The sequence below is a fragment of the Esox lucius genome, chromosome 24, assembly GCF_011004845.1.
Source record: "Esox lucius isolate fEsoLuc1 chromosome 24, fEsoLuc1.pri, whole genome shotgun sequence".
NCBI classification, from domain to species: domain Eukaryota; kingdom Metazoa; phylum Chordata; class Actinopteri; order Esociformes; family Esocidae; genus Esox; species Esox lucius.
The window spans coordinates 11,466,227-11,610,405 of NC_047592.1; the positions used below are offsets into that span (position 1 = coordinate 11,466,227).

Genomic DNA, 144,179 nt, shown 5'->3' on the forward strand with positions numbered 1-144,179 from the left:
AATGAAAATTCAACCAAGAAAAGGAATCTCTCTCTACATTTTAATAACAAAAGGAGCACAAAAATGAGTCATAGTCAAGGCTGTGCCCAGTCCATGTCCCCGTCCACTCGTCCTGTCATCCAGATCCTACTCACAAACCTGAACCCCAACCGTCCACTCCACCTGTCATCCAGATCCTACTCACAAACCTGAACCCCAACCGTCCACTCCACCTGTCATCCGGATCCTACTCACAAACCTGAACCCCAACCTTCCACTCCACCTGTCATCCGGATCCTACTCACAAACCTGAACCCCAACCTTCCCCTCCACCTGTCATCCAGATCCTACTCACAAACCTGAACCCCAACCTTCCCCTCCACCTGTCATCCGGATCCTACTCACAAACCTGAACCCCAACCGTCCACTCGTCCTGTCATCCAGATCCTACTCACAAACCTGAACCCCAACCTTCCACTCCACCTGTCATCCGGATCCTACTCACAAACCTGAACCCCAACCGTCCACTCCACCTGTCATCCGGATCCTACTCACAAACCTGAACCCCAACCGTCCACTCCACCTGTCATCCGGATCCTACTCACAAACCTGAACCCCAACCTTCCACTCCACCTGAACGCCACATTCTTTCTGCCTCACAATCACCTGAATACTAAGCACCTGTTGTCCCTTGCCTGTTCTTTGGTTTGTCACAGTATTTAGTTCAGTCTCACTCCCCTGTCTGATTGTGAGGTATTGTTTTCTAGACTACTGTACTAAGCCGTTCTTAGCGTTTGCTTTCTTAGAGTGAATATACCAATCTTAGACTTTGTTCTTTTCGTGTTTGACCATTCAGCCTCTCCCTGGTATACCGCTTGTCTACTCCTCTGTACCTTCGCTTGTGTTTTGGATCTCCGGTATTTTTGACCCTAGCCTGTCCATCCTACACTGGGCACTCCGCAGTTGGAGCAATCAACACCTGCCTCTGTCCAGTACTGTTACAGTCAGTGCAAAACATGAATTCAAACAGAAAACACCACGCTTGAGTTTAACCATTTATTAGAGAACGTATGTACAGCCCTGTACATGCAAGTCTTGGCATTAGGTTCTGCTCCTTTAAAGTACCTCATTGCCATCACGGGATCATGTATACGATACCACCATAATAACATACCTTGATATTATTTATACAATTCCCATGGCAATGAGCAAGGTACGCAGTACCGACCCCCCCCCCCCCCACAAGGAATACAGAGACAAATAGGTGAGGCAGGGGTGGTTGGTGGATGCACACCTGCATTCTGTATGAGCTCGATACCGACTGAGTGACTAACCTGATGTTTATATACAGGTTTGCAATCTGACATGTGATTGGAGCGATCCTGCATCAGCTGATGCGTTGCTGACCAATTACCACTCTGGTTTCCTGGGCGAACTGGCTACGCTAATTAAATTGTGCATGTTTTGCCTATATTCGTCCGATATCGATCGCTGGCCAATATATCGATGCGTCCCTCATGCCAACCAACATTTTTATGTATATAGAAAATTACTGAGTATTTGGTTTCCCGAATCATAGAAGGGTGGAGCATGTGAGCCCTAGACAATTCATTAAAATGAAAAAAAAGTGGTGAAAAATCAATCATAGTAAATCATAGTGTTTGTCTTCAAAATCCTACAGTCCCAAATAATATTTTTTACGAGGGAGGCCAGAAAGGAAAACGCCATAGAGATTCTCTCATTAAGGCTTTTGGCGCGTAAACAATGTTAAACCCTACTCTCTGCTGCATCTCCTGCCACTTAGGGCTCAGCTCCGCCTCCGTCCCATAGCCCAGGGCTACCAGGCGGATTGGAAAAATAGCCCAATGAATGTTGGCAACACGGCCAACGCTTCATGTACCCTTTCAGCGGGTGGGGCACAGCATGCAGTCCTTTCAGCTCCCCGAGCAAGCCACTGAGGTCTACATTACAGATATATGTGAGACTGCTTGGTTATATAAGTCTTTGGACCTTGGCTTATCTTGGGGGGGGGGGGGGGGGTGCGGGCAAGTGACCTCTGGGAGATGGTATGGCGTGAAAAAAAAGTGTGTGTGTGTGTGGGGGGAGTTAGTCCTACAGTGACCCTCGCCCGAATCTACCGTACAGAACCCTGGGCCCTGAGAGAATGAGTGAGGGAAGAGAGGAGCGCTGGCCAAAGCCTGCTATATTTAGCAGCCCCCCCTCGCACTGGCCGAGCCACATACCAATGACTACAGACACACTCTTGACACCCATCCAGCCAGCCAGCCGACGACGACCCCCCTCACCCCTACCCCTGCCCCAGCACACCGCCCGCAACAGCTTCAGTGCCGTGGAACGCAAGGACCTGTGCAGGTCGCTCTAACCAGCCTGACCTATTCGCCCTGCGGCTCCCTAGCTTCCGTCAGGATTCGGGCATATCGTGCCCCCCCAGAAGGAACCTACACAGGTAAGGTGTCACAGGCGGTTTATTAGGCGGCGGGCCGGAAGGTTTTTCAGCACGGACACGTTTATGTTCTAAGTCAAGCTGGTTGTGGACTGTCAGTAGTCCGGTGCGCTGGCTGATGGGGCAGCCCTTTTCCCTATTATCAATTCCGACAGGGTCCTCGTGTCCGCATGTCTTGTTGATGCAGAGTACCGGTTGTGAGTTGTGTGATCCCTGCTGACTTTTAATGCAGTTGGCCATAATGTGGATGACCGATTGTACGTGGATGACCTTCATTACGCCGGACGATATAAAAAAAAAAAGCAGTTTCCCACGGTTTACTCCACATTGTTTTCCACTGCTTTTCCATATTAAACAATATCCCATTTTTATACAACAGCGCATTAATAGATTGAGAACAGTTTATGAACTAACATTTATTTAGCGGTCTGACGTGACACAAAAGCTATTTTAACATAACAGCATGCCAAAGTTAAACAGATATGGCTAGGAACGGTCAAATGAATGGACAGTCTAGACAGGCCAATTGATTTCTCTGTAAATTATTGTCTTTACCAATATTGATTTACTAAAATATTGAAGGACCTTTTCATGCAATACAGATTCTAGCACCTATTTCAACACATTTTGATTTGGATTCTACCAGAACACTAAAAGCAATGTGAAGTGCTGCTCGCCCACCTTCTCAACTGTCACACCTGCTTGGTGTGGCAACCATCTTGTACCCTTGTTCTTTCATGACCCCCATGAGTAATTCCAAGCGTATTGATTCTCGCTTTGCCGCTGAGTGGATGCCACATCTGACGACCCCTCACTTGCCGTTCAACAGCCCAAGGTTATTTAAAGGGGTGTGCTAACTCTGCCATGTTAGCACCTCAAATACATATTTCCCGCTCCAGCGGGTGTTTCATGCATGCGGCACGGGGAGAGGGCTGTTGAACTAGCTGCCTTGGAACATGGTGTATAACGTCCCATTCTTTCCCCTTGTGGTGTTGTATTCCCCTGTGTGGCAGCCATGTCGCGGTTTTCTACCATGACGACCAATGAGAGGAAGATGCAAGCAGCCGCCATCTGTAGGGAGGTACATCGCCCTGAAGGTATTGCCTCATTGTTCGGTTCTCTCTCTTTGGAATATGTATAACTGCTGACACACTGCACAGAAAAGAAGACCCTGAAGGGCGTGCCTTTTAACAAACAAAAATACATTCACACAAGCCCAAAGGGCCAGAACTCCTTCTGGAGTCGGATTGTACCATCTTTGTGGGGACTTCTGTAAAACCAGGATATCGCACACACTCACACAGACGCGCGCGCACACGCACACGCACACACACACTCTGGTCTGAGCACCAGCACACCGGTCTACGGCTCTGGATATAAATAAGCAAATGAGAAATGTTATTACTCAAAGTAACTAATCCCTTTGTCGTTTTCCTACGAATGAGCTATTTCTGGGAGGGGACAACTGTATAGCTTGTCAGGGCAGGGAGGGAGGATCTGAAAGCTGCTGACAGCTGACGGGTATTTTGGCAGGTTGGCTTGCTTTTGGCTCTTGTGATAGCCCTGATCAGCATGCATTAGGCATTCGCCACAAAAAAAATCACAAACAAGAGGCCATGAGAAGACGGCAGATACAGGGACATTATTCATCATTTATCAAATTGAGAGCGTATATTAATTCAGTGGGATTGGTATTGGGTGTTTGTGGATTATTTTCTGTATAATGAGAAATGTACTTTGACATCGTATGCGTAATGGGGTAGTTAGCCAGAAGTAATATGACACGATTCACCCCAACCCACAAACACACGAGCAACCATGAATACTAACACACACACACACACACACCTTACCCAGGCACTATTGTGTTTTCCAAAAGCAGGGATAGACCTTGGGAAGAAGATGAGTGTCCCTAAGGATGTGATGCTCGAGGAGCTCTCTCTGGCCTCCAACAGGGGATCTCTCCTCTTCGAAAAGCGCAAGAGGCGCTCCGAGAAATACACCTTTGAGAGCATCCAGAATGGAACCGACACACAGATCAGTGTAAGCAACACAAGCCCCGTGCAAGTGAATGCTTGTATGAGAATGTTAGCAGGATGGAAAACTACAAAAAGAAAATTACTGGTTCAAGAAGAATATTTTTCCGAAAAATGAGCAAGGCGGGACATGATTGATTCCCTTTTTTAGGTGCAGTGTGTTAATATTCAAAGGAGGGTCATCTTAGGGTTTCCATTTGGTTCCGTCAAATTGTATCCATGTGGCATTAAGAGTGACAGGACAGGAGATCTGTTTTCTACATTATCAGTAAAGAAAATCAGCGTGTTTACAGTCTGAGACAGTTGGGCTTGGTTCTGTGTGTGTACAGTCTGAGACAGTTGGGCTTGGTTCTGTGTGTGTACAGTCTGAGACAGTTGGGCTTGGTTCTGTGTGTGTACAGTCTGAGACAGTTGGGCTTGGTTCTGTGTGTGTACAGTCTGAGACAGTTGGGCTTGGTTCTGTGTGTGTGTACAGTCAGAGACAGTTGGGCTTGGTTCTGTGTGTGTACAGTCAGAGACAGTTGGGCTTGGTTCTGTTTCTGTTCTGCTTCATTCTCTCCAGCCCTATAAGCTTGTGAGCGGAACAGCAACCAGTGCCTAATCTCCATGAAACACATTCGAAATGTTTATCTGACTGCTGCCTTAATGCAGTTTAAGACTTGGATCAGTTTCAGAAACAACCCGTTAACACTTAGGCACATCTTTACATCTTTACCCCACCCTTTCATTGGCAGGGATTTACTCTAGTTAGGGCCTTGGACTGGCACAATGGGTGTGAGATTCTGAAAATAGTAATAAATCCGGTTTACATTTGTTGAGTTTGGATGGGAAGAGTGCCAACTTTTCATCTTCTCTTCCAAGCAATATAGGTAATTCAAACTATACTGTAGACCATAACAGTCTACCGTAGAGCCTAATAGTCTACCGTAGAGCCTAATAGTCTACCGTAGAGCCTAATAGTCTACCGTAGAGCCTAATAGTCTACAATATGTCCTAGTAGTCTACAAAAGGTCCTAGTAGTCTACAATAGGTCCTAGTAGTCTACAATAGGTCCCTCTGTAGTAGTCTACAATAGGTCCCAGTAGTCTACCACAGACTATAATAGTCTACATTAGTACCTGATACTTTATACCTGATAGTACATGAGACCATAACTGAACCATAGACCCTAAGTTTACTGTAAGCCCTAATAGTCTAGTAAAGTTCCAAAAGGTCTACTGTAGGCTATTATCTTACATTAGATTATTATGGTTTATGGTAGACTATGATGATCCATACAGAATACTGTTATGGTCTATGGTAGACTATTAGGGCCTACAGTAGACAATTCCAGCCTACAATAGACAATTAGAGCCTACAGTAGACAATTATAGCCTACAGTAGACAATTAGAGCCTACAGTAGACAATTATAGCCTACAGTAGACAATTATAGCCTACAGTAGACTATTAGGGCCTACAGTAGACAATTCCAGCCTACAATAGACAATTAGAGCCTACAGTAGACAATTATAGCCTACAGTAGACAATTATAGCCTACAGTAGACAATTATAGCCTACAGTAGACAATTAGAGCCTACAGTAGACAATTATAGCCTACAGTAGACTATTAGGGTCTATGGTAGACTATTAGGGCCACCTGTAGACTATTAGGGCCTACAGTAGACAATTCCAGCCTACAATAGACAATTAGAGCCTACAGTAGACAATTATAGCCTACAGTAGACAATTATAGCCTACAGTAGACAATTAGAGCCTACAGTAGACTATTAGAGCCTACAGTAGACTATTAGGGTCTATGGTAGACTATTAGGGTCTATGGTAGACTATTAGGGCCACCTGTAGACTATTGGGGCCTACAGTAGACAATTAGTTATTAATTAATTGATAAATCCCAGGTACACTTCTGATAATTTTATGCCTATGGAATATACATTATTTTCAATGTTGGAATACAGTACATTGACACTATGAATATGATGCCGTAATGGAACTCAAAATAGTTTTCCCAAACGGTTTTAAGGATGTTATACAGTTGTTATGCAGTTTCAAGTTGTCAACATTTCCTGAGGAAGTCTTGGCGGAATTCATTTCCAATATCACTGGGTGGATGAAAGTTACCCAGGGTGGATCACAGCACAGTATTTAGGCATGGGAAAACAATGGTCTTTATGTTACTGGCTCTACATAAGACACTATGATCACTCCAGCCCCCAACCCCCCCCCCACCCGCCCACCACACCTTCCTCCCAACCCCTTTTATTCCCCCTCTCTCTTTTTGTCCTCTTTACTCCCCCTCTACTCTCCCTGTCCCCTTTCCATCTCTTCTTTCTGCTCACCACCCTCAAATCACCCTCAAATCACTCTCAAACCACCACCCCAAATCTCCTCTCTCTTTCCCATTCTTCTCCCTTTCTAAATCCTCTCTCTCTCTCTCTCTCTCTCTCTCTCTCTCTCTCACACACACACTCTCTCTCTCTCTAACCCTCTTGCCTTTACTCTCACTCACCATCTTTCCCGACAGAATGGTGGAACTCTTCAAACAGAGAGTCAGGAAACAACAGACAGCAACAGCTTGGGCGTGGAACATTCGAAAACACCCCCCAACACACCTGACCCAAGCGCTGCCCCCGACCCAGGCAGCATCGCGCCAGGTGGGTGTCAGTGCCGTGACATGCGCTCTGCTCTAAATGCATGAACCAATGCGACACCCATGTCGCAGTAGCCAGCATTTCACTGGAGTCATTGGCATGATTTATATTTGCCTGCTATCTCTGGGTCAACTGGAGGTGCAGGGGTTTTAACCTGTTTAAAGTGTGCGTTCTACCTTTTACATTGGGCCAGATTCAAAAGATCCATGTACAGCCTGTCCAGATAAGATCCATGTACCCAGACGGATGTCTTGTCTAGTAACTAACCCTTACCCCATTGACAGGATGTCACATCTGTTAAGAAATGCTGCAAGACTATTTTAACTCCATCTTGCCCGCTTTTAGGCTAGACAGGACTTTCAGTACTCTTAAGTAATAAGACTGTTTTGGCTTCTCCTTGCTTTTCCCTTTGTTTTCTCACTCCCCCTGTCTTTCTCTGGATCTCTTCCCTTCCGTAGAGCGAAGGAGAGGGGCGTGCATCCCCTGGTACTTTCTACTCTCTCTCCCCTACCCAGTATACGGGCAGCCGTGCGCGCAGCTTGATAATAGTCCCGTTTCGCTCACAGGAAATGCTCCCAATGTTTCCTGTGTCCGCCGCTCGCTGTCCCCTGATACCATCAGGAAGAGACTGGTGCTCAGGCCCGTGTTCACCCTCAATCCGCCCACAATCCAACGCCGTCAACAGAAATATGGACAAGTAGTCGAGCAGACGAGCACGCAGAGCTAGTAGGCACAGCTATCTCGGGACCTTGCGACTAACACCAACGCCTTGAGGAGTCGGTGGTGAGGTCAGTGGACACGGCGGTTACGGTATCAAAGAAACCGGGTCAGAGGGAGCTGCATGTCACACACGTAATGACTCTTGAAATAGCAGAGAGAGAGAGAGAGAGAGCTCAACTTTGGGTGTCTAATGGCCCGTTCAAGAGTGGAGGAAATGCTGGCTAATTTCGTCAGCTGCATCCAACAGCAGACTCGTGCTCTAGCTTTACATTACAAACGCACCTATATCAATAGCCTTTTAGGCCTACGTTACAGAGTGGAGTAGTAAGTGTTAATAATATGCCAATAATAGGTGTTATCGTCATGTTACGCGTCTATTCAGGGCAGTAATGCAAAGGGTTCCTGAAATATCCCTCTGGATCATTTCTGTCATTGACTGTCTGGCTTGAGATTGTGACCCAAATGTGAGAAGATGCTGTCCTTTCACATTACGACTAATGTTTCAAACATGGAGTAAAACTCCCAGTCTCAGTAAAACTCCCAGTCTCTTTACATGGTCTCCGGCCTTGTTAGCTATATCCGCCCAGCCATGTCACATATATAATGGTCGCCCTGAAATCCTCCCCAGTGCCCTGCGGTGCTGCTGCAGTCAAAGTACACTTCCCACAACACACCAGAGGAGGCGAATGCGCAGCCATGCATGTGAACACCCTCCGTGGCCCGGTTAAGTCTCTCGTGGTGCGCAACCGTAAGGAAGCTCGTCAGAAAACAGTAAAGCACCCCCTGAGGGGCCAAATGTTTGTTCTTTCCAATTTGCCCCTGAAGCCGGCGTCAACTTCTGAAGACGTACTGTTCATCGTAAGAGGGTCTGACGTGACACAGCAGCGCCCTGTAATAAGTACCGTAACACATTCTCCTTCTGCGGCGCCCGTGGCGAGGAACACTCATTTTGAAGGACACTTAATTGGATAGGCTTTCCAACACCATGCAGTAAGATGTCGTTTGGGCTGGTTCGCCGTGAAACCTGACCCAGATTCTTCTCTGTAGGGCCCTGGTGCCGCACAAAGTCAGCACTGATGAGGCTCAGAGCCTTTTAACCAGATTTTTTCCCTCCCTCTCTCTCTCCTCCTCTCTCCCCCGCTCTCCCTCCCTCTCTCTCTCCTCCTCTCTCCCCCTCTCTCCCCCTTTTTTCACGACCAGGTTACGGCGGACCTCTGAAGGAAATGGAACCAGAGAGGTTCAACAGCACATGCCTGCCAAAGTCCTACCACTCCCCCTGGGACATGGACATCTACCGCCATGACCCCTCCCTGGCCAACAGCCTTGTAACCCATCTACCAGAGCCCGAGGCCAAGACTGAAGGGCCAAGGTACAAGAGCTTCAACAGGTACGTCTGACAATGGACCTGTCCTGGGCCAAACCTCGGTTTAAATAGTAATGGACTGTCGCAATGGGAAAAGCTAAATGCGTGTTTTTATGAAAAACAAGCAAAAGCGTGTTAATATTTTGCGCAAGTTTTGAACATTTGTAGCGGATGAAGGCGGATCGATTTTCTTTAATCAGAGTCACAATAGTCAACAGAAACACCATGCATCTGTTATCATTTCAACTGAACATCTCCTCTAGCCACAGCCTAATGACGTGGACGAGATGACTCAGACAATCTGTCACATTCCTCTGCCTCATTAGTGGCACCAGGCTAATATTAAAACTGTCTAACTTCTATCTCCAGGGTGGCTACCCCTTTTGGCGGTTTTGGGGGCAAGTCCAACCGATCGACCCCATTGTTCAAGGCCCCCAATATGGACCAGAACCCCACCGCGGACCCCTGCCCTGAGCTCCAGGGGGAGCACGCATTGCACCGGCCCACATTTAACAGGGTGGCAAGTGGCTGGGCTGGGGCCAGCGTACCCCTCATCCTCCCTACAGTGGTCCTGGACCCCATGTCAATCCCAGAGTCAGATGACCTTTGAACCACCTCTGGTGGTTGTTTGATCTTCCAAGAAGCAGCCCGGTTTTTCTACCCACAATAAGTGCTTGCGGTGGAAAGGGTCAGAGCGATGGAAGGAGGCCTTTTGGTTTCCAGCTTAGGGCAAGTTGGCTACGTTTTTGTGGCAAAAACACAACAAAGGTGTTCTGCCCGAGTTTAAAGTGCACTAGAAATAACTCAACTACCTAGTAAACACTAGCTAGAGTTACTAAGTATATAGAAACTAATATACAGTGTAAGATAGTTACATACTGTACATTGATATGTATAAGAAATTATATCTGTCTGATGACATTTGACTACTGGTATTAGTTGCTTTTAAGCTAAATAAAATAATGTCACATCAGGTTTTCTTGAGTTTACATTTGAATTCCCCTGGATTACACCAGCATACACACACGACACTATCACTTTCCTTGTGATTGATTGTGACACAGAATGCTTTCCCATATTCATAGAGACGTGCCTAAATAACAGTTCAGCAGTGTCTCTCCTTGTCTACAGCAGAGGAGCCATGTCTCCATGTCCCCATGCCAGAGGTGTAAAAGAACTAGGCTGAGTTCACTAGTTCAGGGGAAGTTTCTAATTAGACATACATTCCATGGTAAAAGGAGTTCTTAACCAACCAGTGATCAAAGAAGCATTATACATTCCATTACCTAGACATTTAACTTTAAAGGACGAACTCTCCAAAACTGGTGAACACAACCATGTACTTTGTACTTCTTACAAATCTGCACTCCCCCCCATCTTTACTTCTACATAGTCTTCATCACCACTCGCATCCCATGTCGGTCTGAGCTTCATGAGAGATACAGTCCTATGACACGCCTCAAGGTTAAACTGTCCAAGCCGACAAATCAAATCTGCTTCACTGACGCAAGCAAGATGACTGACTAGCCCCACATTCTGGCAACAACACAGCCGCTCGGATCATATCAGCTAGTCCCCTATATGAGCTGTATCCATGCCTGGACGTTTCTGTATTTGTTGCTAACACGTTCAGCAATATAGCTTGAAAGGGAAATAGTGTATTTGTGAACAGGAAGTGATTTAGCATGGAGTCTCCTTGACACATTTACACTTGCAAAGTGCTATGACCACTTGGAAAAGAGGTAGACATGTACAATTGAAATATCAATAGCTAATCTCACAAACTTTCTTTTCCTCCCAAAATAAATAGTAGGATAGTAGCCAACACAAAAATCTTCTGTTGGACAATCGCTCGCTACGTATTTCAGTCTGACACTCCTTCCATTTCAGTCGTTTAGGGGATGTTGAAATGAGGGGTGTTGTACAACACAAAACCATAAATGACTGGCTCATCTCTAACCAATCAGAGTATTAAAGCCAAAGATGAATTTTGTAAATGTTGCTGCCACGTGTTCTTGCTCTGGCCCAAAACATCCGATTCTGGGAACAAATCTGTTTCAGATTGTTAAGATTGTGTTGGAGGTACTCAGATCCAAACAAATTATTGATGTTAGGTGTGATTTTGTGTTTAGACGGAGTGAAGTGTTTCACTTTCCAGTAAATATTGAAAGAAAAATAATCACATCAAAGTAAACTTGGAATCCAGCAATTTTGCTCCAGCGTTGGGCCAAAGTGAGATGTTAGCAGCAAGGAAATACACTTTCCAGAAATCTAAGTAAAGCCCATGTTTTAGTCCATTTGGCAAAAACAAAATTCACTGGTAATTCACAGTTTCTTCATAAAGACAAGAAAAAAATGCTTTTAAATCTGTTGCCAATTAGATGGAAGAAAAAGGCATATTTTGCCAGCTATTTTAATTTTTTAACGGAACTCTTATCTACAGGATTTTACATGAAACATTATTCAAACTCAGTGTTGCTAATACAACATGTCCTCTTAACTGATTGTTTTACTTTATGCCCACTGATCTTTCAGTTGCCAAGCAGTATTTCAAGTAGGTTCAAACGATAAAAATGATATTCTGTTATGCTGCCTATGAGCTTATTTTACTTTAAGCCAAGAGAGGTAGTAAGAAATAGGTGCCAGGCGGACAGACAGACAGACAGGCAGATTCATGCTGATTAATACATGGGTAGGGAGCATCAAAGGCAGGCAGACGTGCCATTGATTGTAGAGACTCATATTCACACAGAATCTTACCACATGCAAAACACATGCTTCAGTCCATCACTAGAGCAGTGTGAGGTGTGCCAGACGCCGTGGCGTGTAGCACCTAGGCTTGGATTGCAATACCAACTGGTCATTGGTGGATATGAAGAATTTTGCCTTGCCAAGTTTCCACTTTTTTGCTCCTCTTCCTCTGCTTTCATTTGGCTATACATCTACCTGAGAGCTGAGCATGATTAGAAGAAGAATTACGGATGAAAAACCGACTTATTATTTCTTGAGGTGAAAGGATCGATATATCAGGCACCACAAAGGAGAGAACTGGAACACGACACCGCCAAAGACATTCCTCAATGTCGTGTAAATCGGACAGACCGTAAAGCTCTTATGAATTTGAATACTGCAAACCTGCCCGTAACGACAGGAAACACTGGACCTGGCTGATAATGGACACATGATTCGGATCCACTGGCATTCCTAACCTCGGTTTGGCACTCTGCGGAATGCACTGGCCCCCACAGAGGCCCACCCAGCCCCTTTGGCTGTCTTATTGAATTCCTTTCCCTCAGTCTCCACTGTGCTCGGTGAACACGCAGCATCCGAGCACGGCGGGCATTGCCAGGACGTTACGCCATATCGAAACCTTCATCAAGGGGAGGTCCACAATCCCTTTGTACTTCGATTATGCCCAATATCGGAACTCAGAAAGGTCATTTAGGTGGCTGGTGGTACGGACAGTCAGAGGATCTTTCGCTCTTCAGTTCCGCCGATTTCTCCCATGGGTGTGTTGTCTGGCCCCAGGATGACACAGAGGGAGGGCGGAGCATGCAAATCGAGGGGCTTTGGTTGGCCGACTGTGAAGTCCAGGAACGTGGCTGACAGCATTGCATCTCTACATCACAGTCACTGTTATATGAAGTACTCTAGGAGGTCTATAGACCAGAAGATATTTAGATATTCTTAGTAGGCTTATGACAGTTTGCAACGTAAAAATATAACGATTAAACTGCTAAAACTGATTGTTAACGGTTTTGGGAAATACTTTCACCGCTTTATTTTCTTGGAGACTGTGAAATCCAGCAAACACCCATCTGGTCAGCTAGGGACTACTTTATCTGGGTTACATAACACATTTTCTCTGGGGCATTGCAGATAACACAGAAGCACTTTGCCTTTCAATTGTGTGATTGCCTGATATTGTGAAACGCAGAATTGACATACTCACAAATCTCAATTCATTTTAGTTTTTGGAATGTCATGACTGCTTCACAAACACGTCTACAGTGTATTTTGTTGGCGTTTCTTCAGCCTGAATTGTATATTGTTTCATCTCTTTCTGGGGGATAATGTAGCACTCTCAGGAAAGTGAGAGATTGGTGATGTTGCCACTACTGTACATATAACAGCAAATTACTTGGAAAATTGGAATATTTTCAGTCCACAGCATCAGAATCCACTGTTTCCGGCTGACACACAGAAACAAGCTTTAAAAGGCTAATATCGCTAATGTTATATTGTATAATGCAGTGAGTTAGTCCAAAAAAACCATAGGTGATTCTAAGCAAGTAGTGGGCTATTTAATAGGCTAAACTGCATGGTCTCACAAGCACAGCTAGGGGGAGATGTTCTGAAAGTGAGTCCTGTACAAATTCTGTCACCTATTTTTCTTAATGCAGAATAGACACGCTATGTTTATATTTTTATTTTTAATCAGAGGGCCAAAGGACTTGTGCGGTTTGACTCAAATGTTATGTTGGTTCATATCCCTTTCCATAACGCTGCAGAGAGACACAAATTATTTACAGGGCTTCATTTGGGACATAAGATAAATATTCCTTAACAAAATAAGATTTTCACAGGGAATCAGAAATCATTCATATGCAATCATTGGGATTTTTTGGAGCCCACAAACTTTGAACACTGTTGGACAGGCAGTCCAATAAAAAACAATGGTTTCCCTCACAAATGTATCTTTTGACCGATCCGATTAGCTGACCTAGACTATGGCATGGTCTTTTTAAATGGACACAGCAGGTGGTCTAGTTCACAGGGAGAATTTAGCCCAGTGTATTGCCCAGAAATACAAGTGAAGAAAATATCCTGAGGTCAATGGGTTGGTATAGGGTTACTAAGGAGGTTAGGGTTGAAAGGTGAGAGGGCACACGCTCCACTGGTAATGTGACTCAAAATGTCATAAAGGGTGGAACTATACTTCACGTCTCACTTCAGCGTGACACAACTGTTTGATTTAGCCTTGGTTAATCTAGCTGAATTGGCCAAAGAAATAAATTCCTATATACACCATTTTATACTAACTCTCTCTCACTAATATTATAGATACACAAATACACAGAACTGGCTGTTTTCTACATACAGTATTTTAGAGTCTCATGAACTGCAACCCCTACCATTTGATAGGTTTTACATTATTGCGAAGCAGTCATGACATTCCATAAAGTTCTGCTGAGAATTTGTGTGGTTCTAATGAAATGGTTGTGTTGTTTTGGCTTAATGACTCTTCTTGGCTGCCAAATACGTTGAAAGTCAACAAAAGGTTAAGGAACTAAGAAAAATGTATACATTAAAATATACCTGTAGCAAATAAGCTACATTAAAATATAATGTAGCTTATTTGAACACAATTCCATAACTTCCAAGATTTACATTTCATGTTCATTCTTAGCCTTCAAAACTAGGCACCAGGAGGTAGGAAGGTCTTCATAACATAAAGGTCAGGTTAACTGACTGTTAATCTCTTCATTTCCCTGAAATTAATGGTCAACATACCAGAGGTAGCAAATATTAACTCATTACCGTGTTTTAGACATACTAGCATGGGAGATCAAGAACTACATCATTACTTAAATGCTACACTGGAAGTTAATGCGTTTTAATTTAGAGAACTTCAGAGGGTACAATGAAAAATGAAAAACTTTCCTTCATTAATTGTGTGTTTTAAAGTTATGACTGCATGATTACACACAAAAGAAACAACTTTGCATCATGTAGGAATTGAAATGATAATTAGGTAACTTCAACTGAACATCCAAGATCTTCTTCCTGTTTACACGAGAGCCTGCATTCTCAAGAGACCAATTAAACCGTGAGGTTTTACAACCAAGCAGTCCATGACCCACTATTAACCTCTTATTTACTCTGGGCTGGAAATGAGTGACAAACTTACATGAGAGTGACATTCTTTCTAGGCAAACAAACCATTCGCTTAGAAAACGCTTTCCCTTCCACAATCACACGCCTTTTCCTGATTCAACAGAAGTAATTGAAGAGGGAAAAAACGCTTGGAATTCCTGGAATTTCTATACACAAAGCAACATGAAAGGATAAGAGCCAGTGAAATTGCCCCCCGCTTTCTGAGTACATCGCAGTGGAAAGAATAATAAAATGTCTCCCCAACTCTGATGGTGGTGGCCTTTCATTCCCAGACCGCATCGAGGCCACAGTATCACATCCATGTTGAGCATCGCAGACCCAGACCGCCATGGATATCACAAGTGCGGCAGCAAAATATATCAGTCACCCCTTGGCCTTGTGCCAAAGTGAATGTAACATGGTCAATTGTCCACATTGTTATGCTTATGTCATCCTTTTCCCCTCAAAGGTTACCAGCTAACAGCGGGCAGGACAAACCTACTCATCGGGTGAGAGAGCATTAGAACAATGCCTACGCTGAGGGCCTCAGAAATGGGCCAGATGGAAAGTTGTGATTCAAGTGAGTGAGCATAGTATTGCTACAGTCTTTGCAGTTCACCCTGACTACGCAACACTTGTGAACAGGACGCCTCATCCACACCTGTGGTTTCTGTCAATGTTCCCCGATTTGTTTATCTCACAATGTCATGGTGATGCTTACATTCCTCTGCGTCGAGCAATGTGTAAAAGTCACTTGTCACGTGCATGACACGACACATTCAGAAGTCCAACGCACTTGGATAAGGTGTCATTTCACCATTCCAACACTCAAGAGAATAAGGGAGCAAAGTCTTCTTCTTAAGTGTTATTGTTTTCCATGAGGATCCTGATAAACAGTCTGGTTTCAAAAAATCATCATCATCATCATAATTTCCAGATTCTATTTCCTGGATAAATATAAGCATTGGTAGCCGCATGACCTTGTATAAAGGCCACTGTGGCAAACTGTATAATCTTTCTTATGTAAATACTGTATATCACTGTAAACTGTTCATTATCATTACTGTTACGTAGTCCCTCTATCCCCATGTATATGTTATTTAACTACCCATGTTGTTTTAGAGGAAACGTGCTAAGTAATGTCATTAACTGAAATACTCTATTAAGATTAAAATCATGACTGACCAAACATTATTGAAACTTTTGGAAGAATTCTAGAGAGTGATGTACTAAAAATTATCTAACATAATGAATCCTATTTTTGTCAGGCCAAACCAAGCTGTGCTGTGTAAGTAGGCTATTGGCATGTTTTTAAATGTGTATAAACAAGTCAGAAATGTGCAGTTTTATGATAAAATATCTGTTTTTCACTGTCATACTTTTATAATAAATATACATTCTGTATAGAAAGTATATATTACATTTTTTTAAAAGCTGTTTAAGAAAAGCCTTTACAATAAATACAACTGAAAAGTAATACAGTGAAACATTTTGTTGTCCAGAACATAATTGATACCTTGTATGAAATTTGAAGAAAATGCAGTTGAAAACACCAAAAGCTGTCTGAATCTAATGAACAAGACTTTAAAGGTAAATTCCTTAAGGGACAGAAGGAAATCCAGCAAACTGCTTTTATCCGTTATCAGAGTCCACTCTCTTACAAGAAATGTACGCTGTAACAACACTGACATTTTTAACATCTTTTAGTGCACTTCACAGTTCTCTAAAAGAACAAGCAGTTGCCCCCATTTTTGAACAGCATCTGCCAATTGCCAATAATAGAAACAAAGTATGGATTGAAAATCTATGATGCTTAAAATATCCTGTTGCCCTTCAAATGACTCGCTCCATTCACAGTTAAACAATATTAAGGAGACTGGCCCAATCATGGTCACCAAAAAACACACAATAAAAAAAAAAGATTCCCATTTTTCTCCATCATAGGAATTGACCAATGTGTTTAATACGTACATTGGGTGTAGGGGTGATTCCATTCAGTGAAGGCCAGCTGGTGAAAGAAACATCAGTAGTGCAAACAAATTTAATGAAAACATTTGTTCACAGATAGCTTGGAGGACTGAATAGTATCTGAAAGTTTCCTAGATCGAATCCCCAAACTAGGAAGCAGAAACAGTTCTGTCCCTGAGCAAGGCAGTTAAACCTAATTGCTCCCAGGTTGTTGTTGTAAATAAAACCATTGCTCTCAGTCAATCTACATGAAAATAAATAAAATGAATTCTGATTACTCAAAATAAATGCGTACATTGCTTTAATCCGCAGTGCTGGGTATTGTGAGAAAATAGCTTGGGTTGGTAGGGTGCCAGAGGACGTAGGTTGTCATTTGAGCCTCTGGGCAAGACACTGTGTTTAGCGAATCACTACCTATTCACCAGGGCTTTTCTCAAGGTGAGAAGCCAAGGCAAGCAGGCAAAAATCCTCAGCGGGGTGTTTACTACGTGCTGTCAGTCTCCTTGAAGAGTTGTCAAAGTTTTAGCAATTTTATCCTTAATTAAAATGCCCTTCTCAACCCAGCTAAGACAATTCTTAAGATAGCAAACGTGAAAATGTCCAAGTCCAATTTCATTGACCGCTTTCTGCAGGGAACATTTCTAAATGGGTTTAGATTTTCAAAAGTTGAGTCCAGTGGAAGTTTTATGTGTACCTCATCATTCCAAAATTGTCACAGATAAAGTATTGTTGTCGCAATTTAGACACATATAAGACAAAATATCCCCTTTTTTTTTGTTGTAGGTGTCTTCTACTCAACCTCCGGACAAGATCTCTTAAGTGTAACAATGCCAAAAGGACACATTAGAACTGCCTTGTCTGCAATGCCAATGACCCAAAGCTGGACTAAAAGTGACCAACGGGCCACTGATTCCCGGGAAGTGATTATATAGGCCTGAACCGAACAGTGATCCTCCATCCAAATGCTGCAAACGTTTTGACAGACTCAGTGTTGCAGAGTGATGTGGATCCATCACAAATCTGGCACGGCTAAGTATGTGTGCAAAGCGCGCTACAGCTACCAAAAACCCGCTGTGTTCATCCTGTAAACACAGAGACATTCCCAGCCTCCAGGGCGGAGGGGCTGATATTATGTTCCTGTCAAATTAAACATGTTTCTCGTGTAAACGCATTGGCCTCTGGGTTTTTTGTTTAAGAGCAACAATTGTATTTTTCTACAGGCTTCTTTTGTTTCATGTGGAAACACTGGCAACTGATCATTCTCTTTGAAGAATTTCCCCACCCAAAGGGGTGAATAACGTCCACTCCCTGACTGTAAAAAGGCAGGGTCCACTCCATGGTTTAGAATTTGTGGTCATAGATAAGGGCTCACTGACACAGGCTCTTAACTAACATCGCTTATAATGATTAACACACTCTCAAACCTCCTTGGTCTGAAAGAAAGCATGTCCCCCCCAAGGAAACGTTTGCTGAGGGAAAAGTAATTGACTCCTGTAAGGTTCAGTCAAGTACTTCCTAGGGAAAGCCTGGGCCATTCAGATACACTGTGAAACTCTTTCACAGCACACTTGATCGCCACATCCAATTTCCTCTCCCACTTTTTGCCACTGGACAGCTGTTCGAAAGCTCATGTTCATTGTTATGTCAGATCCTAAATTTCTCAGAGCTCTGTCACTATGCATCCAGAAGCTTCTTCACTTGTGCAACCTGGTAGGCCAGGAAACACTGGATGACTGAAAAATGCTAACCAAATGTAACAAAATCCCAAATAACTACAACTGTTCAACAGATCAGGAACACATTCTAGAAGGTAGGTGTGCATGGGTCAGCCACTACTATCCACAAAGGACTCCACCAGCCATACTACAAAGGCTACACTGTCATGTGCAAACCACTAGCTAGCCTCAAAAACAGAATGGCTGAATTACAATTGGCTTTAGAAAATACTTAAGCAGCCTGTATAGTCCTGGAAAAAAGGTATTCTGAGTAACTTGTGACAATGTACACCGATCAGCCATAACATTATGACCACCTGCCTAATATTGTATAGGTCCCCCTTTGGCCGCCAAAACAGCCCTGACCCGTCGAGGCATGGACTCCACTAGACCTCTGAAGATGTGCTGTGGTATCTGGCACCAAGACGTTAGCAGCAGATCCTGTAAGTCCTATAAGTTGCGAGGGGAGCCTACATGGAACGGACTTGTTTGTCCAGCACATTCCACAGATGCTCGATTGGATTGAGATCTGGGGAATTTGGAGGCCAAGTCAACAATGTGAACTTGTTGTGTTCCTCAAACCATTCTTGAACCATTTTGGCTTTTTGGCAGGAGGCATTATCCTGCTGAAACAGGCCATGTCATCAGGGAATACCGTTGCCATGAAAGGGTGCACATAGTCTGGAACAATGCTTAGGTAAGTGGTACGTATCACATTTGAATGGTAGGACCCAAAGTTTCCCAGCAGAACATTGCCCAAAGCATCACATTGCCTTCTTCCTACAGTGCATCCTGGTGCCATGTATTCTTCGGGTAAGCGACCCACACGCCCCCATCCACGTGATGTGAAAGGAAATGTGATTCCTGAAACCAGGCAACTTTCTTCCATTGCTCTGTGGTCCAGTTCTGATGCTCACGTGCACATTGTAGGCACTTTCGGCAGTGGACAGGAGTCAGCATGGGCACCCTGAATGGATTGTGGCTACGCAGCCCCATTCACAACAAACTGTGATGCATCGTGTGTTCTGACTTTCTATCAGTGCCAGCATTAACTTTTTCAGCAGTTTGAGCTACAGTAGCTCGTCTGTTGGATCAGAACACACAGGCCAGCCTTCGCTCCCCACGTGCATTAGTGAGCCTTGGCCGCCCATGACCCTGTCGCCAGTTCACTGCTTTTCCTTCCTTGGACCACTTTTGATAGGTACTGACCACTGCAGACCGGGAACACCCCACAAGGCCTGCAGTTCTGGAGGTGCTCTAACCAAGTCGTCTAGCCATCACAATTTGGCCCTTGTCAAAATCGCTCTGATCGTTACGCTTGCCCATTTTTCCTGTTGTTAGTGGTCACAATGTTATGGCTAATCGATATATGAACAGGTACCAGTGTGATAGCATGAGGAAACTGTGGAGAGAGGGGAAAAATAACGCCCAAGATCCACAGGAAATGACAACATCTGGGAAATATAATCATGGGGGTACTAGTTGTGTGTTGGGCATATGTAGTTGTGGGTTGGGCATATGTAGTTGTGGGTTGGGCATATGTAGTTGTGGGTTGGACATATGTAGCTGAAATTGGAACTGGCTTACATGTCTTCATTTAGAATGGACAGCAGAATTAATTATGAATCATAGAGGATAATCTTGTCTAAAGTGCAAGAAACATACCGCCATGAACATACCGCCACGAACATGGCTTTCATTTGCTAAAGCTGATAAATATACTGAAAATATCTTTAATACACTATGTGGGTTTTTGGTTTCAGAATTACAAGAAGCAATGACAAGGTTGAGGAACATCTCCAAAACGTACATATACAGTGCTATGAAAAACTGTTCTCACCATTCAAATTGCCTTTTATTTGTGGATATTCTTGACAGTAGTTGAGATTTCAAACAAAGGGAACCTGAGTAAACTGCTATGTTTTATGTGTGTCACCCAATGGCCCCAAAGTGAAAAAAATGGGTTTCCACCCCAACACCTACTATAGCAGAGCTGCTATAACTCAACGACATTGGTGGGTTATTTCGCTTGAACTGCTCGTTATACAGAAGGTCCTGCCACAACATCGCAATTGGGTTTGCATCTGAACATTAGTCTTCTCTCTTCTTTTTGTCTTTCAGCCATTCTGATGTAGACTTGCGTTATGTGGGGTATAGACAAAGGACAGATGTGCAGAGTGTGATCTACTCATGTGCTGAAGATGTCAGAGATCATTTTTAATTGAAAGCCCATGAAAAGTTTGATTTAAAGCCACTTGCATTATTTCTTATTGCCGATTAAGCAGATTAAGCATTAATGTTATAACGATGCTTTGACAAAGATGCAGTACAAAGAGTTGAGAGCTTTACCTCCGGATTGGATGTGTCCTTGTTTAACCTGTCTTAAAAGTTTTACTTCCATGAATAAGGATGGTATTAATACTGGAACTTTTATCAGAAATAAACACACATGCACTCCAGCAGAGTGCAAGCAAGAGATTAAAATGTGCATTACATGGTAAGAAGGAATGTTATATTTATTTAACCTTTGTTTATGGAAGTAGTTTAAGACATAAAGCAAGTTTTCAAGAGAGACTTGTTCCAACCAATATACAGCAGCAGAGGAAGGAGTGTTTCAGACACATTCCAAAATTATAGAGGTAGACATTCAGGATACTACTAGTAAAATAATACAACAATAATAGTAATACACTATTTTCACTCTACCCCAACTGTTTTGGGGGGAAATTATATAATTGTATTCCATTGCTGCTTTTACATAACAAGATTAAGCAGATGGTGTTTGGATAACAGAATCAATTAAGCTCTCCCCAGTCTCCATGTGTAACTGATGTTTAAAACCGATGTACTTAGATTTCACGTTTTGATGTATTTTAATGTAAGCTGCTAAATTTGTCCAGTCTCTTTTGGAATTTATAGATTTTTATATCATTAATCTAACAAGGAAAATAAAATGATAATGAAAACATTCAATAAAAGGAGTCTAACATGACATTCACGATTTACAGTTGACTTCAGTTCAGCTTCATTTTTAATTGTCGAAATTGCTTGCCGGACCGCAGTATCAGAATCAGAATCAGCTTTATTCGCCAGGTATGTGTACACATACGAGGAGTTTGACTCTGGATTACACAGGCTCATGACGTGCATACTCATAAAAAAAAAAAAACTTGAGTCACCGACTGCAATATAAAGTACACATAACAAAACAATAACATAGAAAGACTTATGGGACAATTGTGCAATGAGCAGGGTATAAAGGGGTGCTGGAAATAAATATTTTTGTACAGGTATTATTATTTACATAATGACGGTTGATGTAATCTATATATGGCTAGTGTAATGGAGCAAAGTGCAATAGTCCGTAGCCTATCGTGGAAAACTAGGTATTAACTATTTAGAATACATAGAATACAATAAATGTACGCCTAGGCTATTACCATAAACCATTTAATGCATTGTCTATGACAAGTTCTACCCTTGAAACCAGCATACGTAGCTTACGATTGCCAATACCAACTTGCTGCCACAACATTTCTAAACTGCATCCTACTGGTGTGACTGACGGGAGAAAGTGAACAAACTGTAATGAAACGCCCCCCTTCGCCCGCAGACACGGGTCATTTGTATTTGTGGTACCGCCTGCAAACCTGTGTCAGTAGAGTAGCATACAGCAGACCGACAGCACTGGGCTGCTGTAAATACAGTACTGATCGAGAGGCGGGGTTTGACCTCGGCTCGCAGTTCTGAAAACATCACTAATCCAGTATTTCAGGTGCTGAAGTCAACCATTGCTCACTACCGCCGCGCATCAAAAACTGCAAGAAACATACGAAACCGGAATACAACAAGTGAATGGGACGGCTGGTTTATTATAATATATATATTTTATGTAACTGGAAGAAAGAATTGTTGTAAGAAGTACTGTTTGTTTCGTTTTTATTTTATTTATAAGAGGACCAAGAATTTGATCCGCAACGTCTGCTGTGACTCGATCGTAGGCTACGCCGATTTCCACTCGGGTTTCACCGAAACTTCTGTTTCCTGATCAAGAACATTTGGAAAATCTGCAGATTTCTTACCTTGGGATATTGCCCGTTGGATGTATTGGTCGTTCTTGGAAATAGTGAGTGTTGCTGGGTTTTGGTTCAGGTTGGTTTGATGTTCAAACTTTTCCTTCTCGCCATTGTCCCTCATCAACGCTCACGAGGCGGACATTTACCTGCATTCCAGGTACGTTCAGCTGAGACTTAAGCACCCGCTGATAATTCAATCGTGTTTCTTTAACGAAACATACATCAACAGACTAGTGCGGTATTAGTAATATAGGCTATCAGTGATTATTTGACAGGCGGAGATATCCCCAAAAGGTTGTTTACGTGTTATGATAACATAAACAAATTGTAGAAGGACGCCCATTGACAGTGGTGTTTCCTGATTATCCAATGCAACATTGTATCAACACATGTAGGCTAGTCTTGTTTGTTGTTTAGTCAATCGAACGACAGTTATTACAAACTCCCAAACCCATTTAACTAATCCACTATATAATATTTAGTATCTCTGTTTAATCGTTCTATTATTATATATCTCCAATAGGTAACCTATAATATAAACAAAAAGCCCATAAATTAAAACAAAATGTATTGAATTTGACATTCATCATAATCCATGCATCTATAATCAAAAAATAATAACGCATAATAATGCCCTCACACATTTCCATGTTTTTGCACAAGTTGCGTCAGGCTATGTCAGATCAGTAGGGCTGGGGCTCGCTCAGAGTAGGGCTGGGGCTCGCTCAGAGTAGGGCTGGGGCTCGCTCAGAGTAGGGCTGGGGCTCGCTCAGAGTAGGGCTGGGGCTCGCTCAGAGTAGGGCTGGGGCTCGCTCAGAGTAGGGCTGGGGCTCGCTCAGAGTAGGGCTGGGGCTCGCTCAGAGTAGGGCTGGGGCTCGCTCAGAGTAGGGCTGGGGCTCGCTCAGAGTAGGGCTGGGGCTCGCTCAGAGTAGGGCTGGGGCTCGCTCAGAGTAGGGCTGGGGCTCGCTCAGAGTAGGGCTGGGGCTCGCTCAGAGTAGTAGGTCTGTGGTCCTAGGTCTCTATCGTAGTTATTTCCTTGGAAGTTTTGGAAACTTATCCTATTTGTTATGGGAACAACGTTGGTAAAATATAATCTTTTATAATTCCTCATTGAAGTAATTCCCAGCAGTTTTGGAACAGTCATTACCTTTTATGGAATACAAATATTCACATTTATAAAACATTCAACATCAAAATGATGCTAATTAGTAAGCACAGCTAAGTGGTTTTTAACTATAGCTTATTGATAGAAAATATACTGTCTATTTTATAATACATGGAAACACAATACTATACTTTTCCTACACTCACATTCATTAGCTTAATTGTACACTGCTAGATAATGCTGCGCTGTTTTCTGCTAGGTAGCTTAAAGAAGATAATGACACGCTGTAACAACAGCTAGGCCTTGTAGCAGCGTGGACCTAACTATCTGTTGAACATATTATTTAGATAATGAAATAGGCATTCTTAAATGTTGCTTAATTTCAGTCTATAGGTGGGAAGTAGCTCTACAGAGCCGAAATAGTTCCCTGAAAATTGTGTAATTCACCATTGTTTTTCGCCTTACTGGATAACACAGGAAAGCCTTTTTAATTTACTGCAATTTGTCCATATACATCTTGTTAGCTGCCACTTATGGCTAGTGGCTAAAGCTCAAATAGTATGGGCCTAGCTTGCAGTACTCAAAATGGCAGCACATAGCTTTCAGAAAACAAATGCACCTGGTCACATCACTGAAGTGCGTATATAATGCACTTTCCCGAGAGTAATATTTGGTTTTAAAACAATCTGATACATCTTAATCTTACGGATAGCCATTAAATGGGCTAAGCCAGAGAACAGTAAAACCACCCACAACCTCCACATGAAGCAGTAAATGTAGCTGCTGGAACTGAGTATTCATCAATCTGTTAGAAAAAAAAAAGGAAGGAAGAGAAGTTGTGGGCCAGCGCTGTTGCTGAGACATTTATTGGCAAATCGTGGGAAGCAGAAAGAAGTTTAGGAAGTAGTCTGAGGAGGATGTTATATTTCAATGAGAGCTTTTAAAAAAAAATATATACAGGGTCCGGGTTTTAAAGACATGTACTTTAGTTTTTTCCCTTTTCCACTCTCGCTGTGACGGAAGGGGGATGTGTGTTGACAGACTCAGGGAGGTGAGGGTGAGGTGTTTCGGCAGGACGAACACACCGGACATATTAGTTTGTGTTCCTGTCCCACCCCCAGTCCCCAGGGATTCTAATATAGCTTGGGGTCAATTTCAGGATTTTCATTATCGGGGTATTGTTGTGGCCTTGTTTAATTTCCTTGCAAACTTAGCCTGGTTTCCTCACAGTCAAAAAGGTTTCAGGCTTTTGTCTCAGTAGTTTTTGCAGTTTGATGCCATGTGATCTAGAGCATCACCTAGGGATAGTGACACACTGAAGTGTGTTACCAATTGAAGCCGTAACACTGTACGTAGAAACCAAAGGCAGGCATCAACCGACATCAAACGTACGTTTTATTTCTTAACTTTTGCACCTCACTGCTTGTTGGCACCATGATTGTGCCTGACAGCACTTTTTTAAATGAAGCAGTAAAGCGCACATTGAAAATGGTCAGCACAGAGGCCAGCATTACTCACCTGTTCTAAGTTGCTGAGACATGTCTGTTTGACTGCCTTCTTGCTAAATGTAGGCCTATGCCACTCCTTTGGGAATATCAATCCATACGTACAATTCCACCTGTTGTCTTTCAATGAAGACACAACAAAAAAAACGACGACATTGCAACGTCAGCCTTGCACGGGACGAATGTGGATGTTGAAGTCTACCGCACGATGGTGGAAGGGGCTTTACACCCCTAGTTGTATCAAGGATGTTTCCTCTGTCTATTTAAAAAAGGGATTCATGGATGGCTACCTGTATGTTAATCTGATTTGTCTTACTATAAGGCCGCAGTGCTTTTCTTTGAAAGAAGTTACCCTGTTGGATTGTTTCTGGCAATAACATTGGTCCCTATTGTGCAAGAAGCGGATATTTGGTAGGTTTATGATTTATTTATCCATTCTAACTTCAGTTTCTCACTCTTTCCTACCGATATTGGTCAGAGAATGAATAAACAGTCAAACCTTTGAAAAGCCGAAGCTATTGTCTGCTTTTTCCCTTGTTATGGTACATGTTGCCGTCAGTTAACATTAAAAGAAACATTTGTGAACAAAACAGAACACTGGAGTAGAATCTCAGAGAGTAGATAAGGGAGAAACTTTAACTTCTGAACCATTGAAGTGTCAACAAACTGTAACCTGCTGGTTATTTGTTTTGTTCCTGTGACAGTTAATTTTCCCTTTTCCCCAAATCTATATGAATTGAATAAAAACACAAAACAATGTATTGTGTAAGGTTGGTTATAGTAGGAAAGTGGTGTTTCTAGACACAGTATAAAGGGATGTGTTCATGGTTGTTTGTTGTGTATAATTCATTTGTGCCTAAAATATCCCAAACATGAGTGACATTTGATGGTCTTGTTCTTTTTGTTATTTCTGAATCATGCTCAGTCTGGTTCTCATCTATTTTGGGTCAGCAGAAGTGTCATAGCAAACGGTGGAAAAGTTTATAAGTGAGTCATTTCACCACAGAAAGCACAAGAAGAGGATTTTCTGAAATCCCCTCTGTAGATTTGAAGTTAGTAACAGATATTTAGCATTCCTGAAAAATGTTTGTGGAAATATACACTGATCGGCCATAACATTATGACCACCTGCCTAATATTGTGTAGGTCCCCCTTTTGCCGCCAAAACAGCCCTGACCCATCGAGGCATGGACTCCACTAGACCTCTGAAGGTGTGCTGTGGTATCTGGCACCAAGACGTTAGCAGCAGATCCTTTTAAGTCCTGTAAGTTGCTAGGTGGGGCCTACATGGAACGGACTTGTTTGTCCAACACATCCCACAGAGGCTCAACTGGATTGAGACCCAAGGTGTCCCAGGTGAACATTGCTCAAACCATCACACTGCTTCTGCCGGCATGCCTTTTTCCCATAATGCATCCTGGTGCCATGTGTTCTCCGGGTAAGCACACGCACCCGAACATCCACGTGATAAAAGGAAATGTGATTCCTGAAACCAGGCCATCTTCTACCATTGTTCCGTGGTCCAGTTCTGGTGCTCACATGCTCATTGTAGGCGCTTTCGCCAGTGGACAGGGGTCAGCTTGGGCACCCTGACTGGTCTGCAGCTACACAGCCCCATATGCAACTAACTGCAATGCACTGAGTGTTCTGACACCTTTCTATCAGTACCAGCATTAACGTTTTCAGCAATTTGAGCTACAGTAGCTCATCTGTTGGATTGGACCACACAGGCCAGCCTTCGCTCCCCATGCGCATCAATGAGCCTTGGTCGCCCATGACCCTGTCACCGGTTCACCACTTTTCCTTCCTTGGATGACTTTTGAATGGTACTGACCACTGCAGACTGGGAACACCCCACATGGGATGACAAGATTATCAGTGTCATTCACTTCACTTGACAGTGGTCAAAATGTTATGGCTGATAGGTGTTTCAGTGTCATTCACTTCACCTGGCAGTGGTCATAATGTTATGGTTGATCTGTGTATCAGTGTTATTCACTTCACCTATCAGTGGTCATAATGTTATGGTTGATCTGTGTATCAGTGTTATTCACTTCACCTATCAGTGGTCATAATGTTATGGCTGATCGGTGTATCAGTGTCATTCTCTTCACCTGTCAGTGGTCATAATGTTATGGCTGATCCGTGTATCAGTGTTATTCACTTCACCTGTCAGTGGTCATAATGTTATGGCTGATCCGTGTATCAGTGTTATTCACTTCACCTGTCAGTGGTCATAATGTTATGGCTGATCCGTGTATCAGTGTTATTCACTTCACCTGTCAGTGGTCATAATGTTATGGTTGATCGGTGTATCAGTGTTATTCACTTCACCTGTCAGTGGTCATAATGTTATGGTTGATTGGTGTATCAGTGTTATTCACTTCACCTGTCAGTGGTCATAATGTTATGGCTGGCCAATGTCAGTGTCAGTATCTTGATATCTGAGAAATAGTTATTTCAACCAAATTGTCCTTTTCAGTCTAAAGTACGTCAACTATAGTAGACCATGTTCAATTTGGACCAAACCACAAAGAATCCAAATAAATCTTGTAAAAAAGGTACCCTTGGATAACCCACACCCCTCACAGAACCCAGCCCAGTGGCCAGTATGCAGTATGTTATATCCCCCGAACACTGCGTAACCAGGAATCATTGTGCTCACCCTCCCCCCCCAAACTCTGCATTCTAACGGACCGTTAGCCAGTAAACATGTGCTTGCGTGTATCCTATCCAACTGCATCTACACCCGTCTCATTGCAACGACTTCCAGTAGATTAGGGAGTTGATGATGGGCATCCATACAAAGCCATTCTGCCATATTCCACACAGCGTTTCTAACCAGAAAATCTCATGGGCCAATATGTGTGAGTGCCCGCTCGCTCCCTTGACAACCTTAGCGTTGCATGCAGCAGAGCTGGCCATTTGGCTTCCCAGCCACTTGTCAACCAGTGAAACAGTAACCTGGTCAGCTAGGTACTGAAAGTTCACCTTAGACGGACAAACCACCTGGCAGGACCCGAAGAATTATACAAATGTCATCGGTATTTGCCATTAGTGATTTAGCAATTAAGCGTCCCTGATTTTTCTAGGCCTCAAGCCATAGGCCATCGCCATGCAATGGGATAGGGATGACAAGGTGGCTTAGAGGTTAGAGCATTGGAACATTAATCAATAACCAGATGGGATCCTTGTGCTGGCAAGACAAAACTTCAGTGCATCAGGCCCCTGCAAGACAGTTAACACTAATTGCTCCCTGGTTTCCCAGTGTGCCAGTCCCCCCCCCCCCCCCCCCCAAAGTGCTGGGTTAAAAGCAAATGGACCTCGTATTGCCGACTGGGTGTATTTACTCTTTCATCTTTGCATAGCTGTAATAATAAAAGGACTTCCAGCAATAGTGACATGCAGATTGAGTTATTACCCGTATTCCCCATGGTGTAGAGTAATTAAATAATGTGTGAACGATGGGCTGGTGGGTGGCAGGCGCGATGTGAATGACTTTAAAAAAAAAAAAAAAAATGTCCGATGCAGGGAGAAAAGTAGGCAGATTTTTAGCTTCCAGTCCATACAGTGTGAAACGCTGTCTAAAGAAAAATGCGTTGCATCTGTTGAGCCTGCTGCCACAATTCGATTCCCCGGACAGACACACATTTGGCTCCAGCCTCACTCATCTCAACGCATAACTCCAACCTTGCTGTCTCCAGACACCATTTGTGAGTCTCAGCTGGACATTTGATGTTCTAGCGGTAATTTTAGTTTATGTAATTTCTGGGGCTGCATTGATGTTTAGTAGGTTTACTTCTGTCTGTTCTCCTCTACAATAGAACAGACGTGGGCATTTCTCAGTTATATATTATGCCTATTCTGGTTTATGTCATTGGACAAGTGAGAGCAGTGTAAAAGAAAAAAGTATATAAACCGGTTTCTCCGTCAGCATTAACCCTGAAAGACAGTCTAATGATCTGGGTCACAAGTGCAATTAGCTACACCCTTCCTATATATTTTTGTTATACATACTAGAATTTGGGTCAAGGTAAGCAGAGTTGTATTCCAGAGAGAATATGACCAACCATTAAAGAAAACTGTTTAAATTACACTGCTCAGAAATAAGGGAACATGTATAACACAAAGTCTATATCAATCTCTCCATTTAGGAAGCATATAAAGCCATTGTGAATCAATGAGTGATGAATCAAATGAGTGATGAGGTGCACTGGAGAGGCAACAGCAAGACCACCCCCAAAAAGGGAATGGTTTTGCAGGTGGGCACAGATAATTGCTCTCTCCTTATCCTTCCTGACTGATTCTTCTCTATTTTTGCTAGTGTCCTTGTCACTACTGGTAGCATGAGACAGTACCTGCAGCCCATTCAGGTTGCACAGGCAGTCCAGCTCCTCCAGGATGGCACATCTATACGTGCCGTCACAAGAAGGTTTGCTGTGTCTCCCAGTAAAGTCTCATGAGCGTGGTATCTGCTCCTTTGTGCGAAGAGGAACAAGGAGGAGCACTGCCAGAGCCCTCCAGTGGGCTACTGGTGTGCATGTTTCTGACCAAACTGTCAGAAAAAAGTCTCCATGAGGTTGGCATGAGGGAACACTGGTCCTCTAGTGGGACCTGTGTTCACAGCCCAGAACTGTACAGCTTGATTGGCGTTTGCCAGAACACTAGAATTGGCTGATCCGTGGTGAATGTTATGCTGCCTACAGCATTCAGCATGACCAGTTTGGTGGTGTGTCAGTGATGTTCATGGGAGGCATATCCTTGGATGGTCGCACAGACCTCCACGTGCTAGCCAACGGTACTGCTGTTAGGCACCAGGATTAAATCGTCAGACCTTACGCTTGTGCAGTTGGCCCTGGATTCCTCCTGCTACTGGACAATGCCTGGCCTCATGTGGCCTGAGTGTGTAGGCAGTTCCTGGATGACGAAGGCAATGATGCCATTGACTGGCACTCACGGTCCCCAGACATGAACCCAATTGAGAACCTCTGGGATGTTATATATCGGTGCGTCCGATGCCAACAAGTAGTGCCACAGACTGTCCAGGAGCTCACTGATGCCCTGATCCAGGAGGAGATCCCCCATTACAACATCTACCATCTTATCAGGAGCATGCCCTGATGTTGTTGGGAGTGCATACAGGCCCATGGGGGCCATACACACTGAGTCACATTTATGAGTTGATGTGATGAAATTCACTCAAGTTGGAACAGCCAGTGATTGCAGTTGTTTTCTTTGATTGTCGGTGTGAGATTGAATCCAGCCCTCACTCGGTTGGTCATTTTAGTTACCGTTGACCATTGCTACATAATTTTGTTCTCAATGAATTACACAATGTACAGTAAAGATTTTGATCTCTAATATAGTTCCTTCATCGAGACCTGGTGTGTGATTTAAGTGTTCCCTTACATTTTTTTGAGCAGTGTACATTGACTGAGGACCAAACGTCCAGCAGCAGCTAGCTTGATAGCACTTGGGCATTTTATTACCACAACTGAATGTCTTCCATTAAGAAAGCCATCCATCAGCGTTGATTCAGTCAGACTTTTTGTGGGGAAGGTCATGCTTTAGCCCCTCACACAGGTCCTTTATGCACCAGCTAGATGGGATGATGTACTGAGCAAAGGCACACTGAACCATTGTTCAACAAGCTTTCAGTGTAGAGAATCTGAAAGGGCCTCGCCATATCTCAGTCAAAAAGTAGCTAATTATAGAAATTCAAGGTAATTTCCACATTTCTAATATCTCTTACAGCACCATATTACTTCAGTCTATCAAGAACAATTAAGGTAGTGGAAAAACGACAAAAGCTCGAATAAAACACTGATTGGCCAAAATCACACCCTTTCTTTTTGTTTTAGTTAGCTATGTATTTTTCTGTTAAGTATTCATAAAATTCATACAAATTATGAATGCATTATATTAGCCTAATGGCTGCATAGAGAGGCAGAAAACGTGGAACTGTATAATTGCAAACGTTACTAATGACGTTTTGGCTAACATGGAGCACAATGTGGTTAGACTTACAGCATAACCTTGAAAGTCAAGGCCTATTGTGGGTCTAGTCTAGCAGGCAAGGCTCATCTCTCCATGGGTTGCATATTGCGCTATTTCCTGGTTTTTCTAATCAGAATTGTATTTAATGCGTCCTCAATAAATGCTGATGATTTGCTGTAAAGTGCATAACTGAGGCTTGAAAACGCTATCTCTAAAGAAGGAAAATAATTGGTAAAATTTGTAAAATGTCTTTTAATCATTTTCAGATACTTTTAGTTGCAGTATACTGTTAGCTGGTTAACTGAAGTAAGATTGCTTTATTGACTGAATTTGCTAACAACGTTAGCTTAGCAAGCTGATTTGAGACATCGCCAACAATGTGATCAATGTGTATGCACTGTTACTGGGAATGGGCGCAATAACAAGGCGGGGTGTACTTTAGAACTGGTGCGCACAAAACGTCACAGTCAGATGTAAATCCCACCATTCCCATTTTCTTTCAAACTTTTGGTTTGAATAGCCTTTTTTCCCCCTTTATATTTGAATATCTTTTGAACATCCAATTATTAATTTGACCACTCTAATTGCCAATTCCTGGTGACTTTCTCATAGGCTACAACTGCCATTGACCTGGGAATGAAATTACCTGTGCAAGTCTTCATGGGGTCCCAGGACCGCTCGTTGGGAATCATTGCACTAGTATAAACCCAATCTATGTATAATGAACACAGCCTAGAGAAAATGTCGCCCGAGCTTGAGATTTCCTAAAGGAAAGGTGTGTCTTCATACACAAGGACCTATGCTATGACTCAGCTTGTTGCAGGAGATTGGCTCATTGGAGAGCAAGCAGAGGTGTTCCAACACAACTGACCTCACCTTACTCACTCCAATCACAAGGCATTAAACACACCAGCATCCATTTGACTGATTAATATAACAGTTTAGCTTAAAAGCCCCCCCTGGCAATTGATGATCTGCATTTTTACTCACCATAGCCACCTGTAACCCAACCCTGCACGGTCAGTGGGTGTCATTCTTCCTGTCATATTGCTCTTGCATGCCTGTTCCAGTTGCCATTTGATCTGTTTGTTTGGAATGCCAGACCAGGTCAGAACAATGTCTGATGCTCATGTGCTGCATCGTCGTGTCCTTTAAGAAGACCCTTTGGCCTATTCTAACGTTGAGACACATACATACTCTTCACGATTCATTGTCGTCTCTGCTTGCTGTCTGTCGTGTCACTGCCGTTTTAGCTCAGATTTGAGATAAGGAAAGCTGGCAGTCTGTCAGATTGAATATATTAATGTAATTTTAAAATCAATTCTCTCGTGCATTAAGAATATATTTTGTTGCTACTGATGCTCTTATGGAGTAGTAAGAGGTTTTATTCAATGTCAGAGTTTGTTGTTTACCACTAAAGATGAGATGATAATGTTACCAAATTTTAAAGGTACTGGATTGCGTGCTATGTTCTCTATAGGGAATCTCTTCTTCCTAGTAACATCTATGAATAATGGTTGGGCTGAAAGGGCCAACTATAAAAAAAACATTCAGTTAATTTATGTTGAAGAGGTTATGCTGTACTTGAGATGCTAGTAAATTGCTCTCTCTTATGGTGCCAATCATAGATTTATCTTTTTGAAGTATTGTCTTCCCACAGAGTGCAAGGTTGAATTGTGACACCAGACTCCTCTGGTTTTGAACTGTGGAGATGGAGACATCAAGGTAATATTTATGTGACAAGGTGGCATTAAAAATGAGGGAAGGCATGGCCTTAGCTGACTTGGTCAAACGTTATCAATCATTCCCCAAGCATATTGCGCATGAGTAATCATGTTATTCTTTTTCATGTACAAGGATTTGCACATTTTGTCACAAGACAAAACAGGAACCACTAAGTAAGTGGATGTTATGAGATATTGATGTCTGCAGGAGGTTTTCGTTGACAGAGCAACATGCTTGGTTGAATGGAGTCACTGTAAAAGGTGGGCAACAGTTTTCCACTTGGCCCAGTTTTCCACTTGGCCCTCCAGAGTTGCGTCTAATCCCAAAGACAAGAGCTCTTTAGCAGCGCCAGGCTTAAGTGATTGCTTTAAAAGGCTGTTGCTAAGGAAGGTAGTTGCAAGTTAGAGACACAATTGACTTGTTTTTGATGAAAATGTAAAGAGCCTGTGATAAAGTAACTGACTTTGGACAATAACAAGGCGAAACTTCACCGAAACTCCTCCTCTACATTGAATGGATTGGTGAAAGAGAACCTCAACTGACCTGTTTTCATATCAAGAATATTAAAAGGAGAATCTAGTTACAGGTGTTTCATTTGACACCTGCTTCTTTAGGTTAGTTGGTTAACATTGCAGGATCTGTCAAGAGTTGAATAGCTGTGAATGAAATGTTGCTCTACTGGTTTTGGATGAAACATTGTCCCATGTTGTTCAAAATATAAACTGTTTGCCAACACACCAGCACCTGTGATGACTTGTCAAATGCTTGAAAGAATGGTGGAGCTTTTTTGGACATTATGGGTCCTGTTATGTCTGGCAAAGATCAAACATTGCATTCCACATTATTGACCCTTTGTCAATAGGTCAAGTGAGTTGGTAGTGTGACATTTTGTGGAGGCGTCTCTCCACAAAACATGCCATAATTGAAGGAACCAGAACATTTGCTATATATCAAAACATTTTAAAGAAGGTATTAGGTGATCCACCTTTGAGCATATTCTGAAGAGAACCTTGGATTATGTAGTAAATAAATCACACAGTCTATTTCTGAATGGCTGAAAAGCAATATATTAAAAATACAAAAGTATTTATATTTTTCTGTATATTTAAGCACCACATCTGCATTCGTTCAAATTTCAGTTCTTCTTTTACAGAGGAGTATATTTTATGCACAACTGTGTACATGCATTGTACTAACACCCGTAAAGAGCCTATCCAAAGTGAAACCTGTCCATGTTCTTTAGCCGTGCCTTGCCTGCTGTTTGGTTGTTACATTTGAAATTCACTGGACCATAAACAGGTGGGAGGCACTGCTTCCAGGTTAAACTGCATTTAAAAGAATTTAGACTGCTATCAGGTGCAGTACATTGCCTGATATTGAGACATTGACCCGGAGAAAGGCAAGCTGAGAGTATTCTAGCTCATTTGCATAGTTTACTAGGCCAATGATATTGCATGTAACTTGGCATAGCTCCCATTCTTGTTTGACATTTAGTACTTGGGTGTTCATAAAAGTTAATGGATAAACTTTGTTGACATCATGCACAGTGTATAAGAGGGTGGGGTCCGCCACTGACTTGAAAATGTCCTGTGTTGCTTAGTTGGTAGATGTAATAGGTAAAGTCTGTCTGTCTAATGGCAGAAATGACCTTTAACTGAGTGGGAAAGAACAATCACACTTAAACTCTTCACACTTACACTCACCTAAAGGATTATTAGGAACACCATACTAATACTGTGTTTGACCCCCTTTCGCCTTCAGAACTACCTTAATTCTACGTGGCATTGATTCAACAAGGTGCTGAAAGCATTCTTTAGAAATGTTGGCCCATATTTATAGGATAGCATCTTGCAGTTGATGGAGATTTGTGGGATGCACATCCAGGGCATGAAGCTCCTGTTCCACCACATCCCAAAGATGCTCTATTGGGTTGAGATCTGGTGACTGTGGGGACCATTTCAGTACAGTGAACTCATTGTCATGTTCAAGAAACCAATTTGAAATGATTCGAGCTTTGTGACATGGTGCATTATCCTGCTGGAAGTAGTCATCAGAGGATGGGTACATGGTGGTCATAAAGGGATGGACATGGTCAGAAACAATGCTCAGGTAGGCTGTGGTATTTAAATGATGCCCAATTGGCACTAAGGGGCCTAAAGTGTGCCAAGAAAACAACCCCCACACCATTACACCACCACCACCAGCCTGCACAGTGGTAACAAGGCATGATGGATACATTTTCTCATGCTGTTTACGCCAAATTCTGACTCTACCATCTGAATGTCTCAACAGAAATCGAGACTCATCAGACCAGGCAACATTCTTCCAGTCTTCAACTGTCCTATTTTGGTGAGCTCATGCAAATTGTAGCCTCTTTTTCCTATTTGTAGTGGAGATGAGTGGTACACGGTGGTGTCTTCTGCTGTTGTAGCCCATCCACCTCAAGGTTGTGCGTGTTGTGGCTTCACAAATGCTTTGCTGCATACCTCGGTTGTAACAAGTGGTTATTTCAGTCAAAGTTGCTCTTCTATCAGCTTGAATCAGTCAGCCCATTCTCCTCTGACCTCTAGAATCAACAAGGCATTTTCACCCACAGGACTGCCTATATACTGGATGTTATTCCCTTTTCACACCATTGTTTGTAAACCCTAGAAATGGTTGTGCGTGAAAATCCCAGTAACTGAGCAGATTGTGCCCGTCTGGCACCAACAACCATGCCACTCTCAAAATTGCTTAAATCACCTTTCTTTCCCATTCTGACATTCAATTTGGAGTTCAGGAGATTGTCTTGACCAAGACCACACCCCTACATGCATTGAAGCAACTGCCATGTGATTGGTTGATTAGATAATTGCATTAATGAGAAATTGAACAGGTGTTCCTAATAATCCTTTAGGTGAGTGTAAACTCGCCCTAAAATGTATGTTTTTGTTTTCTTTGTTCCACAAAGCTGATCCAATATTAAGTGACGCATTCTAAATATTACAATATTTTTTGGGAGATAATTACTTAGAAATGTGAGCGTCTCAATTCGTCTTTTACTCTTTCTTTTACAGATCAGACCCCATTGACATCAAGTGGTAACGGCTACCGGGATAGATCTTTGCTATGGACGAACCTTCCAAAGAGCTGATGAATTCCATTTGACTGCTCTGCAACATCATGGAAATGTGGAGAGCCCCCAGAGACACCAGGGGCCCACATCCCCCCCCGACCTGGTTCTGAATGGCCCCTGCAGAATGATTCAGGCTGGAGAATGTCCATACATTAGAAGTCCAACACTTACAAAAAAGAATCATCGGACTAGCAATCAGTACCAAAAGGATTTTGGTTTTTATTCACAACGTTGTGGCCTGTGACTAACGTTTTCCCAAATATTTTGTGACCAAAAAATAAAAAATAAAATCCAAGTGGCAGACCAAGTCGATTTACGTTCCTCTCGTACTGCGGAGAGGCGGTAGTAGTCGTCCATGTGTAGCAGGACAGTAGCTGCTGCTAGCGGAATAACGTAGCCTCAGACTGTTGGGGGTTACTCTTCACGGGGCCAACCAACAACACTGCTTTACTAAGTGGTCCCACTTCTGTCCAAAGACAGACCTTCTATCCAATGGCATGGGTCAAGTTCTTCAAGAAGCCGGGGGGGAATCTCGCCAAATCCTACCAGCCGGGCAGCATGCTGTCCCTAGCCCCCACCAAAGGCCTTCTAAATGAGCCGGGTCAGAACAGCTGCTTTCTCAACAGCGCCGTGCAGGTGAGTCATATCATCCATGGAAAAACTTTTCACAAAAAGTTCTCAGAGAGTTCTTTAAAACCATTCTGTGTTTCCTTTGTGAAGTAGGCCAGTGTCACGTACTTTGCACAGTGCCTATGCATGTACATTGCTGTGGGCAAGTTCTGTAATAAACGTTTAAACTAATACGTGGTGTTTCCTGTCTGAACTGCATATCATCTTTATGTGCAGCAGTGGTAATGGCCATGAACAGATGAATACAAGATCTGCTTTATTTTGACTGACTTTATCCAGAACAATGTAATTGAAGTTAGGACATCTTTATGTAAAATGGAACAATGTACAATCCCTTAATTCCAATTCTCTGTGAACCAAATCAGTGCAACACGTTATCTCATTTCCAACACCCTGCATTAGTATCTTAGCCTTGCTTAGTCATAAGAAAGGACTGGACAGCATGTCCCGCTGGAAAACACATTTACCACCACCAACATTACTTTTACAGCCTTAAAGTGTAGTCACTGTATATTCGTCAGTACTTCCTGGCCACTTCCTGGCAGGTTGTTTTTGTCTCGTGGGATGATAGTTGGCAAGAGGGTAGGCGGGCGCAATCATCCTGCAGTGACGACACTTTTGCAGGCGATGACTCAGAGGTAAGTTAACCATCAGGTCGCAACGTGCTGTAAGTCTAGGGAAAGTTTGACCAACCCTGCGTATTTATTAACCAGCTTTTAAGTGTTACATTTAGAAGTGATGGGTAATTGCTAAAACAAACCCATACAAACTGGCCTTTTATCAAAGATTACAGGGGAGGATTAGTTGGGAATGAGAGGTAGTTGTGGCGGATTCAAAGCTTTATAAACATTCCAGTACCTCATAAATAACATTCAATACCCTTTTCAGGTACTGTGGCAGCTGGATATCTTCAGGCGCAGTCTGCGGGAGCTTCCAGGACACTTCTGTCTTGGGGACGCTTGCATCTTCTGTGCGTTGAAGGTATTCACGTTTTCTAACTCTTGCAGATTCACTCTTAATTTTCAGTGCAAGCATTACCAGCCGTTTCATGATCCAGCTAGTTACACAAATTCAGATTCATGAGATTGAGCTTTAAGGCATTATTTGTACCATTTGTAAATGTTTTGTACAGATGTTTGAAAACATAAACTGTCAACTTCTTTCCTGTTCCACAGAGCATATTTTCCCAGTTCCAGCACAGTCGGGAGCGCGCCCTCCCCTCGGACAACCTTCGCAATGCCCTGGCCGAGACTTTTAAAGACGAGCAGCGCTTTCAGCTGGGCTTCATGGACGATGCTGCCGAGTGCTTTGTATGTTTTTTGGCGATTATTAGGCTCTTTGACAGAACCTTGGTGTCCAGGGCCTCTGAAACAATGTTCCCTCTATTTTTTTGGGTTACAAATATCTGACCTGCTGAGTGGTTGCGTTCATGTTGTAAACTGCTGGTGTATCCATTCCTGGAGTGTAGTCTGGATAAGCAGGTGTCATTTGGTTGGAAGCTATGTAGAAACAGAATCACTATGTGGCTCCATTCATGAACTTCTTGTAATCCACAAAGTAGCATATCTCTCAATGGAAACCCCAAAAAGGGCTGATTAGAATTTGTTAAAAATTACAGATCAGCCAGTAGTTTTGGAACTGAGTTTATGGACAGCTGAAATGGTGAACTTTTATCAAGTTGATGAGAAGGTAAAAGGGTTGAGAAAAATAGGAACTGCAGATGATCCAATGCATACCACATCATCTGTGAAGCATGATGGAGGTAGTGTAATGGCATGGGCATGCATGGCTGCCACTGAAATGGGCTCACTCATCTCTATTGATAAGGTAAACGAATTATGGCAGCAGCAGAAAATACTAACGTTTATACTAGCTTTTATACTTCTTACAAGTTGAATTTTACCTGAATTGGTAAAACGTGTTGAAACAAACAGAAATATTTCATATTGATCTTTTGATCATATTTTCAAATGCCCTTGAGTGTACAGTGAAAAAGCAATCTTGCGATTTTGTTACTGCCTGTTAACACAGTTCAGCGATGAAGTTGTGACACGTTCATACTTACGTGCAGTTCTCTGCCTGCAATATTATCACAGACCTACACTATCTTGCAAAGTTATTTATTGTAGTGGTTCATTGCATTGGAAAGGGTTTTGATACTATGTTGATTTGGTCAATGAGATTTATATTTTCCATTTAGTGCAAACTGATAGGGCAAACTCGGTGAAGTGTAATTTTGTGGGTCTGCCTGGGCTCATCTCTGTGCGGCAGTTCTGGAGGAGTCTGGCTTCCGCGCATGCATGCAGCTTAGTGGAAACATTGCTTTAAACTGAGATGAGTGGGGCCTCCCGGAGGACAGACTGCTGTGTCCGCCTGACTGTTTTTCAGTCGCTCTCTGTGTGTTAATTGCCAATGTGTAGAATAATACCCAAACATGCAAATTAGGATACTGCCTTAGTCTACCTTTATGTAAGTACTCAGGATGCGACACTGGACATTAGGCAATGAGTCAAACATATATTTGTGGGATCAGGGACCCATGATGTCATTCTGTTGCCAGGTGTTGAGCCGGTTCACTTACATGAGGTGATGTCATACTTGAGGTGATCAGCCCATTCCTTTCTACATCAATCTGTGTAAAACTTTTAAAAACTGAAGGGATATTTTTCTTTTAGGATATCTTATATCTTCCAATGTTCGTTAGCAACATCTTTTTTAGTAAAATGTTCAGTTGACGTTCTTTAAAGTTGTCTGTGTGCATAGGCTTGTTATGTCTTGTTTAACTTTGCAACCAATGTTTTTTAAAAGAGAAAATCCTTCTCATCTTCGGACTGCTACTGTGGTTGGCTCTTTACTTCCAAATGACCATCCCGCTACGATAGTAATGCTTTGATACCCTGTCCCGGACCCAACAGAGAAAAGGTCATCTTACATCAGATGCTTTAACAATAAAAAACAAAAACAGGATTTAGGAATATTACTTTTTGCAACGATTTAATGTAATTTTAGACTTCTTCTTAACCAGTGATTTCTGTGTATTTTAGGTCATAGAGTTTAGGTAAGGCTACAGTACCGTACATGGTGTTCTTGGCCTGCCCCTATGGAGTCTGTCTCAGTAACTTAATTGCTGTAAACCTACTCATCAGCAGGCGTATAATCATTTTCTGTTTAGCGCAGTGGGTCTTGAGTAGGTAGGTCACTCCCTCAGAGCTCCCATAATGCCGTGGAGGATGAACAGACGAGAAACTGTCCAGAATGGGAAATTAAATCAGTTGGCCCAAAGCAGAGCCCTTGACGATAATCAAATACTCAAATGATCTGTTTTGTCAAATTGACCACAGATTCTCAGATTCCTGTGGTTTCACTGTCCTACTAGGGTCTGTTTTGAATTGGCAATGATTTTCAGCAAACCACGGTCAAATAAAGTGTGCGGTGGTGGTCGAAAGCTCGGATACCAGGCAAAACTGAAAAAGAAAACCGTTCTTGTGTCACGTGGTCAGATGTAACCATCTGAACTGCTGTAACACTTTTACAACCCAGAGTAGGAGGATACAGGAAAAGACAGGGGAGCTGCTATTCTTTCCAAACTGTTTGAATATTAATTTATCATCCCAATTAACACTATCAGCTAAAGAAGACCATTGCTAATTCAAGCCCTTTCACTGCTGATGGTCAACAGGCCTTATATTGTGTTAACTTTTTTCTGTGTGTATGTTCTGGTTAGAAAAGTTCCTGTGGGAATCTCAATCTCTTTTCACCCTAATAATCCCATAATATCCATGTGGATCTTAGGTTTAAATGTGGAAATTAAAGACCAAGTCAAGGCCCAGTAATGCTTCAGTGGTACAACTTGGATTAATTTATTAGCCAAATTACCCAACGTCGAATTCAATTGCCGTGAAATTGTGGTGATCTAAAAAGCCTGGATGTTTCATAAACTCTTTTCTCCTCTGTGGTACATTAGGGAGAGACGCAAATAGCTGAGGGTGATGAGTTGAAGCTAATGCATGCTGGGGAATAATAATATGATGATGATGACTAGTTTGGAAATGTGAATATTCACATTTGCTAATGCAAACCTACTTTTCACAGAATTATTTTATAGAGTATTGCCTATTGTTTGTTTTGGGTCCCATTTCTTATCTGCCTACAATATTCCTACAGGAAAATATTCTGGAGAGGATTCACCTGCACATTGTGCCTGAGGAGACTGATGCTTGCACCTCCAAGTCCTGCATCACACACCAGAAGTTTGCCATGTCCATCTATGAACAGGTTAAATTCCCCACACACACACACACACACACACACCCACACATGTCCAGACGGAACACACGCTTTTGCTCCTTCGGGTCTCTCTCTCTATATCCATCGGGCAAACAGGCACATGGATAACTGCCTGAGGTAGGAGCTAGCCAATCCGTCAATTCTCCCAAGTGAGGCTGCTCCTCTGGTATACAGAGGATATTTTTCCTCAGATCCCTGGGAGTGGTAGCAGAAGAAGACCGACAATATCAGATAGGATGCACCCCTCCCCCCAGACCCACACCCTTCCTGCCTAATTAGCAGCAGTTAAAGTATAACACAGCTTTAATGCAAGCCTTGAGGTTGTGCGGAGCACTATCAAAACATTTAGGGAGAGGGTAACGTTGGGTGAGTGGACTACGCTCCTCCCTGAGTTCAAGTGTTTACGCAGGGTTTTGTTCCTGCCGTGCACGAAACAGTCATCTGTTTCATCTGGATTTTTGTTAGTGGGGAGTTGGAACCGCGGGTGCTAGTACTGGCTGTGGTTGTGTGGGCCGTAGTGGAACACTTTGCTGTGCGTCAGTTGGTACAGTAGGATTGGACTGAAAGCCTCTACACCCAGTAGCTCTCCGCTTGGTGTAAGCTAATAGAAGCAGAACGTGGATGACTTGTTCACCCTTGGGTCAAATCAGAAGAGCTTTAAATTGACTGCAGTAATGTAAAGGACAGGTTCTACTTGCTAGATCATCACGGATATATGTTTCCTTAAGGCTGTGCTCTACCATGATCTTTAAAATAAAGAAAGATGGATTGTGGGTCAAGTTGTTGATCTTGGCTTAGTTTCCTCCAGTTACACGGTTATGTTTTGGGTTAATTCGGAGGGCGCTGATCCTACACCTGATCCTACACCCGTACTTAACGCTGAAATCCCAACAGTGCTCTGAAACCTCAACTCCCGGAGTTCAGAGAAGTCATAATAGATGAAGTCTTAGGACTGGACACCAACCAAAACCCTGCCACTTTTCCTCCCACTCTCTCCTGTCACAGTTTACACAAACGCCCCAAAGTAGCCATTTCGACATAACCTTCCCCACTCCGTCACCGCCAGCCAAATGACACGCTGACTTGATAATTAGCGCTTGGCAGCGGCTAAGCGGCGCCTGGCTAACAGCTATGTGTCTGTGTTGTGTTCCTATCCACCCCCCCCCCCCCCCCAACCCACCCCCCCTCCTCTCCCCTACAGTCTGTGTGCCGTAGCTGTGGGGCGTCCTCCGACCCCCTGCCCTTCACTGAGCTAGTGCATTATGTCTCCACCACCGCCCTCTGGTAAGTCATGCTCATTGGCTCAGAACTGATGACACACGGAACTCTGTGTTCCTCCCAGGGTTACGTAGGGACTTCACTCACTCACTGTCACTTTCGTCTGTTTTTTTTATTTCATTTTTTCTCTCTCCCCTTAATGACATAAAAGACTAGTAAGTGTTGCCAAAGGGGGGGGGGGGGGGGTGGGGGGGTGGGGGGGGTAAGAACAGCAGCAAAAAGAATAGTGGATATAAAACAACAATAAGAATAATAGACATGAATCTGGATTTTTTTATTTTATATAACCAGCAGTAAGAGTAGTAGATCTAGAAACAAAAAGTGTCACGCTGTCATCTAGCACAGCGTTGTTTGTGAATCTGCCCAGATCACACTATGGTCTTCCATTAACCGCAATAAGACATTACCAGAGCTGAAGTGCCCCTGTCCCTCTTGTTATCCACACAAGCGTAATTCTTTCTGTGAACAGGGATATTTAAATTGCCATGGGATCCTAATACATTAAAATGTCTGCGGACGAATGCGTTAAGAGAGGACTCCATCGCGCCAGGGGCCCACCAATGGTGAGCATTTGCCATCTGATGTCTGTTACAATGCCAAACCCCCCCCCCCCCCCCCCCCCCGGTGAGGTCGGCCAGACCCCGGTGAGGTCAACTAGCACTCGGGTGACTGCTGCTGAGACGGTTCCTGACCGTCTGCAGTTCAATCAGTTGGGTCTGGGTGGTTGGTTTCGGACAACCCCGCGGGTGAAGAACCAGGATGTGGCCCTGGACTGGCGTGGGTTCAGTCAGCTGGATGTACTGAAAAGTTCTCAGACGATGTTGGAGGTGGCTTGTGGCGAATAAATGTATGTGGGATGATTTGGGGACAGCTGTTGTTGACATTCCAGCAGTCTGCATGAGGATTGCATACTCAACTTGAGACATCCCTGGTGTTGTGGTGCCTTTTCTGAAGACTCAGAATGTATGGTGGTGTCTCTAACTAGATATTCTTAAATCCTTCTATGTGGTAGGGGGAGTTTTAAGGTAGCATATAAGTGAAATGGCACAAACGTCATGACTGGTACTTAATATTTCTTTCATTTGCATCCATGTGTATGTTTTTGTTTAAAGGTTTGATGTGACTAATCTATGTGCCAATCTATATCTCCAGTTTCCCATTTTTATAATGTGTAATTATGTTGTAATTGTTTGTATAACTTGTTGCTACATCTGGGATATTTCATGTCTCACTCCATTAGATTCATTTTAAAGGGCTTATTAGCATGGGACGTTTTTTTCTGATGAAAAGAAATGGAATGCATAAAAGCACAGGAAAAACTCCTAGTGGAAAACATGCTTCAGTGTACTTTAATACCAGACAGTGGAAGAATTCACCTTTCATTAGGACAAAAACCAGCAAGAATTCACCTTTCAGTAGGACAGTAACCAGCAAGACAGAAACACCACTGGAGCTGCAAAGCATGAATACTGTGAATTTGTGGCCAAGTTACAGTTGCAGCTCAATTACAGTTTTACTTCAATAATGTTTCATGTCTCAATAGCGAAACTTAATATCCATCTAGTCATGATTCCCATCACCTTGAAATGGCCTGAGTAGAAAATAAAATACACAAGAAATGTATAATATTGCTCATGTTTAGAATCAAAGTAAAAATGACTGGTGTTTCCATTCTTGTGGAGCCCTTTGTGTAAAATACATGAAATGCTGCAGCTCTATATAATTACAGCATTCTCCCACAAAGTTTACAAAGTTCTTATTTTTAGTTCTCTGAATTGGGAACTTTTCATTTTGAATTTGGGTAAGAAGGAACATCTTACACATTGTCAGGGCAGGCGATTTTCTCCTGACACCCACACTACTCTGTCAGTCTCTTTGTCACCATATGTTTTTGTCCAACACACTTTCTTCTCCACGGTTCTTTTAGTCAACAGGTTCATCAGAGGCGGGACGACTCATTTGGAGAGCTGCTGCAGGCGGCCAGCACCATCGGGGATACCCGCAACTGTCCCGTAAGTGGCTGTCCAGTCAAGCATGAATTTCACTCATTCGTGCCAAAATATTTCACCCATCTGCAAGTCACAATGCAGACTTTTCAACTATTATGAGGAGAATGTCAATGGAGGACAACAGGGGAAAGAAATATGAAATCTTATTTAGGGTTGTCGTTTGTTGACTGGGCTAGCTAGTTGGTTGGTTAGCTATGCTTCCCTAGTTACCCCCCCTCCCCCCCGACTCTTTTACCAGAGCAACTGTGGCCAGAGGATCAAGATCCGTCGCGTCCTCATGAACTCCCCAGAGATTGTCACCATCGGCTTTGTGTGGGACTCTGACCAGTCAGACCTTACAGAGGATGTGATTCGCTCGCTTGGACCACACCTTAACCTCTGCGGGGTAAGGATGGAAGGACAAAAAGAACATACTGCTACAAATCACATTGTATTGGATACAGTGATTAGCAAATGTTCTAGCAGGCGCTGCAAAAGGTTTGAGCTACTAACTCCTCAACAGTGCAGCAGATTGTCAAACGAGACTTTTTGTTTGATTGCAAAGCTCAGTTTGATATTGCAGTGCTTTGTCAAAGTCTGTCTGCGTTTGTGTTTCATTTAATAAGATTCTATTGGAAGTACAAAGTTGGAACACTGTGCAGTAATGTAACATTCCAGTCGGTTTGATCTTACACAAGCATCCACTAATTGGTTTGATGAGCAATAACATCCTGTCTTTTTTTTTTAGCTGATCTGATTGGTCAATAATTATGGAGGTCACTCTGTGAAGACTTATATTTGATGCAGGACAAGCCCAAGACATGTAAAAGAAGTTAAATGACCAAGAACCTCCACACAAGATTAAACATTTCTAATTCAAAAACTCTCAATAACCTTTGACTCCCAGCCTGTAATCAAACAGATTAGTCAAGTAGTCAGATTAGAATTGCACTGGCGGTGATTTCACCCGAACAAAATTACCGCCTTGCCTCTCAGTGTGAACCCTGGAAACTGGAGATTTTCTTTTTTTATTATGCATTATTGTAATTTTGTTGAGCACCTAAAATACTATTAGAAAAACTCTGCTTTTCCTCGATTTTCTTTTTGTCAAATTTTGTTTGTTTGTTTATTTGCTTGTTTGTTGGCTGTCCTTTCCCTGGTTGGGCGTTGTTTTTTTTTGGCTCCGTAGAGCATATGTGGGAAATAACGTGGGGTTTTACCCCTCCGTAAGTCAGAGCATTGCATAAGAAGCATTTGGTGCGATGCCCAGTTGACCCACGCCCCTGATCAATAATCTCTACATGGCTTGTGTTTGTGAGTCAGTGTCCGTGTGATAGTGTGGAATATAATGTATTTTTATTATATTTTTACAGTAAATCCAATACAATTTTGACATTTGTTATTCTTAATGTAGACAAACTTTTATTTTTGTATTCCCAGTCTTTAAATTTTGTGATATTCAGTTATATAAGAGCAAAAATCACATATAGTTGCCAAAACTAAAGAGAAATGCGGTCTGGTCTGCTTTTGACCTATGTCATGTGTATTTGTATCATTGGGATAGGTCGAAAGGTGAGACAAATATTTTTCAATATGGCATGAATTGTACATCTCTGTACACATGAACAGGTTGGGACTGGTTACAGGTTAGAGAACAGATTGTCCTTGGCGGGGGTTTCATTTGTCACACTGCACTGGCTGACATTGTCCCTGTTCCTTTAAGAACCCCCCCCCCCAAAAAATAATGAGCTTCTGCAAAATCACCCAAAAAAAAGGCACAAAATATTACGTAACCCCATCCCCAATTGAAGACTACACGCACAGAGTGAGCTTCAAGCAAAACCTCTGTCAAAGCCACTACGAACCCAAAACAAACTCACACAGACCAGTTTCAGCATATTACACAACATCCCCCTTAAGACAGCCACAGATTCCATTTAGCCTCTTCTTGTGTTGAGCGCATTCCAGAATTGGATTTGCTAGCTAGTCCAGCGGGCCCCCCCCCCCCTCCAAGTGCCACAAAGGGCTTGATTCATTCTCAGACCAGTAGAGTGACTGTGTGTCAGAGAACCGCCCACCTCTAGAACAATTCATTGTCTCTCAAGGCCAAAGAGAACCGGCCATTCAAGAAATACAGGCAGGAAAAACAAGGCGATTTTGCAACCTTGTCATCCGGCAGCCTTTTCATACTTGTGGGAGGTGTCTTACACTGATACTGGCTTGAACTAGCTTGAAGGAAGCGGCTAAACATTTTGACATGTACAGTACCATGCAGAGAAGACCAGCAACCTTCAAAATGTTTTGTCCCCCAGCATCACCCCCCCCCCCTGTCATTAAAATGCTATATAGCAGATGAGACGCGAGATTATATGGACCATAATAACAGACTGTCTTGGCGTGAACTTTGAAGCTTTTTGGGCATGTGCTTTGGGGCATTTATTAATGAGGTGTTATTCTACAGATACTTTGTCTGACGTTTTTTGTGAAAAGCAGCAACACATCTTGATTGTCCCTCGGGGGGGAAATTTGACTTGGATTAAAATATATAATGCGTTGAAAGGCAGTATAGCAAAGAGCTGTCCTGTATTACTGAGTATCTAAACCTGGGTTGGGGTATTAAGCTAAAGCCTAAGCATGGCTTCAGGGGGACGTTTTAATTAAAATAAACCAACGTTTGTGTTTGTAGCTCTTCTATCGGGTGACGGACGAGCACGCCAAAAAGGGAGACCTCCTATTGGTCGGGATGATCTGTTACTCCAGCCGTCACTACTGTGCCTTTGCCTTCCACACCAAGACGGCCAAATGGGTCTTCTTCGACGATGCCACGGTCAAAGAGGTGAGCGATACACTTGAGCTTCACGATCACTCGAGTTCACATCAGAATGCAGCGTTGCTACGTGTCAGGACAGGTGTGTCCCATCCAATGTTTTGAAAAGTCATGTGATGTCGACTGTCTCCGTGGAAGCGGACACCTTTGCCCGGTGCTCCTATGGCCTCTCATTTCGGCTGTAGCGACTCGCTGCTCCGACCGTACAGTTATTCGTACACGCACGCACCACACATGCTAGCTTCTGCCTCTTTGCTGAAGGGAGATTCTCTTGGCCTGCATGCGTGGAGGCGCACACACACACATCAGGGTTTTAATGTATTTGACTGGCAATTATTTTACCTGTATTTATGAATTAGGTGTGTGTCCCATTGTGGCCTCAAACGGGTGCTTAGACTATTCAAATATATTTAGATTAGGTTAATAAATCTGAGCAATAATTTGGATACACGTTGTGTGAATTATTGTCCCTCTCCAGTGTTTGTTTCGTTCTGACATGCTTGCACCTTTTGCAATACAATACCCAACCATTCCCATCGGGAGAACATTCTCCCTGTGGGCATTTCACTACGAGCATACCCTTTTTCCTCAACCTTTAATTTTACTTGAATGAGAGAGGCATGCATTTTCAGAACAGCTCTTTTCGACGTGCTTCCCAGAGCTGATATAAGGGAGTTTTTTAAAATTTTTAGAGCGCTAGAGCTGGAAGCTCGCCCGGATCCATCTGTAATCTCCATCTTCACTCTCTTTATCGTCCTAGATAGGCCCCATCGATCTGCCATCAACCCTTCACCACCCTCGGGGTTGATGAGCTCTCACTGGGGTTGAAAAGTCTTCAGTAATCACCAACAACCACGCAGACACTTTAGCAAGTGTAGGGGAATGCGCAGTGCATGTTTTCCCAATGGAAAGTAAAGCAACCTCTGTCTTTGCCCATTTGATTGCATCGTCAATCATCCAAGGTTAAGAGACTCCCTGAACCGGACTTGCACATTTCAGTATATGAAAGTGTGTGTGCAGGTGTGGGCGGATTACTTAGAAATAATATGAATTTGCAAAACTTTAAAATAACCTTTTTTTCGAGTTCCAGCCCTCTGTTCACTTAAGCTCCTGTGCTATTTAATTTGTTACGGAGTTGAAGTGAACATGACACCTGTGCCTTTCTGCTGATTCCTGATGGAATGAAAACGAGGCAATGTTAAAAATGAAACGAAAGATTTCTATTTTTTTGTTCGGCTCGGTTATTTAACCACCTGTTCTGCCCGGGTGTTTTTGTTCAGTTGGGCCCAGAACCGTTTACACTCTGCATTATGATTTGATTAACGGTTGACATGCTGCAGCGGCTGACTAAAAACAAGCAGTGGATGCTTACACTGCACAACAATAATAAACCATGTTTCCCTCACGCACCAAACAGAGTGACAGAACCAAGTAAGAACTTAATAGAGTACAGACGTCTTTCTGATTGAGCCGTGTGCCAAGTGAAATCCATGTCCCTCAACATGGGTGGTCAACGTGACAAACATATGTCAGGGGCAATGAAGGTGCACTAAACGACACCGAAGCAGTTAGGGAAATGTTCTTCTTGATTTCAGAAGGGGCGTAATCCCAGATGCAATCAACTGTTTTCAAAGAATGCATCTAATTTTGTTACTGCCCGAACCTGCGTACGCGTTCGTGTATATCCAGTCCATTCCGCTGGACTGTGGTGCTTGTGCAGGCTGGCTCTGAGTCAATCCGTCAACAGCTTGTGCTGAATGTGCACATGAGCCCAACTGGGAGAGAACGCTTCCGTGCAGCACCCTGAGCCAGCAACATCACAGTCTGCACAGAACACGTTTCTGCACTGCTTCTCGTTTTCTTACGGTTTATAGGTAGGCTTTAAAAACCTCACCGGCTATATTCATTTTTTATTTTTATGGTTTCGATCGGTTGACCATCATTCTTGTCATGAATGCTTTTATCATTTGTTGTAGCCGCAGCAGATATAATGTTCTAGCGTGTCCCAGGGCGGGGGGTGGGGGGGTCATGGGTCATGGGCCACCTTTAAAATGTAAACCCAAAGCGTTCAACCTCTGTCCATCCTGTTTTCTTTTCCCCTTCTTATTTGGTTCTAATTTCCTGTCTTTGTCATCGGTGTTCTCTCTCTCCCTCCCTCTCACCTTTTAAGTGGCCACCATTTAAGGTCAAACACACAGTTATAATTCAGATCACAAGCACCCATCCTACCACTAGGAGGTGCTGAAGAGCAATGAAGCAACCCTGTCCGACACCTACCCGCCCATCATGGGCAGCACTTGGCCAGTTTGAGGCACCATACGCTAAGTCCCTGGGCATTGTCCATGTGCCGCAACCAGGATTTGAACCAGGATTTTCCCCTATGAAGTGACTGTACTGTGACTCAGGGACCAGTGCACCCCTCGGAGGCCCAGAGTGAGGCAACTTGAGACTGTAGTTAAATCCCAGGAACACCACAGTTATAATTCATATCTCTCTTTGATTGATTGTTAACATGGGTGTGCTACATATAGACTTTTTTTCATCTTACTTTAGCCTCTCTCTCCCTCTCTCTCTATCTCTATCTCACCCTCACCTTCTGGTCCTGTCTCCCCTTTGTTATTTGGTTAATTAAGGAGCACACTAGCATCTGTTAGCCTCCAGTCTGCCTGGTTGGCATTTTGTCATGAGGCACGCATCTATTCCTAAGATAATGTGATTGCTCTGAGACTCCGCTTCAGTGAATATTAACTTAAGATCCAAGGCAAAGAGACAATATGCTTTTGCAGATCTTTCTTGGACGTGCATGGTTTCATGAATGCAGATTTCTGAAAGTAAAATTCCTTTCTGAGCCGTTTTGTGACCGGCCTTAATCCAATTTTCTTGTCCATTGTCCCAATTCATTTCGATGGTGATTTAAAAAAATCCCTGATTTCAAGCGCACATTATGTCAACTTTTTGTTTGTGAACTATTAATTGTGGAAATCCATTTAGATGAGAAATGGAATTGGTATGAAAATTTGACAAGACTTCCCTACAGCCCATGCCCTTTCAATGTATGAACCAGATAAAATCTTCTACAAGTGGTGTTCAAATGAATTCATGCTTTGCAAATGTTGTAATACATGTGTGAATGGATAAATATACCCGTTTTTTTTTTTTGAGAAGTATATTCAGACAGTTGTTGTAAACCCTGTGGGTGACTGGTAGACAGGAATGCAGCAGATGAGGTGGACATCCGAAAATACCTCTCGGGTGTAATGGAATGAGAATAGTGGTTGGTGCCAATAAGATCCAGGATAGATATATATATATATATATATATATATATATATATATATAAAAATGTTCTGTCACATTGGGCTAATCCCAGTTTGCCTCACAAAACCCATGTGTGTGTGCGCCTTTGTTTACCTACATTTTTCTTTCCCCCCCCGCATTTTAGATTGGGTCCAAGTGGAAAGATGTGGCCACCAAATGCATCAGAGGCCACTTCCAGCCGCTCCTCTTGTTCTACTCCAACCCTGACGGCAGTGCCATCTCTGTAGACGATGCCTCGTGCCTGAACAGCTCCCGCTCCAAGGCCGATGACAGTGTCGACTTCCAAGGTAACGGCACAAGTCCCCGGCCTTTTACAGCCCAGCGAGGGACAACTGCTTTCGTTTTGCGTAGCAATGTTATTCAGAAACCGATGCCGTTCATTTCAGGATGGCAACTGTCAGTTTTCATTGTGCCAACCTAAAATGTCTTTCAGACGCTTTTCCAGTGGTCTCTCGTGATTTCTGACTTTAGGCGACCTGAGACCAAATGTGGTCTTGGTCTTTTGGAGACTACATTATAACTGGCCTCATTTCCTAAATCTCACTCAAGCCAATTCCCAGGAATCATACACCAGGGTTGTAATTCATCGCTCCTTTTAATTTTTTTTTTTTAAGTATGCAGGAAATTCAGACTTTGAGGATGTGCCAAAAGGTATGGAAGGGCCTGAGAGTTGATGTGCTGTTAACAGACTTCAGAAATAGGGTGAACTTAGGGTGGCATATTTCTGGTAACTTTCATTAAATTACAGAAATCCTACTTTGATGACTCTGAAATGTCCTGCTTAGTGACTCCTGATTTCAGACATATTCCAACCATGAATTTTGGAAATGCTGAGGGTCTTGGGAAAGTGCCCAGAATTTATCATGTTCTGTTGGATAACCGTATATTAGTTGGAATACGGTTAGCTAATAGTCTTTTACCTACCACTTAAATAATACATGACTTTAACCAAAACGACAGGAGTTAATGAGAAGACAATTTCTGTATTTTTTTCGTTTTTTCCCCCTTTTTGACGTCAACAACCCAAATACCCACCGCTGTTGGCAATGGCAATATGTTGTTGATGACAACAGCTTAACATATCTGCTAGGGGATTAAAAACCTCTGGATTTGTTTAGGGCGGGGTTTATCCCCCTTAATGATCCACCCTCTAGCTGGCCGAGGTGGCCTCGTCCCAGGTCACCACTGTAACATTGGCTCACTGGCCTTCAGAGACAGTGGAGTGGTAGTCCAGTCTAAGAAATAAAACAAAATAAATACTTGGAGGGTGGGTGAATTAACTAAATCTAGTTGACAGGCAGCGTAAATACATTAGTTCTTGGAATTGCTTACAGGGATTGTTTGAATTGATCCCAGTTTTCTCACCTGTGAGGACCGCCAATGAAGAGACAGACCAGCTGTGTGCTACAAAAAACTATTATTTCCCTTCCCTTTCAACCGTTCAGCGTCCGAGTCTCCAGTTCAGGCAACCAAGAAGCTGGACCTGACCAAGGAGAACCTGAATGCCCTGCTGGGCCCCAGCAACCTCAAACAGAAGAGTCAAACCCCAACAACCTTTACCAGAGGTAGCGGCCAGACTAGTGGGGGCCGAGGTCCAGGTACGTCACAAGGCTGAATATGATAAGAGAGACAGCGTCAGCAAGAGGAGTTAAACTGCTGAGTTACTTGAGAAAATATGTTTTTGTTTTAGGCATCTTCCCTTACTCTCTGGTTATACCCAGAAGCTAAACTGTACAACGTGTTTTGAGTTACTAGTCCTTCAGGGCTTTTGAGAAGAGCAACATTCAAGACACTTTGAATCACTGACAATAATTGCAGTCAGATACCTCGTGGGAAAAGTGATCATTTCTCCTCATAATCATTTATTGTGACAGTGGAGTGACTGTATAATGTGCAAGCCAGGAGACCAAATTGTCTTGTCATTGATTTCAATTCCAAGCCTATACCTTGGAGAGCTTAAAGTGCTCATACAGCACTCAGAGAACATGCTCCATGTTTTGCCTGACTGAGGGCTGTTTATTGTACTTGAAAAGATCACAGCACATCCTTCTACTTTCCATCGTCTCTTACTTTCTCTAATGTTGTAAGATGAGACCACAGAGTTAAGACTCCGGGAGAATAGGACAAGAGAAATGTCTTCCACAGTGCCTACAAGTTCCACCTCTGGAGCTCAAGTCACACCGTACTGGATTCTCAGACTGACCGAAATCCAACGTGTCATATGATGTGTTCCTTTTTTTTTCTCAGTGAAGCTGGGCACCGGCGATCCTAAGAGCCGTCTGAAGGACTTCTCCAAAGAGGTGGCTCAGAAGGCAGCCGAGATCCGCAGTATGCATCCCTTCAGGAAAGACCAGGACAGGACGGAGAGAAGACGGGACGCGCACCACCGAGGTACGAAAACAGGCCGCCGCCGTTAAACCTTGCGGCAGCACACGTGTCTACGCCAACGCACACATGCACCCCCCACTGAACGAACAAGGGAAGCTCACCCTCGACCGAACGAGTACGACAAACCGGCAGGCGTTTTTCCTCTTAGCAAAAGGTTAGCGTTCTTCGGTCCTGACCCTTACGTAACCCAGTGGGATGGGCAGTTTGGGAGCAATGTGTCAGGGTGAGGATTAAAACGCTGATCCACTCTCCCTGTTAATCGTGCTTGACCTACCGCGCTATGCGCCAACACCTACTCCATTACCACACTCTTGGCTACTTTGGTGTTGTTTATACATCTGCCCTGTTCGTGTTGGACTCCTGGATGTTGTCTGTAGGTTGGTACTGTGATGTCTTCAGGGTTAACGTGACTAGGTTAGAGTGCTACGTGAGGAAAGGATTGTAGAACACCCATCCTGGTCCCTGGACTATTGCTTACAACCCAGGACAACACACAAAAGAAGGCCACGTCCACGGTAACCTGAGACCGAGTGCCAACATCCTATAGGCTACCTCGCCACCGACCACTTCGTAGAATTGACTCGCCATTGGTTAGTTTGTCAATTAATTCCTGTGGACCAAGGGCCAGGGGGGCGAGGCCCTGGAATTATACTAGTCCCCGGAATTATACTAGTCCCCGAGGCTGCCATGGAACTGCAGCCTGTTAGCACAATGCTCACGTCCCGTTATGATTAAATGCACCAGGCTAACAGAGGCTAGCTTAATGGCAGTGATGAATGGAGCAGCTGGAGGTGACACTACAGTTAATGGAAGTGGAATAAATTCCGCTGCGGCACTGCCTCAGCTAGCACTCTGCTAAAAAGCTGACTTGCCACACTGGGAAATAGAGCAACATATAAAGGTTTGCATTACGGTCAGATAAGGAAAGTTGGTGTCAAAATGAGACTTTAATTGAATTCCAAATGGCACCCTATTCTAGTGCACTAGGAGGCGGGGTGCTTTTTGGGCCATTGAATTTACTGTTAGTAGTACACATTTTCCTGTAGCATAGTGGAACTGTTCACATTTAGGTCAGAGTCTAAAAGACTGCGTCTGCATCTCTACACAGGCATAGTCCGTTTACCTCTTATGTCACACGTACAAACAAACGCGCAGACACTAACCACATACAGCCCGACCTGTTCACAAACACTGACACAAATCTACACAGACACCCACACGTGCCATGTGAACGGCATAAGTTATGTTCGAGGTGATTTAACTCTGGCGTGTGCCCCATCAGCCGAATGGCTCACCATAGCGACTGCATCTCTTCGGGAAAGGTTATGTCCAAGGTGCTGTTGAATATCACCTGCCATAACTCTCTCTGTGCCCACCTAAGACTCAGGGCAGGCCTATCCTAAATCATCCAGCCTGTCATGTTATTAATGAATATTATTATATGGTGATTTCGGATACGCTTATTCATGGACTTGGAGTTATTAAAACATTATTCAGGCATGGATAAAGATTTCCCCGACCAACTGGGCTGTTGGAGCCAAATTGCAGGCCCATTATTTTATTCATGGTTTGCAAGTCTGGTCACTGTATTATTTGACTATGCTGTACAGGGCCGATGCCTGACTGAGCGTTCTAATCAGGGTTGTCAGTGAGCGCTCATCAACAACTGCCTTACACTGGCTCAGAAGTACAACGACATTTACATTTACCACCATATAGAATAATGTTATCTGAGATTTGGAAGAGGCCACCGGATTTCATCATTATCCTTCACTGCCTTTCCCCCCCCGACTTTGCTAGATAATGACAACATTGCCATTTGTGTAAATGTAACAACATGATAATGATGGCAACAGTGTTTGCTGATACTGGCCTACTGTAGCTTGAGAACATTCAAAACAATGTCATTGCAGTGGAAAGGGTGCAGCCAATGTTGGTTTCTCAGTAGTTTCTTAGACCTGGCTACGCAATGCTAAGCCTGCCCAATGTATGTTGAACGGATGTTTAGAAGGGCTGCAATGCCAGTTTTAATCAGCGGGAACCTTGCAACACGTCAACCCAATCTAATGCCTTGCTTGGGCAGGGCGCCAAAAGGTGCTCACTAGATTGTCTTCAGTGCGTTCTTCAGGTAACGTAACGGACCCTGCAACCGAGTGATGGGTTGTCCAAAGCAGTAATGCCAAGTTCTGTCGCAGTATGACGTAAAACCTTCAGCGGCTGTGTGGGGGGAGGTTTCTGGAAATGTAACATCAAATACAAAATATTGCAGATGGGGGACATCCTAACATTAAAATGTTCAGACCTCTAAGGAGGTGTTACAAGATTTGAGGATATGGCTTTGCAAGAGTAGTTCCTCAGTGAGTCACATTTTAATGGAATCAACATTAGCTTTTTAGACAATTAGCCGACACGGTAATGAAGCGTTATCAATAGGAATTATTTGGTCAAATTGCCTTGCTCAAGGGAGCAGTAGCAGACCTGATGTTAGCTCAGATTAGCTCAGATTAAAAGCTGCAATGTTTTGGTTGCCAGCCCAACTCAAACCAAGGGCATTAATCTCTTGTGTAAATGATAAGAGTCTATCAGAGTCTCAGACTTTACACAAAACAATTTCTTGTTTTGTGTTTTCAACATTGATTATATGGACCAACCAAGATTGGGTGAAAGCAGTGCTTCAGCTTGGTCTGTAATTTAAGGCTTGTTTGTGGATGACAAACACAGGTGAAATTCGAGGAAGGGACAAAGAATTTCCTTTTGCGAGGGACGGAGTGTTTGCTTTCTTCATTTGCACAATAGAATTCACATTTGCTTATCCCATTGCTCTCAGGAAAACAGGAAATGACAAACTTACACAAACCTTTTATTATTGGGTAAGGGTTCTTGTGAAGCACTTGGGAAGAAATGTCTTATCTTTTATATGTGGTTCAAGCGGCTTGTTAAAAGCCTAAGCTGTTTCCCCAATACACCATTTAAACCACTGGTCGTTAAACGATACCCCCCTTTGTCCCCTTAATAACACAAAACCCCATGTTGCAGGAGTCGTGGATAAAGCAAGGGATCAGGTGTTAGCCAGTACATGAATGTGAGTGTGTGTGTGTGTGTGTGTGTGTGTGTGTGGGCGGGCGCTGTTCACATTTGCCTGTGTGTGAAACATGTGGCCAATTGTACTGCACGATGGCCCCGCAGTAACCTAAGAATGTGTTGTCCAGTGGAGGTGTCCAGCCATGTATTGTGGTGGGCATGACTCACCGTGTCCTTGAAAAGGCACACACACACACTTCTTCTCACACACACACAAATCTACACGAACACGTGTTCCACAGTCATGCAGTTCCAATCTCCAGGCCTGCTATAAATTCAAGCAGTCATGGACAGCCAGTTATACATACACAAACACAAAGCCCACCTTAATCATTCATGTCCCTGCAGACGTCACAGCCACAGAGACGCAGGACCTTACTGCACATCATTTACGTCTCTGTCGTATGGCCCTTCAATAAGTCACCATGACCCCATTGTTCACATACCCCAGAATGCCACTGCTGTTGTTCTTGGGAGACTCTGCGTCTGGAATACCATTGAAAGTCGGTCTCTGCACTTGGCAAGTGTGGATTTAGCGGCAGCAGTTTGGAAGTTCCGCCTGCTCGATTCCAACAACGCAAAAAGTTCCTTTCCTAGCGACATCAACCAGGTTATTTAGACCATTAAACCACCCTTGTTGCTTTCGGGGCTTCGTTTGACAATACTTTTCCAGCCTTGGCACCTTAGGAATGATGCACAGGGTGTTTATTTTCTCCTATTTCCAAGGTGAACAGAACATTTAAATGAATAGGTCATGTGGTATAACAGCCTACTGACAATTGAATGTTATTCTTGACTACATTTAAAAGCTATAGAAAACCCATTACCCAGATTTCTAGGACCATTTCTTTACGAGCAATGAGGCCAAGTCCTCCTAAGAGCCTTTCCACTCTCTTTTCTTCAGACGCTATCCCGGAGAGGTACTCCCGCTCCGCCTCCCCGCCAGAAAACGGCTTCAAGCAGTACCAGGACACACGCCTGTATGCCAGCCAGGGCAAAGGGCCCACCAGGACAGAGAGGACCCCCCGCTTGGGGGGCAGGTCCTCCTCCCACGAGGCCACCCACCGCTCCCATCCCAAGACCCTGACACCGGCTGCCCTGCCCAGCGGAGTTGGGGTCTCGGCTGCCGGACGTTACAGCCGGAGACTGGACCCGTTCGTCAACGGCTACGACACGGACAGCAGCCAAGACTCGCGAGAGCGCCCTGGGACCCGGGAAGGCAGACGCAACGGTAACTCCAGCTCCGGCAGCAGCGGCACCAGCAACAAGCCCGGTCGGCTGTGGAAGCCCATGCGCGAGGCGCTAAATGTGGACAGTGTGACGAGCGGTGACGGCAGTGGGGGTCAGGAGCGACGGCAGCACAGCCCTCGGCGGAAACCCTTAAGCCAGGAGAGGGTGCCCCCCGCCCACGAAAGAGAACCTGAGCGGGACTTTATGTGGGGCGGGCGCGAGGAGCACAAGCCCAAGAGCTTGATGACCATCTATGAGGACGAACAGCGGCCGGAGACCGGGGGCAGCCGCAGTTCCCTGGAGTCAGAGTACAGGGACAGGTCAAAGGTCACTGCAAACATGCTGAAGGTGCGTAGCGACACCTGGAAGTTCCAGCGCACAGAATCGGGCTACGAGAGCAGTGACCGGCTCAGCAATGGTTCCACAAACCTGGACTCACCAGTGGTTGAAAACTTCACCTCCAAAGAGTTAAAGCCCATACCTGAGGTACACCTGACAAGGTAAACACTAGTGTTTTGCATCCTGTATGTTTTGGATTCTTGTAAGATTGTTTGAACTATGAAGAGATTAAGTTAGGATATACAGTATCCAACTTTTCCAAAATGTTTAAATCAGTACTAGTCTTAATAGACACAGCATATAAACGGTGCCAATCACAAGTTTGGACCACATTTAGCCATTCATTCAAACGGGTTGGCATCCAAACTTTTGACTGGTACTGTACTGTATATTCAGTCACTCAAAACCGTCCTTGTCTATCGCCGCTGTCGCCAGCTATCAATGTCAAAATTACTAACATTTCTGAATAATTAAAAACTGCTAACAACAACAAGTCTCTAAGAATAGTGAGCCCTATTTTCCATTTAAGTGCACAGAAAGCCTGCTGAGGTTATTGTGCTAGGCTCATCATTTATCCCATTTGGCAGTGTGTCGTGTTTGGCGATAATGATCCCAACTATCTACCCACTGCTCTCCTCCCAGGCAGGGGCATTGAGTCTATACCCGATGCCGGTCTTACTGAACTACATTATGCAAGGCAGCATCTACTGACAATTGTGTAGCCATTAGAGCAATGGTTCAATATGTTAATTCATACAACTCGTATTGATTAATATACAGTCTTAATGCATTTCTCACTGAGTTGGCGTATTTTTCTGTCAGTAATACTGCCATGTGGGTCTAAATAGGTACCTAGACCAAGAAATCAATGAAAATCCCCATAAAATGGCTTAAATGTCGATGATAGCATCTCTAGATCTTTGAACTTTATTGGTACTTTATTTTAAAGGCTGATGAAAGGGGCATGAAAAACTGTCTAACACTGCCTCTTTTTTTTAAACACGGACAACGTGTGTGCCTGTGGTGGTTCACTGAGGACGTTGATTAATTCCTCCCACTCGCCAGATTCAGTATCCATTTTGTTGCCCAGTCACTCCTTCAGTATTTCTGTAGTTCAGATTGAACGATATTTCAAGATGCAGTCTGGTACTTTTGCAATTAAACCTTTCAATTTGGGCTGGATGTCTAATCAGACTCAGAATGAGGTTCATTGCCAAATAAGTTTCACAACTAACTAGGAATTTGTTCTGGTCCGTTAGTGCAGTAATTTTGTAAAAAATAAATATGTAAAAAATAAACAATAAGAATATTGGACTGAGCATAAAAACAATGGACTAAGCATTAATAAATTACTAAATATTATACTAAAATATGTGTAAGGTGCAATAATTGTCCAGTTGAGGGTTTTGTGTGTATGTGGGGAAGGGTTATAGATTTATCCAGTTGAGGGCTGTGTGTGTATGTGGGGAGGGGTTATAGATTTATCCAGTTGAGGGCTGTGTGTGTATGTGGGGAGGGGTTATAGAATTGTCCAGTTGAGGGCTGTGTGTGTATGTGGGGAGGGGTTATAGAATTGTCCAGTTGAGGGCTGTGTGTGTATGTGGGGAGGGGTTATAGATTTATCCAGTTGAGGGCTGTGTGTGTATGTGGGGAGGGGTTATAGAATTGTCCAGTTGAGGGCTGTGTGTGTATGTGGGAGGGGTTATAGATTTGTCCAGTTGAGGGTTGTGTGTGTATGTGGGGAGGGGTTATAGATTTGTCCAGTTGAGGGCTGTGTGTGTATGTGGGGAGGGGTTATATATATATATATATTATCCAGTTTAGGACTGTGTGTGTATGTGGGAGGGGTTATAGATTTGTCCAGTTGAGGGTTGTTTGTGTGTATGTGGGGAGGGGTTATAGATTTGTCCAGTTGAGGGTTGTGTGTGTGTATGTGGGAAGGGGTTATAGAATTGTCCAGTTGAGGGTTGTGTGTGTGTGTGTATGTGGGAGGGGTTATAGAATTGTCCAGTTGAGGGTTGTGTGTGTGTATGTGGGAGGGGTTATAGAATTGTCCAGTTGAGGGTTGTGTGTGTGTATGTGGGAGGGGTTATAGATTTGTCCAGTTGAGGGCTGTTTGTGTATGTGGGGAGGGGTTATATATATATTATCCAGTTTAGGACTGTGTGTGTATGTGGGGAGGGGTTATAGATTTGTCCAGTTGAGGGTTGTGTGTGTATGTGGGGTGGGGTTATAGATTTGTCCAGTTTAGGACTGTGTGTGTATGTGGGGAGGGGTTATAGATTTGTCCAGTTTAGGACTGTGTGTGTATGTGGGGAGCGGGCAATAGTCAGTTTGGCTCTGGGGGCATGTGCAAATTTATGTTGTTTGCAGTCATTTGCACATAATCTATAAGTAGAATCACTATCATATTTCAGGAAGCCATTCAATTCCAAGTTTGAAAGCAAGTGGTTTTGATGACATGGGGCATACATCATCAAATACATGACATAGTACATTCTATTTCTGGGGTCCCTTTTTGGCTTGACAGCACTACTGTTCCAACCAGTGGGCTAATAATGTGGAGTGCATCGTTGGGTGCTTCTTTACAATGACAAACCAATTTTCTTTTCCTCCCAAAACCACACTGTGGAGTGCTTTTTAGTTCTGAGACTTCCAAAAAACATGGAAGAGGTGTCATGTAAAATACATTATACCACCTAAGAACGTATGAAAAAAAAGGTCATATGGATGCAATTTAAAAAGGGTTTGACACGGTTAAAAGTCATGCTTTTACTGAGTCGTTAATAGGAATGCCTCCACTTAAAAAAACAAAACACATTGCCAGTGTTGATGCCATAGGGTTTACTAGCACTTTGCATTGAATACCAGCATTCGGTATGCATTTCCACACTATAAGCTGATATCTATGTCTTTTAAGTCATGTTCATGGTAAGGAGTTTTTGAATGGAAGTCATATAACAATAGTACTTCTTAGCTGACTACCATATTGATGGTTTGAACTGTAATAACTGATATAAGGATGACTGTTATGTTGAACCAATTTCAAACGTTTTTCAAATCGGTACGATACCAACTTTCAACCGTAAAACAGAAAGCTGACCATCATGGATTCCTAACCTAGTGGGTGGAGCTTGAGCAGTTCTGACAAAAACAATGGAAACTGGACACCCCAAGAGTTGTGCAGAGTTGTTTACTTTTCAAAATGATTCACTGCTGTAATGGCTGACAAAAGGGGTGTGTATATTTACTCTGGGTCGAGAAGCCATGCAATCAAGATTTTCTTTTATTAATTATGAAAATGTTCTACAACATTATTTTCACTAATGTGGAGTAGGTTGTTCCGATCTTTACGGTTGGTGTAGAATTTCACTATCGACTGCACTTTAAGTAAAAAGCCGTTTTGTGGATTAGTATCAGATTATTCCACAATGAATCATTCCCATAGTAGTATGGAGTGGTTTGGGTCAGAGTGGTTGTTTTTCTTGCACTTTAGATCCTACGTAATCTCTTTTAAAAGGTTGGTAGTTAAATAACCAAAATGCCCGAGACACACTGTACAAAGGGACATGTAGGAAGGCCTTCGTCATGTGGTGTCCACGTTTGACTTAACCTTACTCAATTTGTGAATTTCAGAGAACCCTTCCCTCACAGAGGAGTTGAGGACTCCAATACCATCATGCACTCCTTCTCCTATGGTAAGTGCTGTGGGCTAATCTGTCACCTAAGTAAATAACAAAGATCAGCTTCCCCTCCAAACACTGCTGTAAATCCCTATTGGAAATTCACAATTTGTTAACTGGCTTTAGCATGGTGCATTGTGTCATTTTGGTCCTCATCAGCCTTTTGGCCCTCATTTACTCTTTGTTTGGCTAGTTTAGAATAACAGCTTCCCACATACATTTTAATGATCTGTCCTTCTTTGTTAGCGCTCAGGAAAGATGAGGCATCTGGCAAAATTCTCACTTCACACCCACCTTGTCATATTGTGCTTTGCCCAAAGCAAAGAACAACACATTTTTGTAACCCAGAAAGAGATTTTAACTGGGCTGAAAGGATTCTTGTGTATAGTGGTGTTGGGGGGAAAGAAAGGGCAGCTGAACCTTTCCAACAGCAGGAAATACATTGGCTGTCAGTCACTTAAGTCAGTGTGTCTGATACAGTTGGAAGGGTGACTCTGATGGGATTCATTATCAGAGAAAGATCATCTCTGTCATCATGCTCTTCAGAAGTCTAATTTCCCCTGAGAATTTGAATGTACAGTATGAGGTCTAGGGATATTAAGAAACACCACAGTCATTTTCTTGATTAATGGTCCCATCTGTTGTGCTAAGGTCAGAGCCCCGCTGTGGAGATTCTTTATGGAGGTACATGGACTGGTTCCTCATTTACCGGGCCTGACCTTTCCAGAGAGGAAGCAATGTGTGCCGGGCGTTGTACAAAGTGATACAAGGTGTTCCATGCTGAACATACATGTACAAGTCTAAAGAGTACCACAGAGGGGTTAAAATCCATGTAAAATGTATTTTTACCTTTTAAGCAAACTTCTGAGACAATTGGAATACATCTCCCACACTAGTTCCTATGTTAAATTGGCAACAAAAACACCAAGCTGCCATTACAAAACAATGACTAATAGGTTGTAGTGATAATGGCTGTTTTTACCCCCCATACAAGCACAGGCATGGGTCAGGTCAGCACTAAGATAGAATGTGCATACTGTCCAAGTGATCCCTTCCAAATGAGGAAAGACGGAATGTGCTTGAATCTGTGGCAGCCTTACAACACACCATCACCAGTTCTCAGAATTGAAATCCGTGGAGTTTGTCCTTACAGAATAGGGATGATGAGCGAGCTTGCAGGGGCCTCCCAGCTGTGCCCAGCCAGGCATAAAATACCACGACCGGGCCTGTCAGAGGGTGGCATTCACACGCTCATAAATATAATGCCATGGCTGGGCACCACTCCGTGGCGCCACTTTTTCTCACCCCCCCCCCCCCCATTTTATTGTGTCCCTTTTACCCGAAAACAACAAATTAGGTTAATGCAAGGTCTCAAACAGTGTTTAGGACAGAGAGAAACAGGGTTGGTTTTACATAAGTCTGCTGACGAATCGAAGCGGAAAAGGGCAGTGTTTCATGTAGGCTGGCTCGTGTATGCTGAACAGAGCGAACCATGTGGAAACGCTTCCTGGCAAGGAAACAAACGCTTTCCAAAGCCTTGATGTATTTTATTTTTTTTCCACTGATCCTCAATTTTTAATCTTTCACTTTCTGTTTTTTTTTTTTTTTTTTCGAGAATCGTTGTGATCAATGAGATGGATTTAGTCTTTTTTTAGTGGAACAATTTTCATAGCTTATTGCACACAGAAGGCCTGCTGTACTTGATAATAATTGTTCTGGCACAATGATTGATTGCCTTGTTCTTGGTTTCCGGGGATATTTGTTTGTTACAAAATGTCCAATGTGTACGAATATCTATATGGCTGCATGTAAGGAATGCTGACCTGCTGATAATCGGGTGCGTTCAGTGTAGTCACCCTATTTGAACCTCATCTCTTGCCTATACTCCCTGCCATTTATGAATTGAACAAGCTCCAGCAAAGGTGTTTGGAATTAATTTGGCATGAGTTCAGCTGTGGTGCTCTGGCCTGGGCTGTGCAGCAGTTAGGTCAGAGTCAATTCCAGAGGTCCATTAGAGGCAAAAATCATTTTTTAAAGCATGTTAGAGAAGATCAGATGGCAAAAAATAAAACCCATCATCAGGAGTCAGAATAGACATAAACAGTATACACCATTTTAGAATCCCTGTTTTCCACAATTATTGACCGGTCTCATTCACATTGGAAGCTACACTTTCCGCTGGCAAGACACCCCCTTTGTTAAACCCATCATCCCCTCTCTCACCAAGACACATATAAACTGTCTCTATTCATCATGGCTGACAATGCGTTGCTATGGAGGGAATATATTCTTAAAGACTGAAGCAAACAATTGATCATTGCCGTGTTCAGTCATGTCTTGTGGCATGGGTTATGGTAACCAACACTGACATTGGCAGTAACAACAAGAAGATCTCATCGATATCACTGACTGACAACCACAGTCAAATGTATTGTTTTAGAGGAGTATCTAGAGGATGAAACAAACCTAAGTACGAAGAATGATGAATGTTAGGAGAAGGGGGGGGGGGGGGACCGCTGGTGTGTTGTACTTCCGCCAAACCGTTGACGTGAGCAGTTTCATAGAGTTTGTGTTGGCGCTCAACATGGTTTGGCGGAAGTACAATTGGTGACCATGCAACTCCGATTGTTCAAATGGAAATGTATACGTTGTAGCTCACAATCGATTATGCTTCTGGGATTTAGATTGTCCATTTTATTTATGTTTTATGGCTGTATTCCACACCTGTATAACTTTTTTTAATACTATTTTATACAAATTGGCCTGTGGCTAAATCTAGTTGCCTCCTCTTGCTATGGATGAAGCTAAATAAAATGCCTGTCTCAGTCCTGGGTTGTGACGGTAAACTGTATGATAGCCTTTGGCTTTGCTCCCAACGACATCCTATTTGCTTTTGTGTCTTGGTCATAAGGAGTGCACAATCCTGGGCCATTTTGGCCGTTCTAATGAAATGTAAGCTTTTTATGACTTACCTGCTTCACTCACTCAGTAGGGGTACCTGCCCTGATCTGGTAAGATACAGCCAACTCCAGCATTTTTTAAAAATATTTCATGATTTGTCAGTTTGTTAACGTGTAGCTACTACAAAAACAAAGCGGTAACAATGTATTTGAATGATTGCATTAATTAAGGGTCTTTTAGGGTTGATACCATTTTCTATACATGCTTTGCCAAATGGTGAATATGAAGTGTCTTGCATTGGCTTAGTAAGCGATTTGTTCATGCTTTGGCTACTAGTTAGTGGCTAATGTGTTACACTGTGATTTAGATGTGTGAAGCAAGAACATGACTGAGTCATTTGCTTGTGTAGGATCTGATGTCTGAGTCTTTGCCATCCACACCAGCAATTTATGTTTAAGTTGGAATAGTGACTATCTTTAGATGTCAGTAAGTACTCTTGACATTCCTCTGATCATTGGGATCTAACGTCAGTTAGAATTTATACTTGTGGAAAGCATTACTTTGCCATGACTAATTTCTTATCTTCCTATAATTGATATGCATGTATCATTTGTGAATCCAAGTATGATTGATGTTGGGGAATTTGAAGGATTGCAGATCTGCAGAAAACTTTGAGCTCTACAAATCCTGGCTTCTCCATCTTGAAATTGAAATGTCTCTGAAGTCTTATCTTGTTGCATCAATGTAACTATTTTAAATGTTCAAAGAACTGTCAACACATTCTGGTATTATGATTTTTTTGAGGTTGGATTTCATGATGACGTTTACTTTTTGCAAAGTAACTTGAAGCTCCCATATAATGTAGATGCTGGGCTATAAAATGAATGACATCACTACTGTAAACGCCAAAATTATGACTTGATTGTCTACAGTTTAAATACATACACTGAAATGATATCAGTGGCATTACTGATTAATGTCCACAAAATCTGTATGTTCATCACTGCAGGAACTATAAATATGATGTACAAAAACAAACAGGGCTTATATTCAATTAATGAGTAGCTTGGTTTCAAACCTTATTTGCTGATTTTAAATTAATTTGGTGAACAATTGCCTGGTTGATGTTTATAACAAAATTTTCTGGCCCATAATATTGATATGTTCTGTTGTACCACCTCATTACATATGTCAATGACCACAATGCCAAATCGGTAGCCGATCAATATAACTGGGCATTTCAGAGACTATTAGCCATTTATTGCTAATGTCTGAAAAATGTTATGGCATGAAGTGCAACCGGAGGCCTCTCGCTAACCGAAGACCCAGTGCTGCTTTGAAATTTGTTATACAGCAATTATTCTTCCTAGTCCCTCTTATTTTTTTCTCTCTCTTGGCAACAGCCCACTCAACTGTTGAAGGGAAGAGGATTTGCTTCAGTAAAGAGCGATGTAGAAAAGTGCTGTAAAGTGCACCCGTCCTTTGTTCATCATATTGTGAGTGGGGTGGGGGGTGTTCAGCCTGGACGCTGGAGTCCGATCCCTGCGTAATAATTGCATGCCAGCAGAAGGGATTTAGCCGCTAATTCTCTCGCTGAGGGCACAGAAAAAGGAGAGAGAGGGAATGAAAGCCAACCGTGCTGACGCATCACAGACTGCCTAAGCCACTTGCTCGCTTCTCCGATCAGTCGGCTGTTCTCAGTCCGACAGTGTTAAACGCGCCGCAGCTCTGTTGGCGCGCTTGCAAGGCAATGCGCTTTCGATATTTTTGGCCATCACCTTTCAGCCTCACTTTTCTAAAGAGGGTTAACTTCACGTACTTCCCGTTGCGATAAAGGGAAACAAGACGTGAACCGACGTCCTCTTCCGAATTCTGACCGTCGTGGTCACAACCCTCTCTGTAGCAGTCCCACATGTGATGATGACTGTCCGGGTTATTCTGTTTGTCAGCTGGTTTGATGACATAGCTCCGTGGGTCTTTCCCTGTCACCGGGGCCTGACTCTGCAAGACACGGAGCCATCAAACGTTGGATACCCCCCTGCTTGTCATGTCCTCATGGCTCGGGGCTCTACTCTCTCCCTCCGGTCCACCTCTACCCACCCAGTTGAAGTGTTCACTTTGTGTTAGCAAGGATTAGCCTGAAGGCTAGCAAATGGGGCCAAGGCTTGGGATTTCAGTGCCATAGCATAGCCTCTGCTTGGCTCACGCCGGATCAGACAGTGGTACTTAGGGGCCCAGAGGGCACTCTATCAAACCTCCTATCTGCTTTGATACTACCTCCCCCTGCGCCAGGCTTGTAACACAACATGACCCCAGTTAGATAACATGTCTGTGCTAGAGATGGACAGGAAAACACTGTGACTCTATTCAAGCACGGAGGCAGAAAGAGCATAGGCATAGCCCTATTGGAGGTGTTTGTATGTGTGGGTTTTATGGGGTTGAGTTGAAAATATACTGTAAACGGTCAGAAGTTTGGACACCTTCTCAATTTCTTTAGTTTTCGATTTTCCACAATGTAGAATAATAGTGACATCGTATCTATGAGTCCCAATAGTGTGCCTTTCGATTCTCTACAGATAGATAAAATGTTACAGTAGACAATCTACTAACCCTTACCTATATTCTAACCCCAAACTGTATTCTATTCCTAACCTTAACCCTTAACCTAAACCCTGTTCAAAACCTAACCTTAATCTTAGCAAGCAGTTGTTTATCAACCAATGAATGTTTGTTGAATGTTTGTTGAAAGTTACAATCTATAGAACACCTACTGATGGATATTGGGACTCAAAATAAAGTGTAACCCTATAAAATAAAACATATGGAATCAAGAATGTGTTTAACTGGTCAACATACATTTATATTTTAGATGTTTTTGGTTAATTCATGATTCCATGTGTCATTTAATAGTTTTAATGTCTTCACTATTATTCTAGAATGAGGAAAGAAGAAGACTAAACAAATTGAGTAGGTGTCTCCAAACTTTCGACTGGTCCTGAATATTTTGATAGGTTGTATTCGGTACATGATAAAAAATAAATGGGGCATCCTTGAATTGTGTTTTTGGCTGTGTTTTGTTTCGGTTTGTATGCTAATGACTTTGACTCGTATTACATGTAACCTCAGAAGTGTTAGGTTTTGCAACTACATTTAGACTTATAATGCCACTTAAGCTTATACTGATATTCTATGACAAATTCTTTACAATGACTGTGGATTTTATCAAACCTAATTAAGTTCTTACATTCCAGGTGAACACCAAGCAAAATCTCTAGACCTGCAAGATGTACATCTCCTTAAATCGAGCCCATGTTTACAAAGGTAAAGCATGGTCATTTGCATTGCTTTCCTTAGAATATAAGGGGTTTGTTTTTAATCTTTACTATAACTGGAAGTGATATGTTTACTTGAGGTGTCATGACATATTGATCTCTGCTACTATCCCTTTTTTGATTAGAAAGTATGGATGCTATCAACTACTCAATCTAGGTTTTAAAATATGATAATTTCCTCCCTGCGACAGAAAAAGAGCCTTCCGATACACTCCTGGAATTTTAGAAGGCAGGGACAGCCTGGATGATGAGCATGACAATAACTTCGATGGTAGCTCCAGTCCGGTCAGTCCAGTTTCACCATGCCAAGCCAAGACCAGCAGCTCAGAGTGGAACAGCTCGGATGACCTCGCGGGACCCTTCTCCGAACAGGAAGAGCCCATTTCCCAGATCCCCAGAGACCACTCCCCGCTGCCCCGCTATCATCAGAACTTGGCCCCGGCTCTCCCACCCAAGACCTACCTCCACCAAACTGCAGACCAGTCCGGCTTCCGCTCTCACCAGCCTCACGACGCAAAAACCAGGCCTAGTGCTTCCCTCTCTCACGCCGCCCTTCGCCGATGGATTGAGACCCCCGTAGAGCACAAACGCTCGTCAGACGCGAGCTCCAAGTCCGGCTCGTCGGACCAGGACCGGAACGATCTGTCGGCCAGCGAGAGCGGAGAGGAGCGCCTCCCCAGCCCGAGACCAGGGGACGACCTGGATGAACTAGACTCCCCGACTACGGGCGAGATTGGTTTCCCCATTGCCCTCCCCACTACCTACTTCTCCGTGGACAACTGTATGACCGACACATACCGGGCCAAGTACCACCAGAGACCTGCCCGGTACACGACAGCAGATGCTAAAGAGGGTGAACAACGCGCATCGTCCGGTGAGAGTGACTTGGGAGAGGGAGGGCTACCCATCCCGGGGGCTCAACTTGCTGAGCCCCAGAAGAATCGGACTGAATCAGGTAACTAGAGACGGTCCGTACCCAATTATACCCAGGCCCTTGGAAGACCCAGTTAGCCCACGTCAATTATACAATAGTGGAATCACTTCACTACTATTATTTATTGTATTCAGCTTTCGTAATTGTTTTCATTACTTCAGTGCATGTCAACAACCCCACATTCTGAAAGTCTAAATACTGGCAGGTGACGCAAGAGAGAACCTTCAACAATCACTGCAACTCGAAAGATGCCTCTGGGCCAATGTATAAACAGACATCGACAGACATTACCTACAAATGTTAGCTAGCTAGATGGCTTGACAAGATACCACCACCCCTTTTGAAAATGCTCTTGCTTAGCTTGTTTCTTAAAGTTTGTGAAAGCTCATGATGGCCAGCTCATTACTAACTCTGCCACAGTAGTTAGCAATCTAGCTGGATTCTGCAGGAACATAATGTTATGTTTGCATTGATCAGACTTACATTCTTATTGCACAACAAAAGGTTACACTTTATTTGGATAGTCAAGATTATCATCTGTATATGCTCTACGGATATTTGTACTGTGAACAAACTATAAAAAACTATACAAAGTAAATGCTTGTTAAGTTTAGGTTTACACTAAGTGTTATGGGAATGTTTTAGCATGCGGTTTAAGGTTAGGGTTAGTGATAGTTAATTGAAACACTATTGATAGTCTGTAGATGTTAGATATTATATTAAGTGTCTACAGATTGACTATCCAATGTTTTACAGAAGAGAAAGTGTGCCTGCATATAATTTAAATTGAAATATCTTTAGTTCTCATTTAATATGAATTATTTGACGTCTTAATTTTGTAAACATTTTTGTTTTGGTTTCATATATTTCATCATTAACCCTTTCATTTTGTTTAAAAAATGGTCCATCATAGGAGTGGGTAATGTATCCTAGGTGTATTCTAATCTAACTTCCTGGTCTTTTGCAGGTTACATCACCAGTAAAACTAAAGCTAAGTGGAATCCTGTAACAACCAAGGGTCTTGATGAACATGGGTTTCTATGATGAACACTCTACAGAGCCTGGTACGAAAGCCGCAGCAACATGTTTTGAAACGCGTGTATTGTGACGCTTCTTTGCTTGCACAGATGTCAAATGAGAAGTCCGACATGAATCTGGAATGCCAAAGAGATTGGTACATCTCAAAGGGCATAATGAGCTTGTCTGAAGAGTATACTTCAGGAGTAATCTCAGGAGTCTTGCATGACCCAGAATATTCTCTATCTGTCTGGTGTGATTGTGGCCATGAGATGTATACAGTAGAACCCCCCCCCCCCCCAAAAAAAAAAACAGAGATTATCTAAATCTGCAATGGTTGTTAGTGGACCTAGGAACCTTGTCAAACTTACCTCCAAGACCATCCATATTTTGTATCACTGTAGAATGTTTCACACAAAGTCACTTTCCCCTTCCAGAGATTATCTAATTAACTACATGTAACTGCGAAACTAACCTGCCTCTAACCAGTTACCCTTTACACAGAAGATCAATGGAATGCTGGTATTTCTTCCTTGACTTACGTTCATTTCATTGCTCTGTGGAAGGTGTGCTATTCTTGCTATGTAACAATGCAAGGTGTAATAAATTAGCCTTTAACTATAAGTAAGATTTTTACTTATAGTTTCCATTGTTGATGCATTTGTGGAATATGTTTCTGTATATTAATCCCTTGTTATTAATCCATTTTCTTTATATGAACAATCCTGAGGGTCCGCTAATAAGACCACAGAGGTACTGGGTGTTGACTGGATCTCGTCCAGTCTGATGCAGAATAAGAGATTAAAGGCATAGTTTGCGATTTTGGAAATCAAGCTTTTTATCTACAGATATACTCATGGATATCATTTTGTTTCTGCATTCAATATAATATAAATGAAAGCTATTTTAAGAGCTTCGAATAATGACAATGACTTGAGGTGTACAGAGACCGGATGCTGTCCCCATAGATGTACAGTTATTGCACTAGCTCCGGTTAGCAATTGCACAAACACTAGATAGAACAATTCTTCAAACTGCATGCAAGGGTATGACTGGTATCCATGATTTCATCTGACTCTGGGGAAGTAGGTAAAAAAGGGTTTCATTGCCAGAATCCCAAGGTATCCCTTGTTAGGAGAGGAACATCTGAAATCAGCATCTGACATATGTTCTAAGCTGCCTTGTACCCTGCCATCCCTGGGGTGTATTCACTAGGAACAAAATGAAGGCCAACAGATGAAACGGGGAGGGATATAACCTTAACTTGTTAAAGAAGAAACACTAATTGTCAATGAAAAGGGTTTGCACTATTGAATACATGCCTGTAGATTTGCTGCTGTGTTTTCTATGAATTTCGGTTTCCGGTTCATATTGCAGTACATTGTCTCACGCAGCTTTCCAGATATAAGCCTTGTTTGCTCTTTAGTGTTGTTTCTGTGATGTAATGTGCAGTATGATCAAGGTATGACACTTATTGTTGTAAAATAATGCTTCTGTATATTTTGTATGCCTTCTTTAATTCTTTGGAGTGTGAAGCATATTTTGTTCTTTTGGCTCAATACTACACAATTTTGGACTTTTAATTTGAGGTCAAATCATACTCTAGAATCTCTCTGCTTTTATCTGAGGCTATTTCTGTAATTATTGATTTGACCACTTAGAGTTCTATATTTCAGGACACTAAAAGTTTGGTGACAGATAAATATAATGTATTAATCACTCCAGTAGAAGACTCCAAAGGGAAAAGCAAACCCTAGGATCATGACTAGACAATGACAGTTCTCACATGCCCACGTACGTGATGTGAATGAACTTACTGCAAACCCTTGTCAGTATTGTTAATGCAGTACTTTTCATGCCCTGAAATAGCATTCACTATAGATTTGTCCTTTAAAAATGGTGAAACCAATATTTACAGAAGTACCCTCTAACAAAAGCTAACAATTCATTACATTTCAAACTAAAAGTGTAGTGCCAGAAGAAAAATTATTCATACTTCCAGTAATTTCAGAAGACAGTATTTATCATCAGGTCAAATACATATGTCAGATACATCTGGAATTTTAAGTTTTCCTGTACACAAAAGTGTGATTGCGAAGCTTAATTAAGCCCACCTCAAATAATTTAATATGATTGTGTGTTAGTTTACCTAATCAAACTTCAAGAACGGATTGAGTAATGGATGTTAGGTGAGCATTTGAAGAGTGTCTTAAAGAGGTAGACATCTAACTTTCCATCTAACTTGCCCCTGAGATTATCATAACATAGCATTTTTTTGTTGTTGTTCATTTAGGCATTCTAGTGATCCTGTAAAGTTGTTTATACAGTTTTTCTATATTGCTCGGCAGATTTCACTGCACAGTGCCTTTCTAATTTTGTATGTTGAGACTAGTTGAAATAGGAGCCATCATTTGTACAATATGTAATTTTTCTAGATGCTTTTATAACATTACGTTTCCTATATATTAATTAACTGTTTAATAAACAATTTTCTTAAGCCATTGCAGTGTCCAAGTTTGTTCTAGACAATGAAATGATCACTATTGTTAGTTATTGTCATAACACCATAGTGTACTGCTCATAATAAAATCCTAATCTCACATCGTTTTACTGTGTCCACAAAAAATAACAATTGTGTAAATATCTACATGACGTTAAACTGAAATAGCATAGGGGAAGTCTACTAAGTAAGGGAAGTTAAACGATAGAAGAATAGAGACTTAGCCATAGAGGTTGGGAAACCTTGAGTTCTGCTGCCATCTACTGTAAGCTTCAGGGTATGGTAAGCAACTGGATTTGGATTTTTTTTATCATGAAGACGGATATTTGACCTCCAAGCAACTGGTGTCTTCACTACACAATATTAGAAACTGCTGTTATGTATAGCAACACTGTTGGCTGTTCAGTATCAAGAAACAACAAGGTAAGATTAGAGACACATTTAACTCATCCAGTATTATTGAGGGGAAGGATTACACTTGACGTTAATCAATTAACTTTAAGGCATGTGTGACCTATGTCCCTTCAAAAGACAATTGTCAATAATCTGAGTTTATTTTTTAATACTGCTTGTCTGCATATTTTACATTTGCCAGTTTGCCAGCTAAGCAAGATCTTCAATGTCAATTCATGTTGTCATTAGACTAAAATTCACAGATGTTTGCAAATGTTTTCAGTTTCCCCAAAAGCTTGTCCACTTCATGTAACCCACTCTTTTGATTAGTTTAAGATCTCCAACACACAAATATAACTATTTTGATAACTTTTGGGGGATTTACAAAAGCTTGTATACCACGCACAATAATATCAAAACTTTCATTTTGTTTGCCCATACTGATAGAGCATGTTTATAATATCCATAACTCGGGAATCACTGTAATACCCACATATTAAGGGCCAGTTTCACGGACAAGGATTAACACTAGTTTAAGACCAAAAAAATTAGAAGAAATGATATATAGAGGTCTCGATTGACCTTGATTTGTTTTAGTCCACGACCAGGCATGATCTGTCTGCCAAACCCCGCCCTACGTTTTTAAGGTAAAGGTTTGTTTTTGTGGTTGGCCTACAGAATCTGGGAAACATTGCATTTTCCAATACAGGCGTGAATCTCAAGCTCCCCAAGTCCCAAAAACATGGAAACACCTGTTGGATGGGAAGGAAAACAGGTATGCAAATGATGTGGTCACTGGCCACCAGATGGATTGGTCCCTCAGCTAATTATCTGACCAAACACTTGACAAAGCAAGGTCCACACTGATTAAGCTGCAACTCAAGACTCCGTTAGCTTGAGACCCACTCCCAGGCGGCGCTCTACAGAAACACGATGTGATCTGGAGAACAAGCAGGCCACCACTCGCTTAGCCGGTAGAGAACGACAGCTTCTCCCACCCAAAGCCTTGACAGGTCATTCTGAAAATTGTCTGAACGACCACTGTGTATTTCAATGTTTGATCTCAATCTGAAACCCGTGCTGGACAGTTGTGCTCTAGCGACATCGTGTGGCAGTTTGAGTGAGTGGCATGATAAGGACCGGAATGACATTAGATTTGCTTTGGAAGAAAAAAAAAGACATCGACATTGCAGTGTCCACTGGGAGTTGCTTAGAATAAGTAGGGTTTCAATCCAAATTAGGGTGGATATTGTTTAGGTGGTGAGTGCTTTATAGGTTGCTCCTTTTCATTCAACCCATGAAAAAACGAATTTCAGTCCACAAGAAATACATGCAGCAGCACTGAACAAACATAAGTACAGCACATTTTTTGGACAGTTTAGTATTTGCCTGGGTATCCCAGATTGTTGACCTGAGAAAATTAAAATATTCATATAATCTGGGTAGTTAAGATGGAGTGTTGCCTTGCTATTAAAAAAAAAAGAAGACATTTGCGGCACACGCTCTCTTTCTATATCCCCATTTGCAAGATGACATGGCAATGTGGGACGGCATACATCATTATTTAAAATTAAATAGTAATTTACTAAAACACTATGTAATAGATTAATGTGTCAAACATGATATTTTGTCATTCATTTTAGTCATTGGTGGCAGGAACTGATATGATTGACGACCAAAGGAAGTGCAGATTTTAGGAGTTACCGGAGTGAAATATCCACTGGCCTGCGAGGTACTATTGGAGCAGCAGATGTCAAGGAGTGAGCTTAACAATGAAATAATGACGCTGCACTTGAATTAGGCAGGAACGGTGCATTGCTAAACTGACTTGTTGAATGTGTCTGTTAAGTAGGAGAGAACTGATCAAGATGGTATTTAAATATTGCAGGAGACCTTGTGCAGGCTGGAAACCTTCTGGAGTTCCCTGCGATGACATTCCACGTCCCAGCCACAACTGGCCTGATACTGATATTATCTAATTTGAATGATGCGTCTCATGTACAACATTTCCTTCCTTTTGAATGAGGTGAAACAGTTCGAATCCTTCTCTGGCACTGAATCACCACTCGGCATGAAACTTATACTAGTTCTGTCAACGCCCATATCTTTCAGATCAGCACCAATAAACATTCACTTGGTCATGACTACGGACCCATCTCCATTGGTCCATGTGTCCGTGCTTACGTTAAACACTGTAACTCTGACAACAATGGGCAGATTTTTATGAAACTTGGTTAAATGATGCTTTGATCCATAGAGATCTGGACTTCACAAAGAATCACCGGATGGCCAGATGGCGGGACTATGACAAGCAAATGAAACTTCAAACCGTCACCGTGTTTGACCGTAAGTAATGAAAGTCAGTGTATATACACTCACCTAAAGGATTATTAGGAACACCATACTAATACTGTGTTTGACCCCCTTTCGCCTTCTGAACTGCCTTAATTCTACGTGGCATTGATTCAACAAGGTGCTGAAAGCATTCTTTAGAAATGTTGGCCCATATTGATAGGATAGCATCTTGCAGTTGATGGAGATTTGTGGGATGCACATCCAGGGCACGAAGCTCCCGTTCCACCACATCCCAAAGATGCTCTATTGGGTTGAGATCTGGTGACTGTGGGGGCCATTTCAGTACAGTGAACTCATTGTCATGTTCAAGAAACCAATTTGAAATGATTCGAGCTTTGTGACATGGTGCATTACCCTGCTGGAAGTAACCATCAGAGGATGGGTCCATGGTGGTCATAAAGGGATGGACATGGTCAGAAACAATGCTCAGGTAGGCCGTGGCATTTAAACGATGCCCAATTGGCACTAAGGGGCCTAAAGTGTGCCAAGAAAACATCCCCCACACCATTACACCACCACCACCAGCCTGCACAGTGGTAACAAGGCATGATGGATCCATGTTCTCATTCTGTTTACGCCAAATTCTGACTCAACAGAAATCGAGACACATCAGACCAGACAACATTCTTCCAGTCTTCAACTGTCCAATTTTGGTGAGCTCTTGCAAATTGTAGCCTCTTTTTCCTATTTGTAGTGGAGATGAGTGGTACCCGGTGGGGTCTTCTGCTGTTGTAGCCCATCCGCCTCAAGGTTGTGCGTGTTGTGGCTTCACAAATGCTTTGCTGCATACCTCGGTTGTAACAGGTGGTTATTTCAGTCAAAGTTGCTCTTCTATCAGCTTGAATCAGTCGGCCCATTCTCCTCTGACCTCTAGCATCAACAAGGCATTTTCGCCCACAGGACTACCGCATACTGGATGTTTTTCCCTTTTCACACCATTCTTTGTAAACCCTAGAAATGGTTGTGCGTGAAAATCCCAGTAACTGAGCAGATTGTGAAATACTCAGACCGGCCCGTCTGGCACCAACAACCGTGCCACGCTCAAAATTTCTTAAATCACCTTTCTTTCCCATTCTGACATTCAGTTTGGAGTTCAGGAGATTGTCTTGACCAGGACCACACCCCTAAATGCATTGAAGCAACTGCTATGTGATTGGTTGATTAGATAATTGCATTAATGAGAAATTGAACAGGTATTCCTAATAATCCTTTAGGTGAGAATATAAGAACAGTCTATGACAGTGTCCATTATGTCAGATCAGTGTGCTATGGCCTTGATCTAAAAGATACAGAAAAGTAATACTTATAGCCTTTTCAAATGATTCTTTATAGCATCATACAATTTCCATTAAAACTTCATTAGAATGCTTCTTTAACAAACCTTCAACAAATCTTCTAAATACGCAAGACTGTATCACCAAAAGATTTCTAATGTGGTTAAAGGCCAAACAACGTAAAGTATCGTTTTTGTCTCTGTGTAATGTTTGCTAGCTGGCTAGCAGAGATTCAGTGATGAAGACATCTTTAATGATATATGAAATATGTCTTACACAGCAGTAGACATAAACTAGTCGTTAATAGGATAAGAAGAATTAACCTGTTTGGGTAGCAAATTCAGAACCTCAGAACTAAGAATTGGCTTTTGCCCAAACCATATTGCCATATTTGTTTGTATTTTTTTTATTAACAGCCCAATAACAACAACAATAGCAACACAATATAAACAACATATGACACAGTATATGGTAAATCTCTGGACTTAACTGTTGGCACACTAGTTTTTTATGAAAATATGTAGTAAACTTCCTTTAAATAAGTTGCCAATAGTCTACACAGCTGCCACTGTGTTCAGGGTACTTATAAGCTACTCAGTGCAGAATCGCATGCATACACAAGGTCAGGTATATTCTGACTTCAGTTATTCTCGCGTTTGCTGTTTTAAAGGTAGAACTAGCCAGATGACAATCATACACAGATGCCTAGAGCAATTTCTCAGTCCCAGACATGACCACAATTATTAGCTTTCCCTGAAATGAGTATGCCTCAAGAGGGTCAAAATTGCTTCATTGCAAACGTTCAGTGCTTATATACAAAATGTTGTTGGTCTACTTTGTTAACGGACACCAACAAACTCTGATATTCTACATTATAATGCTCTATTCCATTCTGCTATAGCTTCTTGACTGAAAATACTTTTATCATTTTTGGGGTTCAACATTAAAAAATATTTCTTTTTTTTTTATGTCCCAACACACACAAAGAAATATCCTCTTTTCGACCAACAACATTGCACGGAGACAGCCACTGTGTGGCATATCCCAAGTCTGTCAGATTGACTAACTAGTAAGCGTCAGAGCCCGAGATGTCATGGGAACCGGGCAGATCTTGACACTCTGTCACAGATAAGCATCACATTTTCTCCTCAAAGGCAACTGAAATATTAAACACCTGGAAGCAAATGGTGGATGTATTTTAAACTGCTTTCTCGGCAAGCTGGATAAACCCACGCTAATCTGTGATTGCCTTTATGTGATTCTGGGGCAGTTTAAGCCCATATGTAATATTAGGGGCGCTGTGCAACAAAAGACAGATTAAGGGCACTGCTTATTGTTTAATATTGGCTGGATTATCAGATCTGCAGGCGTAGGCAACAATAAATCATTGGCTTCTTACATCCTCTGTGATAAGAGTGATTAGGTAATGGAGAAAAAGGCACTAGCATCTTTCAGACGGAAGCTGGACTCTTGACGTAACCCCTCAAAGTTGTTAACCCATTGATTTGTAGTTATTGTGTTTTACAGGTAAACTTTTTCAGCATCACATCTATTTTCTAGACTTTTAAAGCCCCACTCTTTTATTCCCTTTGTCTCCTCCATCTTCGTACTTAGACCAAATCAGAGCAAATTACTGATGACTTTTGCTTTACTCCCAGAGGGCAGCAGGATGCAACAAAAACCAACGCTCTCGAATCTCTGCCCCGACATCTGTATCTTTATAGAACTAGAACAGAATCTATAACAACATGTCTGCTCAACATCTGTTCAGGAAACCTAGAACCGAACATATAACTCAATGTCTTTTCAACATCTGTCTGTCTAGAAACCTAGAATACAACATAACCAATCAGCAAGAGGTAGACTCTTCCAACCAGTGAAATGTACAAATGCTGGTATTTGCGTTGTGTGAAAACATTCTACATTTTAATGGGATATATGATATGCTAATACAATAGTGCTGAAAAAGTGCACTCCTACCTTGAATGGCTGGTGTCGGCCAATTTTGTCTGAAATTAATGTAGCCTTTTCTTGGAACTGTCTTACATGGCCTGGGAGGAATTATTGCCTAATGTTCTTTACAGTACCACTTCAACTGTGTCATTTGAGAGCTTTCTTGCATGCACGGACCACTTCATGTCCCCCCACAACATTTCGACAGGACTGACATCTGGGCTTTGACTAAGCCATTTTCATAACCCTCCATTTCTTTTTTTTTAGCCTTTCTGCTGTACTTTGTGTGTTTTAGATCATTGTTCTGTTGCACGATCCATGTTCATTTCAGCTTTGGCTTTTTGACAGATTACCTAACATTCTCACCAGCAATTCTCTGGTACAATATGGAATTCAGGGTTGAAACTCATCTGTCCAGAGCACATCGTTCCAATAGTTTTGATCTTCAGTTGTTTTCTGCAAATGTCCGTCATGTCTTTATTTAATATTACTGAGAGCAGAGACTTCTTCCTTCTTGACCACCCATGAAGACCAAGTTTGTGCATTCATTTTTTTACAGTTAACTCAAACATGGACATTGATTAAGGCAAGAGAGGCCTGTAGATCTTTTGATCTTAGAGACTTCTATGAGCATCTTTTGGTGAGCTCTTAGGCTGAATTTTGTGGGACAAACTTTCCTATGTAGATTGCCAGTGGTCTGGAATGTTCTCCATTTGTAGATGATCTGTTGGACATTGGAGTGATGTACATCACATTGTTTGGAAATGGCTTTGTAACCCCTACTAGACTCACGAACATCAATTACATTTTGAGAGTTTTGGTGCACCATATTGTAATTTTAGTTATATTTTCTACAACATGTGACGATAAAGGTAAGGGTGTATCAACCACACAAGGAAATTGAATTTCTATATATTTTAATTGAATAAAGGTTTTAAAGAAAAGCATGTAAAACGTTTAGGTGTGATTTGTTAAATCTGGTTACCTTTATCAAATCATGTTGTTGGAATTTAGCTCAACTATCCATGTCTCCGAATCTGTACAAAAGAGACAACTTTCCAGGGGGTTTACTTACTTTTTCACATGACTGTAAATGCATCACCCATTAAAATAAATAATAATCTCTATATGACTTTGACGAAGCCACAAATAAGTAGGGCTTTAAAATAATGGTGAGACTTGTGATTAAGTGGGTTAAAATCTCCCTAGGAAGGATGCAGTGTTAAAGGAGGGAAATTGTGGCTTTAGCGTCTGTACAGAAAATAGTTGATGTAGTCAATTCCCCCTGTGACCCCTTGTAACATAATACAACGGGCTTATAAAAATGCAATATTGGGAAATATTTTTCCTCAGTATTTAAAACATCAAAAGGATGCAAAAGGCTCTCTTTTTGTGGAATGACCCATCTAATTAGCCTACCGTCCTTGTGCAATTTCATTGCAAAAATAAGGTATTGATCTCAGGACTGGAGAGAAGAAAGCTGGATGGAAAATGCACGGCTCACTTCTCTCCAATCTCTCCATTCCTATTTCCAGGTTGAAGCCGCAAGGTAGTCAACCGTGTTTTGAGTAAAAACAAACTGACATGCCAGCTGACAACATTTTGCTTGAGAAGGAAAGGGGGAACAAGGGAGGAGAAAATACCGGAAGGGTGAAAGAGGTGAGATGATGCCTTTGTAAAGTTCCCATGAGACTATTGATTTGGTGTCATCGGTGACATCAGGTCTGTCAACCGAGTGCTTGCAATTGGAATTGATGCGCATAAATACTGGACCTCACTGTTTATTGATTAGGTGGCTTTGTGATTAATTGTCACTGTTTTCCTTCACTCTCACCTGGGATGATCACAGGCCCCACTGTTGAGAGCTTACGTGGAGAACTCCAATGAGGCCGTCTTTCATTCTATCAGGGTAATAGTCGACTCCTGAATGTATGGGCTGCCTGTCACAGAACGGGTTTGGGTGTCTGAATCTTGGCTGACGTCAAGATCGTCTGTGTGTGTGTGTGTGTGTTTTCCCCTCCGTATCGCTGCCTGTCAGCACGGCTCCTCCTCTGCAGCTGGCTTACTTCATTAGGAGCCATCAACCAAGCTGAGCGCACTGTCAGAGACGGATTCTCCTTTTTTTTTTTTTCTCTCTCGCACGTCTATCGCTCTCTTTTCCCCCTCTCCTTCTCTCGCCGCACTCCATCTCCATGTGATTTCGTACTCTGTCAACCTCCCTCAATCTCTTTCCCCCTTGCTAAATTTACCCCTTCCCTAACTCTGCCTCATACTCCCCTCCTGTCCTCATTCTTTCACCCTCCCTCTTCTTCTGGTTCATCTCTCTATTTCCATCTCCCCTTCAGAAGTTATTCCTCATCTTTTGGTGTCTAAATTTCTCTCCCCACCCCAGAACTTAACAGACGGGAGATCTCCGTCTATAACATTGGGTTATGTAGAGTTCCCTTACTTTCTGTCTCTCCTTGATCTTCTGCAGACAAAAAGACCCCCACACACAGAAAAACACACGTCTAGCTCAATTATGTAAATGGGGACATTAAAACAGATTGCCCAAAAGAATAATATTTATACTGACCTAAAACTTAAACCTAGTCCCACGCCTAAAGCCAATAGTAACTTTTATCCTTAGCCTAACACTTCTACCCAAGAGTTGCCTTTTTCAAAATGGGGACAGGGCAAATGTCCCTATTAATCACATTTAGCTGGTTTATCCACAGTTTGGGGACATTTTTGTCCCTACTTCTATAGTAAAAAAAAGTTTTACACACACACACACACACACACACACACACAGCCCCTAGTCCCCTGTTGGCCTTGTCATCCTGACAAGTATTAGGAACCAGATTTAGGAAAGAAGCCTCTAACCTGGGGTGGTAGAGAGTGTGAAATCTGATTGCTTTGGGAGATTTAAATGGAGCCTACGAGTGGAATCCAGAATGCAAGCAGGCTGGTGGAGCAAAGTGGGAGGGCTATGGTCACTTCCCAGGATTTGCCAAATGTTTGCATATTGGAGGGTCTCTTAAATGAATGGAGTATACAACGAGAGCAGACTGGAGGCTAGGCTGGAGGTTTGGGACCACGCCGAAGAAGCAGCCACCTCATATAGAGCTGCGGTAGGTTTTTGTATTTTCTAATGGGTGTTAATCGTTAGCCTGCATATGACTATATTAGACTTGGTTCAGGTTTTTAACTTGTTATTACTTGCCTTCTGAAATGTATGTTGTCTGATTCCTTATCATATACGGAATGGGAAGTCACTTTGTTTGAGTCTGATTATAGCCCTGTGTATCCATGACCATGACATGTGAATGTATGAAAAGACCAAGTCATAAACTTAGTTGAACACTAGGGGGCAGTAAGGTATAACATCTCTCTGTTATCCCTGGGCTATCTGGCAGACCCACTATGCTAGCCCGTTTCCACCACATGTGCCTCCCACTTGCTTGCAGGAAACAAGAACAATGCAAGGACTGTTTGACAAAAAACACACACGCTGGCAAGAAACAGTGGCTTGAAGTAGACAGAAGAAAATGACAATCATGATGGCGACACATTGGAGTTTCCCACAAGGCCTAGCCGCCAGGTCGACATTTAAATTAGCTAGGTTAAAAGATTATCACAGCCACTCCTTGCACCGAAGCTTCCAGAATGTCATGACCAACCACTCCAATTTCCACTTGTGGGTTAATTGAAATTTTGTAGGGCAAAGGCTCAAAGTTAAGATGCTGGTGGGTCTTTAGTGAAAATATGCAGATTAGTATGATACAGAGAAAAAAAGCCAAAATCGTGTATTGAAATCTAGGTATTCATGAATAAACTGCCTTTTGCTCTCTGGGACAAAGCACTGTTTAATTGCCATTTAAAGGGTTTAATCCCTTACGAACCTGAAAACATAATTTTTTCCCCCTCACAACCATTAATAATCTTTTTTTTTTTTTTCTTTCAAAGAGGTCAGACCCTTTTAGCATATTAGCATTTTGACCTAAGGAATACACAGTCTATTGAAAATCTCCAAATTGTTCACAACCAAGCTGCTTCATCATTGCTCAGCCCGGTACTCCAACAATTCAAGATATTAACAGAATTTGGCAATGAGACCCTGTATCTAGAGAACTGCTCCACATTGAGATGACTTATGACATTGTACCATTTTATGTCATCAGAGGCAGGTCGAAGAAAGCTGAATTCCAGAGTTAAAACAATTGTTAACTTAGAGCAGAATGTAACTGAACTCAGACTAGGTAGCATTGACCCACAAGACCTCAAGCAAAGCCTTTACCAATTTATACTGAATGCTGAAACATTAAAAGGGTATCCTCAAGTTCATATGACTACGGGAAAGTAACTCCTGAGTTGTCCTTTAAACATTTATCGAACAAAAATAGAAATGCAGCATGAAACAATTCTAAAGCTTTTACTGAGTTACAACTCATGTAAGGAAATCAATCAATTATATCTAATCTCTGGATTTCATGTATCTGGGAATACAGGTATGAATCTGTGGGATGTGAAAACCAGCCAGCATCCCATGTGATCACCATTCGGCTCAACAGCGTGACACGTCTATTTTGACTGAAAACCAGACACAAGCATGTCTGGTTTTCAGTCACTGATCGTGGATAATGACATTTCATGACATGGCACTCCTAGCATTAGCCAACGGAAGTCAGCTACAATGCCAAAATGCAGTCAAGCCAAGACACTGTGGAAGTAGACAAGCACACGGATTAGGTTACCAGATACATTTTATGTCAGGCTGGTGAACAATCCTGCAGGTAGTGTGCCAATTCCACGCACCCTCAAAACGTAGAAAAGCTGTGAAATTGGGTTCAGTGACAAAACTGCACATTTTACTGTGCACATGGAAGGCTTTTTGTGCATTTGAAACATTTCTGGGAGCTTTTAAATCAAAACCAAAGCTGAGGCGATTAAAAGTAATGAACAAATATAGTTTCAAGGTATAATAACTAGTGCTGTCAAGAGATTAAAATCATTTATTGCGATTAATAGCAATCTTTCGCTGGTTAATCACAATCTCAATTTTTTACGTGTCCAAATTTGGCCCAATATACACTTTTCTCTATAAAAAGAAGGGCATTATGCTTGACATATTGCATTTTATTGTAAACTATAGACAGGGCTGGACTTTGAATTAAAGGGCATAGGAGCAGGGGGGTCCATTCCCCCAATGCTAGAAGCAGGTAAATTGCACCCCAATATCAAACTCAATCCTACACCCCTGGTCAGACCATTATAGGCTACCAGTGGGTCACAGACCATTTCTCTCCTCAAATTACCACAATAACAAGCAGCGTCTATTATATGCCCTTGCAAATCTAAATAGAAGGCTGCTGGTTTCTGATCTCATTGTTATACTGTATCATCTCCAACCACTATGGTCTCGATCAAAACACTGTAAACAGCCGCTGTTAGGCTACTGTATAAAACACAGTGGTCCCTTTCATATGGAGAGCTGCTGGGTGTGCAGGTCAAGCATGGATGTTATTTTTCAACTTCACTATTACAATAATGTTTTGGGAGTTATGTGTCAGGTGATGACATGAATGCTTACCTGTGTACCTTAAGCTAGCAAAAAAAATATTTGAATAATGATGAGTTAGCTTGCTACAAGCAAGGTGTTAGCAGGTGGATTGTCCAGTCAGACTAGTCAGAGGGTGAGTTAGGAACTACGAGCCTTCTCGTTCACTGGGCTTTTGAAGACAGGGATGAGGGAAACACGGAGAGACTTGGAAACGTGCAGCCATTGAACCAATGGATGTAAGCTATGAGCAGTTAGGCAGTATTCACAGACTGGTCTCATTCAATGACTTCAAACGCTAGACTAGAAATAGTCAGAAAAGGTGATTTTTTTTATATACTTCCACGTATCGCAGGTTTAAGCGCAATGAATACCATATAGGACCAGATGTTTACTTCCTATGCCAGGTGTTATTTTTCAGTTTCGTTGTGAAATGAGGTTACAGTAGTAAAATAAAAGAAGAGACCTGTTTTGGTGCTTTTTTGAGACTATGGAATTTTAAGCTTCATTCAGGTTAGAAGAGGCTGAGCGAAGGTTCGTTTCAATTCACTTGCTATGGGGAAGCCCTAGCGTTCCAGCTCAGCCAGTGTTCTTTTGCCGTTTTTGAGGCTAGGGTGAATTTGTATGCGTTCTATTGTCCTGCCTAATACTACACTAAAAAGGAACACGTCGCTAACTAGCTTAGCCGATAGCCGGCCGGCACACCACAGTAAACTACTTACCCTCGTAGCAGATAACTCGATACGTAGAGTTTGAATCCCTTGTTCCGCTTGCTTGTTGGAGCAGGGGACCAGGCATCAACAATTCGATGGACATCACTAATGCTTATTTTAGGCAGGTCTTGGAGACATCTACTAAAAACTGACGCGGGTGATCGCCTTAAGTAAACCGGAAAATGATATGCCGACATCTGGCTAAAGCGGAAGTTCGTCCATATGCTTGTGCACAGAGCTTATTGCAGGGTAACGAGCACCAGAGTCCAGACTGCTCCTGCTCAGTTAAGCACAACGGATAGTACTGAGGCACAAGAAAGAAGAATGTGTTAACGGCAACAACATTCTTTACAGCATTTAACAGTTTCAATTAATCGCACACTATCTAATTATAATCCAGAAGCTGTGTAAAATGCACACATAAGCCACATTGTCTACAGTATAATGTATGCTGGCGGTCTATGCAAACTGTAATGCTCTGCCACCAAACTGTGGGCATTACCGAAGTACGTGGCAATGTTTTGAAAATACAGAAAGGGATATGGTGTTAGTTTGGGTTAGACCTAAAATAAGATTAGAAGAAAACACATTTTAGATAGGTGGGGTTTATAATTTTTTGGCTCTTGAAGCTAGTACTATTACATGGTTCACTTCGTGTTGTGCTATATATTTCGATATACATGCTTTCTCTAGCCACCCTGCCCTTAGTTACAGTAAATATAAAATCTACATATGGATTTTTCTTACACAAATCCTTAGGGGAATCTAACATAACTTATATGATATTGTTGTCTGGCACATCAGCTAGGACTCAATTGATTCTGATCTTTTCAACTGACCAGCAGTAATTCCCAATTCTTTCATTGGATGACGTGTGAGGATGTTACTAACTACAGTACCATGCCTACGTATTTGTTTCCTTTCCCTACAGAGCTTAATTGCTCAAACAATTTAGGATCTCGTGGTATCAAATGTTGGAAAATTACTATCCAATCCATGCAATGCCAAAGTCTATATTTGACACAGAACTTTTTACATTCACTTCCCACCCTCTAATGTCAACATTTGACTTGGTCTTGACGACATTACAGAACAATCCAGTCCCAAGCTTAAGTCTCTACGCCGTGACACACTGCCACAGTAGAAATGGGGTTTACCGCACTAAACCACTCGTACACTGACAAGTGCTGCTTTCGCCCGTCTCCTAGGAAACGGTTCCCCCGGCTACTGCTACACGCAGCTTCTCCATCACGGCTGCGGGTGAAACATGGAGGTACATGAATGGAACATGAATGAAACATTTAAAATGGCCTAAATATTTAAATAAAGAAGAACAAGGAGGAGCTTGCAATGGGTTCTGAAGGCTGCAGGTTGAAAAGACTTGATAACTAGCAGGGATTATCTTTTCGGTCTTCCCCCTCAAGCAGATTTATGTGTTTTCGTGTACAATATTTGTTTTTGAGCATACACAAGCGACTTTGAGGAAAAACAGATAGCACATTGCTCTCCCTCTGAATCCTCCACATTATGGAAGGTTTATGTAACATTGTTTTGCATAATTTGGAGGAACACTACAAAAGGTGGTCATGTTCTGAAACACGCACCATAGCCACTCTAATAATCTACCCATCAGTCATCCTCAAGTGGGCTCAACTGTTTCATGAGATTTTGCTTGATACAGTACATTTTATCTTCCACTGTTGTATAAATAAACAGTTGCTTGTAATTTTAGGCTGGCATGTGTAAACAGCTTTTAGCTGTTTCCTTCGTCTGGTTGCTAGATGAATTTTGAGTGGCGGGTTTTGAATAAAGAGTATAGTGAAGAGACAAGGAGGACTCCTCCTAAAATGAAAGTTTTCACTATGCTCCTATTTCTATTCAAAATGTTAGTTTTTTTGTCATCCTCCACCAGCGTTTGACTCGTCATTGTTAAGAGCTGATATTGGGATCATTCTGCATGTGATCAGTTTGATGTCACGCTAACCATTCCAAACAGCGTAGTGATGTGGAGATATTCTGCTGCCCTGGGAAACCTGATATCTTATTTCCGGTATGTACGTGTACAAATTAAACTGAAATAGGTCGCATATCCTTTTCTAATCAGCCGCTTCATAAACAACTTATTTTATATTCAGCCCGATAACGACACATTTACATTAGACTAGATGAGATTGATGTTCGCAGCTGGCTACAGCTGAGAGACGCTGAGGAGATTTTTACCAGAAAATCTAAAATGTATAGGCTAATTAGACTTATAACAAGACATATACACACACACACATGTTATTTGATCCCCTGCTGATTTTGTATGTTTGCCCACTGACAAAGAAATTATTTAAACTGTACGTTCATTTGAACAGTGAGAGAAAGAATAACAACAACAAAAATCCAGAAAAACACGTCAAAAATTTTATAAATTGATTTTCATTTTAATGAGTGAAATAAGTATTTGATCCGCTCTCAATCACAAAGATTTCTGTCTCCTAGGTGTCTTTTTAACAGTTAACGAACTGAGATTAGGAGCACACTCTTAAAGGGAATGCTCCTAATCTCAATTTGTTACCTGTATAAAAGACACCTCTCCACATAAGCAATTAATCAATCAGATTCCAAACTCTCCCCCATGGCCAAGACCAAAGATCTGTCCAAGGATGTCAGGGACAAGATTGTAGACCTACACAAGGCTGGAATGGACTACAAAACCATCGGCAAGCAGCTTGGTGAGAAGGTGAAAACAGTTTGTGCGATTATTCGCAAATGGAAGAAACACAAAAGAACTGTCAATCTCCCTAGGTCTGGGGCTCCATGCATGATCTCACCTAGTGGAGTTGCAATGATCATGAGGAATCAGCCCACAACTACACAGGAGGATCTTGTCAATGATCTCAAGGCAGCTGGGACTATAGTCACCAAAAAAATTTTTCTATTGGGTTCAGGTCTGGAGACTGGCTAGGCCACTCCAGGACCTTGAGATGCTTGTTACGGAGCCACTCCTTAGTTGCCCTGGCTGTGTGTTTCGGGTCGTTGTCATGCTGGAAGACCAAGCCACGACCCATCTTCAATGCTCTTACTGAGGGAAGGAGGTTGTTGGCCAAGATCTTGCGATACATGGCACAATCCATCCTCCACTCAAAACGGTGCAGTCATCCTGTCCCCTTTGCAGAAAAGCATCCCAAAAGAATGAGGTTTCCAGCTCCATGCTTTATGATTGGGATGGTGTTCTTGGGGTTGTACTCATCCTTCTTCTTCCTCCAAACACGGCGAGTGGAGTTTAGACCAAAAAGCTCAATTTCTGTCTCATCAGTCCACATTACCTTCTCCCATTCCTCCTCTGGATCATCCAGATGGTCATTGACAAACTTCAGACGGGCCTGGACATGCGCTGGCTTGAGCAGGGGAACTTGCTTGCGCTGCAGGATTTTAATCCATGACGGCATAGTGTGTTACTAATGGTTTTCTTTGAGACTGTGGTCCCAGCTCTCTTCAGGTCATTGACCAGGTCCTACCATGTAGTTCTGGGCTGATCCCTCACCTTCCTCAAGATCATTGATACCCCACAAGGTGAGATCTTGCATGGAGCCCCAGACCGAGGGAGATTGACCATCATCTTGAACTTCTTCCATTTTCTGATAATGCAGCCTTCTCACCAAGCTACTTGCCTATTGTCCTTTTGCCCATCCCAGCCTTGTGCAGGCCAACAATTTTATCCCTGATGTCCTTACATAGCTCTCTGGTCTTGGCCATTGTGGAGATGTTGGAGTCTGTTTGATTGAGTGTGTGGACAGGTGTCTTTTATACAGGTAACGAGTTCTAACAGGTGCAGTTTATACAGGTAATGAGTGGAGAACAGGAGGGCTTCTTAAAGAAAAACTAACAGGTCTTGGAGAGCCGGAATTCTTACTGGTTGATAGGTGATCAAATACCTATGTCATGCAATAAAAAGCAAATTAATTATTTAAAAATCATACAATGAGAATTCCTGGATTTTAGTTTTAGATTCCGTCTCTCACAGTTGAAGTGTACCTATGATAAAAATTACAGACCTCTACATGCTTTGTAAGTAGGAAAACCTGCAAAATCGGCAGTGTATCAAATACTTGTTCTCTCCCCACAGTATATATATATGTAGAGGCAGTTCTAAAGTCTAGTGAACCTGTCTTGCACACTGACATATCCCTTCCATCTTATTGTGTTCTGGAAAGTTTTATTTCAGCAAGATTTTGCATGTAATTCAACAAGATATCCTTTTGCAACTGTATTATTTCACAGTAGAAATGTTTTATTCTCTCAAGTGTTCCCTTTTGTTGATATCCCATCTGCTCCTATTGAAGCGCGTCTGGTTAAATGATTGAAAGGTCGTTCAGTGGCCCTCCTTCATTTTGTTTCATTACCCTACTTCAGCTATAGTGTGTTGGCAATTTCACCAGGCCATTGAAAGTAACTACAGTAGCCACCCAATAAATGTTCAAGGAGAGGCCTATCACTTCATGGTAAAGTGGAGACAATGTAATCTTTGGCATATCTTTGGCACACTTAAAGATAACACTTGCTCTCAAACACGTGTGGACACATGCAGTGTTAAACACTTGTGTGCTCACACGAGTAAATATGAACCACACAATCTATCTCTCTGCGTCTCCCTTCCTCTCTGACGCTCTCTCTCCATTTCCCACACACACACGCACGCACGCACACACACACACACACACACACACACACACACACCGATATGAAATCAATTCATTTTGGATTTCACAAATATGACCTGTGATTGCCGGTTGTTGGAGGTCAGTCAGCAGTTGATACATGAAATGTTTGGGAGAGCGAGGCAAGTTCCCATTATCTTGTCCCTTGCATTGTAATTATTGCTCCCGCTCTTTCTGCGCCGCTGCTCTCGTCTTCCCGTCGCCATTGTAATCGTGATTGACTGGCGCAGCGGCCAAAACAGCGCCTGTGAAAAGGCATCAGACACCCATCTCATAACCGCCATGACGCTTGATCTCCTCCTCCTTCACACTGACTGACTTTCCCTGCTTCCATCCAATCCCGTCCTGTCCTTCCATCCTTCTCTTTCTCCGTCTTTCAGGTGAACACTGCAGCTAATGCGCTTTGACATGCGCATGCAGTTCATGTGGTGCTCTAACAAGCTCTTGTGAACGTACATCCATAAACTATTTGATGGCAATGCATTTTGTTTTGATGAGAAATAACGTGGAACTGTCACATTACTTCACTAAAACAGGCATGAAGCGTCATTGATCTTGACCCCAGAAAAGCATGTCATACGAGTGATTCCTTTATCTTTCTATCTATTTATGAATTTAGTTATGTTTATAACATAACTCTAAAAGAAGCACTGTGTCTCTCTAAATACTTATATAGTATATTACAGCACATTTGCCGTGATTTTTTTAGATTTATGTTCATGATCTGTAGTCTACTGAACTTTTCCCCCCTGATTTTTCACATCTTTTAGTGCAGCACAAAAATAAAAGGCACACATTTTCCTAACACCTCCAAAAACAATTCTGTAGCTTTTTTAAGTTTGCTCTGGCCTTGCTTGGGTTTTGTGTTCCTTTTGATTCATCATATTCCTAAGGGCCATTTCTGGGCAACAGATGTTATGCTAGCTCACAAATGTGGGTTCTTTACCTGGAGCCAAGATCCGATGCTTGAACTAGTGTTTGAGGGCCAGTAGGTGGCACAAATATATTATACATACATATATATATATATATATATATATATATACAGTGGATATAAAAAGTCTACACACCCCTGTTAAAATGGCAGGTTCTTGTGATGTAAAAGAATGAAACAAAGATAAATCATGTCAAAACTTTTTCCACCTTTAATGTGTGAACAATTCAACTGAAAAACAAACTGAAATCTTTGAGATTATTTTATTTTTAAACACAATTTGGACATTTTGATTTACGGGTGTACTTACTTTTGTTGCCAGCGATTTAGACATTAATGGCTGTGTGTTGACTTATTTTGAGGGGACAGCAAATTTACACTGTTACACAATCTGTACACTCACTACTTTACATTGTAGCAAAGTGTAATGTCTTCAGTGTTGTCACATGAAAAGATATAATCAAATATTAGCTAAAATTTGAGGGGTGTACTCACTTTTGTGAGATACTGTATATACAGCTCTGGAAAAAATGAAGAGACCACTACACCCTTTTCTTTCCTTTCCAAAAAGTTGAAAAGGAAAGTTTTGAGTGAGGAACGGAAGCGTTAAGCGTTTTAACCCTACTGTTCCTCTCTCAAAACCTTCCGTTTTGACCTTTTTGGAAAGGAAAGAAAAAGGTGCAGTGGTCTATACACTTTTTCCGTAGCTGTATATAATATATATGCATATCTATTTAATCTATCTTTAATGTAACTATGGTGCACCAAAACCAAGTAAGATAAAAGGCTTAATGTATATCTATGAGACCTATAGGATCGGTTTGTTGATGCTTATTTTAGAAAGCAATAAAGCAATGTATGTGGAAGTGTGTCTGTTGCATTCCAGATGATCACACAGGTGACCTTAGCAATATCCTCATATCTATGGACGGAACTAGTTGGAAGTCATTTTAATCTTCTTGCAATTCTCGTTTTGCTCTGTCTGTTGGAGAATTGTGGTTTAAAATCAAAATATTCAGATTTAGAATATTATTCTACATAATGTTTTAAGCATGTTTGGTTAAAAGCGTGCTTAAATTACCTGCGATACATAAACCTCTGGCTTGTGTTGCCGCGTGATGTCCTGTGTGATGTAGGATTTAACAATTTGCAACGTGTAATGTTTTAATTTTGCTGCTTACTCTTTTTAAAACAAATAGTTTGGGGAACCCCCAAACCGAACTTAACCTATATTGAAATAGTTTGTACATTTGACAATTGTAAAGTACAGTGGGATTATTCAGTGGGGGTGGGGGGGGGGGGGGCTCGAGCTGAGGAATTATGTTTTTCTTGTATTACTATTATTATTTTGAATGATGCCCAGTGATTGAGGCCACTGACCATGCCATGTGTTTCCTGGGGCATTTTCTTCCTCTGTCTAATGGCAAGCCTGTCACTGCATCCGGTATGTCCTATCCCCGGGACAGGATAGGAAATGACACTGTCTGGTCCCGTTTGCCGGATGTCTTGAAATGTGAGACAGAGCCCCTGTTTGAAGACAGAGTCTGAGCGATACACCTTGTCAGAGGAGGAAGTTCATCAGCAGCCACGGAGAATGTCATCGATCGAGCTGCCCTGAGCCTCACCAGGTAACCGATTGGATTTATCCTGCTCTGGATAAGGCTCCCCTCCTCAATCTGACACCCACTGGCAGAAAGACGCACGCACGTGCACTCGCACCGACACGCACACATGCAAGGCAAGACCAACACGCAGAGAGACAAACACACACACACACACACACACACACACACACACATACATACCACTGTGACAGTCAAGCTGTCTGGAAACGTATGTGACATTTAGCAGACAGGAGGGACTGTTGGGTTAAAACGCACTGATGGATCATCAACAGATCCGGCAAAAAAAAAAAAAAAAAAAGGCTAGGAAACGGGCCTCCGATAGATATTGAAACATTTGTCATGCATCCGTCTAGGCTTATTTTAGCAGTGAGAGATGGGAATCAATCTTTGGAGAAGGACACAAAAAATTGAAGTAAGTGATTGCTGATGTCCTCCAAGCTGAGGGTGTCAGCGTCATCATGTCAGATTGACTTCTTTCTGGAACGTACCATTGCAGATACCATTTGGGTGCAAAACAAGTATTTAGTAGGACGACATCGTTCATAAGATGTGGCAAGAGCCATTTGAGCATTTTAACGACCATTACGGCAATGAGAGTAAACATATTGGGAAATGCGGAACACTTTATTAACGTGGCATTCTGCTTGCTACTCAAGGTTTAAAGAGGCAATGCATCACAAATAATGTACAACCAAAGATGAGCAAAGTTAAAGAGAAAACTAATTAGACAACTAATCTTTTAGCCAGGAGCTCTACCTATAATGGCCATAATCTATGGACTTTAATATGTTTGAGAGAGTACTTGGTGGCAATTCATCTTCTGTGACGCCTCAAGGCAATGAGAGAAAGAAAAAACAATATGGAAATGGAATATCTCATAACAAATGCATCAGAGGCTTTTTGTCTTGGGGAAGAAAACTGCCATTTTAAGTATTTACCATTATTCTATGCCTGTTATCCCCATATTAACTGGCCCTCTAGACAATAAAAAATCTTATATTTTTAGTTTCTTGTTACACTTCCTTTTGTTTTATCAAAAATTGTTTTATCAAAAATTGTAATTTAAGGTCCACCTTAAAGACTGAATTCACTGCATGGTCATTGATTTTGTTCTGCTGACGTAGCAGAGACACTTGATTTTAAGGACCACAGCATAAACTGCTGTTTCAAAGATGTGTGAGGGAGAAAAGAAACTGTGAATGCTGTTTGCTTTAACATGTTGTAAAAACAGCACAAACGCTCCAGAGTTATCTCCATCTTGCTAGTCATTTATTCGAGGGGATAAACCTGTGACATCACATAGTTCCCCAAAAGAGTCCATTATTAAAATAAAAAATGTAGTTACTGTGCTGCTTATGGTCTGGTTTTTGAGACTTTTCCCTGGTTGTGGACCTCGGTAAACAACATGGCGGAGGAAATATCACATGCGCCAGTAAAACACATGAAAAACATATATTCTCTAATGTTTTTTGCCAGAGCAGATCTGTGGTGTTTCATGAATGTCAATGACTGTGATCAGTGTTTCTCGTCCTTGGTAGAGGACCTTGAAGAGACTTGCTAATTGGTTGGGTCGTACAAAAACATCTGTCTGGCATCTAAAAGCTTCTCACCATGTGGATAGTGTCAGTGACCATTGGGCTGTATGCCAGAGTTGCTTCTTAAGTTAACAATGTATTTAGATTTTTCACAAAGAGACCTCAGTTACGGGCTGGTATTCTAGCTAATACTTGTTTTCCCCAGTAACCTTTAACCCTCGACAATGTTCTCACAAAAGTTTGGCTGTGCCTTTATTGCCTCACAGGCCAATAAAGGCTTCTTTGTGAATGCTTCATCAGAGGCCAGTGAATGCTTCTGGTGCCAAAGAGAAACAGTCAATAAATTATTATCTTATATTATGAAGTGATTTGATTATTATTGTTTTTTACTTTTACCTGCCCCCCCCCCCCCCATTTTGTGATATCCAATTCACAATAAAAGCCCTGTTTCATCACGGCAACTCCCAGTGGGACATGTTAACATGTTATCTTCGGAAGCACATCTAACGGTGCTGTGTTTTTCTTTCCGCTCTGCTCTCTCAACCAAAACGCGTAAGACTGGAATCCTCTCGCGCCGGCAATAACGCACTCCCCAGGTGTTCACCTTGATAAAACTCACAGATGTCCAAGTCCCCACAGGGCATTGCTACAGTAGAGTCAAGGCAACCATATTATATTCCTAACCCCCTGAATCCAGAAGTTGCTGGTCAATTCCCTGCAGCAGCATTCAAGGGCTCAAAGCAACTCGATTTAACTCCATTCCACAATCTCAGTGTTTTACAAATGACAAGATCCGTTCAAACTAGCAGAATTATTTCTTGGTATCACAATTTCCTGTTATCCCTTGGCTGTAACTTCATTTAGAGGTTCTTAAATGCTTAAACCTTTACTCAGTTACATTTAAATCTGACATTTGTGTTGATTAACTGATCCAGAGCGACTGTCCTACATTATGGAGTGCCTACATTTAGTACCTAATTGTACTGAACTGAGATGCATCTGTCAATACAGCTACCTTATTACACTAAACATCCAGCAGCCAGCAGAGCAGACTAGCTGTCCCCAATGTCATACCATATCTTCCTGCTAAATTGCATTAATGGGTGTTTTGGCACATATTTTAAATCCTTACCTCTCAGTTGCCGAAACGAGCTTAATAATGACTTGCGGCAATCGATTCAAAATGTCTTCACCAAGCTGTTCTACTTATCACACCGGTCGCTCAATCAGGAAGCACCTGTCAACACCTATGAACTTGGAGGAGAAAACATTCATCGGTTAACAACCACAAATGAGCTTGAAGGCGCTCGACTTACCACAAGGACTTTCTAGTGTGTAATGAGGCAACTGTGTGGGTCCAATCTGCACTGTCTCATGAGAATCTCCCAGGCGTTGTTTGTGTGCTGCAACCTACAGCCATGTTTCAACGCCGTTACTTTGGCCCCCGGCTAGACCATCAGAGCTGACAGATATTTTATCGAGCCTGCAGGAGGCCGATTTACTGAATCCAAATTCTTGCACACCAGAATCATGAAGTTGCTAAGCGAGCTCCCTGGTGGCCAAGAATAAAAGCTAATGAAGCACCCACGTCCTCTTTGGAGGGTAATGACTGAACTTAAGTCTGAAGAAGGGGATATCTCCAAAGGATTGGCTGTGTGTGTGCCCACTTTCCTGAGTGTTAATCATGGCACAGAGGAGGTGCTTGATTATGGGTTGCCATTAAAAAGCCGTCAGTCAGCTTTTACACACAGACTAAGTTCTAAATGCAGTGAAGTTCTTTATTCTCTAGTGGGCCCTGGTCAAAAGTAGTGCCCTAATTAGTAATTATGCCATTTGGGATGCACACAATCTGGAAGGAGTTCTAATATACTTCATTGAATTTAACACAGTTATGCCTCTGTGTTTTAACAGTTAGCAGATAACACTGGGTTTGTTCTGCTAAAAGATGAGTCACAGGTAGTCACCATGCCATCTTCTTGTCCTGTAGAATCACCATCAAATTTTACCTGGGTCAGTTGAACAATTGCTGGTAAATTTTTGAAGCAAATAGAAAGGCCTTGTTGTGCGAATTAGAGACTTCATGGACCAAAATTATTATAGTGAATGCAAACTAAAAATAGATATACAGCAACACGGAGACACGCTGGCAACGGACACCGGACAAGGGTTTAGGACCTTGTCAATCAAAAGACAGACTTGCTGGGGGCTGGGTTAGGTGGCGTTATAAGGGGCAGCGGTGCCAGAGACAGCCTTACTGGGGCAATTTTGGAGGGATGGGAGCGGACGGACAAATTGTGGCTGGCCTCTGCGCCCTCCGTCTCCGGACTGTGTTCCTTCTATGAGGTTCAGTGCTGCCTGTCATATCTTCTTTTACCTGTCCCTTGCTTTTATCCTCTGCCCTGACTTGCTCCTCGGGAGCCCTTAAGCGCCTCCCCTGATGAGGTCCCAAGAGGTAGCAGCTGTGTAGTGGCAGGGCTGACCCTGTTAGTCGGCTCGGGAAGGTTCTAGAACCTGCTAGCTGTTTGTGAGGGCGTCTGTGCGGCACAGAGTCCGCTGGTGAGGCGCGGTCCCACCACAAAATACAGTGTATATTGTGGTGGAAAATAAAACTGAAGGAAACTGAAATAAAAATTATTAAGAACTAAAACTGTACTGAAACTATTGATTTTGTTTGTGAAATAAACACTAGTCGTGGGGTCCAGTTATATAATTAATATTTAAAAGGCTGATAATGACAAACGACAGCTTAGATTTAGTTAGATAAAGCAAACAATTTTTTCAAAAAGCATTATAAATGGTTAAAATAACATAACACAACCACGAAGGACACGCGCATGATTTGGTAAGTGCCCTGCATCATGATCTAACAGGGCCATTATTTACATTAGTTCAATATCTTCACAGTTTATTTCCATGATCAAAATGCAAGAAATAAAAGGTAAATAGGACTTGTTATTCTTAGAATGACCTCTGCATTCCTAACCGCCTCCCAGTGGGGAGCTGGTAAAACTCTGGGAATAGTGGATGGGAGGGGCTGAACTGCCTTTGAGATTAACCATCTTGCTATCCACGTTTATTGTGATGTCCATTGCGTAGACCTATTTTCCACATTATGTCCATAAGATTGGATAACGAGCACAGATGAGTGGGTGTGAGGAGGAGAGGCTGCAACAGGATTCGTGTGCTAGCCGTTTTCAAGGCATAACCTGGGTGTTACCTGACCATCAACTGGCTTGCCAGCCTAAAGGAGGAAATGTTTTAACCCTGTGTCTTTAAACAGAATAAAACTATTTAAGTCTGAACACCACAAAAACTAAACTCAACATCAAATAAAATTAATACAGTTACATGAATGAAATCTATCACAAAATCACTAAACGATTGCAACCTTGATAGGGAGTTGGTACACAGCACTGTAATTCAATTTCAGTTTTATAAGGCAGCTACTTCACAGAAATTCTAAGATTTTTTTCACCACGTATGGACAATTACTGTAGGTCTCACAAGTGACTGGTCCAACACCCATTAAACGCGTGCTTTCAAAACCTGCAAGGTGCAGCTTTGTCATCTACTCAACCGGAATAGGCTGGCTCTCTGTTTGCACCTACTAATGAGAGTCATTAAGTGTTGAGGGAACTGACAACTGCACTGTGACAGAGGTTGACAGTGCCATGAGAGGCTTCCACCTGCACCGCAACACACACACACACACACACACTTTATTTTTGAGGACATTAGCATGACAGAGTGTGTATGTCATGGAGTCTCTTTCTGTCAACCCCCCCCTTTCTTCCCTCCCTCTTTCCGTCTCACCCCCTACTCATCTTTTCCCCCCTTCTCTCGCCTTCTTCACTATTTCCGTCTCACCCCCTATTTCCCACTTCTCTTCTATACCTCCGTCCTGTCTTTTTTGTCCGTCGCTTAATCAGTCCTTCCCAAACTCTCTCCGTCTCTCTCTCCGTTCCTCCACCCTTCGGCCCTTCTCTCTGTCCCTCCCCTGCCCCCATCTCCTCCATTTCAATCCCGTCCTTTCCTCCCATCCTCCTACTCCACTCTTTCTCTCCGTCCTTCCTCTCTCCCTCTGTCCCTCCCTCACGGCTCCTCTTCCTCCGCGTTTTTTTTTTGTGCGTGTGCGGTGTCACCGTGTCGCTGGGCACACCTGCCGCTTGCAGCTGTCAATTACTCCACAGAGTTACCGAGTGGCACACAATTAGACTGGGTCTCACACGCCGCCCCATGCTGGTGATGACTTTCCCCAGCCATTGATCAAAGTCACAATCGCACTCCGGCCCCGACTTTCCCAATTAACTTTTCCTTTTTTCCGCCCTCTGTCAATCTGAAGTGCATCTACTATGTTGAACCGCGTGAGACGGTTGCTCTATTTAAATCCCAGTTCTCGAGATGTGGGCTTCCCAAAACAAGGCAGGGGGATTATCAGTTTCAGTGCCACTGTGAGACTTCGTTAAAGCCGGGCTTTGAGGAGGAAATGTAAGACCCCTTTCAAGTGACTGTCTTTTGAAGGGTGGGTGGGGGAATATTGCCGGAAAACAATAGTACTATACTAATAATTGCTAAAATATTGCTTGGAGACCCAGAACTCTTGGTTATGGTGGATTACATCAACGGCCTATGTTTTCCCCATGCCCAATAACTGACTGGTCTTGGCCACTGACATAATCTATTAGGGGAGCAGGCATCTGATGATCAGGTGGTATATGCACACCTACATTCTCAACGCGCCAGCATCAGGACATGAGTGGTGGAGAGGCCCCGGCTGCCTGGCACATAACAGAGGTATGACACCGCTTGTTTGTTTTCCCTGGGATGTGAAAACCCAGTGAAGCAGGAGGTGAGAGGAAGAGCAAGAGAAGTGGAGCAGAGCGGAGGAGGAGGACGGGAGGTGGTGGCGTAACAGAAAGAGCATGGCAGCACGCAATGTTCAAAGCCGTCGGGCATGTGTTTCCGCGAATGACAATTTGGCACAGATGGGCACCTCCTAGTCACGCTTGCCCATCTAAATAAAATGGCGGCTGTGATAGCTACCGACATTGCTGGATTTCTACTGTAGGTGTCTCTCGTTTGGAATATTCAATCAATTCAATTTTCAGCCCCCCCCCCCCCGTCTCTGCTTGTTATTTGAGCCAAGTAATTCTAAATTAAATTGGCGAAGGTTCACAAGGAAATAAGGAAAAATACAAGACCCAGAATGTTGGGATTTTCAAATTAGGAGCACACACCTCCGGCTAAAGATCTGAATCTGGTCGTAAACACATGGTAATGAATTCATTTCTCTTCACGGCTCACTAGCTGAGGGAACCACGTTGAGTAATGAGGGAAGAAAACGTTGATAATGAAATGACTCGAGTACAAGAGAGAGGGAGACGGTGACAAAGGTAACACCGCTCCATTGGGCCACACTGTATATGAACAGCATTACCCTCGCTGTTAGCCGTCAACCTCCCCTATTTGCCCTTTGAACTCCAGAGCTACAGTACTGCACCCCCCCCCCCCCCCCCCCCCCCCCGTGACCTGCTGAATGACTGGGGGCCAAGGTCATCATTCGTCATCGAGTTTGGGAACGGAAGAGGAGGCAGGTCTCATGTCGAGTACGCTGCTGGCGGGGGAACCGTTTTGGAGAAGCTATTGAACGCGGCTGGCGGGGCGAGGTGGTGCCGGGGAAGGGCGGGGCGGTCGGGCATGTACCGGGCTGATAAGAGGTTGGGCTGTAAATAGGTGGATGGACTAATCAATGCTCTGTCAGTACAGCAGACTTGAGACTGATATAGATGGGGGTAGATTGGTAGACATGTCAGGAACTCAGGGATGCACTTCAAAAAAATTAAATGACACACACACCACACACACACATTGTACATCCTAGCACTACCAAACAAACACTAATCAAAGCAATCAACTAACCGACTGGCACACAAAACCCCTTGATTTTGTTGGTTTGCACCGGCCTAATGCAAAAATGTGCATCCACTTGGGATTAAAGCGGAACGCACTGAGAAACACTGATATTACTGGAGCCGCAAACTAAAATGGACGGTATTACTGCCGTCTGTGTGGCAACATGTGCATGAAGAGAACATAATAGAAAGCTGTAATCGTAAGAAAACAGTGGGGTAAGCTGAGCTCAGCCTGGTGTATCCTCAGTACCTGCAATGAATGATTGCACAATTATTATTGTTGTTGGCACACAATGCATTTTTACAATAACATAAAATCAACCAATTGTGATTTTCTTTCTCTGTTTTAGCACTTTGAGTTCTTGGGTGGCAAGAACAACTTTGCCTCTCTGTAAAAGGACTCCTCTGCATTTCAGGTGCATGGATTTTAGATTTTCTATTAGTGAGTATCAGAGTAGGTCCTTAATGCTACATGCCATTCCGGGCTGTCATTCAAATAAATGGTCTCCGTATGGTTAATTGATTTGATTACAGGTTGTCATGCCAACGATTTCCAGGATCAAGCAGGACCCGATCACCATATGCGAGAGGCAGGCTAATGGTTAGGGTCTTCACCATTGGCGTACAAAAACGGCACAAATGTCACTTTTTCAGTCAAGATGTTTTGTTTAAGTATCTTTGCTGCTGGAAAGCTTCAAGTGGCCCTCTCTTAAGCACCTTTCTAGTCTGTAATCATTGAGTTCTAATGTATTTTTCAGATGGGGAAAAAATGTATGTTTATCTTTTCATCGTTGAAGTTGACGACTTCAGTGATTCCATCGCTTCAATTTAAAGTTTGCGTTAGGTGTCTTTAAATAATTTTTTATGTAAACAAATTAGAAATTCCGACAAAGGTTATTTGGCCATTTGAATAGGTAACAATGATCAAAAGCAAGGTGCAGGTTTCAATTTTCTTCAAAGTAATATTTGAAGAACATTTTGATGTATGCCACCAAATGTATATCGAGTATATCCACTTAGAACATTATTTTGGATAGTATTGACCCTTCACCAGTATTGGTAATTCCATTTTAAATCAACCACTTTTAGGTGGTACCCCATTTGATTTGATCACGTCTCTTTAGTTCAACGAGCGAATACTTTGGCCTTTTGATTGATAAGCTTTTAACTGATTACGAAGTTAAGATATACAATGGGCTTATTTGATGGACACAAGGTGCTCCTAAACTCAAATTAAAATGAAAAGCCTTATTACTTACATACTGACTGACTGATTTATCCAGTAGGGTGAGCGGGGCATAAATGGGACACTTTCGTATTGTGTAGTGAAAATAGGGCAAAGATGCTATACATCCCATTTGGTTAATTGTCCTATTTTCACAAAACGCAGCCTTCAAATGATTAAAGATTCTGCATTATCCCAGTGTAACAAAGAATATAGTTAAAAGAGAATTAAAAAATACACATAATAATGTACTTTCTTCATCTTGTTTTCAGGGCTACGAAAAAAGGTTGTAGAAAAGAGCTTAAAACAAAACACCAAAGAAGACAATAGATGCAGATGTAAATAGGGTGAGTGGGCGGCTTTCCTGTATTTTTCTACAATATGAGATGTTTTAGAGGAACAGAAAAAATAATAATTATCAACACAAATGTATCTCTCTCTGCTGTCTTATACTGCAACCAGTTAATCCCACCTAGAAATAGAGACATTAACAGAAAACCTGGGTAGAACAGCTTTGGCTGAGTATTCTACTGGGCAAAACAATGGAAATTTCCATAGACAAATTGTTGAAATTTGGTCCCTTGGCTCTTGGCGAACCCGAAGCTTTACTTGTGGCATGCAAACACAGTGACTCTCAAAGACAACATTTTGTAACAGCAAGTTTGTGTTGTAAAACAATCAAAGGAGCTGAATACCTAAATATAGATATCAGGTACATACTAATGGAAACCAAAACATAATATAAACTGCTGTGGTGATGGTTCATTCAAAAGAAGCCACTGAATGTAACAAGAGGTCTGTTGTTTCATGGTGACGCTTGGCTGTAGCCTGTCATCACTGGAAGTGCTGCATCTTTTGGTCTGATCTGTCAACTTCTTCCAGAAAGGCCACTCACCTTTCCTGTTTTACAGCTTAATGTTATGTCCGCCTTCAATTTCGTACTGATGAACAGTACATGTCCATGAACAACGTCATCATGGTCAGTGACATGGTGGACATTTTGATTCAGCAAACGCACTCTTTGATAAAGAGAATATTTGGACTTTTAATTAGGATTTATCTCTCATGTGCCAATGTAATGTGTTCCCAGGACACACTGAGTTACAGCTTATTAAATGACAGGCTTTTAATGGTGATGTTCAGAATTGAAATGACCTCACCTCCAACAGTTACGCCTTCTCTCAATCTACTGCTGTGTTATTGCCAAACATATTGCATGATGCAAACACACACCTACACAGATGCACAAACGCCTGCACTCTCACACACGTCTGTATGTGTGTGTGTGCGCGCGTGTGTGCGTGTGTGTATAGTATTTCCCTAATGGAAAAGCTCTTTGAAAAAAATAATACTGTAAAACTAGCCAGCGTTCAGTCAAACTGTTTCCCATTGTCAGCACAAATGCGCTGGTCGCTCTTCACTCTGCAATGAACACCAACGAGATTTATGGACACCGATGAATGATTGTGTTTCTCACACCTCACACCTCTCTAGCGCCGTTTTGAAACCAACCTGGCACTTTCATTTCTATACAGTCATCCTAAGTGCAATGGGTTGCCAGATAAATTAATAATCTGGGAGGAAGTCCAAGGTTTTAATTTTGCTAGATTCTCCAGAGCAGGTTATAAATGCCTTTGGATCATAATTCATGCGTGTAGAAATGTTGTAACTGCGTGTGTAGATGTTGTGAGATGGGACTGTTGAGGCTAAAGCGCTTTGACCACGATGAAGGTTATTGTAACCCCCCCCCCCACACACACACACACACACACACATCCATACACTTTACCTAGATGTAATGTCTAACCTTAACCCTAAACTTAACCAACAACGCCTGGACCTTAAAGAAACCCCAATTCTAACTCTAAAATGAATTGTAAGTTTGACCCTAAGTCTAAACCCTGAGCAGGAAATTGACTTTTGCCTCTTGGGGACCGGCAAAAGGTCCCCATGAGTCAAATTTTTCTGACATTTGATCCCCATGAGTATAGATAGACCTAATACACACACACACACACACACACACACACACTGCCTGGCTATCAAAACTAAATTCCCCAGCCAAACGGCACGCCCAAGATGATTTCTCAAATGTTTTCTAGGAATTTCTAAATGAAACCAAATGTATTTGGCCAGAGCCTGAATGCAAGAAGGTGGTTTCATTTTGAGATTTTGTGATTGGCTTTAATACACTGATTGGTTAGGGACAATCCCCAAACCCAATGTTGATGATCTGGGGATACACAAGGTCAGTGACGAACCGTGACTATTGGAGCTAGGCCCTGAGCAGCGGAAAAATATCTGACGTCATACATGTGGAATAGGGAACTCGGTTGCCTGTGTATACAGAGCAAGACTTGAGACCTTTGGCAGACCTATGTAGGTCAGAGTCAAACATATATAGGACAGAGTCAAACGGTCCTAAGTCACCCCTCGGCTGTGGCTCTCGGAAACAGCAAACAAGGGTTGCAAATATCAATGGCAGGAACCACATTAGAAGTAAATATGCTTGTGTCATTTCAAAGAAACATTTGCCAAAACAGTCAGTCAAATAGTGGCAAAATAAATTCAACCACACAACTACTCACATTGTTTCAAGACCACAGACAGCATCTGCTGTCAGAGAGAAAAAAGGTGCACCATATTCGATGTCCAGCATGCAACCATAAAATCATTATTGTTTTCACAACATGAAATCTAAAGTACCCAGTAGTTCTAATTGCAATGTCATTACCTTTGTTTTTACCACACAACCAGTGATCAAGTTGAAATAATATTTTACAGAAAATGATATAAATGAGATAGCAACAAAAAGCAAATCGTAGATGAAAACAAGAAGTCCATACTCCTGTCCTTCTTAATTAAATGGATAATGGCAGGTTCATGTAGCTTGTCTTTGGATTTTAAATCTGAAAGATTTAGATTGAGATCAAAGCCAGGGCTGACAGCCGAGCCATCGCCATCCTTATGTACACTCACTGCAAAAAGCTAGCTAGCTAGCAAGGCTCAAACGTGCGAAAACAAGATAAGGCTCGCTGTTGACTCGGAATTAGTGACGTATACTTAGGCCCTCTAGAGGTCCTTGAGGCGTCATACAATTGTCCCACCTATTACAAGACAAATTGGGATTGGTTGATTCTAAAATGCTGCTCTAATTGAAGCCAATTTCAATGACGTTGGCTGATGCCTTCTATTTAAAGCCTGAGGGTCTAGCCAATGAGCATTGAGCATGGCTAGATCATTTCTACCCAGATGCCACCAAAGAAGATTTCTGATTGGATATTTTTTTGTCTTGGATATGAACCCTTCTTTTTCCAACACAAACTGAAGCAATTCAGTGGGAATATCATTACAATTAAGAAAAAGATTAAATCAATTAAAACAAAATTGCAAATTATATAAAATGGTATACAGATTTGTATCTATCCTTAGGCCCTCTCTGAGGGCGTAGAGGGCCCTGACAGTTTCCCAATGCATGAGTCACATCGGCAGTGGGTGTTCATCGACATTCACGTAAGTCACTAACAGTCGCTCAAACAATTATGGCCAGATACCTAAGCATGTAGTTATCATGGCCGAATAACCTAAGGACATTATGCTCATCTGTGATTTTTTTTTTATGCATTCATGCTCTGTAGAAGCAGTATGTGCCATTTGTATGATTGTGACAGTAGGGTATATGCATAAATATCCAAATAAGGTTATACAAAGATAAACCTTCTGAGGTTTTGCATCTGAATTCAGCCGTCTTTGTGAAGAGAAAACAGATAACTGCGACATTCCATTTACTGAATACACCCCAAAGCTATAGGCAACACTTGAAATCAAAAGACCCCCATCATGTAGGGCCTACAGCAGCCCTACCTGCCTGGACCAGTTTGGTGAACAGGGTGATCTTCGTTAGCTTTTAACCAACGTCTAAACGCCATGGAATTTTCATCCCGCATGAGGGGAATCAAAGAAGGGAATCACTCCTTCAGCTTTGGGTCACTTTTACAAATGGCTAAGGTGTGGATGAATTCACAAATGGAGGGCCGATACTTTCAATTGTACATTTAACTTTTCTAATGGTGCTACGCCTACTGATGATAATGAATGGTAAGGGGCCCGAAATAGGCAAATAGGCATGGGTTGGTCTGGGTGGTCACCGGCCTACCCATTAAGGAGGCTGGCCAATACAAATTCAACAACATAAACGGGGGGGGGATAACTAAAGAAGAAAACAAATTCAGAAGGATATGTAAAAAAGAATAGATGGTTTCAAGACATGTCACTCCCCACATGACCAAACTGCCATCATCCATTACGGCATTTCTTTGGAGTCCGCCAAATGTAGGAGTTTAATACAGCAGCTTAAACAAAAGGTAGGCTACGTGAGGGTCGGCCCTATCCATCACTCGTCAAGGTGCTTGACACCTGCCTTAAACCAATTTTCCCAAACACGAACCGCCGTCTTTGAGTCCTCATCACTCTGCCTATCATCAGCTGCACTATATAACGTCTGTACTTTACTGTCAATAGGATCAAAAACCACTACAGGGCATCCGTGCTGACAGGCCACATGAACAATTTGTCTCCACTGAGGGATAAAACGAAAAACAAAATAAACAAACAATTTGCCGGTTAACAACATCGTTCTTTATGACTCTTAATGTGATTAGTAGCCTAAGCAAGGGCTTAGGCAACTAACATTGGCAACAGTTGCTAGGGGTTGTCCCCAAAGGATGCACATAATTGGCCTAGCTCATAATTGGCCTAGAGAAATGAAACACTTCTAATCTAACTGATGATTCCACAAAAACTAGCCCGAAACCTGTGCACAGCATTATTGGCCAATGACAGCTTGATCAAAATTCAAAATGGACTGCTTGATTAAAGTTGTGAGAAATGTGCATATGTGCAATGTGCGGTTGCAATTTGCATATTTGGAATAATATAGTTTCATGTCTACTTTAGGCAATTTTGCTAACTGCTTGGCCTATATTGTCTGGTTTAGAACAGGTCACCGTTATCCCTTTATCTAGGCAGATATCAGACTGAAAAGAAAAGAAAATGTTTTATTGAGGAAAATATAGTAATTAGTAAACTTTGTTTAGTGTTTAACCAAAGTCAGCCTACTTAGTAATAGTGTTAAAAAGAAAACATGTACCAGATGTATCTAAGAGTTTTTATTTTTTTGCTTTCTAATGCTGTTGAAGGTATTTTTCAACTCCCATTATTATGTTGACAGGTTCAACAGTGATCTTGATGATCTGTTTCGGTAGAGCGTGTCATGGAAATAATAGCTAAACTATGAATATTACTTTTTATAACGAAGCAATAAAAATTGACATCCCAAAATGTATTTGAAAAAATATAGTTATGATACAACAAAAAAGGACATGATTTGATATAAACTTTTTAGAAATAGTAAGATGGAAACATGATTTGTTTACCTACAATAGAGATTACATAAAATTCCTGATAAATACACTTTGGATGAGGATGAACTCCACAAGACCACCTTTCATTGCTACTGATGACTGCATGTTCTAGTTTAGAGCACTCTTATCAGGAACTCAAATGTATCTTCAATGGGTTACAAAAATCAATATTGTCTGTGTATTTCTCAGTGATCATTTGATGTCATATAACTTAGCAAGAGACTCCACTCACCTGGTTTCCCTCATCTCCATCAACAAAGGCTAAGGACAAATATAAAAGCAGTTGACATATGTTCCCTCAAGTGGAGCGTGTTGGTGATTTTTAATTCAATGTGAACATTTATTTACTTAAATGATTGTTCCTCACGTCTGGGCATGTTTTGGCCATCTTTGTAATCGTACCTTCCCAGTGTGGACTGGGAGAATGAATGCATCATATCCTCGTCTTCATTTTGGTTAAAGGTAGGTAATCTGAGAAAATCTCTGCTATAGCGAAATCGGTTAATGTATTCAATTACACCAAATTGACTTTTCCAATGACTGTGTGTTCAACATGATCCTTGAGGCAATAATTTGCCATCCCTGGTCAAATTAAATCAGCAATTAAACTGAAATGAAGTTTGAAAAAAAACGCCAGGGGCTCCTCTAAAGTCAGCAAGTTAGATCAAAGGTTTAGTATCATTTCTCCAGTTCTTCTGTCCCTCTCTCCCTCCCCAGCCCCCCCCCCCTGCTGTCTGTGTCCCCCAGCCATAGAAGGATAGAGAGCATGGTTGTTTTGATGTAGGATTTGATAGATTTGTTTGCCGCCACATTCATTTGCTCCATATCAGAAAGCTGACAGGCCGTAAAATGAAAATTTGCCTTAGATTTTCAGCATGACTGTTTTGGGGCAAATGCGAAGGTAGTCCGTGTGCATTCCACGTGTTTTTCTTTATACTGGAAAGTGCTTTACATACAATTATATGTACGAATTTATGTTTTGCATAAAGGGATACTTTCAACAATTCTAATTTGAATAATCTTTGTGGGGGGTGATGCCATTAAGTGACAGTTATGGATAGAGCCCTGCTCTTCAGGTAATTAGATTGAATTAAAATGCATGTTGTCTTCCACTGATGCCCACATAGTTTAATTACAATTAATTTGCTGAAAACAAGGAGGACGCGTTGTTTGTTAGTTTGAAACAAAAGTTGAAGACCTTTTCTGAGAGCTATTTTAAGATTCCTAGGAGATAAATACCTAGTTCTATGAAAAACTTTAACACTACAGTTTAAAAAGAAACGAAAGAACTAATAATGAAAGCAACTTTTAAACCATTGTGATATTACTCATTCTTCAGAACACTCCCCATCCTATATATTTTCTAAAACGTGCTGTTCTGGAATAATATCCTTTATAGTAGATTTTTTTTGTCCAGTCGCTTTATTGTGACTTTTCTCAACTTTGTAAAGCTCCTCATCTCTAGAAAGTGAAATTATTTTGAACATTCCATCATGAGTGACCAATGCGACTCTGGAGAATGATCAGATTCTTTGTTTAGTCAAACAAAACGATAGAGCATAGTTCATCTATACCACTCTGCTATTCAATTTAGAATCACCAATCCAACAAAACATTTGTTTTAGCAACTGCATTATTTAAAATGTTTTTAACTATTTCAAACATTAAATTCATTCCACTTTCCCCAGACTGCACCCCCCTTGTAACCCCTCTTTTCTCTTTACAAGACTTTCAACATATTCAACATATATAGTACTGCCCTGTCTCAAAGCACCAATTCCCAACTGATCGGAAAGATTTGAAGAATGCGGCATGAATTACCAGACATCCAAGTCATTCAGATTTCTTCCAAATTCCAACCAGAAAATAATTCTGGTCAAATTTGGTGTGTGCTCACTTGATCCTAGCTTTGCAAGCATCCAAACTGCCTGAGTGTACAATGACACCATAATAACCCCGCAGCTAGCTAGATGGTCAGGCTTGAAACCTAAACTGGTGGTAGGGCTGGGGCTCCAAAAGAGCACCTTATATCGTAGTGTCAACTGGAAGGCAGATAATTTTTTCCATCTTTCCCCACCTCCACAATATTACCTGATGAGAAGAAACTCTAAATGAATGCTTCCAATTTTTACATCCCTTGAGTGATCTGCTTGTATTTGCTATTTGATATGACACATTGACTGAGATGCAGTTGAACAGAAACCAAGTAGTTAGCGAGCAAGTCTCAACCACGGACACGTACATCCACATCTCACCGGGTGCAAAGTGGCGGTGACCAACCACCCGACCAGTCTCTGAACTGTTCCTCTGCACCTGCAAGGTTGAGCGTCAGGTGAGACCAGAACAAATCCAGAACAGCCCGCTCTGAGGGAAAACGTTGCAGAGTGCACGACACCCCATTGCTCTTTCCGCCTGGTTCCCTAGCTGGTGTCAGCAGGCGGAATCCCGATGATGGAGCACTCTCATTCCAAGTTAAGAGAGCGCCGAAGGTGAGATTCGGCTAGACACTGAGTTCTTTAAATCTGCCATGCCTCTGCCCGCCTCTCACCACCTCATTCAGAAAGACAAATGGGCTTTTTGATGCCAGCTCAGATCGCAGACATTCCAAGATCCCCGTGGTTGTTGGTAGTCGACACAACGCATGATGATAACGGGACAATTTCTGAGTGTTATTCATGAGGGGCATGAAGACAGGGGCGGGTGTCAGTTTGGATATATTTATATTCAAGCACACTAGTTTTGACCAGTCACCATAACATTTTTGCCATCACCAAAGCTGCTAAAGTCATGTATAATGTATTCTGCCCCTAGCAGCTTTACGTTGTGATAAAAAGACATTGTTATGCCACCGTCACTGTAATTAAATTGTGCTTAATGAACTTATACAGCCCCAGGTAGAGATAGTCCAAGGATTATGTTCAGTCAGTCACTGTATAGCAACTGAAACTGTGAAAAAATATCCATTCTAGCAAATCTCATTTTGTAGTCGACTGATCAGTCAAGATGATGCTCGTATTGTCAGTTCCATAACCCTCCAGCGGCTCATATTTGGTTCCCGGCTCACTTATATTTTCCATTTTCTCCATTTACACAAATATGTAATTAGTTCTCCAAAACAATTTGCTATCAATTTCCACTTAAGTCCAACTCCAAATGTCTGCTTAGAACTTCTAGGGAGAAATCTCCAGTTATATACTATAATTTACTTGTTAGCATCTTTTCTATGCAAACACTGTTCAATTGATGCACCTGAATTGACCGGCTTGCTGGAAAACTGTAATTTTAAATCATTGTACTCAATGTTTTGGAGGAAACACATGCACTCACCGTTGACTGTTGGTGCATACTGACAACATACAGTGTGTCAATCATTCATGCTGTAAGGGCCAATTACTTTAGCTCTCAGACACCTGCGTCTGTAAAAAAAAAAAAAAAAACATGACGAGACTCAAGAACATTTCCATTGACATTTGAAGAAAAAAAAAAAAATTCAGGTCAAGAAAAGTGGATTCTGCACACAACTCATATTCACAATGTGCAAACCACATAACAGTTAATCTCCAAAGTAACTATCTGTGCAGATATTTTGTTCTTTCATACATACATATTTTGTAAAATCTTTTATTTGTTTCATCTTTATGTTTGCCCCACCCCCCCACCAAAAAAACTTTAAAGTGGATGTACAGTATATCACTCAAACTCTGTAACCCAACCATTGTTTATAAGTGAATGCAGTGAATCCAAACCTTTTAACTGTACCACAAATTTTCTACAAAAATTCTACTCAGCATAGAGGCACCCAATCTGAAGCACCCAATAATTAGCATTTTATCAGGAAGCCTATGTTCCCTTAAGTACCCCTTGTAGATCTAGGGGCCCTAGTACCCATGGTTGGGAACCACTGCTCTACTAAACAGCATGCACTGTACAGTATATTGGCTATTTTAGAGATAAAGAAGCAAAGTAGCGCAACATTTTTGACTAGGTCAGCAGTGTTCTACTTTATTTAAATATCAGTTTTTGAGGATGTAAATTCAAACACAGATCGAAGATCATTCCCCCTTTCCATACATGCCAGCTCTGCTGCGGAGATGAATTTTATGAAATGTGGTTTCCAAGCTACATAGAAGCAGGAGAGTAAGAGTCAATTTTCACTTCAGTACCCTATGATAGGTTGTAAAGCTGCAATTTATATACAGTGCCTTACCTCCTCACATCCCTCCCCTGGCCCTTCGTAAGCCCTCTTTTGACAGCTTTGATGGTAAAATCAACACATTTCTTTCCTTCAAACACTTTTTCCCTACCCCATTTGTACTTTAAGAGTAAACTATTATCAATTGCATGGCTGCCCTAATGACAAATTCCCAAACGAAAAGACATCATGATATATGTATTTGTAATTTTGCCAAGTTTGAAACATCAGCATTCTCAGCGTTTTTCTATTGTCACCATTATGGTTTTGTCGATTTAACAATCCTCTCATTTGAATACCCTCAGTAAAGGATTCTTTACCAGTTCAAATGCACAGAGTCTATTGGCCTCAACGCTGAGGAAATTGTATATGGTACAGGTACTGAGCGGAGAATAGTGAGATGGTCTGTCTTAATGGAGGTTATATAACCCATACATGGTGGCGTGACATTTTTGGTATCAAATCATATATCTTTCTAAGTGAGCAGGTACTTTGTGAATGAAAATGGGATGCCTTTCCTCTCCATTAAAATAATATATATTAAAAAAAAGAAATCACCAGGCAGGAGGGAAATAAAATTCAGAAGAAATAGAAAAGTGTCAGCATGAATGTTGGATATTGTTTAATTCAGATGTGATGTGATAGTCCAACTGACTGTGTTCAGAATCCGCTGGTCTCCTGCTGCCACAAATATGGGGTTGCCTTTCAACCCATTTGATCTGACCAGTAAAAATAGTGACTACTGTACCAGTCTCAATAGTACTTTTTAGGCCCTAGAGTCAATGTTAATTATATTCATTTTATTTTTATTTTAAGTTGTCAAGACAAATTTCATTCAATTTTTCACCACAAGAAGAAGTATACTTTTAAAGACTAATTAAAACATGAATTTCACAGCGGCCTATTTACAGCATGAAACTATTCTCTTAAATAGCACACTCACTAGAGTAAAGACAACAAAATTACTTAAATCCCTTTAACATAACATGAGCCATATAATATATTGTAGAAGCAGGTAGCACAGTTCTGGTTCTTGGAAGACAACTGAACTTGATGAGAAAACCTCTTCAGGTTGCAAGTCAGATATAAGTCAGATATTTCTTAATTCCAAGTTGTTTTGAATGCCATATTTACTCTCCATTCAAGGCATCTCACTGGTGACTAACACTGATGAGCCAAAGCATTATGACCACCAGCATAATACGCAGTTGGTCCTCTACATGCTGCCAAAGCAGCCCTGACCCACTGAGGCATGGACATTACAAGACCCCTGAAGGTGTTCTGTGGTATCTGGCACCAAGAAATAGGGAAGAAAAAGTCCAGGAAGTTCCGAAGCATCGGACTTGTTGGTCCAGCATTCTGGAGTATTCTGGAGGCCAGGGCAACACAAACTCTTCATCATGTTTCTCAAATCATTTCCGAAAACAATGTGTGCAGTGTGGCAGGGCATATTATCCTGAAAGAGCCCACTGCCATCAAGGAATAGCATTGCCATGAAGGGGTGAACTTGGTCTGCAACAATGTTTATGTAGGTGGCATTTTTCAAATTGATGTGAGCCCTCTTGCGATCTTCTTCCACTGCTCCAAGATCCTTTGGAGTCCTTTGAGTCCAAATAGCCTACGTAAACATCACTACCTGGTTTCCCACAGGGGGTGCTATGTCTTTTAGCATAGGTTTAACAGGTAATTTGGTAAACAGGTAAAAAATATTGCAATGGTTTTGGTATCTGTCGGTGAATGCAGCTTTTTGGAGGGATCATCCTAACTTTAAACTTCTCTGTATTCAAACTTAATATGTGAATTTGCTAATATTGATGATGATATGATTCTGAAAATGTATCACCTGAGGAAAATTTACCAAATGTCATGCTCTTTTGTATTTGCCTCGTGTTGTTTCCACTTAGTCCACAGACTGACTTATTTTCTTATAGGTTTTGTGGCTTACCCTGCTAGGTTGTTTCACAAAAGTATGTCCCTCAGAAATTTTAGTGGCAGTTACTGCTCTAAACATTTTAAAGAGTGAAGTCAGGCCCATTAACTTTTATCTGGAAATGAACGCTTGAACACTGTCAGCAAGCTGCCCCATCTCCAGACAGCCTTTTATGTGAAAGTTTTCATCCCTCATTGATAGTGACAATGAAAGATTTTCATGGCGTACCTACCAGTACCTGATGGCTGGCAAGTGCTTCCAGTTGTTGTCGGACTGGAGAAAGAAAAGTGAGTTTCGTCACGCGCTTCATCTGTATGGCATGCTGAGCACACATGACACCGACCTTACACACACTGACTGCGGACATCCATTTTAGCAATCTCCACACATGGCATGGCCGTGAATGAATTTTCATGCATCGTCTCAGTGAGTATATTGCAGTTGATGGAGCGCGGAGGACGATGGCGATTCAAGTCAGACTGCTCCTCTCGTGCCCCTCACCCGCCCTACCTCCCTCCATCCCTCTCCCCATCCCGGCTCCGCAGAGCGTTTGATGGGCATGCCCGGGCATGTATCAGAGTTTGCTCCGTGCGTGCATGTGGTCGGGAATATTTGGTTTAGCTAGGGACCACAAGGAACTTTTTTGTTAGACTGATCTAAGCTAAATAAGGATCTTTGTGAGATCAGAGCAGCCGTAAGTTAAACTTTGCATGACAATGGAAAATAAAGAGCCAGAACAAAACAAACAGTCAACATGGTTTTGCCTTCACCATAGCTCAGTTTCTACAATACAAGACTGGCAATACATTTCCTTACACTTGATTATATTTTCGCCACCAATATAGTTTGCTATTCATACCATTTTCAAACTCAATTGTCTTTAGATGATTGATTTTAATTACCTCTTATGTCTTAAATCTTGGTCGTATTTATGAAGAGGCGTTATTGTAATCTGGGTTACTTCGGCTGAAAGGCCCGGCGCCGTCAGAAGAATGGAAAGCGATATTGTTCTTTTCCCCACCACTCTGCTTCCCTTTTGATTTCTTATCTCTTTTATTAGCTCTACATTGTGATTACTTCCCGCTTCTTGGCTTTCATGATCCCATTTTCATGCCGCAATATTCCCCCAGAATTGTTATCGTAGGGACAGTTCATCTTGTCATGCTGTTTATGTGTGATTGATTTGCGGGGTGCTGATCTTTTCACATCCACCCCTTGCTAAGCGCCGACTTAGCGGGTCGAAGGGGTTAGTTTTTCATGGGTGATAGACATCTTTATTAAGGGAAGAGAATGCTTTAAACCCTTAAGCACAGGCATTTATCTGTGAGAACCCGACGTATAGCAGGCAAGTGGACAGACAGCCTGGGGCTCATCCATCACGGCTGGGGCAATGGCCCCAGTGCAGTCCGTCTGCCCTCGCCATCAACCTGAAGGACGGAACAGGGCCCTGATTCAGAAGGAGGCGAGGCAGGTGTGAGTGCCTCCCTGTAGTGTCTCTGCTCTAGGGGGCTTCAAAGCTTCAGCGTTCACCAATAGTGGATAATTTTCCTTTCGGTCAGGAAATTGAGCCCCCGGTCAAGCCTCCACTGCTCATAACCAGGGCTGCTAGTGTTTTTCAGGCACTGTTACATCGTTGCGAATCCTTGGAAGAAGCAGAGAAGTTACATTCTCTCTTGTGGTACAATGTAGAGTTACAGCTGTCTCTCTTCCTTTGTTATTTTAGGCCTTCTAAGGCAAAATTGGAGTAAAAAAAACCTGCAGCCTCTAAAAGCATTCATTATCATTTCTTTTTGAAAATTGGGACTTTCGAGCCAGGGGATGGCAAGCCTGGCTCATGCCTTTATGTAATCATGTGTCAGTGTAATGAAGTTGGTGTTTGCCCTCCTTTGGCCGCCAGTGATAGCAAATGTCATTAAGGCTCGTGAAGATGATGATTCAAAGCACTTGCATTAAGCTGTGTCTATGAACATGACTTAAGGGTGAGGAGATTTCGTTTATTTCCTGCTCTTTAGCCTTCTTGAAATGGAGTTGGGTTGCTCTACCGTGCCCACGTTAGTCATTCCACTGAGCACTGTGTTGCAGTTCGACTAGGATTATCTAAATGTGGAACAACACACACACACACACACACACGAATGACAGCCGAAGGCTTCCTCCCTCGTTGCTGAGTTTGCTTGCTCAGTGAAGAAATTATTTTTGCCTAGTACTGTAATTCTGTAATCCAATAGGTATTACAGCTGTCCATAAATCTGTATCGACTCACATTACGGATGCAGTAGTTAAATGATTAGCTGAACCAGGTGGCATAGCAGTGGACTGCTACCAATTCTTTTTTAATCCCTTTGGCAAATATTTCAGAAGTGCGTTTGTTATTGTTATTTTTTCTTCAAAAGAAGCTGTTATCAGGATTCTTGTCAAGCGACAGTTATGTCACCCAAACTGAACACTGTCACTGAAACAAAGACAAATCTGCTCAGTTGTCCTTCAGAGTTAGGCTCTATACCATTCTTTCACTTGAATATCATACCTACGTTTATTATAGTATAAAAAATCTGATATCATTTTGAGCTTTTTTAGCTTTTTCAAGTATGTGTGTTTTTTTTTTACTTTGTTCTGTCCTTTTGTAGTTTAATTGTATTTATTTTTTACAGGAATGTCTCTTCATAGTCTGAAAGTATATTTTGAGAGTCTTGGTAGAGACAGGGCTAGAAATTTCACCAAAGTAGAGATTTTCTCTTTCCTCTTGCTCACCTGTTTCATCATGGCTTCATTTGAATTCCATCTTGTCGATGTCATTTGCCATCTGTTGTCTATTAGTTGCCCTTGAAGACTCCCGCAATGAATCAGACACCTTGATAAGCATATGTTGACTTGATTTGTGATTGACTTGGCCATTCAAGAACATTTCATGTTTTCGCCTGGAAAAACCCCTTGGTTCCTTTAGCTGCATGTTTGGAGTCATTGTCCAATGAGTTTTGAGGCATTTGGTTGCAGTTGAGCAGACAATATGTTTTTTTACTATTTAGTAATCATCCCCTGCTGCCATCAACGAAGACAAGTGAGCCAGTTTCAGCGCCAACCATACATGCCCAGAAATAGCTTCCAGTTTTTAAGGCCAAGTAGTATTTTAGCACTTTGTAGTCCAGCCTTTGTAGTTTGCCTGGTGAAATCTTATGCAAACATTAGAGGCTGACACAACCACACCAACCCCCTGAAGAGTGTTCTTGTTGATCTGTTAGACAGTTGCATTGCATGGGTAGCATTCACTGTAGAGGTCTTACTTGGTTTACCAGATAATTTGCCATTGTTGAGCTTACGAGTGCTTTCTTTGTCTTTGCCAAACAGTTTTGGCACACATGTCTCAGATGGATTTATTATTAGTTTGGTATCCTTGAATGGGGGACTTTCGACCAAACATGCTGTTATTTCTGAATGGTACATATGGATGAAAATACCCGGAAATTACAGCTGACAATTTGTGTTTTAACCCATCATCATTGTACAATTTGAAACTGAAAGTGCTGGAGTACAGAGCTAAAACAACAACACTAGTGCCATTTTCCAAATGACTGCACTGTAATTGTGAGTCCACATTTCTGTCTTCATGTTATCTTTGCACAATTTTGGCAATGGCCTCTCTGCCGCCCCTCAACAAATGCTATTTTTTTACCCACTGAGATTAGAACTGCTCAAATGGAACACTATAATCAGGTCTATACTTTGTTGATCTATTTAGGCATGAAGCATTCAAAATAGGACATTAGAGATATTTTCTACTAATTAGACTACATCAGTTTGGTTTACAGCCTCAGAAGCTAATTGTGTACTGACTTGATACCTATAATACATTCATTATTGCACTGCTGTTGTAGCCTTGGTAGAATCAGGTGATTTAAAAAAAAAACATGAGCCCATGTAAATACACCAATCAGCCATTACATTATGACTACCTGCCTACTATTGTGTAGGTCCCCCTTTTCTGTGGTATCTGGCACCAAGACGTTAGCAGGCAAATCCTTTATGTCCTGTAAGTTGTGAGGTGGGGCCTCCATGGATCTGACTTGTTTGTCCAGCACATCCCACAGATGCTTGATTGAATTTGGAGGTTAAGTCAACACCTTGAACTCGTTGTGTTCCTCAAACCATTCCTGAACCATTTTTGTTTTGTGGCAGGGCGCATTATCCTGCTGAAAGAGACCAATGCCATCAGGGAATACTGGAAAGAAAAAGTTGAAAAGGAAGGTTTTGAGTGAGGAACAGAAGCGTTGAATTTGCAGTGGTCTCTTAATTTTAACCCTTCTGTTCCTCAATCAAAACCTTTCTTTTTGACGTTTTTGGAAAGAAAAAGTTATATATATATATATGTACAGTGGGGAGAACAAGTATTTCATACACTGCTGATTTTGCAGGTTTTCCCCACTTACAAAGCATGTAGAAGTCTGTCATTTTTATCATAGATACTCTTCAACTGAGAGTGACATAATCTAAAACAAAAATCCAGAAATTCACATTGTATGATTTTTAAGTTAATAATTTGCATTTTATTGCATGACATAAGTTTTTGATACATCAGAAAAGCAGAACTTAATATTTGGTACAGAAACCTTTGTTTGCAATTACAGAGATCAAACATTTCCTGTAGTTCTTGACCAGGTTTGCACACACTGCATCAGGGAATTTGGCCCACTCCTCCATACAGACCTTCTCCAGATCGTTCAGGTTTCGGTGCTGTCGCTGGGCAATATGGACTTTCAGCTCCCTCCAAAGATTTTCTATTGGGTTCAGGTCTGGAGACTGGCTAGGCCACTCCAGGACCTTGAGATGCTTCTTACGGAGTCACTCCTTAGTTGCCCTGGCTGTGTGTTTCGGGTCGTTGTCATGCTGGAAGACCCAGCCACGACCTATCTTCAATGCTCTTACTGAGGGAAGGAGGTTGTTGGCCAAGATCTCGCGATACATGGCCCCATCCATCCTCCCCTCAATACAGTGCAGTCGTCCTGTCCCCTTTGCAGAAAAGCATCCCCAAAGAATGATGTTTCCACCTCCATGCTTCACGGTTGGGATGGTGTTCTTGTGGTTGTACTCATCCTTCCTCATCCAAACACGGCGAGTGGAGTTTAGACCAAAAAGCTCTATTTTTATCTCATCAGACCACATTACCTTCTCCCATTCTCCTTTGGATCATCCAGATGGTCCAAAACTTCAGACGGGCCTGGACATGTGCTGGCTTGAGCAGGGGGACCTTGTGTGCGCTGCAGGATTTTAATCCATGACGGCATAGTGTGTTACTAATGGTTTTCTTTGAGACTGTGGTCCCAGCTCTCTTCAGTTCATTGACCAGGTCCTGCCGTGTAGTTCTGGGCTGATCCCTCACCTTCCTCACGATCATTGAAGCCCCACGAGGTGAGATCTTGCATGGAGCCCCAGACCGAGTGAGATTGAACTTCTTCCATTTTCTAATAATTGCACCAACAGTTGTTGCCTTCTCACCAAGCTGCTTGCCTTATTGTCCTGTAGCCCATCCCAGCCTTGTGCAGGTCTACAATTTTATCCCTGATGTCCTTACACAGCTCTCTGGTCTTTGCCATTGTGGAGAGGTTGGAGTCTGTTTGATTGAGTGTGTGGACAGGTGTCTTTTATACAGGTAACGAGTTCAAACATGTGCAGTTAATACAGGTAATGAGTGGAGAACAGGATGGCTTCTTAAAGAAAAACTAACAGGTCTGTGAGAGCCGGAATTCTTACTGGTTGGTTGGTGATCAAATACTTATGTCATGCAATATAATGGAAATTAATTATAAAAAAATCATACAATGTGATTTTCTGGATTTTGGTTTTAGATGTGAAGAGTACCTACAATAAACATTACAGACTTCTACATGCTTTGTAAGTGGGATAACCTCCATATATACACTTACCTAAAGGATTATTAGGAACACCTGTTAAATTTCACATTAATGCAATTATCTATTTAACCAATCACATGGCAGTTGCTTCAATGCATTTAGGGGTGTGGTCCTGGTCAAGACAATCTCCTGAACTCCAAACTGAATGTCAGAATGGTTAAGAAAGGTGATTTAAGCAATTTTGAGCGTGGCATGGTTGTTGGTGCCAGACGGGCCGGTCTGAGTATTTCACAATCTGCTCAGTTACTGGGATTTTCACACACAACCATTTCTAGGGTTTACAAAGAATGATGTGAAAAGGGAAAAACATCCAGTATGCAGCAGTCCTGTGGGTGAAAATGCCTTGTTGATGCTAGAGCTCAGAGGAGAATGGGCCGACTGATTCAAGCTGATAGAAGAGCAACTTTGACTGAAATAACCACCTGTTACAACCGAGGTATGCAGCAAAGCATTTGTGAAGCCACAACACACACAACCTTGAGGCGGATGGGCTACAACACCAAAAGACCCCACCGGGTACCACTCATCTCCACTACAAATAGGAAAAAGAGGCTACAATTTGCACAAGCTCACCAAAATTGGACAGTTGAAGACTGGAAGAATGTTGCCTGGTCTGATGAGTCTCGATTTCTGTTGAGACATTCGGATGGTAGAGTCAGAATTTGGCGTAAACAGAAGGAGAACATGGATCCATCATGCCTTGTTACCACTGTGCAGGCTGGTGGTGGTGGTGTAATGGTGTGGGGGATGTTTTCTTGGCACACTTTAGGCCCCTTAGTGCCAATTGGGCATCGTTTAAATGCCACAGCCTACCTGAGCATTGTTTCTGACCATGTCCATCCCTTTATGACCACCATTTACCCATCCTCTGATGGCTACTTCCAGCAGGACAATGCACCATGTTACAATGCTCGAATCATTTCAAATTGGTTTCTTGAACATGACAATGGGTTCACTGTACTGAAATGGCCCCCACAGTCACCAGATCTCAACCCAATAGGGCATCTTTGGGATGTGGTGGAACGGGAGCTTCGTGCCCTGGATGTGCATCCCACAAATCTTCATCAACTGCAAGATGCTATCCTATCAATATGGGCCAACATTTCTAAAGAATGCTTTCAGCACCTTGTTGAATCAATGCCATGTAGAATTAAGGCAGTTCTGAAGGTGAAAGGGGGTCAAACACAGTATTAGTATGGTGTTCCTAATAATCCTATAGGTGAGTGTATATATATATGTACAGTATCTCACAAAAGTGAGACCACCCCTCACATTTCTGTAAATTTTTGAGTATATCTTTTCATGTGACAACCCTGAAGAAATGGATATGGATATAAAGACAATTTGTTTTCCTAATGTTCCCATTAAATATCCGACTAGGAGAAACACCTGTTCTCTAATCACACACACACAGATCTGTTTACACAGACTTGTTTACACAGACACACGCACAGACACCTTTTTGAATTCTGTTCTCAAGTAAACTAGTGTGGGGTCTCTCTTGAAATGAGAAAACTGTATTACAAGTCTTGCTGCAACAGTTATCAAGGACACTCTAACACGGCCATCTGAGCCAACACACGTGATCAATTGAACTCGGACAACTTATTGTTATGCATCAAAGTGTGAAAATCATTCGTTAAATTACCCGCCATCAACACAGTTGACATAGCCTTTGATTGGCGAAAAACATAATTAACTCTCCCCGGGCCGGTCGATGAGTGAGCCCTCGAGGTCTGATGGATGATCCGACACACCTCCAGTATTGATAAAACGTTCACGGGGAGAAGGAATGAAAAGCAGGCCTAGGCACCCTGTATCCTATCTAGTGGAATGCTTTTCTAGAGCGTCCAGGAGGCTCACGTCAAAGGTAGCGCGCTGCATAGGGAATATACAGTCATTTGGGACGTCATGCATGTTGGATCGGGGGAACGGCATCCTTGACTTTCAGGTAATGGAACTGTCATCTTTCTTTCCCTGTCAGATAGAAATCTGCCTTTTCCCCCTCTCCCTCCTTCCTCCCGTCCTGCCACGTTACCTCCTCTTTTCTGCGATATTAAAAGCTGTATAAATCTGGATTGTGGTGCCACCGTTATTGAAATGCTGTAGTGGCACAGACTTAAAAAAATAAATAAAAATTGCAACCACAGTCCGTGCAGAGCCGTGAGTCTGAGGTGAAGAAGCACATTAGAAAGGCTTCTCCATTTGACCTTTTATACAGGGAGGTTTACAAGAGAAGTTACGTTAACATGGTTAAAATCTGTACTGCTCCATGGACCTGGCAGTGATGTTAGGGATATACAGTTTGACATCATATGAAATGATCTGACACAGCATTTTAGCTTTCTAACGGGAAGGAATGTGTGTGTGTGTGTGTGTGTGTGGGGGGGGTTAATTGTGCAAATGCAGTGGTTTTTGTAATTATATACATATTACAATATGCTTTCTTCTAAAAACCTGGAAGATATGGGAAACACAGGAAAACGGGCTTGCTAAAGCTGGCCTGGTGCAACCTAAGAGGACGCGTGCAAAGGCGGCAAGACTCATAATTTTTTCTTCACTTTGTTTCCACTAGAGCAGTAGTAGGAGGTGGATACAACAACAGTGCTAACACTCTGGCCTGGTCCCTCGGGGTCAGCGTAGGGGTCAACGTTGATGAGTCACATGACACACTCTTCCGCTCTTCCCTGACTGATTTTCCAAAGCAGCTCGGAGCGCGGGATATTCCGGGCAATCTTCCGGTAGTTGGGAAGCGTGCATGTGTATGTGTGTGTCTGTTTTTGTGTGGTGAGAGCAGGGACATCAACATGGTCCGGTAGGTGTGTCCCATCTCCAGGAAGATTGCCAGAAGAAAGGTTCCCCCAATCTTGTGTGTCTGTGTGCATTTGCATGCACGTGGATGTGGGTGAAAGTGTGTGCATTTGTGTGTGTGTAAGTGTGTGTGTGTGTGTGTGTCCGTCCACCAGGGCAGAGGGACAGATTCCATCTGGACATGCTATTCTTACAGTGCCAATGTCTCTCCTACTGATTGTAAGCCACTGTGTTACTCCCCTGGTAACTGGTCATTGGACATGGTGACAGAGTGACCATGGGTCCCCGTTTTGGTTTACCACATGCTCAAACTGTGTGCTACTTCACCCATTCCATGTTATGTTTCAAAACCAGTTTGGAACATTTTGGTGAGCTTAAGATTCCAGAGAGGATCTTTAGTTCTTTTGGCGTATTATTTTTGGACAATAAGATGGTCATTCCTTTTACAGTTCAGATCATAGCCACAACAAAGGTATTTAACGAATTTCAATACAGTAAAGCTTAACTTTTACAGTATAAAAAGCCACACAACGTCACAGTGATTCACTGACAGCCTGATCGAGATGATACACATTTAACCATAGAACGCCAAGAGCAATAATAGTCTACAGTGATTAAAAAAACATTCTGTATGCTTCTGGCATTATCTTTTTCCAAGATTTACGGAATATTTCCCCAAACCTAGAGAAGCCTGCATCACTCAGACTGTTATCTGATTTGGCACGGGTCTAGACCAGGTGGTCTGACACACTGTCGACATTACTGATTAACATACCTGGAAGAACCATTCATCCCATCTGCCCTTTACATATGTAATCTCATGTAACACACCGGGCAACGACATGGCAACCATTCTGTGAAATCTGCGCCCTTGTTTTTGATCCTGCTGTGTAGAAATCCATAAATGCAAGATTTGGTTAATTTGTCATTTTCAGTGAACTGAGCATGTGCAATATGATATGACAGGCAATTGCGCGGTGCAGTGACTAGATGTCTAGACTAGACGAATATAAGGAGCTTGGACTATGGAGAATTGGAAGTTCCTATGGGCTTTATTTATTATCTAATATTGTTTCTTAGCATGCCACCAGTGCTATCTGAGTATTTGAGAGTATGTGTTAAAACTATTTGCCTTTGTCTCTTGGAGGGAAACATGGGTACTGTGTGAATGTAATTATTTTCAGCCTCTAAATAATGTCTCTAACCATGCCACCCCCCTATTTTTTTATATCCCCATCATCAAACACTAATGCGGTGCAGCACACTTTTAGATTCTGTATTATTGTCTCCCATATTTAACACCAGTCATTTACACTTTGTGACTGCAAACTTGGCCGAAGGAGCATTTTATGAAACGACACGTGATGTGTCTTAATTTCCTTCCAAGTGAAAGAAAATGTTGGATTGATAAAAGCATAGGAAATTCATTTTTTTCCCTAATTTATTTCCTAAATACATTGTGAACACATTATCTCTTGGCAGTTATTAATATTATACTTTTTATTATTATTTATACTTTGGAATAAACAAGAGATAAGTGAAATCCCCGATCTCTCTTCCCTCAGCCTAGGCCTAGACCTGCAGCCTCAGATAATGAATGCAATTAAGGCCTTGCAGCATTAAACCGGGAAGTAAACAGAGAGCTTAGTGGCAGAACAATATTACCCATACTCCTCTTCATTCATGGAGAAACAGGGAGATAGAGGAAGTGTTACCTTGAGGAACACAACTTTCTGGTATGAGTGAACTAACTTCCCATATGATTTGCCAGGTGTAGTTGAGAATTTATTTAAGTAACTGCTCAATGTTTTTAGATTAGATTCTATTACATATGATCTTTCATATTTACAGTATGAGAAAGCATTTGTTTTTGTATGCTTTGACCAGAAATGTTGTATTGGATAAATCAACAGTATTTGGGAACGGGTTAATCCGATAGGAATCTTTTCAAGTTAGATTTTCAATGGGCAGTTGCTTATTTATTTATTTTTTGATAATGTATTTTGTCAATTTTCCCTGGTAAAAACAAGGAAGTGACAGCATGGGTGTCATTCACCCCAAAAACAATAAGGGAGCACAAAGTATGTGATGATGGCTCGGGGGGACATGGAGGAGCTAGGCCCCTGTGTGTTGGATAGATTAGCATTTCAAACAGCTGGAACAGCCTTTTCCTGCAATATAGAGCCATAATCAAAATGTGTAAAGGGCCATTATGTAGACATATTGTATTGTAACATATGAAAATGTCAATACTGTATTTACAGTAACAACAGAATGATAGTGTTTCACTACATTTAATCACCGGACATTATTTTGGATGCATACAAAAGCAAATCCTTAAATGCTGACATTTCATTGGTTCAGAGGGCTTGCCGTATTCTGTTATGATATTCATAATCATCCTCATAATATGATTCATATTCTGAAGGGTAAATCGCCTAAAGTGTCTGTATGGAAACAAGTGTCCTTAAAACACTGCAGACAGATCTTTCTTTAACATTTAGGTTTAGAAATTGTTGTTCAAAGTTTAGTCATTCATTAGTCATATGAATAATAGAACTTTGATGTTTCGTTTGTTCTTCATATGAGCCGGTGACCGCTAACAGCATGACGCCACTGAGTGACAGCACGTTTGTACTGTGACACTAAAACATTTGACAGCCCAACATGTAAATAGTGATATAATGGTAGCCATTTTAGCTGCCACAGATACCTACTGGTCCATGTTCACTTTCTCTCTAATCTGTTAATCATGTTTCATTTTCTAATTTCCTGAGAGTACCCACAAAGGCCCAGTGGGAATGAACACTTGTCACTCACAAGCACAGGCATGTACAGTTATATAACACACCATGATTTGGGATGGGGCACCTGCTTGTAAGATCGGGGCAGCATGTATCTTCTAGGACCTGTTGCAGACCTTCTCCCCTACAGATGACCTGTTCCATCACATGTTGTGCTACTCCTGGTATGGTGAACATTCATGTGGGTAGTGCTGCAGAACAGAGTGCATGCTGGTCATTAATAACTGCTGGTGGTAACTGCTGTCTGACATTTTAAAACATTGTATACATTTAAAAAAAAAAATGTAATTGAACTGCTATGAACAGTTAGATCTGTTAGACTGTAAAACATCTGTTGGTATGCATTATAGAAACTACTGGGGGCTAGAAAATTGGCTAGGCTGTGTAGAGGTATAGTCACATATATTAGTGTTTCATAGATATAATTCAGGGGCCAGTTTATAAGGAAAACAAATAGAGGACTGCTCTGCTTCCAGGACGGCCTGAATTCTCCAGCGCATAGCTTCTACAAGATGTGGAAATGGCCCACAGAGATGTCTGTCCATGCAGACGCTGCAAATTGCAGATTGGCAGATTCATGCTGCCAACAGCCTTTTACATCAAATCAAAAGAAGATCTATTCGGTTGAGGTCTGAGAACAATACAGGCTACAGATAACTTAATAGGGATTTACTGGACCAGGCTTTTCCACATCCCAATTGTCCGGTACTGGTGATCGTGAGCCCATTGGAGCCGCACCATATGGTTTTTAGTTGATAGACGTGAAAACCAGAGTTGTAGCCAGATAGAGTTGCTCATCCATGACAGGCACAGACATTCATACCATGCTGGTTATGTCAGGAATCGACGGTCAGTCAACTTAATTATTCATATAACAATGTAAACAAAACATTTTGCTTCAGTAAAGCCAGTTATTAGCTAGCTAGCTTAGCCAGTCATCCTATATGTAAACCTGGATGGTGATACCCAACCAGATACCTTGGGCTAAAAATCACAGGTATACACGCTGGTGTAAATGTATATGTCGGTGTACTCAGAATAGGTGTACATGTAGGCACATCTGTTTTTGATTCTGCATGCATACACAACAAAATGCGACCAGCAAGTTCATCAGATTCCAGTAAAGACGGTAAACGGCCTCATTACAAAATCCAATCTATCCCTTTAATTTACTCTGGCGACTCCGGCAAAAGTGTGAACAGATGGTCTCACAGCGATATGCTGTTCAACAAAAAGCACACTTAAGGTAAACTATTTTCTGACCACCTTCCCAATTCGCCGCTATGAAATGTAACGACATGAGGGTCAGAGATGGTAAAGTCGTGACAGACAAATAACCTTTACAGGACAAGTCACGATGCATACGGTGTTTCCAAGGTGGGCTTGTGTGTTTGTTCGTGTGTGCATGCGTGTGTGTTGGAGAATTAGGTGTTTGTTTTCATTTTAGTTCACTCACAGGTCTCCGAATCCTCGGGGAGCCTGTGGATGAAAGCTGCTCGTTGCCCCACCCAAATTTCCTCTGCCCCCCATGACACATCAGGTCTGATAATTGGCCACTGCTGAATTATGACAGGCTCTCCTTAAAGCCTCCCCCAGCTAGAATTATGGCGGAGTCCGATGGCAGACAGACCTTATTATAATACGAGGCGGCGGCCATGAATTCTGTGTGTTGGAAGGGGGTGCTGACAGTTGTAACGGCTAAGCTGTCCTAAATCACAGCGTGGATGCTCTACCCGCTACCAGAATTTGGAGCAGCAAAGCCGGTAGTGACACTGATGCACCAGGGAAAGAGGATCCTTTATATTTAGCATTTCACAGTATCGATGGGGAAGACATATAAAGCTCAAAACAGGGGTTCAGTCCTACAGGGGGGATGTCCTATGCTCTTTTAAAATATGTGATTGGGCCAATGATTTTTATGACACAGGTAGTTTTTTGGTAGAAGTAAAACAATGATAATACTGACATACGGACTGCCCAGTTAGCGCAAACATATCGATGAACCACACGTGTACATTTCTCTGGGCTTGAGTGGGATCTTCCTGTGGTTATTTATCATTCAATCTCGACCACATTCAATCTTCATCTTTTTTTCTGTTTACTATTCTAAAATAACCCAATTGTAACACATTTCTTTAATGCATGACACACAACATAATTTGATAATATACAGCAGCTTGTAAGAAGGCTGATTGTAGACAGTGCACATACAACTATCATATTTGGAACCTTTAAGCAATATTTCACTGACAAAATCCAGGCTATAATGCAGATTCAGAATTTTTTAAACTGAAACATCTGTAAATATTTTTTTATGAAACAATATTCTACTACTCATTCTGGAAAATAAGGGATTTTCTCAAATACAATCCGATTTTCAAGCCATATATCACTTCTAGACCTCAAACTAGCCTCATAACGTAGAGTATAAACTGACAAGCCAAACTGAACATGTTCCTTCATTTAAACAAGAATCTTGGTATTTGTCTTGATGATAAGATGTCATTAGAAATACATATTACTGAAATATTAAGTAGGGTCAAGTGTAAGATATGTTTCTTTACAAGAATAAAGCCTGCCTGTGACTACGAGACATTATTAATATGTATACAGCAGTTAGTACTTCAAAACCCCTGTGCTCTTCATTTTATTGCAGGTGAACCTTTTAGGATACATCATGGTATTTTATATGAAAAAAGAGGGTTAACAAACAGGCTTTTACATTCACCAAAAAACACTGAGGCAAAACAAGCATATCTGACATCAGACAATAATTTATAGTTTGTGAACAAATTAGTGATTAATGGTGTATACATGTAGGGTGGCTTCTAAACAAAGTAAATCTGCTATCATTTATTATGCCTGATAGAACTGGAATGTGCTTCAGAAGCTTCAGTTCAGAAGACTGCTGGAAGTTTCTTATAAATATATCTTTCATTTATCTATTGTCCTTGCTATGTATTTCATGTCATGTATTTCAATATTTCTGTTTGATTTACTCTATTTTTAAAGTTATGTAAGGGATAAACAAAGCATCATTCTGTACATCACCTTAAAAATAACGAATTATGATTTCCCAGATTTAAATTTTTCCAAAGTAATGGACTAAATGGTGGTGTTTATTCTTCTTACAAAAATAAAATAAGCAAACACTTACTAGTAGAAATTGTGGTTTTATTTACACTTACATATTTTACTATTTTTTTATATTTTCAGTTTGACTATTAAGAAATTCTAGGTATATTTTACTGTCCAATATTTATGGAGCTCAGTGAACAGATGCAATAAAAAGGTTGGTCAAACCACGTAAATGGCAATGCTTTACCTTTGAGAGAAATGTACAACACTATACCAGTATACAAGGGAAAAAAATATAATAACCAGATGACACTACATACAGCAAGTTACATACAGTTAGCAGTGCTGCTCAGCAGGTGCACCAGTCAGATAGCAGCTCAGTTCATTTGTTTTTAGAGGACTTAGGCGCAAAGAACGTGTCAAGTTTAAGAGTCGTTTACAATTTTTCCAGTCATTGGCAGCAGAGAACAGAATGAATGACAGCCAAAAGAAGTGTGCTCAAAGAGTGACCGGTGTGATGCATAGCAACCAGAGCACAGGCTACTATTGGTGTAGCAGATGTTAAGGGAGTGAACTGAGCTAGAGGGGTATTTACCTAAGAGGGACTTAATTTAGGTAGTACCAGTATGTTTGTACATACAGTCATTTAGCAGAGCCACTTAAAATAGTGGGTGAATGCATTTTCTTTGGGTTTCTTACCAGTGAGTCTGTTGTTTTGTATTTAGAGAGGGCCACTTGTCCACCGTGTAAAGCTCAAAGTGATGAGTGTTTAGAGAGAGCTGGTGACAAAGAAAATAGCAGTGTGGTAAATTCCTTATCTTGACAAGCTTTTTAGCTGCAAGTCTGTATAAACAATTTGTCTATAGTCAAGGATTGGGAGGACGGTCATTTCAATTCACAAAGGTACTTTGGCAGCCTGGATGAAGAATGCCTTATTGTTAAACCAGTTAAAGTAACCAGTTCTCTATTTAACTGTAGACTGAAGGTCAGTGTTTTGTGTGTGAGTGTGAACAGTCCAGCGATATACGTGCTGACATGCTCTCACTCTGACCCACTAAAGGCAAGAATGTTTGGGGACCAAACATTTAAGAAACTTAGGCAGGGCAAGATAAGATAGACAGAACTACCTAGGATACGAAGATATTCAGTGATTCCGGAGACTCCCATGATTCCCGGAGACTGCATTTATGTTCTTTACAATAACATACTATTACAGAATGAAATTATTTCCCATGCCTCACGGGTTACAGCAAGTCTATTGATGCCTGAATCAAGTTTTCCAAAGGACACTCCTCCCTTGAATGGCTTAACGAAACCCCAAACAGTGTCATCGTCTCACAAAACCAACATCAAAAAGCAGACAGCTCTTTTGTTGCGAACATCGTAGCTATGCAGATGATCATTTTCGCTGTCATACCCCTCACAGTAATACACATCTCAGAAACATTTTCTGTTAAATAGTAATAAGGCAGACAAGGGAATGATGAGAGCTAACCACGGGAGGGATAAATAAAAAAAAAAAAAAAAGAAACTATCAAATTAAAGCAAATGACACCTTTTCAGAAGAGCCGGCAAGGGGTCTGTCGGGCTGATGGAATACTCAATTCTCTGCATCATTTGGCAAACTGAGCTCGCCTCTCTCCTCTCCCCTGTTCTGCCTTAATGGCTACGCTGACAGTGACATGATCGTCTGCGAGCGTGTCCCGAATGGCACCCTGTCCTCCGTGTGGTTGTGCACTGCCTAGGGAGCAGCGTGTCATTTGGGACACGGGCCCGCGTAAAAGTAGTCACTTCCATTAAGCAGATCAGAAGTCGGGGGGGGGGCGCGCCGCGGAATGGCAGGGCTGCCCCGTTGGCCCCGCTTGGGTTTTAACGGAGTGATAATGATGTGATTGGGATTTTCATCAGGTCAAGCCACGCAAAAGGCGGGTAACTTTTAAGAGGTCCAAACATGCCGGAAGTGATGTTTGGTTATTTAGTACTTGCAATAATGTTTGCACTTCTATCGTTTGCTTTTATGTGCCTGTATTGATTTATTTCCTCCCATTATTTTGGTCATTTCTCTCAGCAGTGTCATAAGATAGCACTCTCTGAAGAACAATATTACTTAACGTACTACAAACTGTAAATGCATGTTTGTGTACACACACGCACGCACTCACACACACACACTCTGGAGAACTCAAATGAAGGGTTTGTCGTAGATGCATGCGTCCACAGAAACACACACAGACACATGCCTGTTGAAGCTCTAATAAGGATGCCAGTTGATTTCTCCATTCATATTTCTGCTTCGCATATGAATTCTGAATAAATCTTAGAGCGTATGTATGGTATGGTTTTCAACAAAGACCTTCAGAGGAGAAACTGAATGGTATGACCTCGCTTCAAAAGCAGCTCACTTTGATCCTCATGGAATAGGTAAAAAGAAATATCTTCTAACAAACATCACCAGTTTACTGAATGGATGAAATGCACCCTAATCAATACTCAAAAGTTATGTGTGAAACACTACTTGTCTGCTAGTATAGGATCACCTACTTTTCATCCTTACCATATCTGGAGTGATGTGTTTCACAGCAAGGGGGCAGTGTTGTCCTTCTCTGTCTCCCCTTACAAACCTGTAATTCAAATGGTGCTGGATCTCAGCATGCACCTGTGTTATGGGGGGGGGGCATCCCCAGGGTAAAGGTGAGAGGAGGCGGAATTGCCAAGTTCAATAAAGGATTGGAATTTCCCACATTCTAACTGAGGAGATGGATAAATAATAATGTATAGAAGTGATACAAAATCAAATGTCCACCCACAGCTTGCTGGCTGAAGTCTGTGGTAGTAGGACATATCGAGCCAACAATCATTGACTGTTGAAAACTGCATGGCCTCTGCAAGTTAACACCTTAACATATTTGTATGGACATATCCCCATGTTTAGCTTATGCAGCTAGTGCAATCCGAGTTGGGTTGATGATATAGAATGAACAACAGATGTTAAAAGACAGTGTTTGTGTATATATGTGTATGTACAGTATCTCACATAAGTGAGTACACCCCTCACATTTTTGTAAATATTTGAGTATATCTTTTCATGTCACAACACTGAAGAAATGACACTTTGCTACAATGTAAAGTAGTGAGTGTACAGCTTGTTTAACAGTGTACATTTGCTGTCCCCTCAAAATAACTCAATACACAGCCATGAATGTCTAAACCTCTGGCAACAAAAGTGAGTACACCCCTAAGTGAAAATGTCCAGATTTGGCCCAATTAGCCATTTTCCCTCCCCGGTGTCATGTGACTCGTTAGTGTTACAAGGTCTCAGGTGTGAATGGGGTGCAGGTGTTTTAAATTTGGTGTCATCGCTCTCACACTTCCTCATACTGGCCACTGGAAGTTCAACATGGCACCTCATGGCAAAGAACTCCCTGAGGATCTGAAAAAAAGAATTGTTACTCTACATAAAGATGGCCTAGGCTATAAGAAGATTTCCAAGACCCTGAAATTAAGCTGCAGCACGGTGGCCAAGACTATACAGTGGTTTAACAGGACAGGTTCCACTCAGAACAGGCCTCGCCATGGTCGACCAAAGAAGTTGAGTACACATGCTCAGCGTCATATCCAGAGGTTGTCTTTGGGAAATAGATGTATGAGTGCGACCAGCATTGCTGCAGAAGTTGAAGGGGTGAGGGGTCAGCCTGTCAGTGCTCAGACCATACGTCGCATACTGCATCAAATTGGTCTGCATGGCTGTCGTCCCAGAAGGAAGCCTCTTCTAAAGATGATGCACAAGAAAGCCCGCAAACAGTTTGCTGAAGACAAGCAGACTAAGGACATGGTCCTGTGGTCTGATGAGACCAAGATAAACTTATTTGTTTCAGATGGTGTCAAGCATGTGTGGCAGCAACCAGGCGAGGAGTACAAAGACAAGTGTGTCTTGCCTACAGTCAAGCATGGTGATGGGAGTGTCATGGTCTGGGGCTGCATGAGTGCTGCCGGCACTGGGGAGCTACAGTTCATTGAGGGAACCATGAATGCCAACATGTACTGTGACATACTGAAGCAGAGCAGGATCCCCTCCCTTCGGAGACTGGGCCACAGGGCAGTATTCCAACATGTTAATGACCCCAAACACACCTGCAAGACGACCACTGCCTTGCTAAAGAAGCTGAGGGTAAAGGTGATGGACTGGTCAAGCATGTCTCCAGACCTAAACCCTATTGAGCATCTGTGGGGCATCCTCAAACAGAAGGTGGAGGAGCGCATGGTCTCTAACATCCACCTGCTCCGTGATGTCGTCATGGAGGATTGGAAGAGGACTCCAGTGGCAACCTGTGAAGCTCTGGTCAACTCCCAAGAGGGTTAAGGCACTGCTGGAAAATGATGGTGGCCACACAAAATATTCACACTTTGGGTCCTATTTGGACAGTTTCATATGAGGGGCCGTATAAGACATTATTCATTCTGGTACTCTCACATACATACATTCTCCTTTCACATACATATATTTTCACTCTCACATACATACATTCTCCTTTCACATACATATATTTTCACTCTCATATACATACATTCTCCTTTCACATACATATATTTTCACTCTCACACATACATGCATTCTCCTTTCACATGCATATATTTTCTTTACACATGCATTTTAGACATGAATGGCTGTGTGTTGTGTTGGGAGAGCAAATACACACTGTTATACAAGCTGTACACTCACTACTTTAAATTTTAGCAAAGTGTCATTTCTTCAGTGTTGTCACATGAACAGATATAATCAAATATTTACAAAAATGTGAGGGGTGTACTCACTTTTGTGAGATACTGTATGTATGATTGAAATTGTAATATCTACATCACAAAGCTGTAAAAGTCATTTTGATTATACACTACAGTTCAAAGGTTTTGGCATAAAGAAATGTCCTTGTTTTCCATAAAACCATACATGACATTTGTTTGAATAGGACATAAGGCAACATTTATTTGGAAATATAGTTATTGATAAGTTTAGAAATAATACTTTTTTATTGAAATAATAACTGTGTCCTTCAAACTTTATTTTCGTCAAATAATCCTCCATTTGAAGCAATAAGAGGCTTGCAGGCAATTGAGTTGTCAATGTGTTGAGGGAATCTGAAGAGATTTGACCCAATGATTTCTTAAGCACCTCCCACAAGTTGGATTGGCTTGATGGGCACTTCTTACGTACCATACGATCAAACTGCTCCCACAACAGCTCAATAGGGTTGAGATCCGGTGACTGGTCATTCCATTATAGACAGAATACCAGCTGACTGATTCTTCCCTAAATTGTTCTTGTATAGTTGGGAGCTGTGCTTTAGGTCATTGTCCTGTTGTAGGAGGATATTGTCTCCAGTCAAGCGCAGTCCACAGGCTATGGCATGGCATTGCAAAATGGAGTGATAGCCTTATAATTATAATGATTATTATTTTATATAATAACAATACAAATAATAACACCACCAAAGCACCCCCAGACCATCACATCTGTCACATTGCCACCACCGTGCTTGACAGATAGCATCAAGCACTTCCCCAGCATCTTTTAGTTTAGTCTGTGACTCACGTCGCAGTTCTTTTTTGTGATCTGAACACCTCAAGCTTATATTAATTTGACCATAACAGTTTTTTCCGATCTTCCTCTGTCCAGTGTCTGTGTTCTTTTGCCCATCTTAATCTTTTTTTGTCCAGTCTGAGATATGGCTTTTTATTTGCAACTCTGCCTAGAAGGCCAGCATCCTGGAGTAGCCTCTTCACTGTTGATGTTTGGACTGGTGTTTTGCAGGTACTATTTAATGAAGCTGCCAGTTGAGGACCTGTGAGGCATCTATTTTTCACACTCTAATATATTTGTCCTCTTGCTTACAGTAGATGTGCACTGGGGCCTCACACTCCTCTTTCTATTCTGGTTAGACCCAGTTTGCGCTCTTCTGTTAAGGGAGTAGTACACAGTGTTGTACATGATCTTCAGTTTCTTGGCAATTTCTCAGAACAAGAAAAGACTGATGAGTTCTTTGTTCCTGGCCATATTTTGCCTGTAAACAAACCCAAATTGCTGATGCTCCAGATTCTCAACTAGTCTAAACAAGGCCAGTTTCATTGCTTCTTTAATTAGCACAACAGTTTTCAGCTTTGCTAACATATAAGGCTAATTGATCATTAGAAAACCCTTTTGCAAACTTGGATTAGCAAACAACATGCCATTGGAAAGCAGGACTGATGGTTGCTGATAATGAGCCTCTGTACGACCCTGTTTCCAAAAAAGTCGGGATGCTTTGTAAAATGTAAAGAAAAACAGAACTCAATGATGTACAAATTATTTAAACCCTATATTTTTTAGAAACATATCAAACAGAAACAGAAAATTGTTTCTTGAAAAATATATGCCCACTTTGAATTTGATGTCAGCAACATATTTCAAACAAGCTGGAACAGCGGCAACAAAACACTGGAAAATGTGTGTAATGCTAAAAGAAAAACCTGGTGGAACATCTCACAACTACTTTGGGTAATTGGCAACAAGTCAGTAACATGTTTGGGTAAAAACAAAACATCACAGAGAGGATGAGTCTTTTTAAAAGCCAATTCTGCAATAAAACACAAACTCTATGATCCAACAGATGTTTTTTTATTTTAATTAGTCAGCAGAATGAACTCTTCACAATTTTGCCAAAATGAGCAAATAGGCTACAACTAATAATTTGAGCCAGATCGCAATTATTTCATTATTTTATAATGATCTTTTTGCACAATATTTTAAATACAAAATCATGTTTCCAATCGGAATAAGGAATTTTTTGAAGCCAGTGTTAGAAACTTCTCAACAAATACCATGCGAATTGTCAGTTTCCATAGGGTGACTATGCCATAGCTACCGAAGAGTGTTTGACAGCTCTGCGTGAAGGTATAGGCGGAGATAATTTACTGAAATTCGTTTGCTTCAAAATTTCAGTATGGTTAAACCTAGTTTAGAATTGTTTTGCAATGCACCATAATGTAGCCTAATTTCTTAACATTATTATTGAATAGAAAACACATTTCAGCCGCATATTTGTCAAATCAACTCTGATCGACAAAAGGAAAAAAAACAATCAAACGTGTTTTTACATTATTTTAACGAATATTGGAAGTTTAATTTTTTTATTTTCAACCATATTTCCTAATTAGATGTGTATTAAAATGTATGGATATAAATATATGTTTTTCCATTGCATATTATCAATGTGAAATGTTACTCAGTTTACCACAAAGGTTAACATGGTGGAGTTGCTGCTTTTGAATCTCCAATACAGTGTGAATCTTTTGAATCTTGTGCCAAGCATAGTCACATGACCAAACAGTCAGTAATGTCTGACTGAAACTGCAGAAGCTCACTGTTTTCTAGGCAACAGATCGTATAGGTCACACAATAGGCTAGGCTATTTAATATGCTATTAATCTATTTATTTGGCATATTTCCCACCAAACATTTTGGCCGTTGATATTTTCATATGCTTGAACAAATACTTGTGAGACCCACGAAAACCACTTGCCTTCTAAAGTAAACTCTGAGCTATGTACTGTATTTTTTTAAAAAATGTTCCCCGATAAAGTTATACTCATTTGAAAAGCCTGATATTGTAATGGAGGAAACAGCATGTCTGCATTCTCTCCAGAAATGCGGCTCCTCTTGTATACGTTGGTAACAGAACGTTCATAAGTGTGATTTGGTGGATTACATTGTTGGAAAAAAATAAGTTCTACAATGGGTGATGCTGTTCTGTGATTTATCCCTGGCCATGAAGGATTACTGTACTTCTGTTGGGCATCCCCTTAAAATGTAATGCTTCTCCTACATGTTTGTGCATTTTCCCGGGGTGAGGAGGACCCTAAAGTGTGCGATTTAATTTAATGAATGGATAGTTACATGGCTGGAGTATTTGGAAGAAAGAACGCCACATTGGTAAGTAGCCTAAAGTAAAAGTTGAATGGTTTCTTTTCCCCCCTGTCTTTTATCGTGAACAAGGAGCTGATAGTGTTGCGTTATATATTCGAAAGATAACATTAATGGGGAGAAATAAACTCAAAAGCGATACTACTAGAATGCCACGTGTCAGCCTTGCTGTGCAATAAGCTGTCCCAATGTTTCCCCCGGGCCCACGTTTGCTAACCCTATCGCCAGAATAATGCATTGAAGGTTTTTTTAAGGAGTGATGAATTGCTTTCACATTTTACACTGAAAAACATCTACATTGAAAAACATAATTTAAAGTTGCGCATTTATGACAGCCCCTCACTGAGTGCCAGCGCTGGTGTCTCATAAAATCAAGGATGAGTGCCATTCTATGGGGTCCTTAACATTTGTTTAGACTATTGTAAGGAGTTAATCACACGCACACATTTTCAGCAAAAGTGGCCCCCAAATGATCAGATATGGCCATTGGCCCATAGTTGCGCTAGGCTTGCACTTACAGCTAGCCAAATTCTAACTAGCAAAACCGAGAGCCCATGCTTTTGGCAGAGCAGCTGTTATCTTCAGTTTAATGCATTAATAATGTGAGTCTACAACCAATAAACGTATCATACTCATAAAAACAAATAACGCTTTCTTAAAGTTAACTTTCATTTAAATACAAATGACCACAGGGCCTGTACACAGGGACATTACCTTGACTTCTTGTAAGTCGCAAGTGACCAGTAGAGTCTGCACAGCCATCGGCCAATATCAGAGCCAAGTTCTGCCGTTAGCAATAGTTAGTAAACCATCCTATCGGCGCCAATTAATCGGTCCACCCTTTCTGGAAATCACTCCATGGGATCAGGAACACTGTGAACACAGTATGCCGATGCATCCACAAATGCAAGTTAAAACTCTACCATGCAGAGAAGACACCATGTACAGTAAGGGAAAAAAGTATTTGATCCCCTGCTGATTTTGTACGTTCGCCCACCGACAAAGAAATGATCAGTCTATAATTTTAATGGTAGATTTATTTGAACAGTGAGAGACAGAATAACACCAAAAAAATCCAGAAAAAACGCATGTTATAAATTGATTAGCATTGAGCTAAATAAGTATTAGACTTTGGAAAGGCAATGACGTCACTTTCCTCTAGATGTTTAATTTCTGACACCATCCCCCGTGTTGCAACCTTTCCTACGAAGCCTTACAGATGTCTATGGTGTAGCCATTCAAAGATTGTGAAAGTAACCGCCTGACATCAGAGATTCGCCGAGTGGTAACGTTTTTCTCAGTAGTTCAACATGCCTGTGCCATTACTTACAGAGCCATTAGTTCTGCATAATTTTCCCCAGTTCTCCACACCCCCAGCTCTGAAAGTCTGACCAAGTATCCAGCTCGACTATTGCCACATACTGTACAGAATGTTCTTTAACCATAATTGTCTTGTTTATGCCTTGAACAAATATTGTTAACATAACTGACTCTGCTCTATCTGAAGCGTGGGGGAGTGCAATTAATTAATGCTGTTGATATTCTCCAATATCAAATCCTTTTATGCAAATTACTTCCTTACTCCCACCCTCCGACTCCGTTCCATCCCGCGTGGAATCAGGTATTTTAATCCCAGTGTTGCCTGTGGCGACACAAAGCGTGTCTCTTGCACTTTATCACCGCTGTGAGCACTTTGACACGCAGCCATGATGTCACCGCTTCCAATGTTTCATCCCCGAGTAGCTGGCGGCTGTGTGTAAATGTTGTGATGTGTGTGTGTTAAGTGTTGTGACGGAAGCCATACATTGAATTGAACACATGGAGTGCGTGTGAGTGTGTGTGGAGGGAGGGGTGTGCTTATAAAGGGGAACGACATGTAACTGTCGCACGATTTGTGTGAATAACAAACAAGTACATATACTCACAACAAACCAGATGCCAAGTAATATATCCTCGCAACCAATTACATTAAATAAACAAGGTCTAACATGGTCCACGGACCTACAATTTACCCACTGACAGTCAAACAACAGAACTGTTTGGGAAGTCCTTCCTTGTCTTGCAGGCTGGTTTGATTAAACTTAGTAGAACTGCGTTACGGGAAATATCGATCACGGGAAAACACAAGTGTGCTGTGTGATTTTCAAGTGGGCAGTAAACTGCCTCCTTTAAGCACTCACTGATGCCTCTGACAACAGAATTAGTCGGGCTCTGCCTTCCGTTTTGGCCGGAGGGCTTAACTCCTTAACACAATCAGCAACAACATTGGCCTGTTGTGTTGTAGCGCAGGCCCTCAATACCACATTCACATGGATTTTCTCTGCCAAATGCTCTGTAACCCTTTAACCTAGCACATTTCTTGTGCTTCTGGTCTCACTAGCAGGTGAGCAGGTAGGCGTACACGTAAGGCCAGAGGAGATGCTTATAATGTGCCTCAGCTGAGCCAGTTGCCAGGTTTAGTGTCTGTCTTATGTCCTAGCGGGTAATGTAACCACGCACTTTGAGATGCGTGTCATTACAATTGTAAACGGTGCACCGTCTCTTGGAGAAGAACATCAAGGTGAGAATAACCTGGCATAGCAGGTGTTAAAGAATTATATCCCTGCCATACAGGTCTGAAAAAGGGGAAAAAACTGTTAGGGGAGGTTCCATTCAGTGCTTTTCAACCAACAAAGAGGGGTTGTTAACGTCAAAAGCAGAAGGATATCTTTGTCCATATACTTTTGAAAACGATAACATCCGCTGATGATATCTGGGACTCAAATAGGAGAAACTGGCGAGTGATGACAGATGTAATGATATCTACACAGCTAAAAAAAACTTCGTATTTAAACAAAAACGTATATATATATTTTTTTTTAGTTGCCAGAACAAAGATTCTCAGTCATTTCAAGGGTGCAACATTATTTTACCATTTCCTGAGGTGTAAAACAAAAAATACGACAAAAAATGAAGGTACATCAGGAGAAAACAAGTCTATGGCGGGAGAATGCTAGGCTGACATCAACGCTAACATTGTAGCACTAGCTTTCTGTGGTGGATTCATCTGCGGAAACGTGATTTTTTGCACGGAGACAAACTGCTAACAATGAGTTGTTGTGTTCTCTAGTTGAGAACAATCCAAGTGAAGGACAAAAATGTAAAATTTCGAAATTAGAAAATTTGAAGAACTTGAGAGGAAACTGCATACACTGTCATTGGGTGAACTAAAATAATAATAATAAGCATGAGCATGTGAAAGTGGACATGAATACAGTCCAGCTTGTGCCTACTGAAAGTGGTATTTTATTAAATTCACTGTCTAAATTCTAAAATCTGTTTAAACAGTCCTGTTTCCAGGTTCTTCTGTTTTTCCATGCCCCTGACTGTCCGCTCAAATGTTGTAATTGACTGTTAATTTGCTTTGTTTCACCAGTTTACCTAATGCACTCAAAGATGACTGTAGTGGTTTATTAGTATGTTATAAAACATCATAACAGAATTTATGATTAGGTAATAGTGATCATCACACTGATGGTCTTTATGCTGTAAGATCCTTGAGGAAAGATTTATTGTAATTATGGACGCTAAGTTGCTGTACATTATAAGTGATTATGATCACTGTATATATAATGCATTATGCATATATTTGTATATGCAGTTATGAGTATTCACAAGTTTATAACTATGGGTGGCTATAACTATGCTAATAATGCATTATTACTGTATCATATTGCATTATGTTACATGTAAAATGCTGTATAATGCAATACGCATACATGTAGGAACATAAATTGCATAAACAATAAAATGTAAACGCGTTTACCACACTTAAGATAATTTGTAACAAAACATAACAAATTATTAATAATACCTAAAAAAATAACTAAATCCTGTGCATATGCTACATATATAACATATAAATGCCAGATCCATCAGAAGCTGAACGTCTTTGGGCACGTCATCTGAGAAGTTGGGTTACAGTCCGATGACAACCACCTCTTTGCTATTCAGGAAGCACATGCCCCTAGTGACAGAGTGTGCCACGCAGAGTTCATTCCTGCCTAGGCTGATAATGTGAAGCTTCAGGTGTGTAGGTCCTTGTGAACTGCTGACGCACATTACAGCAGACTCGCAGCAGACTCCGAGTTAACCAATAACTCTAATACACAGAATGGCCAAGTTAATTTTACTTTAAAATGTGCTCTCAGCACTGTTTCCAGACAAAAAAATAAATCCAACACCCCGGTATCTGACAGTGGCCAGCAGCTGACCTCAACTAAACTGAAAAATCTTTCCAACACATCCGTACAACAATCTACAATCCAAAAGGGCACGGAGCCACAGAACATTTCAACAGAGTGCTCAAGGAAAGCATTCTCACTGCCAAAAGAATAAAGGCTCCATGGAAAAACAGTCAGCTGTCTGGAACACTACACTGATAAAAACAGATATGCAAAGATATAAACAGTTCAACCAGGAAGTCCTTGGTGCGTGAGAAACTGTAAGTGAAGGAGGGAGAGTTCATCAAACCACTTCTAGTGGCAACACAGTTACCAATTAGTGATTGGAGAACATCGGATGCTTCTCACAGGTCACTGGATGTGGAGATCTTCGCTCCATCAGCTGAGGATATTAACCTGGCAACGCAGTGCTGACAACAATGCAATAGCTGACAGCCATTGTTCAAGGAGCCAGCCTGTCTAAAATACTTCATCGCAAAGAATTTAAGATCATCTGAAGGGAAGCCGTTTTGTTCACTTATCTGTTCACCACTAGGTATGTAATAGATTGTTCCATTTCTAGAGTGAAACTTCTTAACCAGGTATGTTGTGGTTGTTTTCTTTTGCCAATGAAAATAAAGAACCAGAAAAGGAACCAGGCAAGGCTAGTTCAGCCGGCCCGCAATTAAAAAGAATAAATACTGTTGCCCTGACCGGGTGCAAGCCTGGGTCTCCCACGTGAGAGGCATTGTCTTTAACCAGTACGCCATGGCACTACAGGCTTACCCACTGGCTAGACACCATGAAGTATTGCGTTGAACGGACTAACGTTTATTACTAATTTTACCTCCTCCACAAGCGTCTATGGACTGTATGGCGTTTGCCACTGGCCGTTTAACAGCGTATTAGCCAATAAAGGTGACGATATCTTTTTCATCAAGTGAAAAGATGAGAGAATCTTGGAATCTACCAAAAATAGTTGCAATAACATATAACAGTAAACAGTTTTAGTTTTACCCTGAATGTTGTAGCCAGCTAAGTTTCTGTCTATCCTGACCCAAAAAGCAGGTACTTCGAAAATCCACAAGAAATAGTTGCAATATAACTGTAAACAGTTTTACTGCGCCCCGCAATTAAAATGAATACAATTCATTGTTCTCACTAGATTCGAAATAAGGCCTTCCAGATGAGAGGCACTGTCTTTAACCACTACACCACAGCACTACACATTTCATCAGTCGCTAGACTCCATTGAGTATTGTGTTAAACTGACTAACGTTTCTTATTAAGTTTACCATCACCACAAATAGCGTCTATGAACTGTATGGCTTACTAGTATCTACTAATTTCCTAGGAATAGTCATGAGAATTGAGCAATTGCTAGTGAGACTGAAGATTAACTTTTCCATGCCAGAAACAGTCGCAATATAACCGTAAAATGTTTTATTTCAGGCTTGCTATAATGTAGATACTGAAGGTTATAGCCAGTGAAGTTTTCGTCTATACAGAATAATTCATGAAGCATACTTTGTTTTCACTGTGAGGAGATATGAACTCGGGACCTATAGTTCGCAGGTCCGCTTCTCTAACCACTATGCTATTTAACAAGGGGTAGTCAGTCAGCCAGTCAGTCAGACAGTCAGTAAGAGACATTCGCTCTTCTTGGCCGGCTCCGATTACAATACATTCAATTGGTTACGTCAGAAAACTATTTAAGGGCACTGAGATTTGTGTCCCCTGTAATACACCAAACAAGTTAAACAATTGAAATAATATTTAATAATACTTCATTTGTAATTTATGCTTTAAAATGTCATCCCTTAATAAATGACCCCGCCTTATCGACCTTCGTCGGGAACGCACAGCATGAACGGCAATACGTGTCCCCTGCTATTACTGTTTTCAACCCATGGAACCTGTTCTTTCCCACAAAAACAAAAATGATCGCATTTAGACCTCCAGCGCAAGCCGTCAGGGACCCTTCACATCCACACCACAAAACTATTTGCCCTCCTGCCATCAGGCAGGCAGTACAGTTCTCTCTGTTCTCGCACCAGCAGGCTCAGGAACAGTTTCTTTCCATCTACTGTGACCCTGCTGAACTCTGTGACTTCCCATCACTAACTATACCCACCCTTTGTACTACTGGACTCTGTCACTGCCTTACAAGTCTGATAAGGTTTTCTGTTCCAGTAGTCTACAGGTACATGTCATTGCTGCTATTCCTGTATTTCATTTGCATATGCCGAGTTGCACCTTAAACTTGCCCACATTGCACATTTAGAACTGCCACTGTACTTGCATTTCAAGTGTTACATACACGTCTACCTAGAGAACCTCATTGTTCTGTTGTACATTACATTATACTTAATACCTGTACATTTTCCACTATATATACATTCCACTTTTACATACATATACTTAATACTTAATACATTTTTCTGCACTCCTCTCTTTGTACTTCTGGTTAGATGCAAACTGCATTTTGTTGTACTGTACTTGTACTTGTTCATTAACAATAAAGTTGGAACTAATCTCATCTAAAAATGTGCTTTGCTTCGTACCATGCCATGTTTGGGTACTGCTCTAGAATGCACTATGAACCATGATTGGTCAAAACAGACGAGCCATTGAATATTATTGGTCAAAAAGACAACACCGGTACATACCACATGGAGGGAGAAGAAGAAGCGCCACAAAACAAGCTGTTTATTAGGTATTATTATGAAATAGACTAATTTATGATGTGTTTCCACCATAAGCTGATCGATCTCATTTGTATTTGGAAAAAACATACACCATTTTGGGGGATTTGCATATTTGGGCACCCATCAAAATGTGAGCAAGGCACCTTTGAATATCCACATTTTTAAGTATGCCTTTTGGGGTCCAACGGTATGCAAACGTCACGGTTCGCTACGTACTGCAGATTTGAAGTCACGGTTCGTTACGTACTGCAGATTTGAAGTCACGGTACGATTTCGGTACAGTGGAAAAAAATACTTCATTTATTATGAAGTTTTCCCAAACGGGAGACCTGAAGGATACAGGAGGTCCCTTGAGATCTGGCTTGTCTTTTGCGTTCGCCATATTTATTTATGAGGCTGCATAACATGTGCTAAGCTACTTCAGCTGTTAAGTTATGGCTCTAAATTCTGTCTCCAGAGTGAAACTTGGAGTATAGGATGTTAGTTCCGCACGAAAAAAAAGTAATGTGCGTAGTTAAAACTACTGTATATATAGGTTTGTTATGTTTTTGCACGTGGAACTAATTCGGATCACAGTGTGTGCCGAACCCAATGTCCAGTACCGAACAGTGCTCTCTGTGGCTTGATTCATTACACACATTGATACTCAATACATACATTTATGATTGATGCCAACACAACTTTTGCTTTGGCAAGAACCGATTGCCAAAAGCATGTGTTTGCATGGTGAAAAGATGCACAAAGTGGAAAAATGTGCATCTCTTTTCTGCAATTTTTCTACAGACCAGTTAATGGCAACCCTTGACTTTCTTGTTGATCCGTGCCATCTGGTACATTCTTACCAGTATCACAGAATTATGAAAAGAAAAAATAAACATCCAGCTCCAGTCATTTAAAAAAAAAACTGTAGATTGGGTCAATAATTTCAATGTTTCCCCAAACTGCCACCAGTTCTACCATTTAGAGAGGTTAGAAGTCACACAAGAGTAGTACAAGAGAACAATTAGAATGCCAACCATGAGGCAAAATCAATCAGCCAAGAATAACAGGCAGCAAGGTTTATGAAGTTTGTCACGTACGAAGGGTGTTGTTTGGCCTGACCCAGGCAGGACACATCGAGTCATGTACTGTTGTACAATTACTACATCATGAAGAAGGAACATTCAAAGCCAATCTGGAATAAGGTTCTTTAAAAGCCCCAATCAGTGGTTGAATATAAGAACACTTCCTAGGCACTGAATATCCCCCGGAGCAAAGTAAACTCCATTATTAAAGTACAATCAGAGTATACATGAGATAATACAGTAAATACAGAGAATATGGCACAAATGTGAATTAGTCTAAACCAGGCCTTCCTCAAAGACAGAGTACCCAAATGATATGAGCACTAGTCAGGGAGACCTATAGCCCCTCTAAAGGACTTCCAGTCTTCTATGGCTGAGCTGGGAGACACTGAATACTGCAACAATAGCCCGGGTGCTTCACAAGAGTGGCCTTTATGGGAGAGAGTGGCAAAAAACAACTAATTGGCATGTGGGAGACTATGAGACCAAGTTGAGGTAGATTCTATGGTCAGATGAAACAGAAATAGAGCTTTTGGGCCTCAATGCTAAGTGCAAAAGCCTAACACTAAACAATATCCTGAGAACACCATCCCTATTCTGCATCAGGGCCTGGAAGGTTTGTGAAGATAGAGGGCAGAATGAATGTAGCAGAGTAGAGAAATAATGGAAGAAAACCTGCAAGAGACCTAAAGTGGCAGAATACTAACGCAATCAATTATTTTCAGATTTGTATTTGTAATTAAAACAAATCCACCACCCTGGCATTGCCAGTGCCGTGGACTTACCAGGTGAGATACACAGTAGTATTGTGAGGCTGTTGGATGCGCCTTCAGAATCTGGAAAGAACCTGCCATTCAACTGTATTGGAGGAGCCTTTTGGAATGAACCAATCACAATTTGACTTGAAATGGTTTGGACTGTTTTTAGTAAAAAAGATACATGTTTTTACATCCTTTGGACTTTTTAATTGCCCACAGCCACGTGGTTGAGACAGAGTACATACAGTGGATATAGAAAGTTTACACACCCCTGTTCAAATGCCAGGTTCTTGTGATGTAAAAGATGGAGACAAAGATAAATCATGTCAGAACCTTTTCCACCTTTAATGTGACCTATTACGTGAACAATTCAATTGAAAAACAATCTGAAATCTTTGAGAAAAATATAAATAAAAACCTGGTTGCATAAGTTTGCACACCCTTAAACTAATACTTTGTTAAAACACCTTTTGATTTTATTACAGCACTCAGTCTTTTGGGGTAGGAGTCTATTAGCATGGCACATCTTGACATGGCAATATTTGCCCACTCTTCTTTGCAAAAGCGCTCTTTTTGCCTGTGCGCAGCCCTCTTCAGATCACCCCACAGATGTTCAATTGGATTCAAGTCTGGGCTCTGGCTGGGCCATTCCAAAACGTTAATCTTCTTCTGGTGAAGCCATGCTTTTGTGGATTTGGATGTGTGCTTTGGGTCATTGTCGTGCTGAAAGGTGAACTTCCACTTCATCTTCAGCTTTCTAACGGACGCCTGAAGGTTTTGTGCCAAAATTGCCTGGTATTTGGAACTGTATATATAATTCCCTCCACTTTGACTAAGGCCCCGGTTCCAGTTGAAGAAAATCAGCCCCAAAGCATGATGCTCACCACCTTGCTTCACTGTGGGTATGGTGTTCTTTGGGTGATGTGCAGTGTTGTTTTTGCACAAAACATACCTTTACGGAATTATGGCCAAAATGTTCAACCTTGGTTTCATCAGACCATAACACATTTTCCCACATGCTTCTGGGGGACTTGAAACTTTGTTTTTGCAAACTTCAGCTGGGCGTGGATGTTTTTCTTTGTAAGAAAAAGCTTCCTTCTTGCCACCCTAACCCATAGCCCATTCATATGAAGAATATGGGAGATTGTTGTCACATGT

At 41.8% G+C, this 144,179-nt stretch overlaps 2 protein-coding genes across 5 annotated transcripts; both read left to right on the forward strand.

Annotated features, from left to right (window-relative positions):
• Window positions 1-2,267: 2,267 nt before the first annotated feature.
• On the forward strand, window positions 2,268-10,186 carry LOC105022103 (myozenin-2-like). Of its 2 annotated transcripts, none has more exons than XM_010890244.3 (6): window positions 2,268-2,446; window positions 3,457-3,540; window positions 4,326-4,486; window positions 7,002-7,131; window positions 9,049-9,235; window positions 9,581-10,186. In XM_010890244.3, exons 2-6 carry the CDS (start codon window positions 3,459-3,461, stop codon window positions 9,819-9,821), a joined length of 801 nt encoding a protein of 266 aa, XP_010888546.2. In that variant the 5' UTR covers window positions 2,268-2,446; window positions 3,457-3,458; the 3' UTR covers window positions 9,822-10,186. The 2 variants fall into 2 exon arrangements, with proteins under 2 accessions (XP_010888546.2, XP_019898671.2); XM_020043112.2 differs by having other exon boundaries at window positions 2,269-2,446; window positions 4,323-4,486.
• Window positions 10,187-22,415: 12,229 nt separating this feature from the next.
• LOC105022102 (inactive ubiquitin carboxyl-terminal hydrolase 53) lies at window positions 22,416-72,024 on the forward strand. Of its 3 annotated transcripts, XM_029117561.2 has the most exons (18): window positions 22,416-23,004; window positions 35,472-35,528; window positions 36,236-36,930; window positions 37,813-37,905; window positions 38,100-38,234; window positions 41,089-41,199; window positions 42,413-42,495; window positions 44,417-44,501; window positions 44,737-44,883; window positions 47,164-47,313; window positions 50,747-50,909; window positions 52,068-52,220; window positions 52,870-53,013; window positions 56,996-57,821; window positions 61,297-61,358; window positions 67,496-67,565; window positions 67,768-68,531; window positions 69,478-72,024. In XM_029117561.2, exons 3-18 carry the CDS (start codon window positions 36,787-36,789, stop codon window positions 69,552-69,554), a joined length of 3,207 nt encoding a protein of 1,068 aa, XP_028973394.2. In that variant the 5' UTR covers window positions 22,416-23,004; window positions 35,472-35,528; window positions 36,236-36,786; the 3' UTR covers window positions 69,555-72,024. The 3 variants fall into 3 exon arrangements, with proteins under 3 accessions (XP_028973394.2, XP_028973393.2, XP_028973395.2); XM_029117560.2 differs by lacking the exon at window positions 35,472-35,528; XM_029117562.2 differs by lacking the exon at window positions 35,472-35,528 and having other exon boundaries at window positions 22,416-22,897.
• Window positions 72,025-144,179: the final 72,155 nt, after the last annotated feature.

Excerpts from the sequence above, each read along its gene's own strand:
- LOC105022102 (XM_029117561.2), top strand. The coding sequence starts at position 36,787 with ATGGCATGGGTCAAGTTCTTCAAGAAGCCGGGGGGGAATCTCGCCAAA. Across the intron at positions 44,502-44,736 it reads GGGATACCCGCAACTGTCCC|AGCAACTGTGGCCAGAGGAT; the intron begins GTAAGTGGCTGT and ends CTCTTTTACCAG. Across the intron at positions 53,014-56,995 it reads ACGGGACGCGCACCACCGAG|ACGCTATCCCGGAGAGGTAC; the intron begins GTACGAAAACAG and ends TCTTTTCTTCAG.
- LOC105022103 (XM_020043112.2), top strand. The coding sequence starts at position 3,459 with ATGTCGCGGTTTTCTACCATGACGACCAATGAGAGGAAGATGCAAGCA. Across the intron at positions 3,541-4,322 it reads GGAGGTACATCGCCCTGAAG|CAGGGATAGACCTTGGGAAG; the intron begins GTATTGCCTCAT and ends GTTTTCCAAAAG. Across the intron at positions 7,132-9,048 it reads CCCAGGCAGCATCGCGCCAG|GTTACGGCGGACCTCTGAAG; the intron begins GTGGGTGTCAGT and ends TTTCACGACCAG.